This window comes from Mobula birostris, chromosome 23 (genome assembly GCF_030028105.1).
Source record: "Mobula birostris isolate sMobBir1 chromosome 23, sMobBir1.hap1, whole genome shotgun sequence".
Lineage (NCBI taxonomy): Eukaryota > Metazoa > Chordata > Chondrichthyes > Myliobatiformes > Myliobatidae > Mobula > Mobula birostris.
Window position 1 is genome coordinate 31,224,228 of NC_092392.1, and position 135,955 is coordinate 31,360,182.

The following is a 135,955-nucleotide window of genomic DNA, read 5'->3' on the forward strand; positions in this document are numbered from 1 at the left end:
GGCAGCAAGCAGAAATGTTATACCAGAACAGATGGTTTCACTTACACTTCTAAAGAAATGTTTTCAACAGACAGATGTCTCAACAAGTTATATGTAGAATGAAAATCACACAAAATATGCAAACAAAAGGAGATTAATTCCACATTCCACTTTAATCCACCACAGATTCTTTACGTTCTTACTCTAAATCATTTTGAGCATTAACTTCCCACCAAGAAAAAAAATCAATATATTCATGATGATCCCAGCACTTAAGAGGGAGATCTGGAGTATGCTTAATTATAGCATAGAGATGATTTGTTCGATTGTGAAAGAAACACAGAGTACCTTAAATTGCAGTATGCATTGCCCTCAAGTGGTTATTTTCAGTAGGTTCAGATTGACTGGTTTGAAATAAAATCATTTTCATACTATGGAGATTCAGGAAAGACTGCAGATGCTGGAGTTCTGGAGCAGACACAAAATGCTGGAGGAACTCAGTGAATCAGGCAACATCTATGGTGGGAAATGGACAGTTGACGTTTTGGGTCAAGACTCTTCATCAAGGATGGCATGGTAGTGTAGTGGTTAGCACAGCGCTTTACAGTACCAGCGACTTGGTTTCAATTCCCGCCACCTTCTGCAACGTTTACTCGGCTCTGCACTGAACTGAGGCTGAGGCTGTGGCCTGCTTCAGCTGCCCTGAACTCATTTTTGTTCTGAACGCTATTCGCTTACTTTTATTGTTTTCACAATTAGTGCTTCTTTTCTCCCTGCACATTGAATGTGCGGTCTTTTTTTATGGGTTCCTTTAGGTCTCTTTGTTTTGTAGCTGCCTATAAGGAGACGAATCTCAAGGTTGTATAATGTTTTCATACTTTGATAATAAATATACTTTGAACTTTGTATGTACGTTCTCTCTGTGACTGCGTGGGTTTCCTCTGGGTGCTCCAGTTTCCTCCCACAGTCCAAAGACCTATCAGTTGGTAGTTAATTGGTTATTGTAAATTGTCTCGTGATCAGACTTGGGTGAAATCGGAGAACTGCTGGGTGGCGTGGCTTGAAGGGCTGGAAGAACCAGTTCCGTGCTGTATCTCAATAAGTAAATAAATCAGGAGCAGAAACAACAAAGGGAGATGGCCAGGATAAAAAGGAGGGGGGAAGTGGTGGAATAAGAGTTGGCAGATGATAACGAATCCAGGTGAGGGAGGTGCTGGACAGTTGAGGGAGGAGGATAGAGAGGGAATGCTGTAAGAAGCTGGGAGGTGATAGGTGGAAGTGACAAAGGGCTAAAGACAGGACAGTAGACAATGCAATAAAGGCAAGAAAGTGAGGTTGGGAACCAGAAAGAGGAATGTGTGGGTGAAGAACAGATAGAGACATCTAAAACTTTGACATCTAAAAATTTGCCATACTTCTTTAGATGTGTACTGGAGAGTATATCGACTGGCTGCATCACAGCCCAGTATGGAAGCACCAATGCCCTTGAACAGAAAATTCTCCAAAAAGTAGTGGATACGACCCAGTTCATCACGGGTGAAGTCCTCCCCACCACTGAGCACATCTACATGAGACGCTATTGCAAGAAAGCAGCATCCATCACGGGAGACCCCCAACACCTAGGTCATACTCTCTTCTCACTGTTACCATCGGGAAGAAGGTACAGGAGCCTCAAGACTTGCATCTCCAGAGATGGGGACAGACGGAGATCAAGAAAGAGGAGAAAAGTGGAGATGGACCAAGTAAGTTTGAGGGCAAGGCGGAACTTGGAGGCAAAGTTGATGTTAATTGATGAACTCAGCATGGATGCAGGAAGCAACAACAATGCAGTCGCAATGTAGCTAAGAAAGAGTTGGGGAGTGTTAACAGTGTACTCTGGAACATGGTTTATTCCATGTAACTGACTAAAAGCCAGGCCCAGCTGGCGTCCACGTGTGCGCCCAAGGCAACAACTTTGGCCTGGAGAAAGTGAGAGGAGCTGAATGAGGGGTTGTTAGGAGTGAGCACCAGCTCTGCCAGACAGAGGAGGATGGTGCTGGAGGGGAACTGGTTGGGTCTGTTATTCAGAGAGCCCCGACATCATCCTGACGGGGGTGGGGAGAAACAGAAGTCTACATAGATTGGACACCATGGTGAAAAGGGGGCGGTTGGGTCCGGGGAACTGGAAGTTGTTGAAGTGGTGGAGGGCATGTGAGGAGTCATGAACGTAGATTGGAACCCCAGCACTATTCCTCGAAACTGAGGCTGAGCCAGACTGCTTGCAATCTTGCTGTCGCGTTCTGACCTTATTCCCGGACCATCACTATGCCTCACGCAAAATTGCCTCACTCTATCTCTCCCACGGTTTTCTCCTTCTGAGATCCAAATCCCAGCTGTTGTTATCTCTAGAGTTAATTTTTCCAACACACTCCTGGTTGACTCCTGTTTTCAACACTCTTTAAATCTGGGGTCATAGAGAACCGTGCTGACTGCACTTATCTGACATAAATTTGGTTCTATCGGTAATGACTCTTTGTCATAGTAGGACCTACTTTATTACACAGCACTGTGCAAAAGTCTTAGGCACATATATATAGCTACAGTGCCTAAGACCTTTGCATGGTACTGTAGTAAATTTATGTATTGCACTGTACTGCTGCCACAAAAAAAATCAAATTTCATGACATATGTGAGCAATGATAAACCTGATTCTGATATTGTGGACTGAGAGTGGGAAGGGTACAGGAACAGGGAGAGGGGAATCATGGTTGGGAAAAGGAGAAGGGAGAGGGGAGGGAGTGGGAAGCAGCAGAGAGACATTCTGTAATGATCAATAAACCAATTGTTTGGCATCAAATGATGTTGCCTGGTGTCTCGGGGCTGTGTATACGCAACTGCGCCAGAACCCCCCCCCCCCCCACCCCTGGCACTCCTTCTCTGCTGCCTGTCCCACATCCCTCCTGTGCAACTCCACCCTCACCATTCCCAACATCCTTTGCTCCGCCCCGATTCACAAATTTGCTCTCCGCTCCGTACTGACAAATACAGTACTGTGAAAAGGTCTTAGGCACCCTAGCTATATATATGTGTCTAAAACATTTGCACAGTACTGTAAGTGATATAATGAGAGGAAGAAAAGGCAAGTTGGGGACAGTCAGTAAAAGCCGTCACCTCTGGCTTATACAGTTGTCAAAAGTGTCTTCAGCTTTGATGCCTGGAAACTTGTTAAGACATGTCAGATGGATAATTCATGGTGAACCAGTAGTGACTTGCTGTGTACTGCCAACTGCATAAAAACTGCTCTGGTTCACGATGAAAGAAGACTTGAGTCTGGAAGGAAGGTCAGGATCTGTGCAAGGAAGTAGAATGGTTGGGGGCAGATTAATAAAGGCGCTGAACCAGGAGAATAGTGGAAGGTGTGGCCCGAGATTCGGTATGGAAGGTGGATTGAGGGTTAGTTGCTGGCTTTGGTTGTCTGAGGTGATCAGTGGTCAGGAGGGTCGCATGCTTCATCAGTAGATGGGAGTGATGGGAGCTGCGTTGGTTTGGTTTGGTAGTTTGGTGGCTGAGTGGTCAGATTGGGTCATCAGCTCAGTGGAAGGAATGGGTTGTATTAGGTTGGCAGATGAATTTCACTGGTCTGTGTGACGTAGAGGATTACATTTGGACAAGTGTCATGAGTTTGATGGGGTGAAGGGTTGCTCCTGTGGAGGAGGAGTTCCTAGTACAGAGCATCAATTGTAAGCAAGCTCCACAATTGGTGTGAATACCCGCCTCTGCAACAGCAGCCTAATGGATCACACTGCAGGCTCTTAATGTGTCTGTCAGCAGAAACCTCAACATCCCTGATCAGTTTGTACTTGATATCCTCTCCATAGATTTATTTATTTATAGAGATACAACGTGGAATAGGCCCTTCCAGCTCTTGGAGCCCAGCAACCCCCGATTTAACCCTAGCCTAATCATGGGACAATTTACAATGACCAATTAACCTACCAGCCGGTATGTGTTTGGACTGTGGAAGGAAGCTGGAACACCCGAGAAAACCCACACATTCCACGGGGAGGACGAACAGACTCCTTACAGAGGATGCCAGGATTGAACTCCAATCTCCGACACCCTGAGCTGTAATAGTGTCGTACTGAATGCTACACTACCATGGCTACCATGGATCCGTGGCTTCCAGGAGTGGGGCAAGTGTCAGGGAAGGCCTGACACTACTGTCAGCCATACAAGTCCCGGGTGAAGACTCAGGAATACCATTGCACTCATTTGTCAACGTGGAGCAGAGACTGAGTTTGTAAATCTGGCGGGAGCAGAGGATGTTGGGAATGGTGAGGGTGGAGTTCTGCGGGAGGGGTGCAGGACAGATGGCAGAGAGGGGTGGGGAGTGCCATGGGTTCAGACACACCCAGCCTTGAGACACCAGGCAAGGTCATTTGATTCCAAACAATTGGTTAATTAATTGTTACTGGATGTCTCTCTGGTACTTCCTGCTCCCTCCCTTCTCCCTTCCCCTTTTCCCAACCATGATTCCCCTCTCCCTGCCCCCTTCCCACTCTCAGTCCACAATAGAGACCCATATCAGAATCAGGTTTATCATCACTCACATATTTCATGAAATTTGATTTTTTGTGGCAACAGTACAGAAGAATACATAAAATGATTACAGTACTGTGCAAAAGTCTTCGGTATCGTAGCTCTATACATATAGCTGTTGCTGTTTCCATAATAAATTTTTTTAACCAGTCAGGGTTGTTAACCCTGAGCTGAGCCCCTGAAACTGAGGGATTGGTGGATGATTCTTAGTCGGTCCTCTGCTCTTTGACCTGTCTGCTCATGGGCGATCCTACCAAAAGCCAAAACATAAAGCCCTCACCCCAGCCAACGTAGCTCTCCAAGTCATTCAGGCGTGCAAACCTCCAAACCATGACAAGGTTGTGGTTCTCTTAGAGGTAAAAGTGGTGTCATCATCAACATTATCATTATCATTGTGCCATGTCATGTGGACGATCATGGTGCTTTATCCATGACCATGATTGTTCCTGGCAAATTGTTGTACTGAAGTGGTTTGCCAGTGCTTTCTTCTGGGCAGTGGCTTTACAAGACGGGTGACCCCAACCATTATCACTACTTTTCAAAGATTGTCTGCCCAATGTCAGTGGTTGCATAACCAGGACTTGTGGTATGCACCAGCTGCTCGTACGACCATCCACCACCTGCTCCCACGGCTTCATGTGACTCCGATCAGGAGGCTAAGCAGGTGCTAAACCTTGCCCAAGGGTGACCTGCAGGCTAGCGGAGGGATGGAGCGCCTTACACCTCCTTTGGTAGAGTATCTCCACCCTGCCATCCGAAGAGTGATGTGCTCGGGAAAAAGCATGCATTCCTCCTGGATATGAAACCTGGCAGCTGGGAAACTGATTCAAATCATAGTGACAAAACATTACTCTAAACAAAAGAAGCAACAAACAATTTTCTGCTTATAATATTTCATTTTATTCAGTCAAAAGGTATAGTATTAGGATATTATTTTAATAAAATATTGTGCTACAGTATATGTTATTTTCTTGTTGACATTGTGACCCTACATAGGGTGAGAAGTGTGACTACATTGCTCATATATATTTATTTGTAAGTCTGGACAATTACATTTGTGTTCCAACATTCATCGATACTCCTCTTTACAGTTCAGTGTCAGTACATGAAGGCATGCAGTCTCATTCAAGCTGCAAGCTTTATAGGATATTTCCAGTCTGGCCATGTCAGCGGAGGTAGCATGAAGTATGAAGATATAAACTATACACCTTTTTTATAACATTGAAGCATTTTGGAAAGTTCTTTTGATGTCCTTAATTTTAACTCTACTTGTAATGCTGATTTTGACCTAAAGTGATATAGCGCGGTAGAGGGCTCGTCATGCAGGTGTGGCGGAACGCAGCCTTGTCCTTCCTGCTTACCATGCACGCTATGTAAGTGTAGAAAGAGTTTCCTAGCTTTTAATTAAGCTTTACATCTCTCACTGCCCCCATTTCTGATTCCTTTTCATGTGGTTTGGTGCACTTTGCCCCGTCCAAGTATCTTTCCATCTGCTCTGATTAGTGGATTTCAAAAACCCTAACTTTTTGCAAAGCAGCAGAAACCACGTGCCAGGCACTGGTCAAAAACATTGGTGAGAAGCGACATCAACATTAGTCAGTCTCCTCTTCGTGCCATTTGCCATACTCTCAGCCAGTCTATAAATTCCCCAGGACCATTATCATATCTTTAGTTTTATATGTATTAGTGCATCTGGATACTTATCTGTATTTATAAATCTTTTATTTACTTCCAGTAAAATTCATAATAATAGACAAAAGAGATTTAAACTCACTTCAGTTTTCATTTTTATGTCTTATTGAGATACAGCGCAGAATAGGCCTTTCCAGCCTTTGTGGCCTGCCACCCAGCGACCCTCGATTTAACCCGAGCCTAGTCATGGAACAATTTACAATGACGAATTAACCTAATAACCGGTACGTCACTGGATTGAGGGAGGAAACCAGAGGACTCGAAGAAAATCCATCCATTCCGTGGGGAGGATGTACAAACCCCTTACAGGCAGCATTGGGAATTGAACCCTGGTCGCCTGTACTGTAAAGCGTTGTGCTACTCGCTACGCTACTGGTAGCGGCTTATTAGGAAGATCCTGGTCAAAGAGGACAGGTCATCAGCGTTTCATTCCGAGGGGTTCACCTCCATCAGAATCACTGCCAATGGGCCTAGTTGATAAAGTTCCCCACTGATAAATAAGGAAGAATTAAAAACAATGGGCTGGACTGTGCTGCCAACCAGTTGGCATTTCCCAGGAGAGCTGGCAGTGACAACACTTTCCAAATGGTGCCAGAGTACAAGTGTGGAACATGTTGATGCCAGCTCACCTAGCCTCTTTCATCACCTCTGGACTTGCCATTCAGTTCAAGGACATTTTGTAATGTACTGCTTTGAGGAATGAATGAGAACATGACACATAAGAAATAGGAGTAGGAGTAGGTCATCTGGCCCGTTCCGCAATTCAATAAGATCATGGCTGATCTGACCATGAACTCATCTTACATCATCGCGACTGGTATGCCCAGGACAGTCCCATTCATTTGAAAGGCAAGTATTTTCATTATTATTAATGCATTTAATTAATTAATGTGTGGGCACGTGGCCAAGTGGTTAAGGCATTGGACTAGCGATCTGAAGGTCGTGAGTTCGAGCCCCAGCCGAGGCAGTGTGTTGTGTCCTCGAGCAAGGCACTTAACCACACAGTGCTCTGCGACAACACCGGTGCCAAGCTGTATCGGCCCTTGCCTTTCCCTTGGACAACATCGGTGTTGTGGAGAGGGGAGACTCGCTGCATGGGTAACTGCCGGTCTTCCGCACAACCTTGCCCAGGCCTGCGCCCTGGAGAGTGAAGACTTTCCAGGCGCAGATCCATGGTCTTGTAAGACTAACGGATGCCTTAATTAATTAACAATAGTTAATTCTGATTTTAAGTGAATTTAGTAACTAATAATGTTGAATGTATTAATTGCAACCTTTCTAATCTTGGATCATCAGATTGTCAGGAGATGGGACCCTAGTTTCCGACCATTCATGGTGTTTGTCAGCAGAAAGCTCAACACCTCTGCTCGTTAAATTTGATACCTTCACCAGGTGTCGGTGGAACTTTGAACAAGTGGCAGTGCGAGTGTTCACTGTTCAGAATGGATAATTCTAACCAAGGCTCCTTGACAAGCAGTGGGAAGACAAAAATAGAAATATCTGATTTCTCTGCAGGTAGCGTTAGCAAAGACTGTTATTACACAGTCGATGGAGGAGAGGACAGTCAGTCACAGCAAGTTCTGTGTGTCGGCATCAGACTGCTATTAGTTTCACCCAGTGATGACAGAGAGTGCTGTCAATCCCACTATTTAGAACATAATGTATGAATTTGGAGACGAGGAGACCATCTGGTCCCTTGAAGAAGGTACAAGAGCCTCAAGACTTGCAGCATCAGGTTCAGGAACAGCTACTGCTGATGATGTCATAGTGCAGGCTTTGAAATGTATGGGGTGTCCAGGGAGGGGCAGCATCTCTGGTGAAGGGGCTTGTCATGTCCAGTCTGGGGCAGCTCACTCACCCTTGGTCCCCACCGGACACTCAGCTCTCAGCTGTGGCTGCAAGTAGCTGTTTGCATGCGACAGCGGCCACACCCCGTCACACTGCTATGACAGATGGGCAGCCGACTGCCTCATACCCCAGTGAGACAGGGACACGCCTGTCCTAGCACGCAAAGTCAGTTCCGGCGGACTGGGCGGATAAGAACTACAGTGAGCTCCAATGGCCAGGAAGGAGGTACTGCAACGCTGTGTGGAGAGCAAAGGGCACAACAAGGCACAGAAGACATCATAGTCACCCACTGCAACCAGGTTTGTGACACTGGCTTGTACCACTGGACTCAGACTTCTGAGGGTGAGAGAGTGGAGCTGTCACAGTACGACAGCTTTTCCATTTTAAAGCTCTCCCGCACCCGGGTGTTTCCTGTCATCGCCAGACATGATGGGCAACCACCAGTGAAAGCTTTGGTAAGTGTTGGGAATTGGCAAGGAGCGTTGGCTATCGTCAGATAAAGATTTATCTCCAGTTTCTTAGGAAAGGGTCTTGGCATACAGGAGTTAACAGTAGTAAATTCCTCTTGCAGGATATGGGAGACCAGATTTCCAATGTCCCTGTGACTGTGCCTGCAGGAGGCGTGTCCACCTACAGAACAGTTGGAGCTGAGCACGGAGCATCTGGGATGCAGAAAATACTGCGGAAAATGCTCCTTACACAACTTCAGAACAGATGCGAGAGAGGGAGAAACAATGCTGGAACAGTGAGATGAAACTCCGCAGAGGCCGGAACTGCGCAAGAGGTGAATTAGTCACACCACAGGTACAGAAATAAATACTGTACGGGAGGTGATCGCCAGGAAGAATAGCAAGGGCAGGCTTGTAATGCAGGAGTTCCCTTTGGCCATTTCACTTGTGGACAGGCACACTGTGCGAGATACTGCTGGGAAGAATGCCCTCTCAGAAAAACAGCAGCAGCATCCAAGTTTGTGGAACTGCAGTTGGCTGTAATGCAAAGCAGGGGAGGAGCAAGTCTGGGCAAGCAGTAGTGGTGGTGGATTCATTAGTGAGGGGAACACGCAGGAGTCTCTGTATCTCACAATGAATCTCCACTCTGGTATGTTGCCTCCCTGGTGCTGGAGGTAGGGAAGTCTTGGAGAGGCACAGAACATTGAAGCACTGGTTAAGAACAAGAAGGAGGTGCTTAGCAGGTATGGACAATAAGGAACAAGTGAGGTATTCCATATAAGAAATGCAGGAGAACACCTAAGAAGGAAATCAGGAGGGCTAAATGAAGGCATAAAGTTGCTCCAGCAGATAAGGTGAAAAAGAATCCCAGGTGCTTCTACAGATATATTAAGAGTGAAAAGATAGCAAGGGAGAAAATTGAAGATCTTATCTTATCTCCATTCACTTGAAGATCAGAGTGGTCATCTATGCACGGAGCCAAAAAAGATGGTGGAAATCTTAAAAGGAATTCTTTGCTCGAAAGATGGGCACAGAGACTAAATAAGTGAGGCAAAACAGCAGTGAGGTCATGAAACTTATACAGGTTACAGGGGAGGAGGTGTTGCTGACTTCAGGCAAATTAGGGTGGATAGATCCCCAGGGCCTGACGAGGTATTCCCTTTGACTTACTGCAGAAACTGTAGGGTTCCTAGCAGAGATAGTTAAAGCGTATTTGGCAACAGGCAAGGTCCCAGAGGACTGGGGGATAGCTAGTGTTGTTCCATTGTTTAAGAAAGGTTCTAAAAGTAAGTTGGGAAATTATAGGCCGGTGAGCCTGATGTCAGTAGTGGGTAAGTTATTGGAAGGTATTCAGAAGCAACCGGGGTATAAGTATTTGGATAGACGGATGGCTTAGGGATAGTCAACATGGCTTTGTGTGTGGTAGGTCATGTCTAACCAATCTTATAGAGTTTTTTGAGGAAGTTCAGGAAAGTTGATGAAGGCAAGACAGTGGATGTTGTCTATATGGACTTTGAAAAGGTCCCACATGGAAGGCTGTTCTAGAAGGTTCAGTCATTCAGCATTCAGGATGAGGTAGTAGATTGGATTAGACTTTTGCTTTGTGGGAGAAGCCACAGAGTGGTAGTAGATAGTTGCCTCTCTGACTGGGGGCCTACTGGTGTGCTGCAGGGATCGGTGCTGGGGCTGTTCTTGTTTGTCATCTATGTCAACGATCTGGATGATAATGTGGTAACAGGGATTAGCAAATTTGCGGATGACACCAAGATCGGAGGCATAGTGGACAGTGAGGAAGGCTATCAAAGTTTGAATAATGGGCCGATTGGGCTGAAAATGGTAGATGGGATTTAATACAGACAAGTGTGAGGTGTTGCACTTTGGGAGGACAAACCAGGGTAGGACTTACACAGTAAGCGGAGGGGCACTGAGGAGTGTGGTAGAACAGAGGGATCTGGGAGTACAGATCTATAATTCCTTGGAAGTGGTGTCACAGGTAGGTAGGATCATAAAGAAAGCCTTTTTTACACATTGGTGTTTATAAATATAAGTATTGAGTACAGGAGATGAGATGTTATGTTGAAGTTGCATAAGATGTTGGTGAGGCATAATTTGAAGTATTGTGTGTAGATTTGGTCACCTACCTACAGGAAAGATATCAATAAGATTGAAAGAGTGCAGAGTAAATTCACAATGATGTTGCCGGGTCTAGAGGACCTGAGTTATAAGGAAAGGTTGAATAGGTTAGGGCGTAGAAGGTTGAGAGATTTGATACAAAATTATGCGGGGTATAGAAAGGGTAAATACAACAGGTTGAGTGAGACTAGAACCAGAGGTCAGAGGTTAAGAGAGAAAGGTGAAATGTTTAAGGGAATATGAGGGGGAGCTTCTTCACTCAGAGGGTGGTGAGAGTGTGGAATGAGCTGCCAGTGGAAGTGGTTAGTCTGGGTTCCAATTCAAAACTTAAGAGAAATTTGGGTAGGTACATGGATGGGAAAGGTATGGAGGGCTATGGTCAGCGTGCATATCGATGGGACAGGGCAGATTACTAGTTTGGCATGGACTAGATGGGCTGAAAGAGCAGTTACTGTGCTGTTGTGTTTCGTGACTCAGTGACACTATTCTGTAGGATGCCAGGGAACAGCCAGAGGTCGTAGCACAACTTAGTACTAATTGCTGAGGGGTAGATCCTGCAGAGTGAGTTCATGCAGAAGGCTAAAAAAGTAGGACCTCTATGGTCTTAAATTTAGGATTTGGCCCTGTGCTGGTGAAGGTCCTATGGTTCAAGAGCTGCAGCAGGAGGGAGGGCTTTATATACTTCGATCATTGGGATCACTTATGCAGCAGACGAGACATGTCAAAGGGCTGGTTGCACCTTCGTTGGTAAGGAGCCGATATTTTCGCAGGGGGTTTTGTTCACGCTACTCGGGAGGGAGCTGGGAAGACCGATGCAAATGTGGTAGCTAAATCGAGCCAGTCCGGAGGGCGAAGTGGGCAGAGGCAAGTTAGACCATACGATAAGACACAGGAGCAGAATTAGAGAACATTTAGCCCAGTGCTTCCCAACGGGGTCAGTTACGTGCCCTAAGGGGGCATTAGGAGAAATAGAAGTCATCGGGTGAGGTTCAAAACACTTTGGGGAGGGGCAGTAGGCGGCACTCGAACTTGAAGCATGTGACCTGACCAACTGTTAGTAGAGTGGACATTTCCCCAAAAAAAGCATGAGGCACAGGAACACAAGAAGAACCATAGCTCTGCAGGTGGTGAGCACTCAACTGAAACTCAGCAATCTCATCCGATCTTACCAAACTAACAGACATTATTGGGGATACGTAAATTAGCAACCAAGGCGCCCGACAGTTCCCCCTGACTCGCGGCACAGAATGAGTTCATGCAATTTAACAGTTAATAAGTCAAATACACCCTCTTAACTTTCTTTACAGATCTACGGAAAACAGGTTGGGCGCTGGCTGGAACCAAACGGTGAAGTAGAGCCAGTCAATGAACCTGCCGACCCTGAGGATTCCTCGAGGGGTGTTCAAAGTGACCTTGGCTTCACTTGTGTGGTCAAGAACTATCTTTGGGGATTATGAGACCTCACGTGATTGGTCAATCACACTAACTGGAATAGTATAAAGGTAGCTTGCCGAACACCAGCTCTATCCTGACTAACATTCAATTCCAATCTTAATCCTTGACAATGTAACTTTTGCTTTTGTGATCATCTTCATCTTCATCGCCATTTCTTTGTGTGGTGTTCCCATCTTTCCATCAGGCTCAACTTGCTGCTTATGGTATTACTCAGCTCCAGGAGATGAAAGAAGCATATGAAAAGCATTGCACACTCAAGTCATTTGCCAAGAAAGCAAAAAATGATCTTGATAGTGGTCTCATTGTCTCTTATAACATTTCCAAAATGATAGCAAAGTGTGGAAAATCTCATCCAACTGGTGAAAGATTAATAATGCCTGCTGTATTGGAAGTACTCACCACAGTTCTCGAAATGGATACCAATATTTTAAAATCAATTCCTCTGATTTGATTTTAAAATATTGGTATCCATTTCGAGAACTCTGTAGCTCATTGTATTGATGAAATGTGTGAAGACATTGAGTATCAACTATCCACAGAGCTAAAGAAACAGAATTTGGGATACAACTGGATGAGTCAACTGTGCAAGACTATGATGCATTGCTGATGGCATATGAACAGTTTATCAAAAATGGAAAAGTTTTATGAAGAGATTCTCTTTTATAAAAAGTTAAAAACAAAAATCAATGGAGAATCAATCTATGACGAGTTCAAAATGTATATTGAGGACAAAAGTATTCCAGTTTAATCAGGGACATTATTTCTTGTGCAACAGATGGAGCATCATATATGACAGATTACCATGCTGGTTTAGTGGCATTTATGAAAAAAGAAATTACATGACTGTTTGCAATCCATTGCATAATTCATTGTCAGCATCTCGCAGCTAAAAACCTCAGCCAGTGACTTTTTTCAAACATGACTCTTGTAAAATATACTATCAACTCAGGATGTGCGTGGCATAACTGGCAGGTGTGCTTAACATTTTTAATCTCTCCCTCTCCCAGTGAAGAGTGCCCTCCTGCTTCAAAACATCCACCGTTGTCCCTGTACCTAAAAAGACCAAGGTAACATGTCTGAATGACTGGCGTCCTGTCGCACTCACCTCAATAGTAAGCAAATGATTTGAAAGGCTGGTCGAAGACTACATCTGCAGCTTGCTACCACCCACACTGGACCACCTACAATTCACCTACCAACACAACTGATGGACAGACGACACAATAGCCACAGTTCTGCACACCGTCCTTACACATCTGGAGAAGAGGGATGCTTCTGTGAGAATGCTGTTCTTGGACTACAACTCAGCTTTCAGCACCATAATTCCCTCCAGGCTCGACAAGAAGCACAGAGGCCTCAGCCTTCACCCTGCCTTGTGCAGCTGGATCCTGGACTCCCTGTCAGATCGCTGGCAGGTGGTAAGAGTGGGCTCCCTCACCTCTACCCCTCTGACCCTCAACACAGGAGCCCCTCAGGGCAGTGTCCTAAGCCCCCTCCTTTACTCTCTGTATAACCATGACTGTGTCGCTACCCACAGCTCCAATCTGCTAATTAAATTTGCTGACAATACTACACTGATTGGCCTAATCTCAAATAATAATGAGGCAGCCTACAGAGAGGAAGTCATCACCCTGACACAGTGGCGTCAAGAAAACAACCTCTCCTTCAACATCGCAAAACAAAGGAGCTGGTTGTGGACTACAGGAGGAATGGAGACAGGCTAACCCCTATATACATCAATGGATCTGGGGTTGAGAAGGTGAACAGCTTTAAGTTTCTCAGCATAAACATCATGTGGTCTGTACGTACCGGCTGTGTGGTGAAAAAAGCACAACAACGTCTCTTTCACCACGGACAGTTGAAGAAGTTTGGTATGGCCCCCCAAATCCTAAGAACTTTCTATAGGGGCACAATTGAGAGCATCCTGACTGACTGCATCACTGCCTGGTATGGGAACTGTACTTCCCTCAATCGCAGGACTCTGCAGACAGTGGTGCGGACAGCCCAGCGCATCTGTAGATGTGAACTTCATACTATTCAGAACATTTACAAAGACAGGTGTGTAAAAAGGGCCTGAAGGATCATTGGAGACCCGAGTCATCCCAACCAAAACTGTTCCAGCTGATACATTCTGAGAAGCAGTACCACAGCATAAAAGCCAGGACCAACAGGCCTCGTGACAGCTTCTTCCACCAGCCCATCAGACTGATTAATTCATGCTGACGCAATTGTATTTCTATGTTATATTGACTATGCTGTTGTATATCATATTTATTATAAATTACTATAATTGTACATTGCACATTTAGATGGAGATGTAACATAAAGATTTTTACTCCTCATATATATGTGAAGGATGTAGGAAATAAAGTCAATTCAATTCAATAAAATTAAAGCTCATCCATTAAATTGCAGAATATTTTGCTAGGTATGCCAAGATAATGATGAAGAATTTGAACGCTTGCTTCTTCACACTGAAGTGAGTTGGCTGTCAAAAAGGTGCTGTTTAAAGTGTTTCTTTGATCTTTTTGACACTGTGGTTGAATTTTTGCTCAAAGTGGACAAGAGCTTGGGAAAGAAGGTTGAACTTCTACGGGGGATGTGGCATACCTAGCTGATCTGTATGACAAAATGGACATTCTAAATATGAAACTGGAGGGTGAGAATTTCAGTTTAATCTAGGCAAAAACTGCAGTGTCCACTGTTTTTGGAAAACAGGAAATATATAAGCAAAACATTGGGGGAATAATGTTCTCACAGTTTCCCTGCATGGAAAGTATGGCATTCTCTTTCATAGACGTTGATTTGCAAGAGTACTGCTTACACCTGCAGTCATTGAAGAAGGATTTTCAGAATTAATTCAAGGATTTGATTGATCTGGAAATTCTCAACTGGATAATTAACCCATTTCTTTGCAAGGTGGAGGAACAGGAAGAGAGTTTGTAAGAAGATATTATTGAATTTCAGAATGATGAAGAAGCAAAAATACTTTTCAAAAATGTTGGCTTTTGAGATATGTAGCTACACCGTCATACAAAGTTTCCCGGTCTCGGAGAAGAGCCAAACTGCTCTTCACTGCATTTTCATCCTCCTACCTTGTTGAAAGAGGCTTCAGTACAGTGAACCACATACTCACAAAAAACAGAAACCACTTGGACATTGCTATGTGTGGGGTTTAAAGCTTCTGCTGTCACAACTTGAACCATATATTTCAACTCTTGCTAAAAACCATCAAGTTCAAGGATCATATTGATATTGAAGCTGCCGTACAGCATACAGGTACTGAGTAAGGTTGGTTGAAAGACAAGTAAAAATATAAAGCAGAATTATTTTTTTCTCATGTTAGCATACAGTAAACATAGTTTTACATTATGGAGGCACCGGAAAGTATTTTGTGGTTACGAGGGGCGTTGCCAAGTATGAAAGTGCTTTGGCGGTGTCGGGTTATAAAAGGTTGGGAAACTCTCCACCTTTGATCTTGGCTAATTTATTTTTCATGTCAACCCCAATTTCCTGCCCAAAACATTCATTGGCCTATAGTAAATTATCTGAAAATGGATCTTATAAAGCAGCGACCAGTTTCTAAAACCTAGTAAGCACTCTAGTGCATTTATTCCAAGAGTCTTAGGTAAATGAAACATAATATTTTTTTAATTTATTGAGGTACGCTGTTGTACAGACCCTTCCAGCCATTTGATCCACGCCACCTGGCGACTCCCCAGTTTAATCCCAGCCTAATCACAGGACAATTTACAATGATGAATTAACCTACCAACTGGTACATCTTTGGGAGAAAACTGAAACACCCGGAGGAAAGCCATGTGGCCACGGAAAGACCGTACAAGCATTTAGCCCTGTATAGTCAGGTAAATAGAATATTTGCCAATAAGTTCACCAGGTATTAGAGAGCATGATTGCACAGCTGCATTAACTTTATTACAATGAGATTCACAAGAGAATTAAATGAGCTTAGAGTAAAGAGCAGCTCTTGCATTCATGAAATTATTGCAATCATGGAAAGATAATTGAGGGAAGGGCAAGACTGGCAGCCTAGTGTTCTGGGGTATAGAAGTTTCAGATGGGGATCAAAAGAAGGTGGGGGAGTCACATCACTACAGATAGGATATTGTCAAGCAGGGGTTCACAACCTGGGGTCCATGGACGCCTTGCTTAATGGTATTGGTCCATGGCATTCAAGAGGTTGGGAACCCCTGTTGTAGAGGGATCATTCAATGATGCCATATGGATAGAAGTATAGAATTAGACTGAAGTGGTCACTTTGCTGCGAGTATACTATTTGCCTCCAAATAGTGAGTGGGAATTGAAGGAATGGACAAGTAAGCAAATCACAGATAGGATTATAGTAATGGGGGATTTTAAGTTTCCCAATAATGAGTAGGATTCCTTTAGTGCAAGGAATTTAGATGGGGTAAATTTACTAAGTGCATTCAAGAGAATATTTCGAGACAATATGTAGAAGGTCCTACTTGAGGTGGTTCCTTAAGGTTGTCGTAGCCAGGGGAAGTAGTGGGGATAAGCTCCCACTACCTGTTGAATGCTCTCAATAACATGCGCCTCAAATAGCTTCTGACAACCAAGTGCAGCTCCCGGCCTTCACGTGTGGCTTAGCTACTAAGCCTGGTGGAACTGTTTCTACTGATAGAAGAAGGGGCAAAGCTGGGTACTGGTGCCTTAAAACCAGTCACTTTGGGCAGATAGGGCTTGTCAGCTGTAGTTGGCAGCTCATCTAGGAGAAGGAATCTTTAATCGCAAACCTCTGATGCCTTGTGGCTATACCCACTCATGGGGAAAGCTTTGGGAGTAAACCCCGAGGGAAAAATCTGGATCTGGAGCCCCTAAGGCAGTCCTACGTTGAGTTCAACGCTGACTGACAACTCCTGTGATGCTGCTGGTGCCAATCTGTATCAGTTTCTGCTGTTCCTTTGGGTTCATCAGATGTGTGGAGAGGGGGAGCTTGCTCTCATATCGTACTGCCCAGGCTTGCGTGTCTAGACAGCTGGGACGCAACATCTATGTCAATCCTGATCTACAGAGGTGCCACACCTACTTGAGGTGGGAGCCTTGTCTGTGGAAATGACAATGAGTAGGTAGTGTAAGTGGGGGGGGCATATATTTGAGGAACAGTGAACATAATTGTATAAGTTTCAAGGTAATTATGGAAAGGGATAAAGTTGGTCTTATGTGAATAAATTCAATCGAGGAAAGGCTGATTTCAATGGAACAAGAGAAGACCTGGTGAACATAGATTGTGAACAGATGCCTACAGATTAAACAACAGTTGTCTAGTGGGAATATTTGAAAACAGAGTTAGTAATCGTTTACGGAGAATATTTTTTCTCTGCTGAGAGTGAAAGACAATGATTTTATGGTTAGGGAATCTTTTGATGACAAAGAATATTGAGGATTTGATCAGGTAAAAGAAAGGAATCATGTGACAAGGATAAAAAACTGGAACAAGTGAGTCTTTTGGGGGATTCAGAGAGTGCAGAAGAGAATTTAAGAAAGTTATAAGCAGGGCGAAAAGCACTCATGAAATATCCTTGGCAAGTAAGGTTAAGGAGAATCCCGACACTCTGTAAGTATATCAGGACCATTAGGGAAAGAGGTACCAAAAGTGCAATTGATGTGTGGAGCCAAGGAAAGTGGGTGAGGTGCGTAATAAATACTTCCTATTTATGGAGAAGGACATGGAAGATAGTGAGCTCAGGGAGGACTATGTTGACACTTTGAAGGACATCGGAATTAAGAAAGAGTAGGTATTAGTTGTCAAGTATTACACAGAAGTGGAAAGGAACAGAGAGCTTTAATAGTAAACGCAAGAGATTTTGCAGATGCTGGAAATTCAGAGATTCCCTAAGGTTGTCATAGTCAGGGGAGGAAGTGGGGATAAACTCCCACTCCCTATTCAATACTCCCAATTGCGTGCTTTTCAAATAGCCTCTGACAACCGAGTCCAACTGCTGGCCTTCGCGTGTGACTTAGCTACTAAGTCCAACAAAACCGTTTCTACTGAATGGAGAAGGTGCAAAGGTGGGTTACTGGCACCTTAAAGCCAGTCGCTTCAGTCAGATAGACCTTGTCAGCCCTGGTTGGCAGCTCGTCTAGGAGAAGGAAAACTCTGATCTCAAACCTCCGCTACCTTGTAGCTATACTCACTCATGGGCATGGTTTCGGAAGTAAACCCTGCCATGAAATTTGTTTCTTTTTGTGGCAGCACACCGTGCAATACATAAAATTCCTACGGTACTGTGCAAAAGTCTTAGGCTCCCTAGCTACAGGACTTTTAAGTGTCTAAGTCTTTTGCACAGTACTGTAACTATAATATTTGTTTTCTTTTATTTATATACAGCATGGTGACACACCCTTTTGGTCCACGAGCCCGCAGCGCCCAATTACACCCATGTGATCAATCGACATACTCTCCCCTATATCTTTTGAAAGTGGGAGGAAATTGCAGTACCCGAAGGAAGTCCACATGGGAAGTGTAGAATCTCCTTATTGACAGCGGCGAGAAATGAACCCAGGTTACTGGTGCTGTAATAGCTTTAGGCTAACCGTTATGCAATCATGATACCCCAAGTATTTGCTTCAACCATCACCTGTGGTAGCGAGTTCCATATTTTCAATATTCTTTAGATAAATAAGTTTTTAAAAAATTCTTGTTTGGACTTCTTGGTGACTATCTCCTGATATTGGCCTCTGGTTATGCTTTTCCTCACATTCAGTTTGTATCTCTCTGAAGACTTTTTTCATTTTAAAACCTTCTATTAGATCACTCCTTAATCTTTGCTCAAGGGAAAAGAGACCTAATTCTCATCGATGTGTAATTTTATCTGAGTAATGGTTGAATTGTTTCCAATGCTTTATTTCACTCCAATCATGAGTAACTTGTGGAATATGAGTAACTAAAAGATTATTGCTTGTTGGAAATATTTTCATTAAATCCTGACATTTCAACTTCTCAATTACCATAGTAAGATATGGAAACCATAACTTGCCAATATCACAGGGTGGCCAAAGCATTGAGAAAGTATATGGAGATATTTTTCAATTCTTTTGAAACAAATTTTGAAGCAGATGCTTACAGTCTTATTTGTTTGTTTGTTCATTATGCGCCATGTCTTTCCATGACCGTGATTGTTCTTGGCAAATTTCTCTACAGAAGTGGTTTGCCATTGCCTTCTTCTGGGCAGTGTCTTTACAAAATGAGCGACACCAGCCATTATTAATCTTCAGAGTTTGTCTGCCTGGCATCAGTGCTTCACCCGACCCTGATCAGGGGGTGGGAGTGCTAAGCAGGTTGTCTAAGGCAGTGGTCCCCAACCACCGGGCCACAAAGCATGTGCTACCAGGCTGTGAGGAAACGATATGATTTGGCGATATGAAACGATATGAGTCAGCTGCACCTTTCCTCATTCCCTGTCACGCACTGTTGAACTGAACATAGGGTTGCCAACTGTCCTGTATTAGCCGGGGACGTCCCGTATACTGGGCTAAATTGGTTTGTCCCATACGGGACCGCCCTTGTCCTGTATTTCCCCTGCTAAGGTAGAGCGCTCCTATGAAACCATTCGTAAGCCGAAATGGTGTAAAGCGAAGAAGCAATTACCATTAGTTTATATGGGAAAAATTTTTGAGCGTTCCCAGAACCAAAAAATAACCTACCAAATCATACCAAATAACACATAAAACCTAAAATAACTCTATAATATAGTAAAAGCAGGAATGATATGATAAATACACAGCCTATATAAAGTAAAAATAATGTATGTACAGCGTAGTTTCACTTAACAGAATTGGGAAGATAAAGCCAAAACCGATTTGTAGAAAAAAACTGGCACGTACACACGTCACGCATGCGCACACAGGTGCCTGCGCAAGGCTTCATGGTCATGGTAGTCTTTCTCGGGGTAAACACAAGTGTCCCGTATTTGACTGCTACTTTTGTCCCTTATTTGGGGGTGAGAAAGTTGGCAACCCGACTTGGACACCCCCCAACCACCCAACCGATCGGCCGGTCTGCAAGAATGTTGTCAATATTTAACCGGTCTGCAGTGCGAAAAAGGTTGGGGACCCCTGTTCTAAGGGTGACCTGCAGGCTAGTGGAGGGAAAGAGTGCCTTACACCTCCTTTGATAGAGACATATCTCTACCCTGCCATCCATTTCAGTCTTATAGGCACAGTCATTATTGTCTTTTACAAGGAGGTATCCTACTTTTGGAGCAAACAAATTGTTCTTAAAATCAAATGATATTTATATGTATTATGTTCCCAGAATGTTGACGTAATCTTTAATTAAGTTGATACAAATATACTTTACTCTGCTTGCACATTTGTGTTGTGAGGTGGAGAGGATATTCTCTCTGCTAATGCTGAGGTTATATCCTATTTACCTGTTTACTGTTAGTTTTATCTCTTTGTTGGTCAATCATGGAATGTCTTTTGTTGGTATGTATTTTGCTCTTTTGTTTAATTTTTTTTTGAGGTGAACATTGTCAACCATCCAGTATTCTTATTTCTCATTTAATTAGCTCAAAATGTTTGTGTGCTTATCAAGCTGCTGTTACATCTTATCTTTTGCTGCACTGAGCGTGCATAGTAACATTTATAAGTTTATGGATGTTACTCAAAACTCCCTTGGATAAATGTTCCTAATTACAAAGAACTTCAAAGTAATATGTTTGAATGTTTGCTTGAATTTGTGTTAAGTTTGCAAACTTTACTGTAAAGGTTGACGTTGCCCACATCTTGTTAGCACTTTCCAGATCTCGACGGGCATGTCACCATGGGTACTATTCATGCTGTGACACTGTCCGACCAAAGTAGGACTGTCTGGAACATCAGTTAGAAACAGTAGAAGGCTGCCCTCCCTGATGTCTGTCTGTGCAGGACAGACAGGACTAAAGAGGAAGGGACACAACTCCAATGAAGCCATGGCCTTCACACAAACAATGACATAATATTAGACCATAAGACCATAAAATGTAGGAGCAGAAATAGGCCATTTGGCCCATCGAGTCTGCTCCACCATACAATCATGGGCTGATCCAATTCTTCCAGTCATCCCCAATCCCCTGCCTTCACTCCATACCCTTTGATGCCCCGGCTAATCAAGGACCTATCTATTTTTGCCTTAAATACACCCAATGACTTGGCCTCCACAGCCACTCATGGCAACAAGTTCCACAGATTTACCACCCTCTGACTAAAGTAATTTCTCCGCATCTCTGCTCTAAATGGATGTCCTTCAATCCTGAAGTTGTGCCCTCTTGTCCTAGAATCCCCTACTATGGGAAATAACTTTGCCACATTTAATCTATTCAGGCCTTTTAACATTTAGAATGTTTCTATGAGATCCCCCCTCATTCCTTACTTTGTAATATTCCTTCCTTTGTCAGAGAACTAGTACGAGAATGCTGTCAGTATTAAAATCAGGACTTGCTAAGGTCTTGTTCTGGGGCAGTTAAGATAATTGTCATTCTCAATACTTGAGTTCATCCAGGGATCTGTTGGGTCAGATGCTGAATCTTACTGTCAGCTCTGCACAGCTTTATGGAGCAGGTGACTGAGGTCGGTATGATTAGCTCTACCACGACTCTTCCCTATGACCCCAGTGAGAATGGGTGGGCTCTCAGATTTCTACTTCTGGCTGACCTTCTCATTGGTGCAGGGGGTCAGCACCTGCCCTCAGGTTAAGAACCTCCAGGTCAGTGAGGCTTGTATTAAATAGAAACAATTTCACTCCAGGGAATGTGGACTTACAGAATGGTGGACCACACCCTGATACCAAGCAATGGTCGGGAACAGGATAGTGGTGATAAGTTGGAGGATCCATATATTGGGTAGAAAGGGGCAGGGAAGGAGTGTTTTGGCATCTTGATGCTATATAGATGCTTTTCAGGAGATGAAATGAACTTTTATAATGGTGGAGGTTCCTGGGAGAATGTGCTCCATTTTTATTGTTCTCCTCTTCCTCCAGTTCTTCCTCTGCTTGTTGCTCACTGTACAATAGCCCATCTCCATTCTGGAGAACCTGGAAAAAAACTGTCCCTTTAGCTGGTATGTGTCAGACTGCTTGATGCCTCTACCTCCTGACACCTCTGATTAGCCAGCTGCCTGGAGTTTTAAAGCAAGACTAATGACACCCATGCAGAATATCACCGGTGGTGTCTCAGTGTGGTATGCACAGAAACACTGGATAACAACAATCTCATCTAGCGCACTTCTCCAAGAGGACCACAACCTTGTTGAGGTTGGGAGAATTGCATGCCTCAATGACCCGGAGAACAATGCCAGCTGGAGTCAGGGTTTCAAGCCTTGGCCCATGCCAAACAGGTCAAAGGTTAGAGGCCAGACTAGGAGTGGTCCATCAGTCCCCCTGGGTTCAGGGGTTCAGCTCAGGGCCAACAGCCCTGACTGGTCAAACAAAACTGTTGCGGAAACAGCAATGAAGAATCCTTTCGCATCTGTGTGCGACTGTATTCCTGAGTCTCCTCCTGGGACTGGCACGGCCAACAGTAGTGGCACAATGAAGGAAGCCATGAACACCAGACAGACAGAGATGCAGGTCCTTTATTGTGGCGTAATGGGCAGAAAGTATGTAAATCATTGAGCACACAATTGATATGATGAAGATTCTCTTTAGTTTCCTTGGCAGGCAGAAGGTACAAATGTGTAAGAAGATGCATGTCAGATTCCTTGGAGGTTCCCTGATCTTCAGGAATTCCCCATCTGGTGTTTAGAGGTTCAACCAGTCACCCATGACTTTGCCTACTGCCCATTGCTTGGCATCAATTCACATTTCAGCATTCTAAACCTGTGAGAAGTCCACTTATCAGGCTAGAAACTGATCTCAGTGAGTTATTTGCATTTGGAGGTCCGAAGAACTGAAGCTTTGCACTCGAGCATATTGCAAAGCTCCAGTCTGTGCTCCCCTGTGAAATCACAAACCTCGACTCTGCCTCCACAGAAATTCTGCACAGTTTGACCCCAAAAGCTCCAGCAAAGGAGGAGGCTGGTTGGTCAGATCTCTGCTCTCACAGCTGGGGTGCTGATGCCTCCACAAAAATCGCAGAGGGGAAGACTTGTTTATTGAGACACTAGAAGCTCCTGAAGAATGCAGACTGAGAAGTGGAAGCACCTTAATTGGAGCTACACCCACAAAACGCTGAAGAAACTCAGCCGGTCAGGCAGCATCTACGCAAATGAATAAACAGACAATGCTTTGGGCTGAGACCTTTCTTCAGGACTGGAAAGGAAGCGGGGAAGATGGCAGAATAAAAAGGTACAAGGAGAGGAAGGAGGACTAGCTACAAGGTGATAGGTGACAGGTGGGTGGGAAAGATAAGGGGCTGGAGAGGAAGGAATCTGATAGGAGAGGAGAGTGGACCAGAGGAGAAAGTGAAGGAGGAGGGGTGACGGGGGAGATAGTAGGCCAGTGAGGAGAAGAGATGAAAGACCAGAGTGGGGAATTTCATTGGTGCATCTGTCCTATCCCCTTTATCTTTTTGATGGTGCTCAAAGTCTTTTCTGCTTGCATCAAAGTTCTGTGCTCATTTCTGCAGGCCCAGAGGACAATTAAGTGGCCATGGCTGGTGCATCCTCCTGAGTGTGTAGACTGAGTAAGTGTTCGTAGGCACCCATTGGATTACCAGTTTGAAGTAGGTGGCTGCTCATTACGTAGTGCCTCTTGTGCCCAAGACAGACTTCTCCAATCTCTCCCTGTGAGTGCAGACTGTGGCTAGGATGCCTGTCCAAGCCTCAGGTATTTGACTGCCACACTGCTCCAGGAGTATTAAGTTGCTCATCACTATCCAATGTATCTCATCTACATTGAGAACTTGGGGAGTCTGGTACCCTCCAAAAGAACTGAAGCTTTGCACTTCACTGCGGTCTTGCCACTGCAGGGTCCTCACCTCCTTCCCTGTCTCCCCTGGTCCACTTTCTTCTCCTATCTGATTCCTTCCTCTCCAGCCCTTTATCTTTCCCACTCACCTGGCTTCATCTATCACCTTCCAGCTAGTCCTCCTTCCCCTTCCCCCAGCTTTTTATTCTGACATCTTCCTCCTTCCTTTCCAGGCCTGAAGAGGGGTCTCGGCCAGAAAAGTCGACTGTTTATTCATTTCTGTAGATGCTGCCTGACCTGCTGAGTATCTCCAGCATTTTGTGTGCATTGCTTTGGAGTGTTTGTCTTTTTCTCATCCTCACAAATGCTCTGCCCTGATTTTTATATCTTCTGTTTTTCTTTTCATGGGGTAAGTATTGCAAATTAGAAAATCCATCGGTTCATAAAATTGCAGTAACTGTTGCTATAATTATATGTGTTAAATCTTTGATGTTATCACAAAGAAAGATGTTGTTAAGTTACTTGTTTACTTTGGATTGGATTGTTTATGCTGACTTTTACATCCATCCATTTTAACTTGAGATGTATCTTTGAGTCTGGAGGTGTACCTGGAAGCAATCTGGAATCAAATGAGTACAATGTCACATCATCTTGTCTTGAACGGCTGCGTTGAAGGAGGTAAATCAGCATCTTTCTCTTAAGCCAGGGGTTCCCAACCTTTTTTACGCCATGGACCAATACCGTTAAGCAAAGGGTCCAGGGACCCTAGGTTAGGAACCTCTGTCTTAAGCCATTAATGTTTGTATAATTTCTTCTACAAAGACTATTGCCCTTATTTGGTTTTGTATAAAAACAATGTGTTTGCTGGTTAATTTTGCATCTTTTTGGTGAGTTTAGTTTTGTGATATTAGAAATATTTATTTTTGGATTGAACTCTATCAGAATAAACAACTAAATTTTTCAGTTACAGAATGGTGAATGACAATTGGTAAATGCACACTGGGCATTGAAATTAGTGGGAAAAGTGAAGTCAGTGGTTAAAAAACACATGGAGCACTTGGTTTTATAAATGGAACTTTGAACTTTTGAACTTTGAATGGAAGTGAGAGCATAGCATCAGGGACAACATGACAAACTTTTATAAAATACTTGAAACTTACTGTGTTTTTTCACTCATTTTCTTGCCATTTGTGCAATTTGTTCTTATTTTCCACATCGGGTGTTTGATGTTTTCTTTGAATGGGTTCCATGTTTAGCTTGTTTCGTGGCTGTCTGCAGGAAGACGAACCTCAGGGTTGTATGCTGCGTACATACTTTGATAAGTTTCTTTGACTTTGACTTTGAACAGCCTTTACTGGAGCATTGTCTCAAGTTTGTGGCATTGCACTTCAGAAAAGACCATAAGACCATAAGATATAGGAGCAGAATCACACCATTTGACCCAATGAGTCTGCTCTGCCATTTTATTACGGCTGATTCAATTCTCCTCTCAGCCCCATCTCCCGCCTTACCCACTCCCATATCCCTGCATGCCCTGATCAATGAAGAATCCATCAACCAATCTATCAAAAGGTATTAAACTTTGTGGAAAGGATCCAGCAGAGAATTACTAGAATTAATCCAGTGTCAGGGATTTTTATTACATATATATTTTCTTCTGATATAAAAAGAGGCATTTTACCCTATGAGTATCTACCAACTTTCAGATTAGACCCACTGATTGTATTCCTCTGTTTAATCCTCTGTAACCTGTTCACTCACAGATACACATTGATTCCATCCTCCTTCCTTCCCCTCCTTCTTGCTTCTCTATCTGTCACCATGCAGGATCATGAGGATCTCTGCAGCGGCAATGCTAGCACTATCCAAATACCAGCATTCCTCAGCATTTTACGATCCTGCACTTACACTTAGACCATAACACCATTAGACATAGAAGCAGAATGAGGCCACCCGGCCCATTGAGTCTGCTCCACATTCCATCATGTCTGATTTACTATCCCTCTCATCTCTATTCTCCTGCTTTCTCCCCGTAACCTTTGACACCCTGAGTAACTAAGAACCTCAACACCTCCCCTTTAAATATACCAAGTGAGAAGGTGTCCACAGCCGTCTGTGGCAATGAATTCCACAGATTCGCCATTCTCTGGCTAAAGAAATTCCTCCTCATATTTGTTCTAAATGGATGTTCCTCTGGTCTTAGACCCCCCAACTAAAGGAAACATTCTTTCCACATTCATTCTGTCTAGGCCTTTCAATATTCTTCCCCCCAACCCATCCATTTCTTCTAAACTCCAGTGAGTACAGGCCCAGAGCCATTAAATGCTCCTCACACATTAACCCATCCATTCCTGGAATCTCCTCTGGACCATCTGTAGTGCCAGCACAGCCTTTCTTAGATGAGGGGCCCAAAACTGCTCACAATACTCTAAGTGCGGTCTGACCAGTGCACTGGGTCCAGAGCTGAAACCAATCTGCCCATCTAAATAACTCTAACCATTTTGTTAGAACGCTATAAAACTCTAGTCGGTAATGACACGCTAGCGCACTATGCGTTAAATTCTGTTAAAGCTAGGCTGAATTTATTAATTGATATCAAGTGAGACTATTCTGCAACAACAATTAGACCAAAAGCACAGCTGAGATGTGGAATACTACTAGATCAGTGAAGTGGAGGTACTGGCCGTGACTTGCTGGTTACATTCAGAATGGCGACTTTTGCATCCCATAGACAATATTTATTGCTATCCTTCACTTGTAGAGCGGATGCATTTGTGCTTCCTAAGAAACGGAATACAGAAATACAACGCCACTCTACTGATTTGGATAAAACTTCCATGAAATAAAAATGTAAGGCGTAAAAGTCCTTAGAAATGTAACTGAAAACTGGAGGTTTCAGCTGCTTTGGAGTTTTGTGATTCTCATCTCTGTTTATTGCATTTTTGTCCTATGAAGCAGTTTTCTCCTCCTGTAGTGATCTACTATTAAAAATGTGTAAAAATAAACTGTGTAAACATTTATTGGTTCTTTATTGGTATCTCGAACAAAGAACCAGTGAAGATTCCTTCATTCTAGTTGCTCTGACCGTATCTTTCCAGCAACACTGGCATGTTCATGCACTCTGACAGAAAATCTCTGCCAATTATAGTTCATCAACCATTCGCCCTTAAACTCCAGTTTTTTGTCCATCATTTCTTCGTCACATCACATTGCTGACAGTTTTAGGATAGATTTAAAAACCCAAAATACAATTAATAAAGCTAAGCACCATAAAGTTTGTTGAGTCTTGAGAGCTTGTTGACTTAAATATATTTTTTCTGGGTTAGGAAGCATGCCTGTTGGTCATCTTGCATCTAATGAAACCACATTGACACATAGTGTGTACTATTTGCATTATGCATTACCTAAAATGATGGAGAGATTATTACTTGTGCCAATGTCATCTTTCAATGATGCATTATCAGCCTTATGAGAAGAATGACACTACAGCATACCTAATATGCTAATATTCTATTGTGCTAACCATTACTACAGGATCTTCAAAGTTAGTGAGTAATATCTTCTCTGGTGAACGTATGGATAGATCCTCTGTATTTGCAGAGGAAATTACTTTAGCATTTAGCAAGCTGGGGGCAAATGCTTCATCTTCGTGGTCTTCATACAGCGTCTGAATATTCTGGATGTCGATGAGTGGGAGGGTAGGGTTACGGTTGAATTGTGATCTTGCTTCGCAGATATCTTTTTCTGCCGTAGGCAAGTTGTTCGTGAAGTTGGTACCGTAAGGTCTACTGTCAGGTAGCGTTAGGCAGCTCTCTGATGAACATTTAATATTGCTTGTAGCACCTCCTTCAAACAGATTACTATCTATGAGAAATAACTTGTTAGAGTTCAAACAGCCATGAAAAAAAACATTGAATTTTCTTTTTAATATTTGCATTTGATTCTTAACCATTATAATTACAATTAGATAAATCTGCAGATCAATATGTATAATTCAGCATATATATCAATGTTAATCATTACTTCAGGTTATGAGAATGTAACAATCGCTTCTGTTTTTGCAAAAAAATTGAGATTATGGAAGTAACATTTTTACATATGGAAGTAAGATCTTAAATCTTGGTGCAGGACTATTAAAGTAAAATATAAATAGAACTCTGTAAAAATAAAGAAAAACCCTGAGTTAGACAAAAAAAGTATAAAAGTACACATCTCATCAACATTAAAAACCTATTATACACTCTCTGTCATATGATGTCTCCTTGATCTTGCCATTTACGATGGACTCTCTAATTCCAGCAATTTTCGTCCTTCATCAGAAACATTTCCTTATGCCTTCCAACACCATGTCATTATGAACTGAAAATTGCAAAATAATCCCCCCCTCAGCTCACATGGAAAACATATTGAAAACTCCTGCAGCCCAGAATTCAAATTTCCTTGTGTCAATTTTATTCTTATCCATTTCTCAATATGCTTCCCAACTCCTCACCTCAACCTTTAATTACATATCCCAAGCCTAACACATTCTCTCTCCTTAAGGCCATTCCCCTTAGTATGGTCTCAGTAATAGCAGAACTGAGTGTAGATGATCCCAAACTGCTGAAACTGTAATTAGATTTATCTGTGGCCTGCAGTAAACGAATAACACGGCAGTAGATTGAACAGAAATGAGCTGAAAATGAATATCCTTGAAGTGTTTCATTGACTTTGTGGTTAGATCTTTTATAGTCTGTGATTTTTGCTCGTTTTTTTGCTATTTATGCGATTTGTTTTTTTTTTATACATGGGGGGGTGGTGTTGATGTTTTTCTTTGAACGGGTTCCATGGTTTTCCTTGTTTCATGGCTGTAAGTGGGAAGATGAATTGTACGGTATATGCTGCATATATACTTTGATAATAAATCATTGAAGCCAAATTATAAGTAGGACCGTACTGTATAACCATAATTTAAGAAAAGAAAATAAGGATGCGTTTGTATAGACTGTTACGGAGCTTGCATTGTCTGAAGAAGATACATGAAGAAATTGACTTTCAGGTGAATATGTTAACCTTGTCAGTAAAGAGAATGTAATGCCCTGTTTAAGATTTCTACTGCTATGCTGTGAGGTATATTTTTATTTTAGCAATATCCTGCAAAAGCAGCGTGTAAAAGTGTTTTGGCTTCGGCCAAAGATACAGAGCCATTTTGCTGTGTGAGCCAATCGGGTCTGCCATGGTACATGTTGTAACTTTCTGCCCAGTGGGATGCAATGGAAGATTTCAGAGAGCTGGGAGGAAGTGCCAATGCTCCTGAGTTAGTCAGTTCATTCAAGATGGTCTTGTTTGAACTGTGGCTGGTGTCTTTCACACAGAACATGGGTTCAGCATGTGAGTAAAATGATACACCTGACTACTCCAGAAACGAGCTCCGATGTTTATGTGCACATTTGGATTGGCTTAACTGTAATAGGCCCTTTTATTTTTCTTTTCTTTTTCTGTTAAATGTTTGTTAAAGTTGAAATATTGGTAAATATATTTCATTTGTAATTTTATGCTGGTGTTATTTTTCTGGAGAATGATAACTTGCATGGGGCAGTATTCACACAGTATTCACTACAATTAATGTTCCTCCCTGGAACCTTCTAACTTCCCTGCTTGGTTGAACCCAAATCATACTGACCCTAGCTGTGTGTTGCTTATGGAAGGGTGGCCTCCCCACTGCTGAGTCACATGGCTGTTAGCAGAGTTAGTTAATGAGCCAAGTTTGTATACAAGCATAGGTGGCGGGTGGGGGGGGGGTGATTGCAAGAATAAAATACTATATATCTATATCTAGTGATGTCATTTCAACAAGACACCTGAACAGCAGAGCCAATCTGGGCTTGGAAAAAGTAATGTGCTTCTTATTCCATCACTGCTCCAATTACCCACCCAATCCGGGTTTTGCTGACATCCCAAGGATGATCTTTTAAAATGTTCTCCAACTTTCTGAAACGTGGGCCTTCCAGCTTAGGTAAAAGGAAAAAGGCATAAAAGACCAGTGGTAGTCATGCAGTTCTGTGCTTGGTCACATCAGCAGTAGAAAGAAATATGGGCATTACAACCACATAAATTCTACCGTTCCATCATTGAATGAAATCATGGCTGAACTATCACATGATGACCACGCTTCTGCCTAATCCCATTTCTCCTGGTAACTGGCAGACCATCCACCTTGCTCACCGCAGCAGATCTGTTGCTGCTGTGGTGACAGTTTCTGAACCCACAGCTCCGTCTCATTGACGGACCCTAAGGAACTAGTTCCAGGGGCTTGAAATGAGCTCCCCAAAAGGTAAGTGGACTTCAGCAACAAATCATCCTTGTAATGATTTCATATCTGAAATAATTTTTAAATGCCACTGCATTTCTTCATTTGCTAGTTGTTGGAGTGGTATGTTTGCATTTATTTAGCGCCAGGAACTTCACTTTTCTTAATTGCAGGACCTCTACTTCTGCAGTATCAGAGGGTATATTTCCCCTACAGTATCACTTCCTTTGGTCATCAAAGCTTTCCTTTCACCTTGAGTTCCTGTCTGCCCGGAAACAGAATTACTCCATAAGGTGTGCAAAAGTTCATGCTGAATAGATGTTTTTTTTTCCTACTGCAAAAGACTATTTTTATTAAGAGGGGGATTCTCAAAGCAATACTTGTAGCTTTGCTTTAGGCTCTTGGTGTGCAAGTCTGTGATGAGGGTCAACAAAGTTATGTTGTTACATTATTGCCAAAGCAAAGTTGTGACATGCAGTTTTCAGATATTTATTGATGTGCAGCGGGATCTGCTGCCAAGCTGATATACCCGAATGTCTGCTGGAACTGTGAGCAGAATTTCCCGGTGGCCAACCATTTTTATTCCTATCCTCATTCCCATTCTGACATGTCGGTCCATGGCCTCCTCTTTTGCCATGAGAAGGCCACTCTCCGGGTGGAGGAACAACACTTCATATTCCGTCTGGGTAGCCTCCAACCTGGTGGCGTGAACATTGATTTCTCCTCCTGGTAAACCTCCCCCTTTCCTTTTCTTCTATTCCCCACTATGACCTCTCACCTCTTCTCTTCACTTGCCTATCACCCCCCCCCCACACCTTGGTGCCCCTCCTCCTTCCCTTTCTCCCATGGTCTACTCTTCGCTCCTATCAGATTCTTCCTTCTCTAGCCCTTTACCTTTCCCACCCATCTGGCTTCACCTATCACCTTCTAGCAATTCTCCTTCACCTCCCCACACCTTTATTTATTCTGGTATCTTCCCCCTTCCTGTGCTGAAGATGAGGTCGCTGGTTTATAAACAGAGGCAATGTATAGTGAGGAGAAGTTGTTGATAGGGCAAAATTGCAGTCAACAGGATGAGTTGCAATGTAAAAGGTGGACAAAATTGAGAAGGATGAATACAGGACTGAAAGTGTTGTACTTGAATGCGTGCAGTATACTGAATAAGGTAGATAAGCTTGCAGCACAGTTACAGATTAGCATGTATCATGTTGTAGGCATCACTGAATCATGGCTCAAAGAAGATTATAGCTGGGAGCTTAATATCCAAAGATGCACATTGTATCAAAAGGACGGGCAGGAAGGCAGAGGGGGCGGCGTTGTTCTGTTGGTAAAAAATGAAATCAAATCTTTAGAAAGAGGTGACATCGGGTGGGAAGGTATTGAATCATTGTGGATAGAGCTAAGGAAATGCAAGGATAAAAAGACCCTGGTGGGAGTTGTATATAAAGTTGTATGTAAGGTCTACAAATTACAGTGGGAAATAGAAAATGCATACCGAAAGGTCAATGTTAAAATATGCAGGTAGATTGGGAAGGTAGGTTGGTGCAGGATTCCAGGAGGAGGAATTTCTAGAATGCTTACGGAATGGCTTTTTAGAGCAACTTGTGGTTGAGCCCACCTGTGGATCAGATATTCTGAATTGGCTGTTGTGCAATGAACCAGAGTTGATTAGAGAGCTCAAGATAAAAGAACCCGGAGGGGAAAGTGATCATAATATGATTAAATTCACCCTGAAATTTGTGAAGGAGAAGCTGAAGTCAGATGTATCAGTATTACAGTGCAGTAAATGGAATTACAGGGGCAGGAAAGAGGAATTGGCTAGAATTGATTGGAAAACAATACTGGCAGGGATGACGGGAGAGCAGCAATAGCTGGAATTTCTGGAAGCAATTCGGAAAGCATAGGATATAGACATTCCAAAGGGGAAGAAGTATTCTACAGACAAGATGACACAACCATAGCAACAAGGGAAATCAAAGTCATCATCAAAGCCAAAGAGAGGATATAATAGAGCAAAAATTAGTGGAAAGTCAGAGGATTGTGAAGCTTTTAAAAACCAACAGAAATCAACTAAAAAATCATAAAGAAGGTAAAGATGGAAAACAAAAGTAAGCTAGCCAATAATATTTAAGAGGATACCAAAAGTTTCTTCAGATATATAAGGTGTAAAAGAGAGGCAAGAGTGGATATTGGGTCTGCTTGATAATGATGCTGAAGAGGTAGTAATGGGGGATAATGAATCGTGGATGAACTGAATAAGTATTTCGATAGGTTTCAATAGATACATTTAATGTCAGAGAAATGTATACAATATACTTCCTGAAATTCTTTTTCTTCACAAACATTTTGTATAATTCTTCACTGTGGAATACACTAGCAGTATGGTGGAAGTTCCAGGTGTCAGGAGGGCATGAAGTGTGAGAAATTGCCTTTTCTAGAGAGCAGGTTCTTGGGAAACTTAAAGGTCTGAAGTTAGATAAGTCACCTGCACCAGTTGGTATATACCCCAGGGTTCTGAAAGAGGTGGCTGAAGAGATTGTGGAGGCATTAGTAATGATCTTTCAAGAATCACTAGATTGTGGAATGGTTCCAGAAGACTAAAGAATTGCAAATAGCACTCTGCTCTTCAAGAAGAGTGAGAGGCAGAAGAAAGGAAACTATAGGCCAGTTAATCTGAACTCAGTGGTTGAGAAGATGTCAGAGTCGATTGTTAAGGATGTGGTTTCAGGGTATTTGGAGGCACATGATAAAATAGGTCATAGTCAGCATGGTTTCCTCAAGGGGAAAAACTTGCCTGACAAATCTGTTGGACCTTTGAAGAAATAACAAGCAAGATAGACAAAGGAGAATCAGTTGATGTTGTGTACTTGGATTTTCAGAAGGCCTTTGACAAGGTGCCACAACGAGACTGTTTAGCAAGTTATGAGCCCATGGTATTACAGGAAGGATTCTAGCATGGATAAAGCAGTGGCTGATTGGCAACTGGCAAAGAGTGGGAATAAAGGGAACCTTTTCTGGTTGGCTGCCAGTGACTTGTGGTGTTCCATAGGGGTCTGTGTTGGGACCAATTCTTTTTACATTATATGTCAATGATTTGGATGATGGAATTGATGGCTTTATTTCAAAGTTTGCAGATGATATAAAGATAGGTGGAGGGGCATGTGGTTTTGAGGAAGTAGGACTTAGTCAGATTAGGAGAATGGGCAAAGAAGTGGCAGATGTTGGGAAATGTATGGTTATGCACTTTGGTGGAAGTAATGAAAGGGATGACTATTTTCTAAATAGAGAGAAAATACAAAAAAATGAGGCACGAAAGGACTTGGGAGGATTCTCTAAATGTTAATATGCAGGTTCAGTCAGTGGTGAGGAAAGCAAATGTGATGTTAGCATTCATTTCAAGAGGACTAGAATATAAAGGCAAGGATGTAATGTTGAAACTTTATAAGACACTGTAGAGGCCTCACTTGGAGTATTGTGAACAGGTTTGGGCCCCTTATCTTAAAAACAATGTGCTGACTGAGAAGAGGGTTCAAAAGAGGTTCACAGAAATGATTCCAGGATTGAATGGCTTGTCATATGAAGAGTGTTTGATGGCTCTGGACCTGTATTCACTAGGATTCAGAAGAATGAGGGGTTACCTAATTGAAACCTATCAAATTGTGAAAGGCCTTGATAGAGTGGATGTGGACAGAATGTTTCCTATGGTGGGAGAGTCGAAGATCAGAAGATACAGCCTCAGAGTAGATGGGTGTCCTTTTGGAACAGATATGAGGAGGAATTTCTTTAGTCAGAGAGTGGTGAATCTGTGGAATTCTTTGCCACAGGCAGCTGTGGAGGCCAAGTCTTTGTGTATATTTAAGGCAGAGGTTGATAGATTCTTGATTGGTCACTGCATGAAGAGATAATGGGAGAAGGCAGGAGATTGAGGCTGAGAGGAAAATTGGATCAGCCATGATGCAATGGTGGAGCAGACTTGAGATTCTTCTCCTATATCTTATGGTCTTCCTTTCTACTCCTGAAGAAGGGACTGAACCCGAAATGTTGACTGTTTATTTATTTCCATAGATGTTGCCTGATCTGTTGAGTTCCTTCAGCATTTTGTGTGTGTAGCTCTTAAGTAGAACCATGTTTGTGCCTTCATTCACCACAATATATTCCCAAATCAAGAACCTCCTCTCCTGAAATATATGAGATTACCAAGGGGTGAGTAATACACATTCTGGAATGACATCTGTCACATCTTCATCATCATTATGTGTCTGTTTTCAAATGACATATGTAATCATGGTCTTTTCACGACCATGATTGTTCTTGGCAAATTTTTACAGTAGTGGCTTGTCATTGTTCTCTGCTGGGCAGTGTCTTTACAAGATGGGGTGACACCAGCCATTATCAATACAAGGTGTTATATCCACATAATACTTTTATTTCCTTTCTGTTCTTATCAGCTGCTGAAATGAAACATGTTTCCCTTGATGATTCCACACACGGCTTCCTTCACATCCCTCTGGCTTCCTTCTTCATCCTTCTGTTTTCCGGAATACACGTTGCTGTTATGAAGTTCAAAAATCCCTCAGCAGTATTGGACTGAATCAGCTTTAATATCACTGCATATGTTGTGAAATTTATCGTCTTTGTGGCAGGAGTACAATGCAACACATAATAATAGAAAAAGGTTGAATTACAGTAAATGTGTGTGTGTGTGTATGTTAAATAGTTAAATTAAATAAGTAATGCAAAAATGAAAATAAGAAAGTAGTGAGGTGGTGTTCCCGGGTTCAAAGTCCATTCAGTAATCAGATGGCAGAGGGGAGGAAGAAACTGTTCCTGAATTGTTGAGTGTATGACTTCAGGCTCCTACAGCTTCTCCTAGTGTTAGCAATGAGAACAAGGCATGCTCTGGGTGATGGGGGTTCTTAATGATAGATGCTGCCTTTTTCAGGCATCGCTCCTTGAAGATGTCCTTTATACTACGGAGTCTAGTGCCCATGACGGAGCCAGCTAAGTTTACAACTCTTTGCAGCTTATTTCAATCCCCCCAGCACCCCATACCAGATAGTGATACAGCCAGTTAGAATGCTCTGAAATGTACATCTACAGAAATTTGCGAGTGTCTTTGGTGACATACCAAGTCTCCTCAAACTCTTAATGAAATATAGCCGCACAGCTGCATTGATATGTTGGCCCCAGGATAAATCCTCACAGATGTTAACAGCGAGGAGCTTGAAATTGCTCACTCTTTCTGCTTCTGATCCCTCTATGAGGACTGGTGTGTGTTCCCTCATCTTACCCTTTCTGAAGTCTACTATCAGTTAACAAATAACTGATTTAGCAGATCATTTGGTTGGGTGGTTTCAACAACTCCTTAAACAACACACTTTGAATCTAAGTCTTAGACGATGGTCAATTTTCAAACTATTCCACTGTCTTTTTCCATCTTTTTTATTTTGGTTCTTTTGAAATGAAACATTTTCCTTATTTTCTTCACTCTCATAATTCTTTCTTTGTTCTTCCTACTGCTCTTCATTTTTGTCGTCCTGTCTTACTTAAGTAAATTTCCAGACCAAAGAGGCCTGACTTTTTATTGGCATAAATGCTTGAAGGAAACACGATACATCAATAAGACTCTTTATAAATAAAGCAAACAGATTTTATAAATGAATTCTTAGAGCACAGAAGTAAGGGTATGACTCATAGATTATTGCTGAATTAATTCAGAATATTGGGAAGCAAGTATAGGAAAGGATACCTTGGAGGAATTTCAGTGGAGAATACTGAAATGGTATTGGGGATAAGGAACTTTAATTAGCAATCTAGGGTGTTCTATTAAGAGAGGATGAAAATGTGATTTGTCAAGGGTTTTGATAGAATTATTAAAGGGAGTTCTTTTCACTCATAGCAGAGTTGGTAACCAAAGGATTTAATAGAGTCAGGGCAACTGAAAAGTTTCTTTTTAACATACATGGTGATTGTCTATCGTCTCCAACAATGATAGGAAACCGATGTGGGGGAGTTTTAAAATGTAAAAGCTTTCGCACTTGGGCAGTTCCTCTCTCTCGACCTCAGAAGTCTGGGTCCAGTGATACAAACAAACATCACAAACTGGGATCTTCCTTGGTTGCAGCGGATGACTGTGTCTTCTGTGCTTTGTTGTGCCCTTCGTTCTCCACAGGGTGTTTCAGTACCACCTTCCTAGCACAGCAATTTGGAATATGCATATGAGATGTTTGTGAATGTCTCAAAAAAAGGATGAATATATTTAATAAAAACATTCCAGGACTCTTAAAAAGAAAAGAAAATTGGAAATAATTTCAAGGTTCTTTTAAGGAGCTACAACTGTACAAATTATTGTCCTTTTCAGGAGCATGGTTCTAAGATTCTTCTCAAGCCACACATCATTTTTCTTAGTTTCTTCCATTCCACCTGTTCCATTTTCCGTATTCTGCTGCGTCTTGTTCCCGTTTGTCACTGTGGCACTTCCTCCTTTCCCTGTAAAGAACCGCAATGTGAAAGTGGGTGGGTGTGTAGCTGAAGTTGGTAAGGACAGGGGAGATCTTCCCCTGCACCACATGTGGAGCATTGGAAGGAAGCAAAGGCATCCACTCACAGAGGAAGGTCTTCAAGAATGCGGAGCATGAGATGCCATGTCAAGAAATGTAGAGGAGGCTTGACTCAACGGCAGGGCATTGGAAATTAATTAGTGGTGAGCGATATCTTTAACAATAAACTGCAAACAACAAGCCACCAGAGGCCACAAAACAAGAGGGAGCAGATACTTAACATGACAAGACAACAAGGTAACGGAAGGCTAGGGGAAAACTAGTTGAGGCTGGCTGGTTCATATGAGTGAACAAGGATTGTGGATGAGTGTTGGGTTTGAATAGGTTGCAAGTGATTCCTGTTAGCTGGGTGGAGACTGGGAGGTGCTTGCCTTTGCAGGCCTGACAGGACCACCCACACCCCATGGCCAGCACCTGACGGTCCAGGACGATCCAGATGGGTCCAGTGGAACACCTTGATGAGCGATGGATCCAAGATGAAACTGGATGGCACCCAAAACCTCTCCTCTGGGCTGTACCCTTCACAATTGTCCAGCAGCTGCACACCCCATCCACGATGACGTGAATTCATCAGCCAGCAAACCATGGTGGACGTCCTTTCACCATCCTTGGTTCCGAAGGTGCGGGCCCAGTGGGTAGAGTGGTCCATGGAGAATGGGCTTGAGGCAAGACATGTGGAATGCGGGTATGATCTTGAAGGATAGTGGCACCTGGAGACGATAAGTGACTGGATCGATGTGACAGATGACCTTGAAGGGAACGAAGAACTGGGGCGAGAGCTTGCAGGAGCAGATTTCGGGTGGACAGCCAGGCACGGTCCTCAGGCCGGAGCAGTCTGGCTGGGTACTGCTGGCAGTTGGCCTGGCAGCAGTAGGCATGGCTGGCAGCTAGGATGGCTCTCCATGCCCTCTACCAGGTATTCCAGCAGTAGCAAACCAGGGCAGCGATTGGGACATCCACTGTTGTCTCCCCTCTGAGAAACAATGGGGGTTGGTAGCCGTGAAGCACTTCAAAGTGTGACGTAGCCGTGGCAGAGAAGGCGGCTCAGCCTGAAGCAGATACTTCTTCTATGTGGAAGGGTTCGAGGTGGCAAAGCATCTGAAAAGATTCTCCACTTGCTGATTGGCTCTTTCTGACTGTCAGCTGGTCTGCAGATGATCGTCAGGGGACAAACTCACTGAGGTACAGAGGAGGGAGTGAAGGTTTGCCAGAAGAAGGAGATGAATTGTGGGCCCTGGGCTGACACAATGTCCTCGAGGAAGCCGTAGAGGTGAACTACATGGTGAAGACCCAGGTCCACTCTATTAGTGGCAGATGGGAGTTTGGGGAGTGGGCCACCTTAGAGAACCGCTCCACCACAGTGACTCCATTGGAAGGTGGTAAAGCCTGATGATTCTATGGTGATTCGGGACCCTGGAAGCCGAGGGACCAGTAGGGGCGGAAGGACTTGATGTTCCCCTTCAGCCAGTGTCTCCATTTCTCCAAGGCCCATTTGATGTTCCCCTTCAGCCAATGTCTCCATTTCTCCAAGGCCCATTTGATGTTCCCCTTCAGCCAATGTCTCCATTTCTCCAAGGCCCATTTGATGTTCCCCTTCAGCCAGTGTCTCCATTTCTCCAAGGCCCATTTGATGTTCCCCTTCAGCCAATGTCTCCATTTCTCCAAGGCCCATTTGATGGCAAGCAACTCCCTGTCTCCTACACAATAACAATGTTTTATGCAGTTGTACTTGTATGAGAAGAAGGCATAAGGGTGTGTCTTCTCCTCTGGTCCTTGCTGGAAGAGGGTGGCCTTAGTGCCCACATCTGTAGCATCAACCTCTACCACAAAAGGACCAGAGGGGTTCAGATGGAAGAGAATGGGAGCGGTGGTGAAGTCGACAATGGCAAACGATTTCACTGGGTCCACGGTTATGCTTTAGGGTATAAGGATGTAACCAGGAAGGAAATAACTGGGGTGTGAAACTGGCATTTTTCTAACTTGCAGTACAGTTGATTTTTGAGGAGACACTGAAGGACTGAATGGATGTGACAAATGTGGTCTTGGGGTCCTTGGAGAAGATAAAGGTGTTTCCCCGGTAGACAAACACAAACCTGCGTAACGTATTTCAGGGATCTCATGAATGGAGGCTTGGAAAACGGCTGGACTGTTAGAAAGTCTGAAAGGTATCACCAAGTACTCGTAGCGGCATCACCAGGTATTCGTGGTGGCGACTGGGTGTTATAAACGCCACCTTCCACTCATCCCTGGCAGATGCAGATCAGATTGTATGCACTCCATAGATGCAGCTTGGTGAAGATTTGGGCCCAGCAGAGTGTTTACGAATGCACCATCCATCAAAAGGAGAGGGTAGCAGCTCTTGATGGTGATTTTGTTGAGTCCACAGTAGTCAATGCAGGGACAAAGTCCCCCAACTTTCTTCTTGATGAAGAAGAATCGTGTACCGGCTGGGGACAGAGATGGATGAATTAATCCATCGGTGATTTAGTCATTCACGGTTTGGCTCTCAGGAAGGAAGGGGGAGAACAGATAACTTGGGGGATGGACAATGTTCAGGAGGAGGTGTATCTGTGTGGCTGCAGGGTGCTTGCTTTTCTTTTACTGAAAGTGATGGCAAGGCAGTGGTACTCCTGTGGGAGTTTGCTGAGGTTGAGGGTTTACAGGGTGAAGTTCCCTGAGGTTGCAGCCATGTGGTCCAGCGGGTGGGTCCCCAGCAGTGAGCCAGATGACCAGGCAGAGTGAGGGTTGTGAATGGAGAGCCGGAGGTAACCCAAGAATAGAGGAGTGTTGGGTGAGTGGATCAGGAGGGATTGGATGGATCCAGGGTGCTCTTCGATGTCCGTGTGCATTGTCTGTATGCGTGTTCTAACCAAGGGACGTCTGTTACTAACCGTGATACAGAAAGGGTGTGAGATAGATTTGGAAGCTGCACAGATAGAGTCTGGTCCAGAAAGCTGCCTGCACCGGAATCCACTAGAGCTTCTTGTGTGCATCGAGCCATCGGGGTGTGGGGGAGGACAGAGACAGCAAGTTAGGCTATGGTGCTGGAATAAGGGGTGGGGTGGAGGTTACCAGCTAGAAGGCTCCTTGTCTCTACTTGAAGGTGCCATTTCCTGGATGCAGTGGGCATTTGATGTGTGGGTGATCACTGGCTCTGTAGTAAGAGCACAAGTTGTTTCTGCACCAATGATCACGCTCTTGGGAGCTCTCCCTATCTACATGGGTACTGGAGGACTTTCTGATGAGGGTCCTGCAGCCTGAAATGGTTCTGGATACGAAACTGGGGTTCTGGCTGATGAGCTAGAGGATTGTTCCATAAGACGTTTGTCAACACGGAGGGCCAGAGTGATGAGGCGTTCAAGATCGGTGGACATCTCACTTCTTTCAAGCTCTCTGAGAAGCTGCGATGGTAACGAGCCAGCAGATCTTCCACATTCCAGCTGCACTCCGCTGTGAGGGTCCTGAATTCCACGGTGTAATCCAGCACTGAGCGTGAGGTTTGATGCAGGTGAAGCATCCGATCCACTGCCTCCCGTCCACTTACTGGATAGTCAAAAACCCGGTGCATCTCAGCGATGAATTCCTCATATTTATTCAAGATGGTGGTCTCATTGTCCCAATTAATAGTGACTCAGGCCAGAGCTCGAGCAGTCAGGAGAGAGATAATGCAGGCAATCTTGGCTTGATCCATAGAATACAGAGACGGCTAGAGCTCGAAGTGCAAGATGCACTGGGACAGGACATTGCAGCATCGTGTTGAAGATCTGTTGAAGCATTCAGCACCGGGGTTCCAAGGGAGGAGGCTGGCTGGCATGGGGGTTGCTGTAACGAGATGGAGAGTGGGTTGAGAGTGGTGAGTGGATGGTCAATGGTTTCTTCTGGCTTCTGGATATGTGTGTTTGTTAAGGCAGACAACTTCCTTTCGGCAAGCAAACTCTGCAGGGTCACCCATCTTATCAGAAAACGTAAAGCAGGCTTGATCCAAGCACAGAGAAGTGGAGACAATTTAGCAGTGAGCAATCAGTTTAATAAAATAACAAGCCACAAGGGTCCACAAAACAGGTGAGAACAGGTATTGAACATGACAAAGCAACAAGGTAACTGGAGGCTAGGACAACTGGTTGAGGCTGGCTGGTTTGATGGGTGAACTAGGACTATGGATGAGAACTGGGTTTAAATAGGCTGCAGGTGATGATTGGAAACGATCGCTTAGGTGACTCCTATTAGCTGGGTGAAGGCTGGGAGGTGCCCACCTGTACAAGCCTGACATGCCAGGTGTGGCATTTGAAGCAGACTGTGAGTTTTGCAGTAAGGAGTGTGAAGAAATGTCACCAGTGATGAGAAACACCCAAATAATTACCTGAATCATGAAAACAATTTCACTGTATGCCAATTTGAGCCTTTATCACATGGTCGATAATAATACATGGAATGTGGAACCGCACCGCACAGTACAGGCCTTTCAGCCTACCATGTTAAGTTGATCTTTTAACCTTTCCTAAGGTCAATCTAACCCTTCCTTCCTGCATAGCCATCCATCTTTCTTTCATCCATGTGGCTTAATCAGAATTTCGTAAATGTCCCGAATGTATCTGCTTCTATCACCACCCCTGCACACCCTGTGTAAAAAATCCTACCTCTGACAACCTCCTACACTTTCCTCCAAGCACCCGAAGTTAGGCCCCTCGTATTAGCCATTTCTACCCCTGGAGAAGGAGCTAGCCGTCCACTCTATCTATGCCTCTCGTCACTTTTATTTAGCAATAAAGTGCAGTGTAAGCCCTTCCAGCCCTTCCAGAAACAGCACCTCAGCAACCCCATAACCCCGATTAACCCTGACTTTAATCACAGCACAACTTATAATGACCAATTAACCTAACCAGTATGCCTTTGGACTGTGGGTGTTATTGGAGGACTCGGGGAAAACACGTGCATTCCACGGGCTGAAAGGGGACTCCTTACGGAGCAGCACTGGAATTGAACTCTGAACTCTGGAACGCCCTGAGCTGAAATAGCATTGCGCTAACTGCTATGGTGCCATGGCAACCAATCACCTTGTACGCCTTCCTTGAATCCTTTACATCAGAAATTGTTCTGCGCATGTTGACTTGATTTGTTTATATACAAGAAGGCCTCTAGAGATGGTGTCAGTTGATTGGATGGGGAGAGTGTAGGGAGATGTACAGAAACTGTAAGAATGGATTAAGGCAACTTGAAGGAATGGTGATGATATCTCCTGGGTTGTCAATGAAACTCCAGAATAGTTGCCGATTATTTTATGAGCTGTGCCAATGCTTATTGTCATAAAGGTTTTGTCCTTCAGCACGTGTGGTGGGTTGGGTGTGCAACAAACCTACGAACTTATTTGAATTTAATTGAAATAATTCTTTTTGTGAAACTTGACTGCAGGTAACTGAAAAGAGATGAGATGTTTCTACACAATGAAAACTAAACAACCTAGACCATCATTTGGAGGTTACAAGAAAAACATAGTGATAAGAAGGAAATAAATTAGATAGCATCAATTATAAGACCATAATACCATACAATATAGGAGCCCATTTGGCCCATCGAGTCTACTTCACCATTTCATCATGCTGATCCATTTCCCTCTCAGCCCCAATCTCCTGCCTTCTCCCATCACCCTTCATGCTCTGACTAATCAAGAACCTATCAACCTCTGCCTTAAAAATACCCAATGACCTGGCCTCCACAGCCACTTGTGGCAATAAATTCCACAGATTCTCCACTCTCTGGCTCAAGAAATTCTTCCTCACCTCCATTCTAAATGGACGTTCCTCTATTCTGAGGCTGTGTCCCCTTCCAATCGGCTCCTCTCTCATGCCTCTGTAATTCCCTTTACTCCAGTGTAATACTGATACATCTGACTTTATCTTCTCCCTCTCAAACTGCAGGGTGAATTCTATCATCGTATGATCACTGTTCCCCTAAGGGCACTTTTACCTTAAACTCTCTAATCAATTCTGGTTCCTTGCACAGCACCCAATCCAGAATATATAACCCCCAGTGGGCTCAACCGCAAGCTGCTCTGAAAAGCCATCTGGTAGGCAATCCACAAATTCAACCTTTTGGGATCCAGCACCAACCTTATCATGGATTTATTTCTTTAGAGATACTGCGCCTTCCGGCTCTTCTAACTGTACCATCCAGGAAAACCCGACAACCCTAATTTAACCCTAACCTAATCGGGGACAATTTACAATGACCAATTAACCTACCCAGTATGTCTTTGGACACTGGGAGGGTACCAGAGCACCTGGAGAAAACCCACGGGGAGGACGTACGAAGACTCCTTACAGAAGGTGCCAGGATTGACCTCCAATGTCTGGAATGCCCCAAGCTGTAATAGCATCGTGCTAACCACTCCGCTACTGCGGCACCCCAAAAACTGATTTACACAGGACTCACAATCATGGTCAGAATATGAAGTATTATTATGAATAATTTGATGGTCGAAAAAGAATTGTTCTTCTGAAAAAGTACAGGCTTCTTTGGTTAAGAATATAGGCTTTATATGTTTGGATAATAGTCCACCAAAAATTTGTGACAACCAGTTGATGGCAGGCTCTTTGCACTGATAATGCAAAATACTTGTATTACCTCTTTGGTAAGTTCTACTCCAAACTATGTCCAATTTGAAGATTTCTATTGTTTTCACCATGCAACAGAAAGGGTAATCCAATTTGGAGACTTCGTACCTTACTTTGTGTGGACGAGGAGCACTCACAGTGGTCCTGGAATGAAATCCCAATGGGAATAGCACCTAACCCATCACCTGAACCTCAGGCCCAGTAAACGTCATGGACCACAACCTCATAACCAGCTTCAGAGGTAAAGATCTATTTGATATGATTCTGTAATATCTAGATTATGCAATTGAAGTATATAAGGCAAGGGGTTCCCAACCTGGAGTCCATGGACCCCTCGGTTAATGATAGGGGTCCATAGCATGAAAAGGGTGAGGAACCCCTGATATAAGACATCCTGAAGAGATAGTCCAATGCATAGTTAGCAAGTAACCACAGTCAAAACATTACTCTCCAACTGCCCAAATCCTTTAAGACAATTTCTGTCATATAATATTCAGTAAACTCACACTTCACCTTTGATAGGAGATGCCACGTGTGACAGCATGTTCTCTTCTGAATGCAAGAAGTCTCCCTCTTGACTCATAGATGTGCAGCTTGCCTGATTTTCAGGCTTTGTCTTTTTGGTGTTAAGAATATAAGGATGAACATCCAAAGACAAGTGTCGACTGTGCTTCTTCTCACTATTAGCAGAGATGCTCCCTTCGCTTTTATTGGACGGTTGATCTTGGAAATACCTTGGAGTGGAGTCCAGGAGAGGAGCTGCAAGACTGTCCGTTGCCATCTTGCGCCGTACTGGTTTGGGCTTTTCTCCTTTGTTGTTCTCAAACTTCAAGGCAGCCGAAGGCTCTTTGAAAGGCTGGTGCAGTGGGTTTGTGGTTGGAATCCATTTCATTTTCTTTCTGGGCCTCTTTATGATCAGTTGCTCGTTGCCGTCGATGTCAGCTGGGTCGACACTGGGGTCAATTGTCTGAATTCCTGCATCCCTCATTGTTGGAGTGACATCGTGGTTGGATTGGGCCAGAGCAGCCAGCAATTGCCTCACAACGTTGTCGTACATTAGATCGCTCTCATTTGTTATGAAGTCCAAACGGTTCAGTGATTTGATATGGTCACGGTTTTCATTGCAAAACATTGCTAAAATATTAATGTCACAAAACTGTGACTTCAGCCACTGTTTTTTAGTCTTGATTCCAACCTTGTGTAGTTTATCAAAAATAAAGTTGGACTTTCGAACTATAAAAAGGTGGATGAGGTTTATCAGAATGATGAGGTTGATGAAGCAGAGCAGAACAATGTCTACAATGGCAATGATGCGCTGCATCTGCACCGATGGAAGTTTGCAGTTGACCCGGACGTGGAGCATCTCATTGCTGGACAAGTCTGGGGGCTCCCCCAGGGGGCAGGTGAATTCATTCTGCTTCTGATTCGCGAAGTATGTACAGAGATACGTGATTGGGATGACACTCAAAAATACAACCGACAACTGCCTCGAGAGATACAGTCTAGCCAAGAAATTGCTCTGCCCCCGCTGCTCCAAGTATTTCTCAAAGAGGTTTTGCTCTGGGCTCTTCTCCTTCTCGGCATTTTCAATTATTTCCCTCTTTTCCTTTTCCGTGATGCCCGCCCCTTTGGACTGGATCTGCTTCTCGATCTTTGGAGCCCGGCCCTCGGCAGCCCGGTGATAGCAGTTGTCTATCTCCTGAAGCAGGAAGTTCAGTTCGGAAGTCAGCCTGGTGGACGCGAGGAATTCCCATCCCAGGACAGGGATGTACATGATCCCAGCAAAGGCCAGTAGTGCATAGGGAAGGAACTTGTGTTCAAACAAGGAAGGCCTCTGGCTGGCTTCTACCCCTGGCACAGCATCCTTCAGCTCAGTCCAACAGTAACCCCTCGCGTACAAAGCCTGGTCGCGGGTGAAATTGCTCGGCGTGTAACAGTATATTGACTCCTCTGTGTAGCAGAGAGAAAAGTCACAGTTGTACTTTAAAAAATAACTGTCAAAGGTGTTCTGTAAAAGAAATATTTTAAATAACACCATCAATTATATAACATTTTATTTCTTTATGTTGACATCTGCCCTTAGACCTAATCACAAATCATTATTTATTACAGTGCCAATAGACCTAGACCCTTCCAGTCCTTTGAGCCACACTGCCCAGCCCAATGACAGGACAATTTACAATGACCAATTAACCTACCAACCGGCACTGTGGGAGGAAACCGGAGCACCCGGAGGAAACCCACGCAGTCACGGGGAGAACGTACAAACTCCTCACAGCCAGTGGCAGGAATCGAACCAGAGTCACCTGTACCATAAAGCGTTGTGCTAACCAGTATGCTACCATACTGCCCTCTATTTTATTGAGCTCTAATACTGTTAGGCATGGAAGTTCAACTACGTAGGGTGCTCAATAACATCTGATGTTGAAATTAGAAGAAGGATTCAGATTGCTAAGTTTGAGCATTTGAGCAAGGTACTAGAGAATAACATAATCTCTATGGGCATGAAGCTCTGACTGTTGCAGTGCTTCATTCACTTCACACTAACATATGGAAGCATAAGTTGGACAATATCAAAGCAAAATGAGGGAAGACTTGAAGCTGCAGAAAATGGGGTTTTTGAGAGGAAAAATGGAAATATTATGGAAGGACAAAGTAACAAATGAAGTGTTGTAAAAAGCTGGAAAATTGGAATTTCTGGGACATTTAGTGAGGAAAGAGAAGCTCAAACATCTTGCAGCGACGGGAAAAACTGATGGAAGAAAAAGTTGTGGTCGACAGCACCTGACATTCATGAGCCACATCAAGAGATGGACAGGCAAAAGTCTTGAAGCGTTCATTAGAACTTCTTGGATTAAAGACAGATGGAAGAGCTTGATTGCCCACATCATATGACATGGCACATAATAATGATGACTGTTATGCACATTTTAAGCTATAGTCTGGTCTAAAATTACATCCTTTAGAATATATGGCTCAATTGATTTAACGAAGTAATTGCATTTAACCTTTTGTAGGGAAGGTTCCTGTTGCTAGGGATACAGATTTGTTTTATAACTTGATTATTCTCTGATGTATGAGCCTGTGGAAGGAATGCTTTGTTGGGAGGGAGTTTCTATTTTTCTACCTCCATTCAATAGTTAACTTTCTCCAGAAAATCCAGAGTGTGTACGTGGTTGGTATCGTGGTGCAGCTAACGGAGCTGATGTCTCACATCTCTAGTGAAATCTGACCCCTAGCATTGTCTCTGTGGGGACTACACCTTCTGCCATGACCAGGTGCTCCATTTTTTTCCCACATCCCAAAGACACGTGGGTTGGTAGAATAATTGTCCACTGTAAATTGACCCTCAATGTAGTGTTGAGGGGAATGAGTGAAGAATAGGTTACAGGAGAATTAGTGTGGGAATAGGACTGATCTATGAGCCATGTTAGGTTCCATTGGAAAGTGACCTCCTTCTAGTCGTTGTGAAATATAGAAACCTTGGAATTGTGACGTGGAGGTCAACAGTAAGGAACATACTGGAATCAATTATTAAGCCAGTGATGACAGGACTATTGAGAAAAGAAATTAATAGGATTGGGTAAATGAAGTGGAAATTACGTTTCTAAAATCTGTTAGAGCTTTTAGAGGTTATATTGAGCAGAAAAACTGGGGTTGGTGGGGGGGGGGGATCAATGGATGTGGTGTATTTGGATTTTCAGTGAGGCACCACCGGACCATTACACAAAATTAGAGTAGGCAGTGCTGTGGTTAACATATTAGTGTGGGTTCAGGGTAGGGGCAGATGTTCAAAGGGATCTGAATCACTGCAGATAAATCACTGAAGTTTAACCTGAACATAGATCATGCTGTTGGAAAGGCAAATGATATGTTGGCCTTTACTGTAAGAGGATTATTGGACAAGAGGAGGGACACCTGGCTCCAAATATTTAAGGACTTGTTATGACTGCATCTGAAATATAGTGCACAGATCTGGTCCCCCTACCCAAGGAGGGATATAATTGCAAGAGAGGGAATGCAGCAAAAGTTCAGTGTATTTATTCCTGGGATGGAGGGTTTGTCATTTAAGGAGAGATGAAGCAGGCTGGGCAGATGTCTTCTTGAATGTAAAACACTAAGTGGTATTCGCATTGAAACATACTAAATTCTTATTGGGGTTGATAGGGAAGATCTAGAGTTGATGTTTCTCATTGGTAGGCTGACCAGAACCAGAAACAAGACCATAAAGCTATAAGGTGTAGGAGCAGAATTAGGCCATTTGGCCCATCAAGGCTGCTCCACCATTTCATCATGGCTTATCCATTTTTCCTCTCAGCCCTAATCTCCTGCCTTCACCCCGTAACCCCCCAAGTCCTAATCAATCAAGAATCTATGAACCTTTGTCTTAAATATATGTAAAGACTTGACCTCCACAGTTACCTGTGGCAATGAATTCTACAGATTCACCACTCTCTGGCTAAAGAAATTCCTCCTCATCTCCATTCTAATTGGATGCCCCTCTATTCTGAGGTGGTGCCTTCTGGTCCTAGGCTCCCCACCATAGGAAGAAGCCTCTCCACATCCCCCCTATTGAGGCCTTTCAACATTCAGTAGGTTTCAATTAGATCACCCCTCATTCTTCTGAATTCCAGTGAATACAGGCTCAGGCCATCAAATGTTCTTCATATGACAAGTCACTTAAACCTAGAATCATTTTTGCGAACCTCCTTTGAACTCCCTCCAGTTTCTGCACATTGTTTCTAAGATAATGGGCTTAAAACTGCTCACAATATCCAAGTGAGGTCTCACCAGTGCTTCATAAAGTCTTAACATTACATCCTTGCTTTTATATTCTAGTCCTTTTGAAATAAATGCTAATGTCATAATTCCCTTATTCACCACAGATTCTACCTGCAAATTAACCTTTAGGGAATCCTACACAAGGAGTCCCAAGTCCATTTCCACCTCAGATTTTAGTATTTTCTCTTCATTTAGAAAATAGTTAACCCTTTCATTTCTTCTAAAGTGCATGACCATGTACTTCCTGACACTGTACGAGGGGTGATTGATAAGTTCGTGCCCTAAGGTAGAAGGAGTCAGTTTTAGGAAACCTAGCACACTTATTCTTCCTACATTCACACACTTAGTCCAGTGGTCGTGGAGCATACGGATCCCTTCTTGTAGGAGTCAGCGTTTTGGCCACAGCAGGGGTGATTGATAAGTCCGTGGCCTAAGGTAGAAGGAGATGAGTTATTAACTTCAAACTTTCTGCATTTGAACTGCACATGCATGTAATGAGAGCTGTATAACTCATCTCCTTCTACCTTAGGCCACAAACTTATCAATCACCCCTGCTGTGGACCACTTCTACAAAGAAGGGATCCGTATGCTTCACGACCGCTGGACTAAGTGTGTACATGTAGGAGGGGACTATGTTGAAAAATAAATGTGCTTGGTTTTCTAACACTGACTCCTTCTACCTTAGGACACAAACTTATCAATCACCCCTCGTATTCCATCTGCCACATCTTTGCCCATTCTTCTAATTTGTCTAAGTCCTGCTGTAGCTTCTCTATTTCCTCAAAACTACCTGCCCCTCTACCTATCATCGTATTGTCTGCAAACTTTGCAACAAAGCCATCAATTCCATCATTCAAATCATTGAAATATAACTTAAAAAGAATTGGTCCCAACACAGACCCCTGTGGAACACCACTAGTTACTGACAGCCAACGACAAAACGCTCCCTTTATTCCCACTCTTTGCCTCCTGCCAATCAGGCACTGCTTTATTCATGCTAGAATCTTTCCTATAATACCATGGACTTGTAGCTTGTTAAGCAGCCTCATGTGTGGCACCTTGTCAAAGGCCTTCTGAAAATCCAAGTACACAACATCAACCGATCCTCCTTTGTCTATCCTGCTTGTTATTTCTGCAAAGGTCCAACAGATTTGTCAGGCAAGTTTTTCCCTTGAGGAAACCATGCTGACTACGACTTATTTTATCATGTGCCTCCAAATACCCTGAAACCACATCCTTAACAATCGACCCTGACATCTGCTCAACCACTGAGTTCAGATTAACTGGCCTATAGTTTCCTTCCTTCTGCCTCTCACTCTTCTTGAAGAGTGGAGTGCTGTTTGCAATTCTCCTGTCTTCTGGAACCATTCCACAATCTAGTGATTCTTGTGTAACGCGCGGTAAGGATTCACTGCTAATGTAATGGCTTCTCTGTAATGTTCACTGCTGAGGTAACGGTTTCTCTGTAGCAGCAATGTTTGGGTTATGGCTGGAGATAACAGGATTGTGGTTATGCATGTTAGCCAATCAGAGACTGTTGCTCTGTATTGTGAATCTGGAAGGATGTTTTTCGCGGTCTTTTGTTGAGGAGAGATGAAGAGGGAAGACGCGTGTGGAGAGAGCTGGTAGACCCCTGGATGGAGTGGATGGGGATCTGAGGGTTCGAAGGTCAGTGACGCTTGGAGACCGATGGAAGAATGACGACTGAGTGAGCTCCAACGTGAACTTCTGACTTTTCCTTGAATTGGGCCCTTTTTAAAATTTTCATTACTATCCCTATGTTCAGATTAAGATTCATAAAGTTCAATCATTTAATTGCATATGGTGCACTGTCTGATATTTTGCGTTGCGTTGTGGGTTTGTAACTGGGTGGTACATTACACAGCATCCACACAAACGTGATTTCTCAGTTTGGTGGGGCCAAAGGCTGTTGTCCCGGAGACGAACACGAGCTGGGCAAGCCTGAGGGTTACACCTGAAAGATCATTACTAATGCCTCCACAATCAGCCACCTCTTTCAGAACCCTAGGGTATATACCAATTGGTGCAGGTGACTTATTTGACTTCAGACCTTTAAGTTTCCCAAGAACCTTTTCTCTAGTAATGGTAACCTCACACACTTCATGACAGCTGCCACCCGGGCATATTTAAGACAGAAATAGATAGATTTTTCGATATAGTGGGAATCAAGGGATGTGGAATTTGTGCACAGAAATGGCACTGAGATAGAACAACTAACATCATGATCTTATTGAATGACGGAATGGGTGTGATGGGCCAAGTGGCCAATTCCTCTATTCATTTCAGACATTCTTATATTCTCAGGTTCTGAAAATAACCCAGAGAATTGCGATATGATAAAGGTATTTATGCATAACTCATCTGATCTTTGATTCCACATGAAGATTACAATCTTAAATGATTTAGATTACTGTACGACACATTATTCCCCCTCACCCCCACAGCACTGGCTGGTGATCTAGTCTTGATATCTAAAAGGTATTGGGACTCATGACACGTCAGGCATACGTGGCACAAATTCTTCAAATTATGCATGTGAAGTCCGAAACATACATAAATGTGTAGTGGAAAGTGTATTGACTGGCTGCATTATGGCCTGGTATGAGAACATGAATGCCTTTGAACTGAAAAGCTAGTGGATTTGCCCCAGTAAGGTAAAGCTCTCCTAACCATTGAGCACATCTACATGCAATGTTACTGTAGGAAAGCAGCATCCATCATCAAAAATCCTTACCACCCAGGCTATGCTCTTATCTCTCTGCTGCCTCAGTAGAAGGTACAAATGCCTCAGGACTCACACCAGCAGGTTCAAGAACAGTTGCTACCGCTCAACCATCAGGCTCTTGAACAAAAGAGGCTAACTACATTCATCTATTGAAATGTTCCCACAATCAAAGCTCTCACTTTAAGCACTCTTTATCTTTCTATTTCATGCTCTCATAATTTATTGCTACTTATCATTGCATTTCAACAGCTTGTTGTCCTCTATGCTCTTGCTCGCTCACTGATCCCATTTACAGTTACTATTCTATAGGTTTGCTGAGTATGCCTGCAGGAGAAAGAAGCTCAGTTTTGTATGTGGCGACATGTATGTACTCTGATGGTAAATTTTACTTTGTGAACTTTGTGAAGTGAATTGACAGAAAGCCAAAGTGACTGACAGGTGTTTTCACATGATAATTTTTCCAGAATTAAAAGAATATCAGGAGTTTTCAATAATCAAGACCATACTAACATCAACTGTATGTTAACTGCGTAATAGCAATCTTCTATCACCTTAGGCTGTGTACACAAGAATAATTTTGCAATCATAAATGGATTAATTGGAGTTAAGCCATAAAATGTGGGAGTGTGGTGATTCATACAGGCTAACTAGGAAATCAGCTAATTGTTATTGTCATCAGAAATTCAAATTCAAATTCAAATTCTTTCAAATTCTATTTAGAGATATAGTGTGGAGTAGGCCCTTCCAGCCCTTCGACCCAGCAACCCATGACAAACATGATTAACCCTAATTTAACCACAGGACTAATTAACCTACCCAATATGTCTTTGGACTGTGGGAGGAAACCAGAACACCTGGGAAAACCCATGGATTCCAGGGGGGTGGGGGGGGGGCGTACGGACTCCTGACAGAACTGTGCCGGTATTGAACTCCAAATACTGAATGCTCCGAGCTGTAATACCGTCATGCTAACCCTTACCCACTGTGGTACTCATAAATCAAAGCTAAATTTAAATTGTGATGAGATGGAATGTCTACGTTGGATTGTCAGCAAATATATCCACTTCAGGGACCATCTCCATGTAGGCCCCTGCAATGGTGGCACTAGAGTCCAGTTTGTGGACATGCAGTCCTCTACTACCGGGGCAGTCGGACTTGACCTCTCTCCAGAAACGAAAAAAGAAATCAGCCTAGTATAAATTTCTCTTCTACGTGTCCACATCTCCAAGCCAATCAACAGTCCTGATGAAGGTCGACTGTTTACTCTTTTCCATAGATGCTGCCTGGCCTGCTGGGTTCCTCCAGCATTTTGTGTGTGTTGCTTTGGATTTCCAGCATCTGCAGACTTTCTCTTTTGTGACTGAGCAACGACTTTAAGAGTTGTGAACCTAGAACAGTCTGGAAAGGAGAGGCAAATGAATAATTTTCCAATATAATCCTGTACCTCCAATTGATCAAATAATTACAAGTTATGAGAACTGAACTCCCTTGGAGAAGTTTTTGACAGCCATCTATGATTCTTTTTTTTGACTAATCACACCACAACACTTTACAGTACCAGAAACCCAGCTTCAATTCCCACCGCTGTCTGTACATTCTCCCTGTGAGTGCGAGGGTTTCCTCTCATAGTCCAAAGATGTATCGGTTGGTAGATTAATTGATCTTTGTACATTGGTTCTCTCAAACTATGTTGCATTTAAACTTAGAAAAAATTAGAAGTGTTATTTATGATCCCTCTATTAAATTTGAAAAGACTTGGAGGCCATTTATTCAACACTTCCATATGATGTAATTTGACCTTTTCCAAACCTATTCTATTTCTTTTTAATATATGTCGAGAGGAGCGGAGTTGACGACACTAATGGTTCTTTTTTTTGACGTTACATAACAGCCCATGTCTTTTCTTTCCTTAGTTTAGTTGATTAGATTTGTTTAGATTAGTTTTTCTTTTGGGGTATATATTATTATTTTTTCTTTTTTCATGCTTTTTTTGTATATTTGTATCCTGTACGATTGGGAGGTTTAATACCCGTGTGTCAACTAGGTTTGTATTTAAATGTATTAATTACAACAATGTAATCCCAATAACTTTGTATCAATACTATGTTATGTTTATCATTATGAAACTAATAAAAAGATTGAAAAAGAAAGGAGGAAAGATCATTGTGAATTGTTCCATGATTAGGCTAGGATTAAATTGGGGATTACTGGGCAGCGTGGCTCGAATGGCTGCAGGGGCCTATTCCATGTATCTCAATAAATAAGTAAATATCTCAAACTGTTTGCTATTTTGCAATTATATACAAAAATACAAATAATAATTCATCATGAAGAGCAGAATAAACTGATTTGCGCTACACAGGGTTATTTGAACCAGGCCATTTTGGGGATCAAATACTCTTCAAGTCTCGGACAGTTTTCTCCAGCACAGGAAGAACCCTTGTGTGTAAAGTTCATTGTTAAACCGTTGCTTTATTTTAATAAAATAACAGGAAAGGATCTGTACCGTCTGTGGGTGCCATGGCAACGTAGTGGTTAGAGTGACACTATTACAGCTCAGGGTGTCAGCAGTTCAGAGTTCAACTCCGGCACTGTTCCATAAGGAACCTATACGCCATCCCTGTGGAAAGCAAGGGTTTTCCCGGGTGCTCCGGTTTCATCTCACAGTCCCAAGGTGCACCGGGTAGATAAATTAGTCATCATAAATTGTCCCGTGATTAAGTTAGGGTTAAATGGGGGGTGTGAGGTTGCTGGGCTGCCATGACTCCTAGGGCAGGAAGGGCCTACACTGCGCGTATTGCTAACTGGAATATTGCTAACTGGAATAAAAAGACATAAAATAAATAAAATAAAACAGTTACTTTGATTTGTACAAATGATTTTAATTGGAAGATACATTCCTTCCCTTAGTCAAAATGAATGCAATCCGTCAATAAAAATAAAAAGCAAACAGTGCATTACCATATAAATTGTCAATATGGACCACGTTGATTGTGCAATTCGATATCTGTTTGAATTAGATCAAATCTAATCCAGTGTGTTGAAATTGGAAAGCTAATTCATGAAATGGCTCATTACTTCTGGCATCTAAGTCACGATTTTTCAGTTGTAGGCAACGTTTGGAACAGCGCAGTCAGATTAGATTTGGAAAAGAGGTTGGAGAATATGGGCATCCAGCTCTGATGCTGTATGTTATCATGGGGCATAATGCGATGCATGGCCAAACAGGGACTCATGAAATAAGGTCTGGCATAAATGGTATCAAAAGGCAATCTTATTCTTTGGTTTACTGAATTGAATTGACTTTATTTCTTACATCCTTCACATACATGAGGAGTAAAAATCTTTACATTATGTCTCCGTCTAAATGTGCAATGTGCAAGGATAGTAATTTATAATAATTTATAATAAATAGAACAGTCAATGTAACATAGAAATACACTCAAGTCAGTGTGAATTAATCAGTCTGATGGCCTGGTGGAAGAAGCTGTTCCGGAGTCTGTTGGTCCTGGCTTTTATGTGGTACCATTTCCTGGATGGTGGCAGCTGGAACAGTTTGTGATTGGGATGACTCAGGTCCCCAACGATCCTTCAGGCCCTTTTTACACACCTGTCTTTGTAAATGTCCTGAATCATGGGAAGTTCACAACTACAGATGTGCTGGGCTGTCCACACCACTCTCTGCAGAGTCCTGTGATTAAGGGAGGTACAGTTCCCATACCAGGCAGTGATGCAGCCAGTCAGGATCAGAAAATAGATAACAATAGAATGCAAATAAAATATAGGAGAAATGAAAGTGTTAATTTCCAAAATAAGCTGGAGAAAGTTGTAAACTCAGTCTCCCCAGCGCTAGCCTCCCCAGCATCCAGGACATCTTCACGGAGTGATGCCTCAAAAAGGCGAGATCCATTGTTAAGGACCCCCATCACCCAGGACGTTCTCTTCTCATCACTACCGTCAGGAAGGAGGTACAGGAGCCTGAAGGCTCACACTCAACAATTCAGGAACAGGTTCTTTCCCTCTGCCATCTGATTTCAGACTACAGAATGGACATTGAACCCATGAACACCCCCATTTCCCCCCTCTTTTTGCATTACTTATATTTACAGTTTTTAAAATCAGAACCAGGTTTAGTATCATGACAGTGATATGTTGTGCAATTTGTTATCTTTGTGGCAGCAGTACAAAGCAATACATAATAATAGGGAAGAATAATTATGTATATATATAATTAAATTAAATAAGTAGTGCAAAAATTATTATCTGAAAGTAATTATTATATATTGCATTTTGCTGCTGCTGCATTACAGCACATTTCACAAAACGTGCTGGTAATATTAAACCTGATTTTGTTCATTTACATTAAAATGAAACAAATTATTATGAAGGGGCAAGACTATTGAGTACTTAGCAATGCTCTGCATCAGGTAGATTTACACATCTGCTGAGCTGCTGATCTGAACAATGCCATCAAGATTCTCATCGTGGGTGTTAAAAGGGCCTGATGCAATTGTTAACCCTCTTTTAATTTTAAATCAACATTGGCATGATCAAGAGAAGGTGTATTTGAGAGGCAATGCATACTTTTTGGGAAGAAATTTTATTACAATTCTTAAAAAGAAAAATACCAGAAAACTAGTTATTTAAAGTCAGCACACCAGACAATTTTAAATGTACAGACATTACTGACTTTGAAAGTTTATAGTTCATAGATATGTAACTATATGGCAGTAGATGTGATTAAGTAGGGATAAGAGACAAGGGTTTGCAGTATATTCTTTCATACAAATAACATTTTGCTTCTTTGTTTCAAAAGCCTTTGATGGTTAGCAATAAATAGCATAGTAAAGTAGTTGGGTTTGTGCTTTGTTGTTTGAGGAATTCTTGAACAATTTAGGGATGTTGATCAGCCTTCACGGCAGTGCTCATTAATTATACAGTAGTCAACAAAAGCAAGTGAGTTAGTTGTGAATTAATGTATACTGGGAGTGATATTACTGGAAGGCACATACGCCTTCTGAGAATTCCCAACTACCTTCCTATTTTGTTTTAGACAAACAGCATAATTAATTCAAATAAGTGTCTGACTACTAGAATATCGGTTTCCATTATTTGATTTTGTAATTCGTTGTGGAGTACGGTGGAATATATAGTACTGTGTGAAAGTTTCAGGCACATATATATATGTATCTAGGGTGCCTAGGTACTGTGGTAATTTTATGTATTGCTGAGTACTTTCATGACACAAACCTGATGCCTTTGCTACTGCTTATGCATGGGGTTCTGATGTTTCTGTTATTCATTCTTTGTTTTTTTTTTCTGTTTCATGGATGTCTGCGAAGAGTACGAATTTCAGGTTGTATACTGTACACATCTCTGATATTAAATTGAACCATTGATTCTGCTATGGGTCTCTATATCAGAATCAATGAGAATGGGAAGGGGGCAGGGAGAGGGGAGTCATAGTTGGGAATATTTGTTGGATGTTAATGCATAAAATATAATTTAATGACAGACTCTAAATGTTATGGTTGATGTAACAATGGCAAAAAGATTTAATAGTTCCACCCTGAGTGATAACATGGTTATCTGTCTCCTTCTGTTTACTAATATGATTACTACAAACGCCTCATACTGATGGGAATTTCTTAAAAATATGCAAAGAGAGTCATTTGAGAAAGGCATTTGGAGTCATAGAAGAGTCACAGAAAAGTACAGCACAGAAAGCGGCCCTTCAACCCATCTAGTCCATGCCAGACTATTTAAACTGCCTAGTCCCATTGACTTGCACCTGGACCATAGCCCTCCATACCCCTGCTTGGCAGCTCGTTTCAGACTCTCACAACCCTCTGATTGAAGAAATTTCCTTCATGTTCCCCTTAAACCTTTCACCTTTCACCCTTACCCCATGACCTCTGGTTATAGTCCCACCCAGCCTCAATGGAAAAAGCCTGCTTGCATTTACCCAATCTATAATTTTATATACCTCTATTGTCTCCCCTCAATCTTCTACATTCCAAGGAATAAAGTCCTAACTTATTTAATCTTTCCAAAGGCTGCCAACCCTCTGAGATAATGAATTTTGTTTCATCTCTGTCTTAGATAGGCAACTCCTTAATTTTAAACAGCAACTCCTCATTTTAGATCCTTTCAGATGGGAGCAGGTGATGGATGGTCGTATGAGCAGCTGGTGCAAATCTCAAGTCCTGGTTATGCAACCATTGATGCCAAGCAAACTGTCTCTGAGGAGTATTAATAATGTCTGGAGTCACTCATTTTGTACAGACCTTGCCCAGAAGAAAGCAATGGCAAACCACTACAATGGGGGTAGAAGGGTGGGTTGGAAAGTTTGCAGACGACGCAAAGGTTGGTGGTGTTGTAGATAGTGTAGAGGATTGTCAAAGATTGCAGAGAGACATTGATAGGATGCAGGAGTGGGCTGAGAAGTGGCAGATGGGGTTCAACCTGGAGAAGTGTGAGGTGGTACACTTTGGAAGGACAAACTCCAAGGCAGAGTACAAAGTAAATGGCAGGATACTTGGTAGTGTGGAGGAGCAGAGGGATCTCGGGGTACATGTCCACAGATCCCTGAAAGTTGCCTCACAGGTGGATAGGGTAGTTAGGAAAGCTTATGGGGTGTTAACTTTCATAAGTCGAGGGATAGAGTTTAAGAGTCGCGATGTAATGATGCAGTTCTATAAGACTCTGGTTAGGCCACACTTGGAGTACTATGTCCAGTTCTGGTCACCTCACTATAGGAAGGATGTGGAAGCATTGGAAAGGGTCCAGGGGAGATTTACCAGGATGCTGCCTGGTTTAGATATTATGCATTATGATCAGAGATTAAGGGAGCTAGGGCTTTACTCTTTGGAAAGAAGGAGGATGACAGGAGACATGATAGAGGTGTAAAAGATAATAAGAGGAATAGATAGAGTGGACAGCCAGCGCCTCTTCCCCAGGGCACAACTGCTCAATACAAGAGGACATGGCTTTAAGGTAAGGGGTGGGAAGTTCAAGGGGGATATTAGAGGAAGGTTTTTTACTCAGAGAGTGGTTGGTGCGTGGAATGCACTGCCTGAGTCACTGGTGGAGGCAGCTACACTGGTGAAGTTTAACAGATTACTAGACAGGTATATGGAGGAATTTAAGGTGGGGGCTTATATGGGAGGCAGGGTTTGAGGATCGGCACAACATTGTGGGCCGAAGGGCCTGTACTGTGCTGTACTATTCTATGTTCTATGTACTTCTGCAGAAATATTTGCCAAGAACAATCATCGTCATAGACCATGATTGCCTATGTCATATGACACGGCATATAACGATAATGACTGGCACCTAATTGAGAACACTTAAATATAACATACAATATTGTATTTGTCAATGTGGAGCAGAGAGCGAGTTTGTAAATCTGATGGGAGCAAAGGATGTTTCGGACGGTGAGGGTGGAGCGCCACGGGAGGGGTGCGGGACAGGTGGCAGAGGAGTGCTGGGGGAAGGTAGCGCGGATGCAGACACACCCAGCTCCAAGACACCAGGCAAGGTCTTTTGATTCCAAACAATTGGTTTATTGATCATTACAGAATGTCTCTCTGGTGCTTCCTACTCCCCCCTCTCCCTTCCCCTTTTCCCAAACATGATTCCTCTCTCCTTGCCCCCTTCCCATTCACAGTCTATAATAGAGATTCATATCAGAATCAGGCTTGTCATCACTCACTTATGTCATGAAATTTGATTTTTTTTGTGGTAGCAGTACAGTATAATACATAAAATTACTACAAGTCTTAGGCATCCTGACCTATGTGTGTAAGACTTTTGCACTGTACCATAAAAGGCCATTCTGGCCCAGTATTCAGCCTTCTTAAAGACTGAGCAAATCTGAGAAGGAGGAAGTTTAATCTGCTATAAGTTCATGTGTATTCGGTGGCAATACACGTGCTCCATTATTACATCAGTATTGTACTTTGTTCTGAAATCCATTATATTGATTTCAATAGCACCAACCTTGGAAGTAGAGTACAATAGATTCATATAAATGTGTAGTCAATTTGACATTACTGACCAGGTATGAGGTCCCAGGTACTCCTGTCTCCATATATGAAAAGCAGGCCCAGGGAACTGGTTAAATACACAGGACAACAAAGATTTTACTTCCAAAATCTTTTGCTTACTTTTGGCTGTATCCAGTGGTGCAGTGCTAGCGGGAGTGCGTCTGGCACATAGTTAAGAAAAAAGCCGCAATAAACAAGCTAATTAATTAGGTGCCGCCCAGGGTGATTTGAGTATCCCAGAAACTGCTGATCTCCTGGGATTTTTACGCACAACAGACTCTGGAGTTTACAAAGAATGGAGCCAAAAACAAAAAAAAAAAATCCAGCCAGTGGATTTAACGAGATGTTTTCACTCACAGAACAGACACTCGCTGGATTTTTTTTGTGTTTGGCTCCATTCTTTGTAAACTCCAGAGTCTGCTGTGCGTAAAAATCCCAGGAGATCAGCAGTTTCTGAGATACTCAAATCACCCTAGGCAGCACCTAATTAATTAGCTTGTTTATTTCGGCTTTTTTCTTAAAGATGTGCCGGACGGGTTCTGGCGCGCTCCGGCTAGCACTGCACCACTGGATGTATCTTATGGACCTTGGGCCACTGATCATGAAAATCACCATGAAATTTCCCTATCACACACCATTTTTTTAAAAATCACCTGTATTTGTTATTTCAATTCATAATTCAAGTCAGAATAATTGATGCCAGGAATAAGGAGAGCATTTTTGTTGGTTCACAAATCAAACAGGTTATCGATGATAGGCAGTTTGAAGAACATTTAGTGGGACTGGAGAAAATCACATGGAAGGCATTCCAGGATGTTGTTGAAAATTTTTTTGGCAGTTACAGAACACCAAACCTCATGCAGCTGATTGACAACATGCTTCAAGCATGCAAAGCCACGAAGTGAAACCTATCACTAAAGATTTATTTTTTGCTTTCCCAATCAGACTTCTTCCCTGCAAATCTTCGCACTGTCAGTGACGAGCATGGTGAAAGGTTTCACCAGGACATTGCGGTCATGGAGAAAGGGTATCAGGGCAACTGGAATCCAGCAATGCTGGCTGATTATTGTTGGACACTTAAGCCAGAAGCCTCAAACATTGAGTACAAGTGAAAATCATCAACAAAAAATTTTAGCTTAGTTGAACTATTGCAAAGTGTTCGCACCGTTATGCAATTAATGCGTATATATTCAATAAAAGTTAATTTCTTGTTTCTCCAGATTCCTATTCGATACAACAGTCTGAAATTATGTTTGTGTTCAGCTTCAAGTGGTCTATCATAAAGGACGAGAAAGCAACACTTTTGAAAAAAATTGTTGTCCAGTGATAATTGTCTTAAGCATTCTTGAGGTATAAACGAAGCTTATTGTAAATGTTAAGATGCTTACAAAGCTTCAACCACAACTTCAGCTAAACCTTCAAGGTGCACGTCTTTCAAAACATAAGCCAATGCTAGAAGATCCCTGCCAGAACATTCTCAAGCGTCAGGATTATTGCAGGCAACTGGAAGGCCTGGAGTAGCCCACTTTGGGTTTGATGTCTTTTCTGAGATTCAAGGCGTCCTTTGAATCGGCTTGAACTTAGTAGCCAGTTTGTAAAAATCAATTGTCAAAATGAGGTTTGTCATGACACCCACTTGCGCTTGCTGCATGAGTTGCTCTGGCTGGTAAGAAAGGTAATCATTACCGAATCTGCAAACACGTCACATCCCAGAAAAGCCAGCAAACGAGGCCAGAGATCGCAATCAAATGCAGATGAATTCATTTTCAGAGTATTCTTGGTTTTCAGCGTGGCAAGCTGAGTTCACGTTGGGTGCAGCAGAGAAACAGTATCAGCCAGTTGCTTTTCTCAGCCAGAGATTAAAGGAAGATGCCAATTTATTCTCACCCACTCCATCGGGCGAATTTTCTCTCCTGCTACGCATGGTGGTTTGAAGAGAAGCAAATTTAATCCAGTTTACTCAGTTTAGCTGATTCGGTAAATAAATCAACGTGGGCAAAAGAAATGCAATGCTGCTGAAAAACCCCAATAAATTCTACACCCAATTTTTAACTCTGTTCCTATCTCCAAATTTGGTATAAAAAAAAGTAAAATATACCATTTTGCTCGGGAAAGACTAATTTTGAGAAACCTACAGACAGGTGGGGGGGGGGGAGGAAGTGATATAAAAAAAACTTAGCATTGAACATTTGCCTAGGTGTGCAAGAAGAATTCATGGTTATTGAACAACAATAAATAAAATCAGATGCACTGAAGTCAGTGGAGTGTAAAATCAGGCCGGTTATAAAAAGGGATTCAGACCAGGTTAGCTTACAATTGATGGTAATGATACTGATTTGTCACTGCCTTATTGAACAGTTTTTCAAGTGTTCTATGATTGCATTTTTATTTTAAATGGCTATATTTGGAAAACAAAATAGCCTGAATGCTAAAGGTCTGAAATAAAAATAGAAAATTTTGGAAATGCTCAGTAGCATCTACAAAGAGAGACACTGTTGAAACGTTAACTTTATTCACCCTTCATTGCTCCTGCCTCACCCTTCTGTATTTGCACTTGTTTCTACACCTTCTGCTCAAACCAATTTTAATCTTTAGATTTTGCTAAGAACTGTATACGGTATTTTCTATTCACTTTGTGTTCTTAGTAAGTGTTCCCTGTGAGGGGGTGGGGTGAGAATGTTCAGATACAAGCTAGCCAAAGGAGAATTAATTGCATTCAGTATTTAAATACATAGTGTATACATGATTGTATGGAACATATGAAATTGTTTTTTAATATTGTTATAGCTAGGGGCTGTAGTGGAGATAAGCTCTCACTTGTGATTAAATGCTTCCAAAGGCGTGCGTCTCAAGTAACCTCTGACAACCAAGTTCTGGCCTTCGTGTGTGGCTTAGCTACTAAGCCTTGTGGAACCATTTTTACTGACAGGAGGAGGGGCAAAGGCGGGTTACTGGTGCCTTAAAACCCATCACTTTGGGCGGATGAGGGTTGTCAGCTGAGTTCTTTCAGCAAACTGCTTGTCGCTCTCAATTCCAGCATCTTCAGTGTCTTGTGTCTCCAGTGATATAATAACATCTTTATATTTGAGAACTAAACTTCTCTTTGGTCCCATGGAAAAGAGACGAGTCCTAGCTAGGTATGGACATGTATATTCCGACAAACATTGCCTGCATAGGCTTCAAGTTAAGCACAGGAATAGGTAGCAATTCCTAATAGAGAAATTAAACTGACTGCTCTTAAGCATATTAATATCAGGATGAATCATTGACCTCCAGATTATCTTTCTAATATGTACAATATTGTATTCGTTGTCACTTTTCATAGAAAGAATGTCATCGACTAAGTTGTCGTGGAAGTTTGAAACATTGAGACAGCAGGCGGTGTACACTGCTGTCAAGAGAAGGCCCATGCGCTTGAGTGGTCTCTCTCTCTCCCCCCACCTCTCTCTGTCTCTCTCTCCTCCCCTCTCCCCTTCTCCCTCCCCTAACTTTCCCTCTCCCTCTCCTTCTCTCTTTCCTTCTCTCCCTCTCCCCCCTCCCCTCTCTTGATGGTGAGTGAGATACCGTTCCTAGCAAAATCTAAACCACAGGTGAATTCCTGAACTGCTTACCAGCCATGTGCATCTGTGCAATTTGAAATTCTATCTTTGTGCACTGCAGCAGTGATACGCAACAATTATCCCTCATGAATCTAAAAGATTCATACTTACTGCAGCCACAAATCTATTTTGAAGGTGAAAGAATACTTCAAGTCTAATTGCACAGAGCAATGCAGTTGTATCATCCCGTTCAATAATTAAAACCATCTATAGTTTATTTCTGCTGAGTGAATAGAGCTCCACAACTTAATTGGATCTAGGCCTACAAATATGCAGATTTTAACTTCCCCACCCAGTCACAATTTTCCACAGAGCACCATTCTAAATAAAATTAATGAAAACAAGAAAAACGTAATAAAGTTGAAAAAATGCCCTGTGTTAGCACAAACAAGAGAAAATCTGCAGATGCAGGAAATCCAGGCTACACACACAAATGCTGGAGGAACTCAGCAGGCCACGCGGCATCTATGGAGAAGAGTATAGCTGAAGTTTTGGGCCATGACCCTTCATCAGGATCTTAGCCCGAAGTGTTGACTGCACTCTTTTTCATAGATGCTGCCTGACCTGCTGAGTCCCTCCAGCATTTTGTGTGTATTGCAAAGGAGAAGCAAGTTTTGTAGGAGAAGAGGATTGGGAAGTAATGTAAAACACTAGCCTAAGACCACATCTGTTAGACTTACAAATAATATAAAGAATTGAGTTATTCTCTTTATATATACACAGTAAATGACAGAAATGAGGAAAATTATATCTAATTTACTGATTCTTTTCTTTATTCTGCATTATAGATCTTGAATAATAAAACCTCACTCGAGGGCAGGGGCTCCCATCCTTTTTTGTGCCAATACCATTAAGCAAGGGATCCGTGGACCCTGGGTTGGGAACCCCTGCTCCAGGATTATTTTGTTTATTCTTGCTCAGTGTTGCATTTTTAAAACCTTAAGTTTCATATTTTTCTCGAGTTGTTGGTTTAAAGTGCCCAGTGCAGAAATGTTGAAAACGTCCAGAGCAAAAATAGTGAAACACTGGACGTTGTTGCCCAAAATTGTAACTCTTGTCACCTTAGAAATGGAAGCTGAAATAGGACTCCACCAGGTTGGGCAGCATGGTGGCGTAGTGGTTAGCACGACGCTTTTACAGCTCAGGGCATTCCGGAGTTCAGAGTTCGATACCAGCGCTGCTCTGTAAAGTATCTCTGTACCTTCCCTCCCACCCCTGTGGAATGTACGGTTTCCTCCTGCAGTCCAAAGACCTACTGAATGTGCCAATTAGTCACTGTAAATTGTCCCATAATTAGGTTAGGGTTAATCAGGGGTGGGGCATCAGGATTCAAATGGTCAGAAGAGCCTAACTCTATGCCGCAGAGCTAAATAATATAAATAAGTTCCCTTTGAAGGTAAAGCTGAAATGTGAGTTGCATCCACCGATTTTCTCAGTTGAGCAGCGACTGTCATTCAAAGTGATTATATATGCCTAGATACTGCATCTTTGAACGATGTCAATGTTCTGATCTTCTTCTGTGTTGTAGCAATTCATTGGATTCTATTTTTCTATTAAAATGCTTTTTAAGTTCTTAAGGAAATGCAACAGACTTACGAGGGTTGAACTATTTTTTTAATGACCTGCTCTGTTCCATAATTTAAGATGAATACTGATAATGTTCCATGGAATGTTCTGCAATGACTTAACAATGATATATGTTAGATTAAACATATACTTAGTTAATGATGTGCCTTTCTTTGAAGACTGGGATCACACCATTTGTGCCAACATCAAGGTGTTATATTTAACCTGATCCAGGTGCTTTTAAGTGACCCTTGGCTCGAGGTGTTTCTATGAGGAGAAAAAGAACATTTCTTTCATTTTGTGATGTCCCTTTGAGGAATGGTTTTTGTATCTAATGTTGCAAGTATAACAGAAGTTTCATTAAGGCTGCTCAAACAGCTGGAAGCTCCTTAGCTCTGGTAAATGAGCATGGCATTATGAATACTGATATTGGGAACAAAAGAGTCTTACAGATTAAAGACACAGCCTGAATGAATTCACTGCATCATACAGAATGGGTAGTCGAGGCAGGTACTCTCACATTTAAAAAGTCTCTGGATAAATAGTAGTCTCGTGGCACATACATATGACGAGGGCGCCCAAATCTTTTGCACATTAGTGTATTTGTCACAGTAGAGTGGAGAGTGGGTTTGTAAATCTGGCAGGAGCAAGGGATGTTGGGAAAGGCAAGGGTGGAACACCATGGGAGGGGTGTGGGACAGATGGCAGAGGAGTGCCAGTGCCAGTGGTGTGGGTACAGACACACCCAGGCCTGAGACAACAGGACACCAGGCAAGGTGATTTGATTCCAAACAATTGGTTTATCGATCATAACAGAACGTCTCTCTGGTGCTTCCTGCTTCCTCTGCTCTCCCTTCTCCTTTTCCCAACCATGATTCCCCTCTCCCTACCCCCTTCCCACTCTCAGTCCACAAAAGAGACCCATATCAGAATCAGGTTTAGCATCACTCACATATGTTATGAAATTTGTTCTTTTTGTGGCAGCAGTACAGTGTGATGCATAAAATTTCTACAGTATTGTGCCAAAGTTTTAGGCACCCTAGTTATATACAGTGCAGATAAAAAGTATTCACCCTCCCTTGCAAGTTTTCATGTTTTATTGTTTTACAACATTGAATCACATCGGATTTAATTTGGCTGCTTTTGACACTGATCAAAGATATTCTTCTGTGTCAAAGTGAAGACAGATCTCTACAAAGTGATATAAATTAATTACAAATATAAAACACAAAATAATTGATTGCACAAGTATTCATCCCCTTTAATGTGACACACCAAATCATTACCGGTGCAGCCAATTGGTTTTAGAAGTCACATAATTAGTTAAATGGAAATCTCCTGTGTGCAGTCAAGGTGCTTGAATTGTTTGTACTAAAAATACACCTGAATCTAGAAAATCCAACTGTTGCTGAGTCAGTATCCTGGCAAAAACTTCACCAGGAAGACAAAAGAACATTCCAAGCAACTCTGTGAAAAGGTTATTGAAAAAGCACAATTCAGGAGATGGATACAAGAAAATTTCCAAGTCACTGAATATCCCTTGGAGCACAGTTAAGTTGATCATCAAGATATGGAAAGAATATGGCACAGCTGTAAATCTGCCCAGAGCAGGTTGTCCTCAAAAACTAAGTAACTGCGAGGAGGGGACTAGTGAGGCAGGCTATCGAGAGACCTGTGACAACTCTGGGGGAGTTACAAGCCTCAGTGACAGAGATGGGAGAGACTGCGCATACAACTGTTGCCAGGGTGCTTCAGCAGTCACAGCTTTACAGGAAAGAGAAAGCCACTGTTGAAAAAACTCACATGAAGTCTTGACTAGAGTTTGCCAGAAGGCATGTGGGAGACTCTGAATTCATCTGGAAGTCTGATGAAACCAAAACTGAGCTTTTTGGCCATCAGACTGAATGCTATGTTTGGCATAAGCCAAACACCACACATTATCAAAAACACATCATCCCTATGGTGAAGCACAGTAGTGGCTGCATCAAGCTGTGGGGATGCTTCACTTCAGCAGGCCCTGGAAGGCTTGTGAAGGTAGAGGGTAAAATGAGTGCAGCAAAATACAGGGAAATCCTGGATGAAAACCTGATGCAGTCTGCAAGAGAACTGCGACTTGGGAGAAGTTTTGTTTTCCATCAAGACAATGACCCCAAGCATAAAGCCAAGGCTGTACAGGAATGGTTTGAAAGCAACAAAGTTAATGTCCTGGAGTGGCCAAGTCAGAGCCCAGACCTCAATCCAATCCAGCATTTGTGGCTGGACTTGAAAAGGGCTGTTCACTCACAATCCCCAAGCTGATAGAGATTTGAGGCCGTAATTGCTGCTAAAGGTGCACCTACTAAGTACTGACCTGAAGGGAGTGAATACTTGTGCAATTAATTATTTTGTGTTTAATAACTGTAATAAATTTAGACCAATTCGTAGAAATTTGTTTTCACTTTGACATGAAAGAGTCTTTTCTGTTGATCAGTGTCAAAAAAGCCAAATTTAATCCACTGTGATTCAATGTTATAAAACAATAAAACCTGAAAACTTCCAAGGGGTGGTGAGCAACAGGAATTATGCAGATGCTGGAAATTCAAGCAACACACATCAAAGTTGCTGGTGAATGCAGCAGGCCAGGCAGCATCTCTAGGAAGAGGTACAGTCGACGTTTCAGGCCGAGACCCTTTGTCAGGACTAAGGGGTGGTGAATACTTTTTATAGGCACTGCATATATTTGCCTAAGATTTTTGTGTAGTACTGTATTTGGATCACCAGGCCAGAGAAGGCCACAGAGCAAGCATTCAGAAATAAGCTTGGAGCTTACAGTATGTGACAAAACATTGTAAAAATAAAATACTGAAGATGCTATGAATCTGAAGTAAATGGAGACATTTCTGTAAATAAATGATTTCAGTAGGAGCAAACCAGAGGCCCATGAGTCAGTTCTCATCAGGGAAATCAGAGGTGGAGAGGGTCAGCAACTTTAAATTCCTCATTGTTATTATTTCAGAGAACTCTTCAACTCGTGTTCTTGATATTTATTGCTGGTTTATTTATTGTTATTTTGTTTCTTTTTCTTTTTGTGTTTGCATGGTTTGTTGTCGTTTGCACATTGGTTGTTGGTCTGTCTTGTGTATGATTTTTTTCGTTGATTCTATTGTGTTTTTGTATTTACTGTGAATGCCCGCAAGACAATAAATCTCGGGGTTGTATCCGGTGACGTGTGCAGTTGGATAGTAACCTTACTTTGAGCTTTGAGATAAAAATCAAAATCCAATACTTGAACACAGTCAAAGATAGGCCATCTTTTAATTGCTGGAGGCTGGAATGAAAAGTCTACATGGGAAATTGCAGAGAGACGGGGAGTGCAACGGAGATGCAAAGGGATTCACAGAGATAGTTGTCCTGTCAGACTGAAGGGAGGACAGAGGGGGACGATGTGAGTGATGGTGGAATTATTGTGGACGGTCATCTGAAGTTGGTGGGGTGGAAGATATGGGCAGGTGGAACCATATGCTTGCTCAGTAGGGAAGGAGAGGGAGAGTGAGAGATGAAACATAGGAGATAGTACAGAGATGGTTGAGCATCCTGTAAATGATGGTAGAACGGCAACCATAGTAAGGAAAGAGGAAGAAATTGTTCACCATGTCAAGGATTTTAGCTAAGGGACAGATAGAGTTGGTGGAAGGGGAAGAATGGAGCATTTATTTAATGAAGAAACAAAGGCACTTTGCCATCCTGGTGTGGGATGGAGCATAGAGGGTCTGGATATTTATGAAGATAGGCACTCTGTGTGGCAAAAAGTGCATCAGAGGTGTCATGGATATTACTAGAAACACACTCAACAAGAGGAGAGAGAACAGAGCGGAAGTAGAAAGGAGTAATTTCTGTAAACAAGAACAGGATAAAATATTGGTTCTTTTGGGCTTGTGAATCTTGAGGTTTTGGTAGAGGTAGGACGTATGTGATCAGTGAACAGTGAGACTGGAGACCGTGGAGGGATAACCTTCAGAAATGATGAGGTCTGCAATAGTTTTGGAGACAAAAGGATGATGAGAAAAAAAGGTAGGGTCAAGATCCAGACAAAGGTTAGAGGGGGTGTCAGAGAACTTGGCAGTCAGCCTCTTTGAGGTAAAGGTCAGTTTGGCAACAACTCCTGTTCTTTGAATTCACAGATGTGATCACACCCAGATCATCTCACAGCTTAAACAGTGACAAAAGAGTTGAAATGCAGAAGTGAACATGCCCGTGGTATCAACAGCATTATCTTCAATGAGCCATTAATTGATAAAGTTACTCTCAAAGGGATTTGGTGGGCAAAAAAAATCCACTCAGACACACAGCTTGTAGAGTGCCCTCACAGTGCCCGAGGATCTGGGCTCAATCCCACCTTCAGGAACAGTGGCAGCTAACTGTACTCTGGGGATTTGGAGCACTGAAACTTGGATGCCAGGCACTGTTCAGTTGGGATCATGACAATGGGAAGAATAAAAGGTAGGATTAGTATAAATGGGGTTGACTTTTGGCATAGACTTGAAGGGAAGGCCTGGTTTCTGCGCTGTATCCCTGCCAATGTCTCCAACCCCAGGCCTTCTTGGTATTCGTTCATCAAGGCAGCATCCTATATTGGAACAGCTTCAGCTACTCTATCAGTGACCTTCCCTTGATAGATTAGAGGCGGCAATGGTCACTTACATAGTGCTCTGTTCCAGTTACAGTGACTGAGATGCTGCACCAGTCTTGGATGGCATCTAACAAGACCTGCAGAACATCTTGGTTAAGCCTGATATTTGGTAGGTTACAGTTACACATGGCAGTAACTGGGTCCATATAGACACTGCCTTTCCTTGACATTCAATGCCATTATCATCTTTGAATCCCTTATCATCAATATCCTGGAAACCACCACAGACCAGAATCTTACCGGACTAGTTATACTGTGGCTTCTAGAGCCTGTTAGCTTCTGACTCCCAAGCCTTGCCACCATATGGAAGGCGCAAGTCAGGGGTGCGATGGAATGCTCTCCACATTCCATAATCCAAAAAGTAATGGATATGTCCCAGTTCATCACGGGTAAAGCCCTCCCCACTATTGATCACATCTAATGCAGCACTTTTGCAGGAAAGCAGCATCCCTCATCGAGGACCCCCACCACCCAGGTCATGCTCTCTTCTCACTGCTGCCATCAGGAAGAAGGTATAGAAGCCTCAGGTCTCACATCACCATGTTCAGGAACAGTTATCACCCCTCAACCATCAGCTCTTGAACCAGAACGGATAACTTTACTCAACTTCACTTGCCCCCTCACTGAACTGTTCCCACAACCTATAAACTCATTTTCAAGGGCTCTTCATCTTCTGTTCTTGATACTTATTGCTTATTTATTGATGTTTTTAATATTTATTTTTTGTCTTTTGTATTTGCACAGTTTGTTGTGTTTTGTACACTGGTAGTTTGTCCGTCCTGTAGGGTGAAGGTCTTTCATTGATTCTTTTATATTCTTGGATTTGCAGAGTATGCCTGCAAGAAAATGAATCTCCGGATTGTACATGTTGACATATTTACAGTGAAAAAGACTTGGGTATATGTATGTAGTTAGGGTGCCTAAGACCTTTGCACCACTGTATTTGTCAATGTGGAGCAGAGAGAGAGTTTGTAAATCTGGCGGAATCAAACGATCTTGGGAAAAGCGAGGGGGGAGCGCTACAGGAGGGGTGCGGGACAGGTGGCGGAGAAGGAGTGCCCGGGGCGGTGGGCGGGTGTCTCAGGTGCAGGCACAGGCACACTCAACTCTAAGACAGCAGGCAGTGTAAATTGATTCCAAACAATTGGTTTATTGATCATTGCAGAATGTCCCTCTGGTGCTTCCTGCTCCCTCCCCTCTCCCTTCCCCTTTTCCGAACCATGATTCCCCTCTCCCTGCCCCCTTCCCACTTTCAGTGCACCATAGAGACCCATATCAGAATCAGGTTTATCATCACTCACATATGTCATGACATTTGTCTTTTATTATCTTTTGCAGCAGCAGCACTACAGTGCAATATATAAAATTTAATTTGAACTTTGAACATTCCTGGTTGAATTCCAGCAATACTGAAGAAGCTCAGCTTCATCCATTACTGACAACTCATCCATCACATTAATTCTTCAGTGTCTGCAACACCAGTTCAGTTTAGCTGTGGTGTTTACCATTTACTGCCTTATAAGTACATTAACTTTTCCTCACAGGAAGACAAGGACAGGAAGCAATGGGAACAGCACCACTTCCAATATCCTTAAGGTCACCCAGCATCCCTATTTGGAAAGATTTTGGCATTCCTTCATTTGCATTGGGTGAAAACTCTGGAATATCCTGTAGTGTAGTGAGAGCCTCTTCAGTGTAGAGGTACCAGTTCCTTCTCATGGGCATCCTCAGGGATGTGTGCTTGGCCCACTGCTCTACTCACTCTACATCCATGACTGTGCGGCTAGGCACAGCTCAAATGCCCTCTATAAATTTGCTGATGACGCAATTATTATTGGCAGAATTTCAGACAGAGGTGAGAGGGCATACAGGAGGGAGATAGATCAGCTGGCTGAGTGGTGTCGCAGCAACAATCTTGCACTCAACGTCAGTAAGACCAAAGAATTGATTGTGGGCTTCAGAAAGGGAAAGAGGAGGGAACATGAACCAGTCCTTATAGAGGAATCAGAAGTGGAAGGAGCGAGCAATTTCAAGTTTCTGGGTGTCAGCATCTCTGAGGATCTATCCTGGGCCCAGCATATCGATGCAGCTTCGAAGGCAGCAGGACAGTGGCTATATTTCATTAGGAGCTTGAGGAGATTAAGCTGAAGAGAGCTGTAAACTTAGTCAGCTCCATCAAGAGCACCAGCCTCCGTAGTGTCCAGGACATCTTCAAAAAGCGATGCCTCGAAAAGGCGGCATCCATCATTAGGGACCCCCATCACCCAGGTCATGCCTTGTTCTCATTGCTACCATCCGGGAGGAGGTACAGAAACATGACGATTCAGGAATAGTTTCTGCCTCTCTGCCATCCAATTTCTGAATGGACATTGAACCCATGAACACCATCTCACTACTTATTTAATATATATACTGTAATTCAGTTTTTTCTCTATTGTTATGTATTGCAATGTACTGCTGCCACAAAGACTGCAAATTTCCCGACCTATGCCAGTGATATTGCGATTCTGATTCTGAAAGACCAGTAATAAACCTAGAACTCCAAGCTACAACCAAATTTGTGAAAGAATGATTTAAAGAAAAGCTTTTGAGCAGACCGAACAGGAGAAATTCCATAATGATCTGAGCACTTTGAACCAGGCCACCCCACTAATATGGTTACAAGAAAACCAGTTAAGCAGAACTACAGCCATTTCTGTTTCCTTTGCAAATGTTAGTTGTCTGCAACAGTTCTGATCTACTTTTCCTGGCTCTTACATGCTGCTTGGTTTGTTTTTTTTTACCCCTCTCTAACTTCCCTTATTAATCTCTCAACCAGACAGCTTCATAAAGAGGATATCACCAATGAAGGTAAGGCCTCACCCTATTAGTGATGTTCCCATTGTCCTTTGTATCCCTCCGCTCCCTCTCTACAACTTAAAGCCAAAGCAATACCCACAAAATACTGGAGGAACTCAGCTGGTCAGGCAGCATCTGTGGAAATGAATGAACAGTCAACGTTGCCTGGCCTTCTGAGCTCTTCTAGCATTTTGTGTGTGTTGCTTTGGATTTCCAGCATCTGCAAAATTCCTCATGTTTGTAACTTAAAGCTAATATGGTTTCTCATTTTGCCAATTATAATGAAGGAACTTTGGCCTGAAATATTAATGGCTTCCCTTACCATGGATGCTGCCTGACCAGCTGAGCCTTCTGAGTAATTTCTATTTTAATTCAGATTTCCAGCATCTGTACATTTTTCTCTCCCTCGATATATATTCTTTGTTATTTATAAATGAGTCTTGAGCAGAATATTCAAGTCAGCAACAACATTGTTGTAAATGGGAGTGGGTGGTGACACCAACTCAGTAGGTTACTATGGAGTGGAGAATACCATGATGTACAGTAGTAACCCTCCGCTGGCCAAGGCTGACCATGGACGTTGCGTGCCAGCTATCTATGCAAGCCAGTACACGAGCCAGGGCAGTACAATATGGAGAGTAAGCTGTTCCCCACGCAGCAGGCTCCCTCTTTCCACACGGCTGATGAATCTGGAGGCAGGGACAGTTTGGCACCAGCAGTGTCACAGGAGCTGCCATCCACTGTTGAACTCAACGTAGGACTGCCTTAGGGACTCCAGCTCTGGACTTTCCCCTCTGGGTTTACGCCCTAAGCCTTCCCCATGAGTGGGTATAACCAGTTGAGATCAGAGTTTTCCTTCTCCTGGGTGAGCTGCCAGTCAGGACTGATGAGCCCATCTGCCTGAAGTGTCTGGTTTTAAGGCACCAGTAACCTGCCTTTCCCCCTCCTCCTGCCAGTAGAAACTGTTCTTCTGGGCTTAATAATGAATCCACACGTGAAGGCCAGGACTTGGTTGTTAGAGGATTTTTAAGGCGCAGACCACTGGGAACATTTACATAGGTAGTGGGAGCTCATCCCCACTACTCCCCCGGCTATGACAATCTTAAGGAACCACCGCAATCTAAGTGCTCAGAAAGGGAAAAAAAATCGTGACATAGCAGAGTGCAGATTGTGGACTCTCAGGGGAACCAGCAAGCAACACATTTACATCTAATCGCAAATGGAAAAAGCACACCAGCGTGTTCCACGCAGGTTACCCTTTACGCTCCCATAAGCAAGCACGTGTCCCTCGTGATCAATTTAACCACGCTAACCAACTTCTTGTTAACTAATTTCCTTCGTCACAAACCAGCTACACATTCGGAGGGTGGCAACCCTGCTGGTGAAGATGGCAGGGTTTTCCTACCGAGCACACAGGTCAATGTCTCTGCACGTTGATGGTTTTAGAATGGACAGCAGATTTTGATGGACTCCAGACCACTGTCACTGGGGGCTTGCTATTACATGGTGGGTGGTGGGGGGGCTAATGCTGGAGTAAGGGGGGGGGGAAATAGTTGATGCTTTGCCTGCTGCTTGAGTGTGGGAGAGGAAGGGTGCTTTGGGGTTTGACTTTTTTCCGTCATTCATTCTTTGGGGTTCTTTTTTCCCTCTGTTTCCTGTAAAGATTTCAGGTTGTGTACTGGATACATCATCTGATATTAAACTGAACCACGCCCCAAGCAGCAGCAACCTGCAGACTCACATGTTCTAGCGCCAGCAGGCACAGCCTAGTTCAATCGTAAGGTTGAGAAAATTCATGGACCTATGTTGTTTACAACTCCAGGCAAAGCTATGTGAGCCCATTTCCTCGGTATTACCAGAATAACTCCAGCCTACCAAGAAAGCATCCTTCATCAAGAACCCTCATCATCCTGGCCATGCTCTCTCCTCATTACTACCATCTGGCAGGAGGTACAGGTTAGCTCCCACACCATCAGGTTCAGGAACGACTATTGGCCTCCTGAACTGGTCACTTCAATGATGAACTGACTCCACAACCCACGCACTCACTTTTAAAGACTCTGCAACACGGTATTACATATTTACTATTTTATATTTGCATTATTTATTTTCTTTAGCACATTGATTGTTTGTCAGTCGTGGTCATTTATAGTTTTTCATAAAGTCTATTTCTTTATTTTCCAGAAAATCCCTGGAAGAAAATGAACCTCAAGGTAGTATTTGGTGGCATACAGTACGATGCAACATTCTTAGGTAGATATATATAACTAGGGTGCCTAAGACTTTTGTACAGTACTGTAGTAATTTTATGTATTGCACTGTACTGCTGCCACAAAGAAAAATAAATTTCATGACACGTGTGAGTGTTGATAAACCTGATTCTGATATGGGTCTCTATTGTGGACTGAGAGTGGGAAGGGGGCAGGGAGAGAGGAATCATGGTTGGGAAAGGGGAAGGGAGAGGGGAGGGAGTGGGAAGCACCAGAGAGGCATTCTGTAATGATCAATAAACCAGTTGCTTGGAATTAAATTACCTTGCCTGGTGATTCAGAGCTAGATGTGTCTACACCTGCACCCCCCCCCCTTTCTGCAGGCACTTCCTTTCATTCAACACACACAAGATGCTGGAGGAACTCAGCAGGTCAGGCAGCACCTATGGAGATGGATAAACAGTTGATGCTTTGGGCCAAGACCCTTCTTCAGGACTGGGAAGGAAGGAGGAAGGTACCAGAATGAAAAGATCTGAGGAGGGGAAGGAAGACTAGCTGGAAGGTGATGGGTGAACCGCGTGGGCGGGAAAGGTCAAGTGTTGGAGAAGAACGAATGGGATAGGAGAGGAGAGTGGACCATAGGAGAGATGGAAATAGGAGGGGACCCGGGGGAGGTGATAGGTTGGTGAGAAGAGCTGAAAGGACAGAGTGGGAAATAGATAAATAGGGGAGAGGGGTCAGCATCTGCAGACTTTCTTGTGTTTTTGACTTCCTTTCATCCACGTCTCCCGCTCCACCATCAGACTCAGCAAACTAAACTTGTTTACAATAACGTTGCTCAGACTAAAGGCTCATTGCACTGACAGTAACAATCAGAAATCGTCGTTCCTCGAAAGGCAAAGTGCTAAATCTCCTTAAAAATTACTTTTCACAACTATTTCAATCACAATAGTCAAGAAATGCCCTCCAAGTCCTCCCCCACCAACATTTGAGAACAAGTAAGCAGATAATTATCTTCCTGCAGATATCATTTTCAACAGTGTCACTATAATCTGTTTGCCAGAGTTGTCAAAAAATAAACCCAGGCAGGATTAAGATTTGACAAATCCATGTTTACAAATACAATGTGGGAGAAGAACCCTTCCCCGCTTGCATGGCCTTTATTGGATACTTTAATAAGGTCAGCCTTTTGTATAGCAGCTAAAATCTTCTGTATAGATAGCTGGATGGGTTCATCACTTGACCAGTGGTGAACTTCAGCAGCCTGTGAGCGATTGCAATCAAAAATTTGTCACCCATCCCACCAGCCAATATTTGCTCAATTTATGACTACAATATGAGCAACATAATAGAGTCATAGAAAAGTACAGCACAGAAATACACCCTTCAGCCATCTAGTCTATGCTGAACCATTTAAACACCCTAGTCCCATTGACCTGCACCAGGACTATATCCCTCCATAACCCTACCATTCATGTACCTATCGAAACTGTCTTAAACGTTGAAATCGAGCTCACATGGACCACTTGTGCTGGCAGTTTGTTCCACACTCTCACCACCCTCTGAGTAAAGAAGGTTTCCCCTCTTGTTCCCCATTCACTCTTAGCCCATGACTTCTGGTTGTAGTCCCACCCAATATCAGCGAAAAAAGCCGGCTTGCATTTAACACTATCCATACCTCTCATAATTTTCAATACCTCTAACGAATCTCCTCTCAATCCAAGACATTTTTCCAACCAATTCACTTTTTTGATTGCATAAACAAATAAAGTGAGTTAAGATAGAACATGGATACTAGAAATAAAAGTCTTTGCACTTCCTGTAAATAAACATTCATTGTCACGCTGTAAATCAATGCAGTATGCTAAGGACCCAAGTGAAGTGTGAGAAATATGCCTTACAATACACCTATAAATCAATTTCTGTGTAATAACTGGGACAAAAACGGAATGACACAAAATATCTTTATTTATTCTGCCTGAGAAATGCAGGAGGAACTGGGTGATTACTTGCTCCTGACACCTTTGTCTAACAAGAGCGGTAGCTGGACTTGCCTCAGTAAGGATATTGGCTGCAGATATGATGAAAGAGGTAAGCAATATTGTTTCCTCTGCAGCACAGAAGAAAAAGGTTTCATCTATCTTAAAGATTAAAAACTATCCTTGCGAGAACTTTAAACGTAAGCTATCCCTCATATTAAGTTATGAGCAGGTGATTATTTTTTTTCAATGATGTTCCAATTTCTGCTGCATTAGTGGATTGCAGTCACTCTCCTAGATCCATAATGCCTGTTCATAAAACTGATAACTATATCCAGAATTCAAACAGGCTAAATACAATTAGCATTTGCAGTCTACGTTCACATAATTTTTCACTTAGCTATAATATGGATTAACATAACCGGACTGAACTGTAGTCTTCTGGGGTCCAGCATTACCTGCAATTTAGTGATGCACTCTTAGGTTGCAATGTTATAAGTGTCCAACAGCAGCTTGTACATAGTGACCTTCAAGTGAAATGAATACACTCTTCCTCTAAGGAGTTTTTACATTCTCTGTGGCATTTAAGCATTCTCATTCTGCATTCAGTTATTTTTGATGTAAGTACCACATTAACTGCGTTTGTGCTTGTAGTGTGGATGTCTCTGATGATATTCACTTTTTTTGCAGTGCTGAAGCTTTGCAGTGTCCCAGTTGATTTAGCTCATCTGTGGAAGCAATAAAGGTAAAACGAGTCTCTCATAATTAGAAAAAATCTATAACTCTAAGTAGGACTCTGTTACATCAACCAGAAGTTGATGTAAGCATTTGATTAAAAAAATCAGAATGATAAAGTTATTGTATTCATCTAGAAAGATGCATATGCTTTTGATGGACACTTACCAGCATCAGCAAGACGTTTCCTTCTCAAAGTTTCCAATCCATTTTAAGGTGTCGAGATTGAGTAACTCACCATCTCTTCAGCTGGTGTCAATTCCTCCTCCAGTCAGGATACATTCTGGTTGATGAGTGAACACAGTTTCCTGTTTATCTGTTCACATCATTAGACCTTTCACAAAACGTACCACATTGTTTTTGTTATCAGAAATTGCTCTCAGCTTCTTAGCAACTCCTTCTCAGGTTTACAAACAAATTCCGGAATTCAGTGTTGAAGAATTTCACTTAGGTCTTGACCATTTTGATTATGAGTCTTCGTTTTACTTCAATAATGTTATTCTAAGATATGGGTGTCATTTGGTAAACACTTATACATCTGCATTACCAAAGAATAAGTTTGTTGATCTTCACAGCTTAATAATTTCAATGCATCGATAACTATTGCAAATCAAATACTAATCAATGTTCACAAAGAAAGCTGACAGTGTATTTTTGATAAGACGTACAAGATGTTAAAAGTAAATTCAAAGTAGAGGAATTGAATCAATTTTCAGACAAGATGCTGTTTAGGGGGTAAGTTCACAAATTAGCGGACATTTTATTTGTATAAATTAACAAATGTCATCCTTATATTTTATATAACAATTGTTTCAATGAATCATTTGATAGCAATAATCTAAACTTGTAATCAACAAATAAATCTCATTTATGTTTTGAGCATATAAATCACTTACTTTAACTCAAAACAATTGACATATTTCACACATTAATCTCTGCTCTGATTTCATTAATCAATACTATCACAAATTGAAAATAAATAGTTCAAGTTCAAGTTCAAATCCAAGTTTATTGTCATTTTAACTGTATACATGTATACTGCCAAATGAAACAATGTTCCTCCGGACCAAGGTGCACTACACAGTACATACACCTCACACACAACACATAAGGTAAATTACCACAAATAAGTTAAAAAAATATTAAGGTGCATTTACATCACAGGTTAAAAAGTAAACAGTATTACGCCACTGGCACTTCATAGGTAGCAAGACCTGGGTGGGGACAGGGAGTTCAGTAGTCTCATGGCTCGGGGGAGAAGCTGTTTCCTATCCTAAGAGCTCTTGTCCTAATGCTACAGTACCTCCTGTCTGATGGCAGGGGGTCAAAGAGATGGCTGGATGGATGGGGGGGGGGGGGGAATCATTGAAAATGCTAAGGGCCCTGCATACACAGCGCTCCTAGTAAATATCTTGGATAGGTGGAAGAGAGACCCTGATGATCCTCCCAGTAGTCCTCATAATCCATTATAGGATTATGAGGTCAGATGCCTTGCAATTCCTGTACCAGACGTTGATACATCAGGGCAGGACACTCTCAATAGCTCTCTTGTATTATCTATGCATTAATACCACCAGTAGCATACAGAACCATCAGTCAGTGAATGCTGTGTTGGAAGACGTCCATCATTTAACCAAGTACTCAGGAGTTCCCAACCTTTTTATGCCATGGACCGCACCCCTACCATAAACCAAAGGGTCAGTGGACCATAGGCTGGGAACCTCTGCAAGCACTGATTGAAAACTGTTGCTTCTACATCAAGTTAAGAACAAACTGATGCCTTCCATGTGATGGGATGCTACCAGGAAGTGAACTTTTTAACATCTACATGAATGATCAATTAGTTTATCCAAATATATGTTGCTTATCTATGTCAATGAGTCAGAGTCTGCACTATTAAATGGGGTCATTCTCCAGATGAATCACTTTGGATCAAATCTAACCAAGAGAAAGATCAACCCCCTTCACTTGCCCACCCAATCTGTGTTAAACACCAACTGAAATGGATTCACTGGGTAAATTCACCTAAATCCTGAAGTGAAATAAATCTTAATCTCTCTTTCCAGACCAAGTAGAGAAGACTGGGAGGAGGTGGTGGTAGGGGAAACAGGGCTAATAAATAAAATAAAATCTTTCACAATGATGCAGCTTCAAAAAGGGGTTAACAGGCACCCGCAATCAGGATCTCCACATGATATCTACATAAAGAAGACAGACACAGTGCAGGAAGACAGCTGGCACATCATTATCACCAACCAACTAACATCGGGAGATTGTTTATTCTTTAGGAATAGTATTGCCAGACCTAGACATCCTTGGCAATGAGCCCAACCTGAGTATTAATGTCACTGTGCAGATTTCTATGGAGGCACAGGGAAAAGGGACTACCAGATAAATCCCAAAACACATTTGCACTCAGCTCAGCAAATCAAGAGCCTTAGGCATACTCCTGCAGTTGTCAGGTTTGGTCACATGTGTTCACTATAACATGAGTAAACATAATAAGCATCGTGACTGCATATGAGAACCGATCTTGCAGCACCTTTTTGTATTTCTACTGCTCAATGATGGCCCCTTAAAGTGCAAGATCTCCTTGAATCAAGCTATCAGCAGTGAAATATGCTATTACTGGGAAAATACTTCAATGAATAGAAATGAAAGAAGGAAAGACAATCTACTGGATCTTTACCAGTTGAAGCACTAATATGCAGATGCCAACGAGAGCCACAAACACATAGATTGGTCATCTATCTATCTCAAGGTATATAAATATACAGAGGACAACACTTATACATCTGATTGCCAGCTTGTATCCCTTGCTGACTCTACTCTGAACTTTGCTGTAACTTACAATCTTAGAAGGATGAGTGGTGAAATCAAATATACTTAATTTAGTAAAATGTAGATTGTTATGAAGGTTAGTGGAGAGTTTTTTTTCAAAAATCCATGCTTCATCGATGTCCTCTCTCACATCTAGGAGTGAACCAATACTAGTGCTGAGGCAAAGCAGCATGCTTCATTAAAATATCAATGAATTAACCCATTTGGCAGTCAAACTGCAAACTCAAATTTGTAATACATTACTATCAGATTACTGTGCTGTAAATGACAAGCTGTGAAGGTTCCCAAGACACCATTACTATTTGAGATACCTCATTTTTTTAATATAGTTTATAACTTGATAGATTTTTATACTGAGCCATCTTTTTGAGGCAGTTAGTATTTAGATTGAAGACAATAAATTACAAAATAATAACTGAGTGAAATAAACAGAATTGAAGTTCTATATTTTATGCGAATATGAAGAAAGCATGGCAGCACTTCTACTTCCTTAGAAACTTGCAAAGATTCAGCATGGCATCTAAAACTTTGCCAAACTGTTATAGATTTGTGGTGGAGAGTATATTGACTGACTACATCACAGCTTGGTATGGAAACACCAATTCCCTTGAATGGAAAATTCTGTTATGGCCCAGTCCATCATGGGTAAAGCTCTCCCCACCATTACACAAAATATTGTTGCAGGAAAGCAGCATACATCATCAGAGACCCCCACCACCCAGGACATGCTCTCTTCTCACAGCTGCTCTCAGGAAGAGCCTCAAGACTCACACCACCAGGTTCAGGAACAGTTACTACCCCTCAACCATCAGGCTCTGGAAGCAAAGGAGATAACTTCACTCAACTTCACTTGCCCCATCACTGAAATGTTTCTACAATCTATGGACTCATTTTCAACAACTCTTCATTTCATGTTCTCGATATTTAGTGCTTAGTTGTTTATTATTATTACTTTTCTTTTTGTATTTGTACAGTTTGTGTCTTTTGCTCACTGATTGAACGCCCAAGCTGGCGTGGTCTTTCCTTGATTCTGTTATGGCTATTATCCTATTATGGATTTATTGAGTTTGTCCGCAAGAAAATGAACCCTGGGTTGTATACAGTGACATATATGTACTTAGATAATAAATTTACTTTGAACTTCGAACGCAAGGTAAGAGTTTTTTTTGTCTTTTTAGGAAGAATGGACCGGGCAATTAAATATGACGCTTTGCACTAAGGGTTAGTTTTTAAATGCTTAGCTTGATCTGTTTAACTCCTTTCCTAAATCCGTTTCGATTCGGGGAATGAGTTAGACAGGTTAAGTTACAAGTCGTAACTACTGAATAACGCACGTTTAGTTTTCAATACAACTGATTGATCAGAAGATTTTTTTTGAGTGCAGAGCTTTTAAAGCACTAAAGGAAGCTAGATTATTGTACAAGTTTCAGTTGTGTATTTAATGGGATTTTAAGAAATTGTCCTTAATGTGCGTGGGTATTCAAGTGAATAATTTGGTGGCTTTGCTTTGGACGCTCCCTATTTTCATGAAAGCAATGTTCTGCACCGGTTTCAAATTACAAATATTGATGGTGCTTGCACGGTTGTACGTCATCCATGCACACTTAATCATAGAGAAAAAAATCAATCCTCCCGCCAGTTCTTTCTGAAATAAAGACAGCCTTGGCAAATATTTTAAAGAAAACTTTCCCTTTTTAAAATAAAGGGGAAGCTCATACATAAGAGAACTAAAGTATTTTTGAAGGATTGTGCGTTTCAGCATCATGGTGTAAATTCATTTATTTACAATCTGCAGATTAATTTTAAGGGAGGGCGGGCTGATAGGACGCCTTAAACGTATAATGCAGTGGTCTATGTACAAGCCTACTCACTAAAGAGGTATTATAGCTATTGTCAGTTCATTTTGAAGGTCAGATGTCAACAATAACAAAATGTCCCAATAAAACTTCAAAGTAACAGGCGCGCGACAGAGCAAAGTGTCTGGTAGGGTATAAAATGCGAGTGACAGATCGGCTCCAGTGGAACTTCTGTCATGCATAACCTGTGTTAATGTATAACAGAAACGCCGGGAGTGCCGCCCGATACAGTTTTAAAATAATTGTTATGATATTGGGTTGTGTACTTCTCGATCTTCTTACCTGCAAAATTTTTAGTGAATACCAATGTGACTAATAGGATGGGGATAATGACAGTTCCGATGGACACTACTCTGTCGAATGGAAGTTCTAGCTTTAGTTGAACCATGAAGGCTGCAAAGGGCGAGCCTTTCTCATCTTGTTGCCCCGGAAGGATCAGCTCCTTGAGCTTTTCTCCAGCTAACAGCGCAGTAGCCATGTCTGGATGGTGCTCTATGATGTTGTGCATTCGTCACTGAGTGCAGATATGATCCCTAAAACCGGCCTGTGTGCTCGATCTTCCCTTGCTGGAAAGCGACCGAAATCCCAAAAGATCGCTTTCTGTTAACATATTAAAACAAAAGGCATCATGTTCATATATGCAGACTATCACGCACGCTAAACAACAGGAAAAAAAAAGACCGAATCACATCCGCCAACTCGCGGAAAACAGTACATCATTGTTGCACCAAGCCACATCCCAGATCGCTGGGCTAAAGTAGAACACTGCCTCCTCGCCCCCGCACCTTAGCCCGCACTGACTAAATTATAGTGAAGCATTAGCTTATTGACTGCATGAACATACAAAAGTACTGGAAGCAGGCTATCCAGATTCCCCCTGCACCTTACAGCGAATGTATTGCCCAGAAAATCCCAAACCCGTACTACGTGTCATTAATTGAACTTTAAATAAACACAGCAATAGAAAATATTCTTCACTCACCGAGATGGAAAGATCAATTGTGTTGAAATCGTCTATTTCAATGCCTCAGTGAGGAAATCGGGATAAACGGGTCTTCGCCGCTCGCTGGGGTTTACCAGTTGTACTCATTACTCTTTACTGCATCGCTTATTATTTTCTTGTGTAATCACCTCCGTTTATCTGATAACTTTCAGCAAGCCGACTAGAATTAGTGGGGATGATTTTTACAAATGTCGCCGGAGCAATATGAACAAATGCAACAGCAAAGGCAAGGCTTTGCCGCAGAGTAAACTGGGTTCAGCACCATGGCCAGCGCTATCGGAGGGGGAGCAGTCCATTGATCGCGGTTCGCGAGTTAGACACGTGAAATTGCGGTGAAGCTGCCATTCCGCAGCTGGACGGGCAGCTGTGCACAGCACCAGGCTGCGTCCAATTCTGATCTCACACTAGATGATAAATCATCCTCATCTCGAGGTTCACCGTATGCTCAACGCCCTCTTATAAATTGTTGGATCCACTCGTATTAAATGCTCGCTGAGATTTCGACTGCTGGCTTAACATATGCAGCACGTTTGTGGGAGACGCAATCAGATTGGTCTCCAGGAAACAACATGCCTGAGCCATGACGTGTCTTTTCTCTTTCATGTGATTGTGTTCGGAAATAAACTGCTGATACTCAAAAGGATTCTCTTTTGAAACAACCAAACTAACTTATTAACGGTCAAATGTGCGATTTAGCTTTCTCGGTTCGAATAAGACCTGTTCACTTCACTAACCAGGTACACCGTAACCTCAGCTGCGGGGTAGTGCTGTAAAGTCGTAACATATCACTGCCCTCGCGTAAGTTTTTAATCCTTTAAAGGCTTTGATTCCATGGGTAACAGAAAAGAGGGTTATAGAACGCGGGTAATAGAATACAGAGCTTAAAACATCTCCACTGGCAATGGGTTACATCTGTTACCAGAATCAGAATCAGATTTAATATCACTGGCATATGATGTGAAATTTGTTGTTATTTTGCAGAAGTACATTGCAATACATAATGATAAAACAGTGAATTACAGTAAGTACATATATGCTTACAGTAAGAATGTACAGTATATAAATTGGAACATTAATCAAGTAGTGCAAAAATAGTGAGGGAGTGTTCATGGATTCAACGTCCATTCAGAAATCTGATGGCAGAGGGGAAGAAGCTGTTCCTGAATCACTGAGTGTGTGCCTCCAGGCTTCTCACTTCCTTCCTGATGGCAGCAATGAGAAGAGAGCTTGGTGATGGGTGTCCATAAAGATGGACACTGCTCCTTGAAGATGTCTTGGATATTACAGAGGCTAGAGCCCATTCTGGAGCTGGCTAATTTAACAACTTTCTGCAACGCACTTTGATCCTGTTTAGTAACCATTGCCCACCCTCCCAACCAATACAATATGGTGATACAGCCAATCAGAATTCTCTCCACAGTAGAAGGTTTTGGGTCTTTAAGGTGACAAGCCAAATCTCCCCAAACTCTGAATGAAATATAGCTGCTGTCTTGCCTTCTTCACAGCTGGATCAATATGTTGTGACCAGATTAATTCCTCAGAGATATTGACACCCAGGAACTTGAAATTGCTCACTCTCTCCACTTCTGAGCCCTCTAGGAGGATTGGTTTGTGTTCCCTCATTCTACCCTTTCTGAAGACCACAATCAGCTCTTTGGTCTTCCTAACACTGATTGCAAAGTTATTGCTGCAACAGCACTCAACAAGCTGGTATATCTCATTCTTGTACTCATGAATTCATGTATCATGAAGAGCCCTTGAAAAGAAGTCTATAGGTTGTGGCAACAGTTCAGTGATGGGGAATGAGAAGAGGGCATGTCCTGGGTGACTGAGGTCCTTAATGCTGGATGCTGCCTTTTTGAGGCATTGTTCCTTGCAGATTTCTTGGAAGTTGGGGAAGGTAGTGACCAAGATCAAGCAGACTGAGTTTGCAACTTTCTACAGCTTATTTCAATCCTGTGCAGTAGCCCTCCAATACTAGATGGTAATGCAGCCAGTTAGAATACTCTCCACAGTACGTCTGTAGAAATTTGCGAGAGCCAAATCTCCTCAAACTCCAAATGAAGTATTGCTGCTGTCGTGCCTTCTTTGTAGCTGCATTGATATATTGGGCCTGGGATAGATCCTCAGAGATGTTGACCCCCAGGAACTTGAAATTGCTCACCCTTTGCACTTCTGACCCCTCTATGAGGACTGGTGTGTGTTCATTCTGTTATCAAGTATTTATATTTTACAGGTGAGGTGAAACATTTCCTATGCATGTTACTCAATAGTAATGTTCTTTCCAAGAGTAACATTATCCCATGTGGATTTTCTCTGTTCTTAACATTTAGGCTCATCTCCTTCACAAATGTTTTGAACCTGGTATCTACTATGGAATCAGCAAATATTCGGATAAGCTTAGCTCCTGATTTTCTCAACAGATCTCTGACCATAATTGTACTGTAAGTGTACCCTGTAATGGAGAAGGCCAATACATCTCTGAGGGTTTTCCCTGGACTTTGGAATTGAGTGCACTTTATGCTTCCAATGAAACTTAAAGATTCCTAGATAGTAGAAATGTTCTTAACTTTTTACCTAATCTGCCTTCAATACAATTCCAGTACCTCCATCATTGAATGTGACCATGCATAGAACATAGAACATTACAACACAGGACAGGTCCTTTGGCCCATGATGTTGTGCCAATCTTTTAACTTACTCCAAGATGAATCTATCCCTTCCTGTCCATGGAGCCCTCCATTTTTCTTTAATCCATGTGCCTATTTAAGAGTCTCTTAAATGTCCTTAATACATCTGTCTCTACCACCACCACTGGCAGTGCATTTCATACACTACTCGGTGTAAGTAAAAACCTACCTCCAACACCACCCTATACATTACTCTAAACATTTTAAAATTATGCCCTCTCCTATTAGCCATTTTCTCCCTGGAAAAAAAAGATGCTGGCTGTACACTATCTATCCCTCTCATCATCTTATACACTTCTATCAAGTCAAATCTCCTTCACTTCAAAGAGAAAAGCCCGAGCTTGCTCAACCTTTCCTCGTAAAACGCGCTCTCTAATCCAGGCAGCATCCTGGTAAATCTCCTCTGTACTATCTCTAAAGCTTCTAAATCCTTCCAATAATGAGGCAACTAGAACGGAACACTTCAATCAGAGCTTTATGGAGCTCCAATATTACCTCGTGGCTCTTGAACACAATCACCTATGTAATGAATGCGAATATACTACACACCTTTTCAAACATCTTATCGACTTGTGCAACAATTTTGAGGGATCTATGTACATGGACTCTAAAATCCCTCTGTTCCTCTACATTGCTAAGAATCCTGCCATTAGCCCTGTACTGCCTTAACACATCACTTCACACTTCCCTGGATTTAACAACATCTGCTGTTTCTCAGCCAAGTTCTGCATTCTATCAATAACCTGTTGTAACCGATAACATCTTTCTACACAATCTACAACACCACCAACCTTCATGTAATCTGTAAAACATACTAACACATCCTTCCTCTTCTTCCTCCAAGTCATTTATAAAAATCACAAAGTGCAGGAGTTAAAGAACAGGTTCCTGCAGAAGTCCACTAGTCACCGACCTGCAGGTATCATATGCTTCCTCCACTACCACCCTCTGCCTTCTGTGGGAAAACTGAATGAGTCCATTCAGTTATTTTGAAACATCTAAACTCCAGAACACCCCACAGCCATTCTTACCCTTGTGACAGCCAAGTCTGTGTGATGGCTACAATGTCATATATCTACGTATTGATCCATGATCTAAGTTTATCACCCTTGTTCCTGATACTTCTCACATTAAAATAAACATATTTCAACCAATCCCACTGGCAATAGTTATGCCCTATCCGTTGCCTATCCTTCCTCACAGTCTCTCGACACACTGCATCTACCATCACATTAACTGCTTCATCCTCTGACTATCACTATGCTTCCCATCTCCCTGCTAACCTAGTTAAAACCCTCCTTAACAGCTCTAGCAAACCTGTCTGCAAGGGTGCTGGCCTTCCTTGACTTTAGTGTAAACCATCCTTTTTGTACAGGTCGACCTTTCTGCAGAAGAGATCTTAATGATTCACAGATATGAAACCATGCAACCTGCTCCAATTCTTCAGCCACACATTCATCTGCCACATCAAACTGTTCTTACCGTCATTGTCACATGGCACAGGCAGTCCAGAGATTACTACCCAACCTCAGTGGAAAAAGCCTGCTTGCTTTTACCCTCTCTATACCCCTCATAATCTGGTATACCTCTATCAAATCTCCGCTCAATCTTCTACATTCTGGGGAATAAAGCCCTAAACTATTTAATCTTTCCTTTTAACACAGGTCATCCAGACCCAGCAACATCCTTGTAAATTTTCTCTGTACTCTTTCAACCTTTTTTTACATCTTTCCTGTAGGTAAGTGAGCAAAAATGCACACTATAATCCTCACCAATGCCTTATACAATTTCAACATAACATCCCAACCTCTGTACTCAATACTTTGATTTGTGAAGGCCAATGTGCCAAAAGCTTTCTTTACAATTGTGACACCACTTTCAGTGAATTACTCCTGTACTCCCTAATCCCTCTGTTCTACCACATTCCTCAGTGCCCTACCATTCACTGTGTAAGACCTAGCTGGTTGGTCCTACTGAAGTGCAAAATCTTTATAATTATTAAATTTTGTGTGTATTTTGTATGCTGTCTTTAAGTTTTAGCATCAACTCTGATGGTCCTTCACTCATTATGGAAGATAGCAATTTCCAGTTTGAGCTTTGCATCCTCTGGTATCTCTAAAATTCATTACTGGACTGCCAGATGGAATGTCCTGTGCAATCTATGGGGACAAAGGCTCCTCTAGCGTCTTCAGCAGCCCTTCCATGAAAGCCTTCCTGCCGGTCAAACATACCATTGGTAGGAGAGTCTGGGAGGTAGTGTAGGGTGGATGGTAATGCTGGGAGGAGTGAACCCTGTGTGCGGAGGAATGGCAGACTCTGTCACTGTGAGTGCTGGCAATGACTCAACCCAGGTGCAGAGGAATGTCGGAGAGGAAAAGAGAGGTTTATACATAGGAATTCCAATGGAGCATTGGAGCCACAACTCTGTAAGGCAAATCATTCTCCACAAACAAGGACTCTGCAAACGGGAGTCCACTTTAAATAATCAGAGAATGCAGAAAGCCCTTGCCAGTCTCAATGAACTTGACAACATTAACCAGAAAGCACAATTGCTTAACGAACAGTTAGTAAATACAGGTGCTCGAGAAACCTAAAAGCCCAGTGCTCTACCACAAGCCGCAGAGCTCGTGACAGGCGGCTATGCTGGCAGCAGCATTTCTCATGCCATCTTACCATTTAATTCTGGACGAATGTATTTTTGTTTTAGAAATGTAAATGGTTTCAAAGTTTCAAAGTACATTTAATATCAGAGTATGTATCCAGTACACAAACAGAAATTCATCCTCTTCACAGACATCTACAAAAAAAAAGAAACCCCATAGAACGATAGAAATATCAAAGCCCCCCCTTTTCCCTCCCTTCTTACAAGCAGCAGCAAAAAGCATTGAATCTTGCCCCCCCCCGCTGTCCCCTTCTGTGCCAACAGAGCCAACTCCCCCATGCTTCCCCCCCCATTCAAGGACCAGCAGAAGCACCAAAGAACCAGAGTCTATCAAACTACAGTCCACAGCAGTGCACTTGACCGACCTCCCACTCTGGATGGAGATTATTAACAACAACACCAACTGGAAGTACGGTAAGTACTTCATTAGCGATGGCTTGGGCACAGGCTGCAAATTCCTCACTTCTTTTCCATTTTAAACTCTACTTCAAAATACCTTTCAAAATATCAATGTTCTCTCCATGAATTTTAATATTTTCATTTGATTATTTTTATGGTTACCTTTCAATAATTTTTATGTTCTAGAACTATTAAATTAATAAAAAACAATCTACAGTGAATCAGCTCTTCAGTGCAACGAATGTCTAATGGTTGCAGTTGCATTAGATTAATTAGTCCTTTAACAAAAAGATAAAAATATTTTAGCATGGCAATCCAATTATAATTGGTATAGAATTACAATTTGAATATATTTCGCTGTGAAGTTTTGAAACCTTACTTTTGGTACCTAGCTTTGCCTTAGAATTAAAAGATAGTTAAGTATAAACATATATATCATCATTATTATGTGCTGTATTGTATGACATCATCATTATGTGCTGAGTTGTATGACATCATCATTATGTGCTGTGTTGTATGACATGAGCGATCATAATCTTCTGACCATGATTGTTCTTGGCAAATTTTTCTACAGAAGTGGTTTGCCATTGCCTTCTTCTGGGCGGCGTCTTTACAAGACAGGTGACACCAGCCATTTTCAATCCTCTTCAGAGATTTTCTGCTTGGCGTCAGTGGTGGCATAACCAGGACTTGTGATATACACAAGTGTATGACCATCCACCAGCTGCCTCCATGGTGTCACATGATCCTGATTGGGGGTAGGGGAGGCTAAGTAGGTGCTACACCTTGCCCAAGGATGACCTGCAGGCTAGTGGAGAGAAGGAGCACCTTACACATCCTTTGGGAGAGGCGTATTTCCACCCTGACACTCAAAACATATATAATCAGGACAATAGAGCCGAGGCAGATGTGTGGGCTGTAAGTAAAAGTAACAAATGAGGTTAGGAAGGTTTAGCTTGGCTTAGGGTCTCTCTACAAATGGATTCAGACTGACACAGAAATATATACGTGAAGGTGAAGGGTGGGGGGAGTAGGGTTGAATGAGGAAACCCCTCAATTATTGTACTAGTATACCTGTTCTGGCCTGTAGAGGCACAATTTGTTTTGTCTGAACATCACTTCCGGTGCGTGAGCTGTTTTTTACATCATTTCCTGCGTGGGTTAATTTTGATTCAATTTGAAGCATGTGGTAGAAAGACATCTATCTCCATCCTCTCTTTATTTGTCCTGGAGACAGCAATTTCTGTGAGTATTTTTGTTAGTATTGGTAAACATTTAGTAGATAAATTTGAAAGGAAGTATTATGTTTATTGTTTAACATATCATTGTGCCACAAGTTTACTCTTGTTTACACGGTATAGTTGTGGTGTATTATGTATATGTATTACCTTGGTTGTCACTGATTGTGAGAATGATCAAGAGTATATTCAGGCGCACAATGATTCTGTATTGAATTTAACACGTATTTTACTTAATCTTCTGCAGTTTCACAAATAAGATATTAAAAACACTGAAGAAAGCTTCCATCATGGGTGAATTTTGGGAAGATGTTTAACTCGCTGCATAGCTATGTACAATGGCAAGCATTTAAAGATTGCATGGATGAACTACAACAATTGTTCATCCCAGTTTGGCAAAAGAATAAAACAGGGAAGGTAGTGCACCCATGGCTGACAAGGGAAATTAGGGATAGTATCAATTCCAAAGAAGAAACATACAAATTAGCCAGAAAAAGCGGCACACCTGAGGACTGGGAGAAACTCAGAGTCCAGCAGAGGAGGACAAAGGGCTTAATTAGGAAAGGGAAAAAAGATCATGAGAGAAAGCTGGCAGGGAACATAAAAACTGACTGTAAAAGCTTTTATAGATATGTGAAAAGAAAAAGATTGGTTAAGACAGATGTAGGTCCCTTACAGTCAGAAACAGGTGAATTGATCATGGGGAACAAGGACATGGCAGACCAATTGAATAACTACTTTGGTTCTGTCTTCACTAAGGAGGACATAAATAATCTTCCGGAAATAGTAGGGGTCCGAGACTCTAGTGAGATGGAGGAACTGAGGGAAATACATGTTAGTAGTTAAGTGGTGTTAGGTAAATTGAAGGGATTAAAGGCAGATAAATCCCCAGGGCCAGATGGTCTGCATGCCAGAGTGTTTAAGGAAGTAGCCCAAATAGTGGATGCATTAGTGATAATTTTTCAAAACTCTTTAGATTCTGGAGTAGTCCCTGAAGATTGGAGGATGGCTAATGTAACCCCACTTTTTAAAAAAGGAGAGAGCGAGAAACCGGGGAATTATAGACCGGTTAGCCTGACATCGGTGGTGGGGAAAATGCTAGAGTCAGTTATCAAAGATGTGATAACAGCACATTTGGAAAGTGGCAAAATCATCAGACAAAGTCAGCATGGATTTGTGAAAGGGAAATCATGTCTGATGAATCTCATAGAATTTTTTGAGGATGTAACTAGTGGAGTGGATAGGGGAGAACCAGTGGATGTAGTATATTTGGATTTTCAAAAGGCTTTTGACAAGGTCCCACACAGGAGATTAGTGTGCAAACTTAAAGCACACGGTATTGGGGGTATGATATTGATGTGGATAGAGAATTGGTTGGCAGACAGGAAGCAAAGAGTGGGAATAAACGGGACCTTTTCAGAATGGCAGGCAGTAACTAGTGGGGTACCGCAAGGCTCAGTGCTGGGACCCCAGTTGTTTACAATATATATTAATGACTTAGGCGAGGGAATTAAATGCAGCATCTCCAAGTTTGCGGATGACACGAAGCTGGGTGGCAGTGTTAGCTGTGAGGAGGATGCTAAGAGGATGCAGGGTGACTTGGATAGGTTAGATGAGTGGGCAAATTCATGGCAGATGCAATTTAATGTGGATAAATGTGAGGTTATCCACCTTGGTGGCAAGAACAGGAAAACAGATTATTACCTGAATCGTTGCCGATTAGGAAAAGGGGAGGTGCAACGAGACTCGGGTGTCATTGTACATCAGTCATTGAAAGTGGGCATGCAGGTACAGCAGGCGGTGAAAAAGGCGAATGGTATGCTGGCATTCATAGCAAGAGGATTCGAGTACAGAAGCAGGGAGGTACTACTGCAGTTGTACAAGGCCTTGGTGAGACCACACCTGGAGTATTGTGTGCAGTTTTGGTCCCCTAATCTGAGGAAAGACTTTCTTGCCATAGAGGGAGTACAAAGAAGGTTCACCAGATTGATTCCTGGGATGGCAGGACTTTCATATAATGAAAGATTGGATCGACTAGGCTTATACTCTCTGGAATTTAGAAGATTGAGGGGGGATCTTATTGAAATGTATAAAATTCTAAAGGGATTGGACAGGGTAGATGCAGGAAGATTGTTCCCGATGTTGGGGACGTCCAGAACGAGGGGTCACAGTTTGAGGATATAGGGGAAGCCTTTTACGACCGAGACTCACACAGAGAGTGGTGAATCTGTGGAATTCTCTGCCACGGGAAACAGTTGAGGCCAGTTCATTGGCTATATTTAAGAGGGAGTTAGATATGGCCCTTGTGGCTAAAGGGATCAGGGGGTATGGAGAGAAGACAGGTACAGGGTTCTGAGTTGGATGATCAGCCATGATCATACTGAATGGCGGTGCAGGCTCGAAGGGCTGAATGGCCTACTCCTGCACCTATTTTCTATGTTTCTATGTTTCTATAAGCACTACGAGAGCAGTAGAGTGAATAGATAATTCATCTTCAAAGGCACCACCAGGGGACTAGAGATGCGCCTGAATGCCGCAGAAGATAATGTCGGTTTCCGAACCAAGCAAAATTGATCACCGAGACCTGGAAGTCAGGTCAGAATGTGGCTCATTGATTATGTCTTTGTGACGCTTGAATGAAAGCACAATTAGCATAGCTGCAGTCCAAGCTCACTCCAGAAACGAGAGTGACTTAGGCACAAAGTTGAGAAGCAAGTAGAGAAAGTTCGCATAGATATGAAGAAAGCTCATATAGACTTGGAAAGAGCATGTGTAGAGGCTACATTAATTGTGTTCAAGGAGGAGTGTGAAGCTGAAGCTGCCTCAGCAGAGGCAAAGCGTTTGCAGCAGTAGTGGACTTAGCAAGTGATGAATCTATAATCACTATCACCCATGCTTTGCATTACAACAGCCAATGAATCTTACTAAAGAATATGTCCAAACATATTTTGGCTATGAAAAGACAGTGGTCCAGCTCCACCAGGAGAAGTTGTCCACAACATGTCTTTCACATAGTCTAGGTATTGGCAGTCAAGGTCTACAGCAGCAACGACGCACAACACCCACTTCTGCAGTTTCACCACAGCAAAAACCTCAGTCAAGAGTTGCTACTGAAGCCATTCCCATCTGCACAGACACGGACAGACTGAGCTCCCATCCATCCCATGACACACATTTGGAAAACCTGTCTCCATAATGCTCTCATTCAGGAGTCTCAGGTGCATTAGATTTGGCTCGTTGAGACCTGGTCACAGTGGGACTACAAGTGTTCGACAACAAGTCTGCCAGTTATTGGCCTTGGAAACCAAGCTTTCAAAATTCTGTGGAAGGACTAAGTCTCAAACCTAGCAAAGGGCTAGGCCAGGGGTGGCCAACCTTTTACATTCCATGTGTCAATTTTTTCATGCACGAGTTCAGATGTGCCATACAACTCTTGTACCCCCACAATTCTTGTAAAAATATGTTAATATAGAACTCGTGCATGAAAAAATTGATGCATGGAATGTAAAAGGTTGGTTACCCCTGGGCTAGACCTTCCCTGTAAGTGGCTTGGTGGGGAGTCACTGCAACATGCAAGGAGGGTAGAGCGGTTCGCGTTAATAATCCAGCTACAGGTTTACAAGTGCTGTGGTGAGGCTGGATAAATGCTCTTCAAAGGCAATCAAAGAATCTCTCTTCAGCAGACATGATAATTTTCCAAAGCACTTTCACAAGGAACTGCAGGAAGTTACAGGAACTTGCAGATCGGTTGTTGGAACTGCCAACCACACAAGACAAGGGTTGCCTACGAGGACTGAATTTCTTGGAGACAGCAAGAGAAATGAACCCTATAGTGGAGAAACTATTGAACAACATGCAAAATACTGGATTTGAGTATAAAAGGGTTCGAATATAAAAACAAAACAACATGTACCCTATCTGGATTGTCATTCTTTGTGGAGTTTGTCTGCTGACACACAGAAATAGGAAGAAAAATCCTAGTTTTATGCTCTCAAAGTTATTCAAAAAGAGGTCTCCTACAAACACCAAAACCCATTTCACAGTCAACAAAACAGAAGGAGAATGCTCCATCTTGAGGCCTGATAGACAATGCCCAGTCCGTGAGAAACCCTGCCCTTAAATGCAGAGGATTCAGAATCACTGCTTGCAGACTGGAGACACTTTCTAAAGGAGCACTCAATAGGTTTCAGATGTTGTGCTTCAACTGTACAGCATGCAAAATACTGTGAAGTTATCATCCACTGCGCTGAGTGCGACAGCGACCGGCACATATCAGCGCACCGTTCAGGGCCAGCACCTTGGTTCCAGCACCCCCGCAGCAGAGCACCTGGGGAGCGAGCTGAGCCTCCATCCTCATGCACAGAGGTATGCAGGAAAGCGTACCAAGGCAAATCCTGATCTAAGATATGTCTAGTCAATATCTACCCCTAGGGACATCCCAAGCAAAAAAAGATAAAAGCATATGTGATAGTAGATGATCAGAGCAATGTGTCATTAAAATCAACATACTTTGTGTTATGTCCTGCATGTTTCCTGGCCTGTGTTTCCTCTTTAACCTGTGTTGCTGTTTCCCGGGACACCTGCAAATACCCTTCCATTGCCAACACTTGCTGGGGACTGTTTAAAAACAAGGCCGCTCCCACTCCCACTCACTTGCTCTCCCATTCTACAGCCAGCACTACCACACCACAGATCACCCTTTTCCCCTTTACCTTAACTTAAATTTAATAAATGTCTTTTATTCGTAATCCATGTTGCAGCCTGACTCCTTTGTGCTCCTTCCTGAGAGCTGAAGTTGTAACATACGACATATTCAATATTCAAGGCTCTGTTCTCCCATACATTCTAAAGAGATCAGAGTTGCTGGGAGAAGAGCCAAGGGTTTCGTCGTGCCGTCAATAGGAGGGGAGCACTGCTTACTCTTGCCAGCCCTCATTGAGTGCAACCATATTCCCGACAACAGGGATGAAATCTCACTTCCTTTCTTTCTTTTCTTTTTAAATCTTTTTATTAATTTTCAAAATTATAAACACAATAACAATGTTAATACAGAGAGATTGGAATAATCTTATTATTTATAAACATACACAGAAAAAATTTCAAATAACATAGGTATAACAGACTTCCAAACTCATGGTGAAATTAGTCATAAAGAAAAAAAAATATATATAAGCAAAGAACCCCCCCCCCCCCAAAAAGAAAAAAAAAATACAAACCCAAAAAAGGCAAACAGAACAAAACAGGGCTAGATTAATATCTTGAATCGAACACGTTCAGTAATGTCGTCAGCTCCGTTCCTCTATTCATATATTTTAAGTTAATAAAGAAAGATTCGGAAAGGTCAGAATTACATCATATGAAACTGTTGCATAAAAGGTTTCCAAGTGACTTCAAATTTAACTGAAGGATCAAAAATATCACTACAAATTTTTTCTAAATTGAAACTTAATATAGTTTGGGAAAACCATTGGAATGTAGTAGGAGGACTGATTTCCTTCCAGTTCAATAAAATAGATCTTCTGGCCATTAAAGTAACATCTCAATTCCTAAACCTGTGCACAGAAGTTCACATCTGAAGGCTGACAGGAACCTCCCCCATCCCCCACCCCACTTGACTCTTCTGCTGAGATTCTCCTTTTGCTTGGCAGAGACGCCATCTGTGCACATACACAAGGTGTGTGAACAGTGCTGTGGCTGGCACAATGCTCCCTCTACCCAATGACTGGACCGGGGTTGGGTCATAGTGAGCGGTCTACCTCGATAGTACTCATCAGCCCACCGTCAGCACATTGAAGACTAATGTCCTGGAGAACAGGCACCCTAGTCATTTCAGACCCAGTGAGAGAAGATTGTAGGTAAGTGAACCATGCACCCTTTGACCTAATTACCTCTGTTCAGCCAGAGTTAAGCAAGCTGAACTCTGTCACTCGGAAGATGATTATCAGCTGGCATCTTCCATTGAAGGTGAGGTCTTCCTTTGAATCACGAACAAAGAGTTTATCAAAAGTGATTTAAACAGTTGGGTTGCTCTCCATGATAACTCGAAGGAAGCAACAGCGAGCAGTATCTCAGTCGCACATTGAGAAGGAAACTAGAAATGAAAGATCACCATGTGGAGTTAATGGAGAGACTCTTCAGGAGCAGTCAGTGCCTCCACCAGATCCCAACAAAGAAAACTGGTATTTTCCCAACCAGTGTTCACCACCCCCAAAAACCTGCACAAATATCAATTGTTTTTGATTCAAGTGTGCAGATCAAATGTGTATCACTGAACAATGTGTGATGCAGACCTCAATAACAGTCTGCTCGAGGTCCTCATGTGTTCCTGAATTAAGTCTGTCACAGTGATGTCAGACATCTTCCTAATGATAGAGAATCAGCGAGGCTATCTCAGACTCTTGTGGTTTCGTGACCACCAACTGGACAATGAGATGCTAGAGTACCACAGGAGAGTTCATGTATTTGATAACTGTCCCTCACCAGCTGTGGCAGTGGACAGCTGTCAAGGGAGAGAAGGGATTTGGGACTGAAGCACAGAGGCACATAGAGGCATTTCTATGTTGCTGATTTCTATGTCTTAAATCATTTTCTAGTGCAGAAAAAGGACTGTAACGTATGTTGACACAGTCTAATCTCAGACTGCATAAGATCACATCCAACAGTGTTAAGGTCATGCAATGTTTCCCATCTGAAGATCTGGCCAAAGGTCGACAGAATCTTGATCTTGGACAGGACTTCTCTCCTGTAGAGCGCAGTCTGGGCTTTGGATGGGACCTCGTTACCAACGCGCTTACTTTCTAGGTCACTGATATAGAAAGAGCCTCCACATGTCTTGGTGTGCTATCAACTATCAACAGTTTATTTGACCCTCCCGGATTTGCTGCTCCAGTCAGCATCCAGGGACGCTTCGTGTTAAGGGAGTTAACCTTGGACACTTGTGGATGGGATGTCCCACTCACAACAAAGAAACTTCAGCGGTGGTAGCAGTACTGGTCTTCCCTTCAGGATCTTAAATGTTTGAAGATTCCAGGAACCTCCACAACAATTCTGCTATCTACAGCCCAGAGGGAAGAGGTCTGCACTTTCTATGATGCATCAACTAAACCTATTGCTGTTGTTGCATTCCCGAGGGCCACAAATGCTGCTGGATATAGTGACGTTTGATTCATCCTGGGCAAGGGCAAAGTCTGCTCCCTAAACCAGATCTCACCACACCAAGGCTTGGATCTCAGTGCTGCTGGGCAGTTGAGATGTCATAAATGATAACCCAAGAGCTGGACACAGAACTAGATGATGTCAAGTTCTTTACTGTTGGCAAGGTTGTGCTCAGTTATATACTTAATGAAACAAGGAGATTCCGTGTTTATATACAGTGCTATGCAAAAGTCTTAGGCACGAAGGTATATATGCGCCTATGTGGAGCGAGGCGAGGGTTTGTAAATCTGGCAGGAGCAAAGGATGTTAAGACTGGTGAAGGTGGAGTGCCGTGGGAGGTAGGTGGAACAGGTGTCGGAAAAGGAGTGTTAGGGGCAGGGGGTGGTGTGGGTGTAGACGCACTCAACCCTGAGACACCAGGCAAGTTCATTTGATTCCAACACAATTGGTTTATTGATCATTACAGAATGTCTCTCTGGTGCTTCTCACTCCCTCCCCACTCCCTTCCCCTTTTCCCCAACCATGATTCCTCTCTCTCTATCCTCTTCCCACTCTCAGTCCACAACGGAGACCCATATCACAATCAGGTCTATAATCCCTCACATATGTCATGATAATTTTTTTGTGGCAGTGATACAGTGCATTACATGAAAAAGTCTTAGGCACCCTAGCTCTATATATATATATAATATGTGCCTGGGACTTTTGCACTAAAAGATATTATTATTGTAAATATCTTTTGACAATTATTTTGATACTTAAGAAAAAGAATTAGCACTGTAATGTTCAAACCTTGGTCAAGTACCCAGCTCACACTCACTGCCTACTGTAATGCATGATTAGAAGCCACTTTATATTGGGACTTCAGAGGACAAATAGCAATCAGTCGAAGCAAGCAGCTGAAGAAGGGAGTGAAGAAATCGGGTAGAAAAAGTCATTTTTTTTAAAACACTGCTCGGGGAGAAGGGTCTGCACTGCGCAGGCGCGTGACATAGCACGCCAAGGTTTAAAAAGAGAAATTTTCAACGGTTCTTGTTTCGGTCGAAGCAAGCAGCTGAAGAAGGGAGTGAAGAAATCGGGTAGAAAAAGTCATTTTTTTTTAAACACTGCTGGGGGAGAAGGGTCTGCACTGCGCAGGCACGTGACGTAGCGCGCCAAGGTTTAAAAGCAGACCACCATATACAGCGGCCATTGTCGGAGTGGACTGAGTCAGAGTGGGATGGCTTTGGCTCAACAGGCTTCGGCAAGAACAGGCAGAGGCCAGGGTAGGTTCCGGTAAGTTTTTTGTTCAGATTGTTTAGAGTAGAGAGAATGCCAGGCAGGATGTTGGAATGCTCCTCTTGCAGGATGTGGGAAGTCAGGGAGCCCTCCGGTGTCCCTGACAATGACACCTGCAAGAAGTGCATCCAGCTGCAGCTCCTAACAAACTGCGTTAGGGAACTGGAGCAGGAGCTGGATGACCTGCGGATCATTCGGGAGAATGAGGATATTATAGATCGTAGCTACAGCTATTAGTGAAACTTGGCTACAGGAGGGGCAGGAATGGCAGCTTAATATTCCAGGGTTCCGATGTTTCAGATGTGATCGAGGCAGAGGAATGAAAGGTGGGGGAGTAGCATTGCTTGTTAGGGAAAATATTACAGCAGTGGTCAAGCAGGACAGATTAGAGGGCTTGTCTACTGAGTCCTTATGGGTGGAGCTGAGAAACAGGAAAGGTATGGCCACATTAGTGGGATTGTATTACAGACCACCCAATAGTCAACGAGACTTGGAAGAGCAAATCTGCAGAGAGATAGCAGGCAACTGCAGGAAACATAAAGTTGTGGTGGTAGGGGATTTTAATTTTCCATATATTGATTGGGACTCCCATACTGTTAGGAGTCTAGATGGTTTAGAGTCTGTAAAATGTGTTCAGGAAAGTTTCCTAAATCAATATATAGAGGGACCAACTAGAGGGGATGCAATATTGGATCTCCTGTTAGGAAACGAGTTAGGACAAGTGACGGAAGCCTGTGTAGGGGAGCACTTTGGTTCCAGTGATCATAACACTATTAGTTTCAACTTGATCATGGACAAGGCTAGATCTGGTCCTAGGGTTGAGGTTCTGAACTGGAAGAAGGCCAAATTTGAAGAAATAAGAAAGGATCTAAAAAGCGTGGATTGGGACAGGTTGTTCTCTGGCAAAGATGTGATCGGTAGGTGGGAAGTCTTTAAAGGAGAAACTTTGAGAGTGCAGAGTTTGTATGTTCCTGTCAGGATTAAAGGCAAAGTGAATAGGAATAAGGAACCTTGGTTCTCAAGGGATATTGCAACCCTGATAAAGAAGAAGAGGGAGTTGTATGACATGTATAGGAAACAGGGAGTAAATCAGGTGCTTGAGGAGTATAAGAAGTGCAAGAAAATACATTAGAAAGAAATCAGGAGGGCTAAAAGAAGACATGAGGTTGCCTTGGCAGTCAAAGTGAAGGATAATCCAAAGAGCTTTTACAGGTATATTAAGAGCGAAAGGATTGTAAGGGATAAAATTGGTCCTCTTGAAGATCAAAGTGGTCGGTTATGTGCGGAACCAAAGGAAATGGGGGAGATCTTAAATAGGTTTTTTGCGTCTGTATTTACTAAGGAAACTGGCATGAAGTCTATGGAATTAAGGGAAACAAGTAGTGAGATCGTGGAAACTGTACAGATTGAAAAGGAGGAGGTGCTTGCTGTCTTGAGGAAAATTAAAGTGGACAAATCCCTGGGACCTGACAGGGTGTTCCCTCGGACCTTGAAGGAGACTAGTGTTGAAATTGCAGGGGCCCTGGCAGAAATATTTAAAATGTCGCTGTCTACGGGTGAGGTGCCGGAGGATTGGAGAGTGGCTCATGTTGTTCCATTGTTTAAAAAAGGATCGAAAAGTAATCCGGGAAATTATAGGCCAGTAAGTTTAACGTTGGTAGTAGGTAAGTTATTGGAGGGAGTACTAAGAGACAGAATCTACAAGCATTTGGATAGACAGGGACTTATTAGGGACAGTCAACATGGCTTTGTGCGTGGTAGGTCATGTTTGACCAATCTATTGGAGTTTTTCGAAGAGGTTACCAGGAAAGTGGATGAAGGGAAGGCAGTGGATATTGTCTACATGGACTTCAGTAAGGCCTTTGACAAGGTCCCGCATGGGAGGTTAGTTAGGAAAATTCAGTCGTTAGGTATACATGGAGAGGTGGTAAATTGGATTAGACATTGGCTCAATGGAAGAAGCCAAAGAGTGGTAGTAGAGAATTGCTTCTCTGAGTGGAGGCCTGTGACTAGTGGTGTGCCACAGGGATCAGTGCTGGGTCCATTGTTATTTGTCATCTATATCAATGATCTGGATGTTAATGTAGTAAATTGGATCAGCAAATTTGCTGATGATACAAAGATTGGAGGTGTAGTAGACAGTGAGGAAAGTTTTCAGAGCCTGCAGAGGGACTTGGACCAGCTGGAAAAATGGGCTAAAAAATGGCAGATAGAGTTTAATACAGACAAGTGTGAGGTATTGCATGTTGGAAGGACAAACCAAGGTAGAACATACAGAGTTAATGGTAAGACACTGAGGAGTGCAGTAGAACAGAAGGATCTGGGAATACAGATACAGAATTCCCTAAAAGTGGCGTCACAGGTAGATAGGGTCGTAAAGAGAGCTTTTGGTACATTGGCCTTTATTAATCAAAGTATTGAGTATAAGAGCTGGAATGTTATGATGAGGTTGTATAAGGCATTGGTGAGGCCGAATCTGGAGTATTGTATTCAGTTTTGGTCACCAAATTACAGGAAGGATATAAATAAGGTTGAAAGAGTGCAGAGAAGGTTTACAAGGATGTTGCCAGGACTTGAGAAACTCAGTTACAGAGAAAGGTTGAATAGATTAGGACTTTATTCCCTGGAGCGTAGAAGAATGAGGGGAGATTTGATAGAGGTATATAAAATTATGATGGGTATAGATAGAGTGAATGCAAGCAGGCTTTTTCCACTGAGGCAAGGGGAGAAAAAAACCAGAGGACATGGGTTAAGGGTGAGGGGGGAAAAGTTTAAAGGGAACATTAGGGGGGGCTTCTTCACACAGAGAGTGGTGGGAGTATGGAATGAGCTGCCAGATGAGGTGGTAAATGCGGGTTCTTTTTTAACGTTTAAGAATAAATTGGACAGATACATGGATGGGAGGTGTATGGAGGGATATGGTCCGTGTGCAGGTCAGTGGGACTAGGCAGAAAATGGTTCGGCACAGCCAAGAAGGGCCAAAAGGCCTGTTTCAGTGCTGTAGTTTCTATGGTTTCTATGTTTCTATCTGCGGAACTGTTCCTAGCATTAGTCACTGCATTTCTATTTTTTTAAAAATCACCTTAAATTAAGATCTTTTGGGTGACATGCAGAGATGAAAATTAGGCTTGGAGGAGTGTGCACTCATAATGAAACTTGCTGACTGCAATGCTATTTAAATGCAGATGTAGTTAGCAGATGATGTATTTTGTGCTCACCCACGCATTGTTCACTCAGTTGCGTTTGATACTTGTTGCCAAAGGAGGAATGAAGCACCTTTTCTGGTTTCCTACCAAAGACAGAAGGAGGGCTCTACATGAGATTAAATAATTTATTTACTCCTAAATCCAAGTTGCGTACCTCTCTTACTAGTTGCACCAAGTCCAATTCAGCAGGGGGCTGCCTGATGATCAGCTCTGATGTGATTCGGTTCTAGGTCTGTGTTTTATGTACGCACCAGTGCCCTGAAGACAGCAGCATCACCCATGGCGTTATCTGCCGCACAGCTGTTGCTTTGACTCCCTTGGCATATTCATTAGGAGAGCAGACTTCTGGGCACCAGTGGGGAAAATAAATCTCTCTGCAATGGCTGTCTCCAACTGACTCAGTGGTATTTTCAAGCTGGTAATGAAGTGTTTGTTCCTAAAGTCCTAACATAAATGTTAATAGTCCTTAAAACATTTTGCAATGTCTTTCTCCAATATCTCAAAGTCTGGTTGTAGTTGCAAGAGGTTAGCCTGAGGCTTTGTAGTTCAAGTTTCATTGTCATTCAATCATATATGAATACAGCCAAAGGAAACAGTGTTACTCTGGGGTCAAGGTGTAACAATAGTCATATATAGCACAAAGCACGTATAGCTCTTTGAAGATATCAGTAAAATACAGTCACTCACAAGAAAAGTCCCTGAGTCCATAAGAGTTGCAGCAGTCTGCAGATGAACACAAAACAGCCTGTCCTCTGCCGACAGCACCAGATCTAGCATGGATGCCGCACCACACCACCTGCGGCAATCTGGTGGAGTGCCCGACACCAACGTCACTCCCCGGGAGGTTGTAAAGGGGTGACATCACGGCTTGAGGCCTAGTCTTGACTACGACCATGGACACGCAGCTCCCCTGCATCCGCCCCGGCGTTCGCCAATAAACCAATAAATTGAACTTGGAAAACTTCACACCGCCGATATCCAACAGGGTCTTGCGAACACAAGAGAAGTGACTAAGGTAATCACTCACTGTCAGCCCGCACACTTCTTTTGTGCACTGACGCCTCTCTGCCACAGGCAGCATCGTGGTCCGCACCAGCTCCAGCTCTTTCCATTTCTCTGCCAACGAGCTACGCGCTGACGGGGCAGACCTACAGTACTTTAAGTTCTGCATGTCTGGCAGGACTTTATGGTCATAAAAAATCTGTTTGAAAAAGACAATAGCACCTCTGGTTGGCCCCACAGAAGCCGCTGCGATCAAGCACGCTGCCATATTACTGGAAGTCTGTATGTTCCCATAAGAACAATCATCCACTGCTAGACCGAATAAAAGTTCAGGACTTTCTTGCCAATTCCAGTCAGGATACAACACTTATGATGGAATCCAAGAGTATCCATGAACCTAGCTAAATTTCTCCATTTTCATGTCTTCTCATGACCAATCAAGTCAGGTCCTCTGTGGCACAGCAGGGAAGGAAAGAATGAAGATACAGACCTCAGTAACACACACAAGATGCTGAAGGAACTCAGCAGGTCAGGCAGCATCCATGGAAATCAATAAACAGTCTCTAGTAGAGAGGAGGGGGAAGAGGCCAGCTGGAAGGTGATAGGTGAAGCCAGGTGGGTGGGAAAGGTCAAGTGCTGGAGAAGAAGGAATCTGCTAAGAGAGGAGTGTGGGCAATAGGAGAAAGGGGAAGAGGAGGGGACCCAGGGGAAAATAATAGACAGGTGAGAAGAGATAAAAGGTCAGAGTGGAGAATTAGAGGGGTGGGAAAATTTGTTTACTGGAAGGAGAAATCGATATTCATGCCATCAGGTTAGATGCTACCTAGATGGAATAGAAGGTGTTGCTCCTCCACCCTGAGGGTGGCCTCAGAAGGACTTGTGACATTTCACTTATTGATTTATTTATTGACAGACAGTATGAAATAAGCCCTTCTGGCCCGATGAGCCACAACACTCAGCAATCTCCTGATTTAACCCCAGCCTAATCACAGGACAATTTACGAAGACCAATTAACCTACTAACTGGTGCATCTTAGGAATGTGGGAGGAAACTGGAGCACCCGGAGGAAACCTGCACGGTCACAGGGAGAACGTACAAACTCCTTGCAGGCAATGGCGGGAATTGAAGTTGGATCGCTGGTATGGTAAAGCACTGGGCTAACAACTATACCCTGTTCTTTCCCCGTGGTTGCACAGGGTTTAATAGTTGTGATTTTTCCTGTTAAACACTTCCTTGCTCCGTGAAAAATATCACGTCCTTTGGTGCACGTGCATTGTGGAGATTATATTTTTGGATCCTTTTCAACTTTCATGAGGAATGAGTAGATAATGAACATGAGAGTGCTGTCTTAGCAGCTTCTTCAAACTTGCTCTGTCTTGTACGTTCCAGTGTTGGGAGTGCGCACCCCAAGATGTTAAATAGAAGTATGCCAACATTGTGGGAGCAAACATTAGGGCGGCACAGTAGTGTAGTGGTTAGCACGATGCTTTACAGTGCAGGTGACCTGGGTTCAATTCCCGCCATTGCCTGTAAGGAGTTTGTACATTCTCATCATGACAATGTGGGTTTCCTCTGGGTGCTCTGATTTCCTCCCATGGTCCAAAGACTGCAGTAGTTAGGTTAATTGGTCATTTAATTGTCCTGTGATTAGGCTACGATTAAATCGGGGGTGGGGAGGGGGTTGCTGGGTGATGTGGAAGGGCCTATTCTGCGCAGTATTTCAATAAAACCATCTCGAAGCTCAGCTGCTGATTGCTGTTTGGTTGCAGTGTTAGAATCGCTCATGAATATTCTAATCACTTAAGTCTACTGCCACAGACAAGTTTACATTCCCCAAATATCTCTATGCCTTCCCATGTTATGTCTGTTCCCGTGGTGTAACGGCATCTGCACTGGACTTCGGGGCGAGAGGTGCCGGGTTCGAATCCGGCCAGCTCCCTGCACGCCTTCCAGCTAGCAATTCGACCTTGTAAAATGGAGAGGTGCTAAAGAAATAGTAACGATGCGCCACTCAGAGCGCAGGGGCGATCTTCCCATGTTACCTTGGTAACCTCCACTCATCAATAGGTTGGTTGCTGTGCAAAACTAGCACATAGTCGTAATGAGAGGGCAGTTGTGTGATCAGGTGAAACTGATGTCTCTGTTTTTAGCTTACACACTCCAGTCTGCCTTTTCTATTGATTATAGATGTGGCTGAAAGAATAACGAGAACTGGGTTTGCAGGTGCCTGGAGATGAGATGAACTGCAAGATCCTCTTTCAATGGTTGACTATAGCAGTTATTGGGCCATCTGCTTAAAAAGTGATTAATAAGTATTAACCTTTATTTCAGGGCACCAGCCAACAATAGGTTGATGGTGTGGAGATATGTCTCCACCAAAGGAGGTGTAAGGTGCTCCTTCCCTCTGCTAGCCTGCAGGTCACCCTTGGGCAAGGTGTAACACCTGTTTAGACCCCCCCCCCCAATCAGGGTCACATGAAGCCGTGGGAGCAGGTGGTGGATGGTTGTATGAGCAGTTGGTGCATATCACAAGCCCTTGTTATATACAACCACTGAAGCCAGGCAGACAACCTCTGAAGAGTATTGATAATGGCTGGGGTCACCTGTCTTGTAAAGACACTGCCCAGAAGAAGGCAATGGTGAATCTCTTCCATAGAAACTTTGCCAAGAACAATAATGGTTTTGGAAAGACCATGATCGCCCACGTCATACGACATGGCACGTAATGATGATGATGACAGCGATTAAGGTATCATGTTGATCTTGGCACTGCAACTGCCTACACAAAGCACCTCTATGAGTTAGAAGACAATTAGGAGAAGTAGGAAGCTTGTTATTAAAAGCTTCTTGCCCTTCAGTCACTACAACATCCTGGAAGATAAACTGAACTCACACAAAGAGTGTAATGTCAACATTTTGGCCACACCAAATTTGTAGTATGTACAAAAACTGCTCTTTTCAGGTGATTAAAGAAGAAAGAAATTAGCTTCATTTGGCACACGTGCAGTACATTGAAACATCAAAACATACAGTGCATCAAATTAAATCAGCGAGGAATATGCTAGAGAGCCCATAAGTGCCACCAAACATCTGGCACCAACTTACTGACTCTAACCATACGTCTCTGAAATGATGGAGGAAACCCACCTTGCCACAGGGAGAACTTACAAACTCCTGATGGACAGTGGCAGGGATCGAACCCCGATCCAATAGCTGGTGCTGTAAGGCGGTGTGCAAACCGCCACACTACCGTGCCACCCTTTGCCTGTTAGGGTCTGCATGCACATAGAAGTATTTAAAGGAAAGCCCTGACTTAAGTTCACGAGCAAGGTTTGGCAATTATTGGAACAGTCATGCAGAGAAGAATTAAATGACTATTTTTCCAGTGGCCAGATGATGTAATTTCGAGAACGACCACAGGATCAGTGTAGCATGGCTGAACTTACTAATTAAGAAAGCAGTTAGCTTTGTTCTGCTTGTCATCAACCATAAAAAAACAATCAGGATAGGATCATTTCCCATTCTATTATTATACATTATAGGATGTCGATGAAGATGAGCCACATTGCTTCAGTGCAGTCAAACTTAATTCCCTAGATACCAGGGGTAGAGATACATCCCTGCCAAAGAAGGTGTAAGCTGCCTTTCCTTTTGCTACCCTGCAAGTCATCCTTGGGCAAGGTGTAGCACCTGCTTAGCCCCCCCACCAGATCAGGGTCACATGAAGCCATGGGAGCAGGTGATGGATGGTCATATGAGCAACTGGTGCACATCACAATTCCTGGTTATGCCACCACTGATGCCAGGCAGACAATCTCAGAAGAGTATTGATTTTACGGCTGGGGTCATCCATCTTCTAAAGACACAGCCCAGAAGGGGGGCAATGGCAAACCACTTGTGTAGAAACATTTGCCAAGAACGATCATGGTCTCGGAGACCACGATCGCCAATGTCATATGACACGGCGCATAATGATGATGGTGCTAATTCACCTTCCTGGAAGTAAAAACTGAGGAAAATATCCAATAGAAAATTGACCATGTCCTGTTTGGAAAATAAGAAAAAGAGCAGTGCCACAAATCACAACTGGAAAGTTGACACCAAAATAAAAGGAAAAATTCAACATCAGTCTGAAAGCTTGGAATCATCAGACACTTGAAGCATAGCAGTTTATTTTTTCTTATATTTAATTTAAGATTTTACACATGAATGATTCCTACTGGGTGTAACTGATAAAAGTGGAAAAGAATCATTTTCTCACCTAGTTAATTTCCTGAAATAATGGATAAAAATTATGTGGGTGTTAAAAGTATCAGAAGATTAAGTCTCCTGAAATGCTTGTTGTTAGGAGGGTCTGGCTACAAACTGCATTGAAGGAATGATTAGATCGGGGTTTCTCAACTGTTGTTTGAACTTGGCGAGGTGTGTGATAATAGCAGTGGGCAGTGAGCGAGTAGCCCAGTTAGCAATCTCTTTGGAGGTCTCTCAGCCCAGTATGGCAGTGTGGAGTAGAGCCATGTTTATTTGGTTTTATATATTTTTTATATTTTATTAACCCCTGTATTTTACAGACATGTCTGATGACTGAAGAGGAGGTGTGAGATGGAAGAGGAGGATTCCAGGCTTAGGCCTGCAGCCAACTCTGATAAGGTTAACAATGAAGAATTATAATCTTTTGAACCATTTCGCTGCACTAGTACAACAATGTACACAAAAAAACTCCATCTTTACCATGAAAGCTACTTATCAATGGGTTTTACACGGACTGGTGATCTAAGTTGTCCTATTCCATTGTGCCTAAACTCTGGCAAACACCTTACAAATGTAGCAATGGCTCCAGAAAAATTGAAAAGACACTTAACTACAAATCACAGCCATTTGACACGTAAAAGTATTGATTATTTTAAACGGCTATTGGAATCTCACATAGAGTAAAGCCTTTATTAATAAAGTCACGGTCAGTAAAAAGTTTCAGGAAGAAAGTTATTTCGTGGCAGAATTTATTAGCCAGAAAAGGAAAAGTCACACGGTTGCTGAGAACCTAATAATGCCAATATGTAAAATTAAAATGGGTAAAATGTTAGGACAAGATGCAGTACGAGAAATTGAAAAGGTTTCACTCTCAGACAGTGATAAGTTGATATATTGATGTTTTTATCTCTTTTCACACTACTTATTTAATTTAATATATATGCACGTATGTGTATATATATATATATAATTACTGTTTTTATTATTATGTATTACATTGTATTGCTGCTATATAACAACAAATATACCAGTGATATTAAACCAATCCTGATTCTGAGAACAGAGAGAGATAATGGGACCTAATGAACATGTGGCAGAATGATATTGGTCTCCAAGTGAAATACGTACATTTGCATTCATGTCTCACCAAAATGAATATGAATATGTGTTGAGAATGTCTTTCTTTTTTATGGTTTTATGGGGAAGTAGCTTCACAGGTTTGGTAAGTGAGAAAGAAGACACTGATTACGAATAACCACATTTACCATTTTTTTTATAGGCATCCATTAGTCTCGTGAGACCATGGATTTGCGCTTTTGGAAGGTTTCCAGGGCGCAGGCCTGAGCAAGGTTGTATGGAAGACCGGCAGTTGCCCGTGCTGCAAGTCTCCCCTCTCCACGCCACTGATGTTGTCCAAGGGAAGGGCATTAGGACCCATACAGCTTGGCATCAGTGTCGTTGCAGAGCAATGTGTGGTTAAGTGCCTTGCTCAAGGACACAACACGCTGCCTCAGCCAAGGCTTGAACTAGTGACCTTCAGATCACTAGATGAATGTCTTAACCACTTGGCCACGCGCCAACATGATTAACCATTTATTTACAGAAAAAGCAGTAAACCATTTGACCAAACATATAAATCAGAGAAGTATTCATCTACGTCACTCTAAATTACAGTGACTATGAAACTGAATGTTCAGTAACACTTCAAACTCCCCATGTTACACAACTGCAAAACGAAACATTGAATAGATACTTGGCTAAGATTGTGTATGGGCCCTTCTATATCAGCAGTATACTTTTCCAATGGTTCTTCAGCACTGGTCACAACCTCAGTGTGAAGGGGAGCCCCTGGAGACTAAGGTAAACCCGCGAGTCTCTTGCACGTGCTATTACTATACCCCTGAGGCACCCGGAAACAGGCACCGGTGCTGTGGTGCTCAAGGGAAAGATCCGCTCCATTCTTCAAATGAGTCAACCAACAGCCGGCATGGCAGACGCAGCTTTCAACAGGTAAGCAGTGTAGTGGTTACCACAATGCCTCACAGTACCAGCGACCCGGGTTCACTTCCTGCCGCTGTCTGTAAGGAGTCTGTATGTTCTCCCTGTGTGCACGTGGTTTTTCTCCAGGCACTCTGGTTTTCTCCCACTGTCCGAAGACCAGCTGGTTGGTAGGTTAATTGGTCATGGTCAGTTGTCCCGTAATTAAGCCAGGAGTAAATAGGTGGGTTGCTGGGCAGCGTGGCTCGAAGCGATAGAAGGTTCCACACTGTATCTCAATAACTAAAATAAGAAATATAGGGAGGGAGGAGAAGATGGCGACGTGACACAGTGCGTGTAGCCTCTCCAGTGAAATGATATCGTATCTGTTAAATAGGGGCCGTGCACAATCCAGATTTGATGGAGATAGCCGTGAGAGCACGGAGGAACATCTGGAGTAACTTCTGAAATGCCTATTTTGCTGCTGCTGTTACTGTGCGATCGAGAATCTCCAGAGGGAAGGCCCCAAAATCCTCAGCTTTGCCTGCTGCTGGCGACCAGGGCTGGGGTCGAAGCGTTCAGCAGAGATGGTGTTCGGTGCTCGGTGTCAAAGGACTGGTCGGAGCTCGAAGTTTTCAGACGACTCAGAGTCGGACTGTGGTCAGGCACGGCAGAGAGAGTTTTCTTCCTTCTCCCGTCTGCGTGAGATGTGGGACTTTCGAGAGACTTTGAACTTTTTACCGTGCTCACGGGCTGTTCTTCATCAAGTTACGGTATTGCTTGCACTGTTGTAACTATATGTTATAATTATGTGGTTTTTGTCAGTTTTCAGTCTTGGTCTGTCCTGTGTTTCTGTGATATCACACCGGAGGAATATTGTATCATTTCTTAATGCATGCATTACTAAATGACAATAAAAGAGGACTGCGTGTCCTCATAACCTAATCTAAAATAAACTAACCCTTTACATTACACTCGTCAACTGCAGTTGATAAAATATTATCGGAAATATTTCACAATTGGCTTAGGATTGCTTGAAACAATGGTAGAAGGAAACAACTGTAGCGAAAATGTTCATGAGGGAAGTGAATATACGACTGAAGGGGAACCATTTCTAGTGTCAAAGAAAAAGACAATCACGGTCACAATAGAGCAGGGGCTCCCAACTTGGTTAATGATAGGTGTCCATGGCATAAAAAAGGTGGGCAACCCCTGCAGTAGAGTGAACAGCATCATTCAATGATGTGCAATTTTATGATTCATTATTTTAGAAGTTTGGCTTCGTTTTTTTTGAGCTGAACATACGGTATAACTAAATGAGCTTGGTGCACTTGCTCTGTTATGGCAGTGAATTTTGGAAGCAGAGAACTTGCATAACATCAACAATATTGTGTAATAACAACAGACGCCATAGGAAAATGTACCCCTGGGCCGGCTGGTGGCGCAAAGACATTGGCGCTGGACCAGGGAGCGGAGGTTCCGGGGTTCGAAACCAGTCGGGTCCACTCCCGAGTACGCTTTCCATCTGTGCTGGGTTGAGTGTCGAGATCGCAACTCGACCTCATAAAATAAAAGGGAGGAATGCTGCGAGGATGCCTGTGTGTGGAGTGGTGCGCCACACAGTCTCTCTCTCGCTCTGCACCTTGTAAAAGCCACATAAAAGACATCATCACAGACGCATGCACACACACGCAGACGCACACGCACAGACTTGCACGCACGCACACGCAGATGCACATGCACAGACTCGCACGCACGCAGGCACACGCCAAAAAAAAAAGAAAAATGTACCCATTGATTCAGCTATGAATATTAACTCCATTTCTACAAAGCTGCCAAAATAGGTTGAGTGCCGAGCTAGCAACTTGGCCTCATAAAACAGACATACGCTGAAGAAACGGCAAGGTTGCTGCCCGATGCGACAAACTGGTGCAGGAAGGTGCTCAAATTTAAGCCAAGCATTTCTCCTTTCATTCGATGCTACTGTTTCACGGTGGTAAGTTTACAGCAGGATGGAGATACGTCTCCACCAAGGGAGGTGTAGGCGCTCTTTCCTCCGCGAGCTTGCAGGTCAACCTTGGGCAAGGTGTAGCACCTGCTTATCCCCCCCACCCCCCCACCCTGCCTCCGGATAGGATCACATGAAGCCATGGGAGCAGGTGGTGGATGGTCAACCATGGACTTTCTGGGATTCTACGCATTAAGCAGTGCATAATTACATCCAGTGAAACTTGTTGTTTATGCACTGTTGGGGCTTAATTTTTTTTCAATTTACATATTGAGATGCAAAATACTTCTCATCTTTCTACATGGGTTCATTTTCATTCAGAAATAGTGTAAAATATGAAATTCTGTATGATTTTTAATTTAGATGATGATTTTAAAAACAATAGCTGCATGAACTGGATATTAGTGTGAGTGATTAGTAGGCAGATATTCATTTTTCTTCCTTTGTTATTTTAATAGAGCCTTTAAATCATTTAATTTCTAGACCTATTCCAAAACATGTTATGAATTTCCTGGATTACTCCTTGCCTAGTTCCTATTTTGCATTTCACTTGATCCATATTTAAATTGGTTCCACACTCAACATTCTGTCAAAGGTTCTGTATAACATGGCATCATTTCTAACTTACATTTTGCAGAAGGTGGAAATAAAATTAAACTGTGATCCTGAAAGGTAAGATGCAATTTTGCTTTGGTGTGTTATTAAAAGATGAGTGGCTTTCAGTTCCACTATGACACACTGAATTACTCAAATATTAAATAAGGTCATTAAAGCATTTTTCACCTAATGCACTATACTCCATATTCTTAACCAATTCTCTGTACTCCCCATTCTTTCTTTGCCTTTACTGTTTGAATTTCCTGTTTTTAATTAGAACTTAAAACTTAGAACAGTACAGGACAAGAACTGGCCCTTTGGCTCAAAATGTCTGTGCCAATGATGCTATCAGGTTCATCTGCACATCCACCTGCATGTGATCTCCCTCAGTTCCCTGCCTCTGTGTGTCTCGAATGCCTTGAATGTCTCGAATGCCTCGAACATTTGCACCACTTCCACTGGAAGCACATTCTAGGTGTATTGTGTACTTAATACTTCAACAATATTTGAGTAACCTTATATAAGCGTTTGATGGCTCTGGGTCTGTATTCACTAGAAGTCAGAAGAGTGAGGGATGACCTCATTGAAACCTATCGAATGGTGAAAGGCCTCGATAGAGTGGATGTGAAGAGGATGTTTCCTGCGGTAGGGGAGTCTAAGACCAGAGGACGCAGCATCAGAATGGAGGGGCATCCTTTTAGAGTGGAGATGAGGAGGAATTTTTTTAGCCAGAGAGTGGTGAATCTATAGAACTCTGCCATAGGCATCTGTATATGTAAGGCAGAGTTTGCTAGATCCTTGATTGGTCAGGGCATGAAGGGATATGGGGGTGGGGAGTGGGAAGTGGGGTAGGCAGGAGGTTGGGGCTGAGAGGAAAATTGGATTAATTATTATGTAATGGTGGAGCAGACTTGATGGGCCAAATGGCCTAATTCTGCTCCAATATCTTATGGCCTTGTATATTAGTTGGTTAAGCATGCCTGTTTGTTTAAATAATTTATTACAGGTTATACGTATAAGCACGTGAATTCCATATGAAATTGGAATATGAAAACAGAGGAGTGCCCCAAAGAATGAATGACAGTTATATGTTAGAACCCCAAAGTCCTCCCTCCAGCTCCTCTCCCTCCTGCGCGTAAGCAGCAGCAAGCAACGATTCCCCTCCTCCCACCGGCAAAAAAAAATCAGCACCCGCCACTGGGTACTCAAGCATGCAGCAAAAGCAACAGCGATGACATGGACTTGCAGTACTCCATAGACTATGCTTTCACCCAGTATTCGACATACCACAGGCTCTCTCTCTCCCTAATAATAGAAAAAGAGATGTCTCTGTTTCACAGTGAGAGGGGAAACATAACAAACAACTCGCTGGTTTACGATATTAAAAGTCTGTTGCATCACTTTTTCCAAGCTCTGTGCCCAAAGATCTCAGGTCTCTGGGCACATAGCCAAAGATCTTCCAGCTCCAACGACACACCAGTCCGGGACACCGACCTTCGATTCGCCCGTCTCCAGAGCCCTGAAATCCTAGGCCTCCAAAAGTGAGCTGAAGTCTTAGACCGTGCCCTTAGCACGTCAGATAACGGCCAGTTGTGACACCCCAAGAGCGCGTCCCATTCCCGCAAAGAACCGAAGCCTGTGTGTAACTCCAGGTCAGGGTCTTCAAAAGAACCCTGAAAGGGAAAAATAGAGATATTAAGGATGGAAATGGAGCTGTTTCTGAAGATGCAAGCAAAGCCATTTAGCGAATCTATAGAATAATAACCATAACAGAATCAATGGACTATCTATGCTGATCAACTGTCAAGCATGTTCACTGAGGTCCTTAACCTCCTGCTTCAGCTGTGTGTGATACCCACCTGCTTCAGGCAGGCTCCATTCATACCGGTGGCCAAGAGGAGCACGGTGACCTGCCTCAAAGACTATCACCCAGTAGCACCTACATCCATAGTGATGAACTGTTTTGAGAGGTTGGTGACGAAACATGTCAACACTTTCCTGAGAAGTGACCCCGATCTGCTCCAATTTGCTTACCGGGGCAGCAGGTCCACAGCAGATGCCATTTCATTGGCTCTTTACTCAATCCTTTCTGGGCAACATTCTCATGAATTTCTTCTGTAGCCTCTCCAAAGCCGTTTCTTTAATCAGAAGCACGTCGATTAAATCATTGTCACAATTGCACAGTTTTTAGATTTATCTGAGTTACTTCCCAACAACACCATAGCTCTTGAATTAATACAGCCAATGTGGACACCTGGCTTATGGAAGACATCACTGTGTTCCAAATATTATCCAGTCGGCAAGCAATCCAAACAACAGAATTTTATGCATTCAAACACTCATTTACGCAAGAATATTAGAACCTGATACAATTTCATGCATTGTATATATTTTAACTTTAATGTTCTTCCTTAGCAAATTTATTCCTGTGGCTAATTGGTATGATGCTGGAATCTTTCAACCATTCTATGTAGAATTTTTAATTGAAAATTAATTGCATGCTTAGATTGCTTTAACGTTATATTAGATTACTTTGCAATATTTGAATATAAACTCCATTTCAAACTATTATGTTCGAATGGAGATGTAAATACCATAATAATTCATCCTTTACTCTAATGAATTTAACTCTTAATACATAAATGCAGATCTTTAATTCATGTAACAAGCTTACCTCATGTCTAATAATTCTCTCTTTTAAAGAATGTGCTACTCTGCTGAGAGTCAACTATTATCAGCATATAACCTGTAGCACCAGGGTCCCAACACTCTCAACCACTGCCTACTATTCCATGCCTGGAGCACATTTCAGGAATCCTGTCCTTTTACCTGCATACAAGCAAAGCTCCAGAGATAAGGACAGTAAAAAGGAACAATCAGGCTCTTGAACCAGAGGGGATAACTTCACTCACCCCATCACTGAACTGTTGCCACAACCTATAGACTCACTTTTAAGGGCTCTTCATGAAAACATGAATTCATTAGTACAGGAACGAGCTATACCAACTAGTTGACTGCTGTCGTAGCAACAGCCTTGCACTCAATGCTAGTAAGACCGGAGAGCTGATTGTGGACTTTAGAAAGGGTAGAGTGAGGGAACACAAACCAATCCTCCTAGAGGTTTCAGAAGTGGAGAGAGTGAGCAATTTCAAGTCCTTGGGTATCAATATTTCTGAGGACCTAACCTGATTGCAACATATTGATGCAACTATGAAGATATGGACAAATATGTCCAGAGGGACAGATAGTCAGAGTATACATATCTTGCAAACCCTTCAGTAGTTGCATAGGCACCTGAAGAGTAGACTATCTGTTGGATGGAAGTGACCAACAACTCTGATAGAGGCAGATGCCAAGTTGTTAAGCTCACCAGTGGGAGGTGGTGTTTTAGCACTGCTGGCCCACCACCTCGAGGGAGTTTTGATCATAAGTGGGCCGAAACTCCTGAAGACAGGTGGCAGATCAACTGATGATCCCACTGGTGATAGCACAGGACAGCTAACATCTTACTCCACGTGCATTTTTAACTCTCAACTCAAGGTAAAACAGCGGCTCTATTTCATTCAGAGTTTGAGGAGATTTTTTTTGTCAACTAAGATACTCAAAAACTTCTACAGCTGTACTGTGGAGAAGATTCTGACTGGCTACATCACCGTATGGTATGGGCTACTGCCCAGGATTGAAGTGTGTTGCAGAAAGTTGTAAAATTAGCCACTCCATCATGAGTGCTAGCCTCCATAGTATCCAAGACATCTTCAAGGAGCGGTGCCTCAGATAGGTGGTGTTCATTCAGGACCCCCCTTCTGCCCAGATCATACCCTCTTCTCATTGTTACCATCAAGAAGGAGGTACTGAAGCCTGGAGGAACACAATCAATGATTCAGGAACAGCTTCTTCCCCTCTGCCGTCAGATTTCTGAATGGACACTGAACCGATGAACACTACCTCACTACTTTTTTTGTATTCTGTTTTTGCACGACTTATTTATTTTGACTTAACTATTTAATACACTACACATATATATATTTACTGTAATTCAGTTTTTTTCTATATTTATCATGTATTTCATTGTACTGCTGCCACAAAGTTAATGAATTTTATGGCATATGCCAGCGATATTAAACCTGATTCTGATTCTAGTTCATCTCATATTCTCAATATTTATTACTTATTCATTCATTCATTCATTTGTTTGTTGGTTTATTTATTTATCTGTCTATTTATTTATTTATCTATCTATTATTATCATTTTTCTTTTATATTTGCACAGTTTGATGTATTTTGCACTTCGGTTATTTGTCCATCTTATTGGTTATGGTCTTTCATTGATTCTATCATGTTTCTTTGATTAACTGTGTATGCCCATAAGAAATGAATCTCAGAGGTGTATATGGTGACGTATAAGTACCTTGATAATAAATTTACTTTGAACTGTGCATCATTTCCATGCTGATTCACTGCAAACCAGAAAATAAAACACTCACACACACACACACACACACACACACACACATACACACACACGAAGAAAGGAAATGAGGAAAGAGGAGTGGGCTGATGCAGAAGTCTCCTTGGTTTCAAGAATTCAGGTCAATAAAAAAATTACACTTACACAGTGTGTTTACTGTGGTGAGTTGCGGCAGCATGCCTGGATAAAGAAAGCGTAGTTTTGTCGGCAGTGGCCAGGGAATCACACTCCTGTGTTATTTGTCTAGAAGCAGTCTGCAGACTTTTCCTTGGAGTTTGAGTTCCACTTTGTTTGTGTGAACTCATGCAGTGCTCTCTGCAGGGACTCTATCTGACAGGCCAAATGAATGCATGTCATTCAACCAATCATAATGCAGAAACCTCACTGCGGGGAACTTTAACTTGGTGGAGCATTTGAATTTTGATGTGGGCATTCAGTGAGGACTACTGAAGCTTTAGAATGTTCCAACATACAGTACTGTGCAAAAGGTCCGAGGTATATACAGCTAGGGTGTCTAAGACTTCTGCACTGTACTGTAGTAATTTTATGTATTGCACTGTACTGCTGCAGCTGCAAAATAAAACAAATTTCATGACACACGTGAGTGATGATAAACCTGATTCTGATCTGGGTCTCTATTGTGGACTGAGAGTGGGAAGGGGGCAGGGAGAGGGGAATCATGGTTGGGAAAAGGGGAAAGAGAAAGGGGAAGGAGCAGGAAGCACCAGAGAGACATTCTGTAATGATAAATTAACCAACTGTTTGGAATCAAATGAGCTTGCCTGGTGTCTCAGGGTTGAGTGTATCTGCACCCATGCCAACCCCCACCCCAGCACTCCTTCTCTGCCACCTGTCCCACACCGCTCCCACAGTGCTCCACCTTTACTAGTCCCAACGTCCTTTGCTCCCGCCAGGTATTTTCATTGATTTGGTAATGGTTATTATTCTACAGATTTACTGAGTATGCCCACAAGAAAATGAATCTCAGGGTTGCATATGGTGACATATACTCAACGGTTCAAAGGTCAAATTTAATGTCAGAGAAATGTATACAATATATACCCTGAAATGCTTTTTCAGGACGTACGTCGATAGTAAGTTTACTTTGAACTTTGATGTGACCAGGAGCTCAACAATGGTTTGAAGGATGCAGAAAGGAGGGGTTCAGCAGAGAGGGGGCAGAGGAGTGCAGTAGAGAGGGAATGGTGGAGACAGATGTGACTGAGTAGAGGGTAGAGGAATGCAGTGGAGAGGGAGAGGTGGTGGAGAATTAAGTTGGCGGGGAGAGGCTGAGACAGGATCCAGTGGAGAAGGGAGAAGAAATGAATGAAATGAAATATCTTTATTGTCATTGCATAGTACAATTTGTCATGCACCAATACAGTGAAAATGAGTTTGCAACTCTCATACTCAATGCTATAAAACAACAGATAAAATAAATAAACAATAAATGAATCAGGTAACCAGCCAGTACAAGCAATGTCCAGCAGTACAAAAGCGCAACTCAGATGCATAACAGCCACAAAACCAGTATTAATATAACAAATTTATGGATGACGCTTGATCGGTTGGTTCAGAGCAATTATAGCCATTTTTCAGTCTGGAAGTGCGGGCATAAAAAATCTTATAACGTCTGCCAGATGGAAGAAGTTCAAACAGATGATTGCATGGGTGTGTATTGTCCTTACAGATACTTGTAGCTTTCCTTAGGCAGCGAGAACTGTGGGTGTCCTCCAGGGCTGGGAGCTGTGTCTCAATGATCTTCTGTGCGTTAGAGACGACCCGCTGAAGTGCTTTCCTATCAGCTGCTGTACAACTGAGATACCACACAGAGATGCAGTATGTTAAGATGCTCTCTATGGTGCAGCGGTAAAAGGTCACCAGCTCCTGTTCAGGTAGACCAGCTTTCTTCAGCGTCCTGAGGAAAAACAAGCGTTGCCGTGCTTTTTTAACTATTGTTGTGGCGTTAGTGGACCATGTAAAGTCTTCTGAGATATGTATTCCCAGAAACCTGAAACTGGACACTCTCTCCACTATGTCTCCATTAATGTAGACTGGAGCATACTCGTCATCCTGTGACTTTCCAAAGTTGATAATTAGCTCCTTAGTCTTTGCTGTATTAAGAAACAGGTTGTTCTCTGAGCACCAGCTCACTAAGTTCTGTATCTCCGCTCTGTACGCTGATTCGTCTCTGTTGGAGATCAGCCCAATCACTGTTGTGTCGTCTGCGAATTTGACGATGGTATTGGTGTTAAATGCAGGTACACAGTCATAAGTGAAGAGGGAATAGAGCATGGGACTAAATACACAAACTTGTGGTGTACCAGTGTTCAGGATAGTAGTGAAGGACAGGTGAGGGCCCAGTCTCGCTGCCTGTGAATGCTCTGACAAGAAATCCAGGACCCAGTTGCAGAGAGAGGGAACAGCAGTAACTTTCAAAGCCACCCACGCCATCCACTTGCTGGCTTCTGATTTTCCCAGCATTCTGCTGCAGGCACCTGTAGGATTTCCAAATCAGGTGCTCTCAGGCATTGGGCAGATGACTGCTCTCAACTTTGGCGGTGATGGTTCAAGTCAAGCTGAGCAAAGGCTTGGGTTCGTGGCTTTGACTGGCTTCCCATAACTGTGGAGCATCATCAACTAGGGCAAGTGGCAACCTGGGCCACCAGGAGTAATCTTCAACCACATCAGTGTGCAGCTAGATTTTAACCACAAAATGATTTCCGTAAGGCAGTGCCAGATTTATTATCAGCTTTTATAAGTTTATTTCTAGACTGCATTTTACCTCAGCATTTATTCTGCATTCTGACCTCTAGGATTTAAAGCAGAACTGAGACCTTCAAAGAACTTGCCGTTGTCTAGTACTGGTAGTGGGTGACTGAGTATTTGGCAGGAAGCTGAGTTGTAATGCCAGAGGTCATAGGTTAAGTGTTAAAGATGAAATATTTAAGGGAGACCCGAGGGTGAACTTTACTACCCAGAGGAAGGTATGCAACGAGCTATCGGCAGAAGTGGTGGATGAGGGTTTAATTGCAACATTTAAGAGAAGTTTGAGTAAGTACTGGATGGGAAGGGTATGGAGCTCTGTGGTCTCGATGTGGGTTGATGGAACCAGGCAGAATAACAAGCTGGCACGGACCAGATTAGCCAAAGTGCATTTTCTGAGCTGTAGGGCTCTATGACTCTCTGTCCTATTCCACCACAACTACAAATGAAATTTGAGAGCTTTGGAACTTCTGTTCCAAGCAATTACTGTCACTTCCGAGGTTGTGAGTGGCTCACAAGAAGAAGTGAAAATTGAGTCAAATGTCCCAGAGTGACCTTTCAGACTGTTCAAACCATTATGTAATAACGAAAGGCCACCAAGCAGCCATACTCACTTGACTGGTTTGTAGCAATTTCTCTGATGTAGCAGTGGGACTGATAATGCAAGGGCGATAATTTTGGTTTACATTTTCAGTTATAGGGACATTTACGTCTCTTGTTACCATTCTAGTCCAGTGATACTGAATCGTTTATACGTTTCACCTCTAAATTACCACTTGAATAAATTATACTATTCTTTGTAGCTAAAAATGAACAGTTGATACAGCTGACAGAAGGTAACAAATTAAGCCCCTTTGCAAGTTTTTAGCTGGCCGTGTCTACGCTACGATATGGGTGATCTCAACCTACGAGGGTTGGAGTGCTAGAAACTTGTCCCTCGAGTAATTTTCCATAATACAAAGCCACGTCATCTGAGCTTGCAAAAAAAAAGACATAAATTCCATGAGTGAGTTTTTATTCTGTATCTCAGGTCTTTTGGTAGGGATTTGTGAAGTCCATGAGGGTAAATTTCTGTAACCCAAACTGTTGAAATGAGGGAGTTGCCTGTACTTTATAAGTACAAAGGTTCAAAATCTTCAGGGGTTCATTTAATATCAGAGAATATATATAGTATACAACCTGAAATTTATACTCTTCACAGACATCCACAAAACAAGAATGATTGATGGAAACACTGAAACCTCGAAGACATGCCCCTTCGTACAAGCAGCAGCAAAAGAAATGACCCCCCTCCCCCTCCTACCCGCACCAGCGGAAGCACATTCAACCCCAGCCCCCAGTAGGATATACTGAAGTTTAAAGAGATAACAAAGATAGACTGTTTTATTATGTTTGCTGTTAAAAGCATTTTATTACATTTGAGTCACCTGGCTTAAGGATAGTTTCTACCACACTGTTATAAAACTATTAAGTAGTTCCCTGGCATGACAAAATTGGACTCTTGACCACACAGTGTAATAATAATAATAATACATACATACTAATAATAATAATAATTTTTATTAGTTATATAGCACCTTTCATACATTAAGATGCAGGTTCAAAGTGCTTCACATAAGTTGTTAAGATAAATCAATATATTTAAAAAAAAATTAGACAAAAGTAAAACTCATAAGTAAAGACAAACATTATATGGAATAAAATGTAATTGAATATACTAAATTATATAATGTAATCAACATCAACAAGCATTAAGTAATCCTAGAAGTAACCAAATTAGAGAGGTAGATCATAAAAGTAGATCCAATTAAAATGTACATCATAATGACCTTGCACCTTGTTGTTTACCTGTACTGCACTTTCTGTGTAGCTGTCGCACTTTATTCTGCATTGTTATTGTTTTACCTTGTTCTACCTGGAATAATCTGATCTGTTTTTTCCTACAGTATACAAAACAAGCTTTTCACTCTATCCCAGTCATCATTGTCATTATGTGCCGTGTCATATGACATGGGCAATTGTGGTCTTTCCATGACCATGAATGTTTTTGGCAAATTTTCCTGCAGAAGTGGTTTGCTGTCACTGCCTTCTGGGCAGTGTCTTTACAAGATGTGTGACCCCAACCATTATCAATACCCTTCAGAGATATCTGCCTGGCATTCGTGGTTATGTAACCAGAATTTGTGATTTGCACCGGCTGCTCATGTGACCGTCCACCACCTGCTCCTATGGCTTCACATAGCCCTGATTGAGGGGTGGGGGGGGCTAGGCAGGTGCTACACCTCACCCAAGGGTGATCTAGAGACTGGCAGAGGAACGGAGCGCCTTACACCTCCTTTGGTAGAGACTTATCTCCACCATGCTTATCAAATGATGCCTAAAAATCAGTTCAGCTTGGCAAACAGCACAAGTCTCAGCTCTTAATACTCACAGGTGTTATGTTTTGTCACTCCAAAACTGATTGCAAGCTGCCATTGATGGCAGGATACAGTGGGACAGCAGTTAATATTCACAGGCCAATTACAGTAAAACCCACTTTAAACAACATAAGGCAGACGGGAGCCCACAGGATGATGCACAATAGTGTCAGTTTTAAGGTTAAAGACCTGAAGGACATACTAGTAAGTACTAAACTGCATGCAGCACCAAACAGGGGGGTGGGAAATTGTAGGACATGCAAACACACATTACACAGTATCAATGCACGACAGAGATATGGGAAAGTGGGCTCAGTAGAGCAGAGGATAACTTGTGAACAGCAGAACTTAATATCAGCAATTCAGTGTAAATAATGCCATGTCATATACGTCCACTGGAGAGACAGGCAACAGCCTAAGATTCAGACTCACAGGGCAGCATCACTGAAATGTTCCCACAACCTATGGGCTCACTTTCAAGGACTCTTCATCTCATGTTCTCAATATTTATTGCTTATTTATTTATTTGTTATTATTATTTCTTTCATTTTGTATCTGCACAGTTCGTTGTCTTTTGCACTTTGGTTGGTCTAAGGACAAATGGTGTTTCTGTTATGGTTATTATTCTATTGAGTATACCTGCAAGAAAATTAATCTTGGGGCTGTACATGGTGACGTATATGTACTTTTATAATAAATTTACTTTGAACTTTGAACAAAAAGACAGGAGCCTAGGAGATGTATCTAATTTTGATTTTACCTTAAGCGAGGCACGGGATATGGCATAATAGCCGCATGATGTATGCACTTCAAGTATTTTTACATGTTAAGGCATCTGTTAGTCTTGCGAGACCATGGATCTGTGCCTGGAAAGTCTTCACTCTCCAGGGCGCAGGCCTGGGCAAGGTTGTATGGCCCATGCTGCAAGTCTCCCCTCTCCACGACACATATGTTGTCCAAGGGAAGGGCATACAGAACCATACAGCTTGGCACCAGTGCCGTCGCAGAGCAATGTGTGATTAAGTGCCTTGCTCAAGGACACAACACGTTCCCTCGGCTGGGGCTCGAACTCATGACCTTCAGGTTGCTAGTCCAATGCCTTAACCACTTGGCCATGTGCCCACACATGTAACACATTTTTACATGTAACCCATAATGAATTATTTAATCAAATAGAGAATGTTTACTCAAACAATATTACTGAAATATTAACGCACAACACTAGGGAAATAAATCCAAGTGCGCTTAGCTTTAAAGAAACAATTTGCATTCATGAAGAACTATCAGCCCCTCATGGCAAAGCACCATCCAGCTTTCTGTGAGCCTTCAGGTTGAAAATCTTCCACAAGGGAGGCTGCAGATACAGTAAATCGTCTGGACTGGAAAGGGAGGCAGAAGCCAGAATTAGAGGGTGGGTGGGGCTTGGTGGGAGATGGGGAGGAGGGTGAGCTGGTGGGTGATAGGTCAATCCGGATGGTTGCTGGGGTGGGGGTGGGGGTTGGAAGTGGAAAGTGAAAAGCTGGAAGGTGATAGGTAGAAGAGGCAAAGGGCTGAACAAGATGGAATCTGATTGGAGGATGGTAGACATGGAATAAAGGGAGCAAATCATAAACATGAAAATCTGCCGATGCTGGAAACCCAGAGTAACACACACAAGATGCTGGAGGAACTCAGCACATCAGGCAGCATCTGTAGAAATGAATAAAAAGGTGAGGGAGGGGAAGCTAGCAGGCCTTCTTCCCCTCCCCCTACCTTCTTATTCTGGGAAGTTCCCCCTTACATTTTAGTCCTGAAGAACTGACTCGGCCTGATGCGTCAACTGTTTATTCATTTCCATAGATGTTACCTGACCTGCTGAGTTCCTCCAGCATTTCGTGTGTGTTGCCATGGAATAAGGGGAGGGAGGTGGAGAACAAGAGGGAGGGAAGTGTGGATGATGGGCAGGTCAACTAAGTTTTCATCACTCAGTTTTAAATATTTTAAATAAGTTGCAAAACTATTAACCCATATCTGGGCCTCATTACGATAACTGGATTTTCCAAGTGCAAGGATTAATTTTGCTGAAAAAAAATCACCTTTGTCAGGCTTCAGAGGACTTAGTTTGACACCCTTCCTATACTGCGGTAATTCAGAATCACGGGCAGTGATTGGGGAAGAGTAGTGCATGGCTCTAACCTGTACCCTTTGGAGTTGGAAGCAGTTAAAATTGCAGGTGGTGGGGAGAAAGTGATTTGAGAATGCTAGTTCCGTTCACAGCAATATTATCCTCCTTCCCTCCCTCTCTCAGATCTTAGTCTACATGTACAGCTGCTTTCAGGAATGTCGGCACTCTCTGCCCTTTCTCAACAGCAAGCTCAAAACCTAGACCCCTTTTCTATGACAGATGCAGAAGATATGGAAGGTGCAGGAAGAGGAGAACATTGTCTTGAACCGTGGTTCATAGAGCTGGCATGGGGGAGTCTTCAAGTGGTAAGATAGGCCAGGGTGAAAACTGGATTCCTAATCATTTCTATTAAAGCTTTTTCTTGCTACAATGCAAACAATTGAGAGGCATATCCTGAATGAACAGATTATGAGAGAACACTCAGTCCTATTTTATTGTCATTTAGAAATGCATACGTGCATTAAGAAATGATACAATGTTCCTCCAGAGTGATGTCACAGAAAGCAGGACAAACCAAAGACTAACACTGATAGAACCACATAATTATAACATATAATTACAGCAGTGCAAAGCAATACCATAATTTGATGAAGAACAAACCATGGGCACGGTAAAAAAAAGTCTCAAGTCCTGATCGACTCCCAAGTCCCCGATAGCAGGCGGCAAAAGGGAGAAACTCCCTGCCATAAACCTCCGAGGCACCGACAACTGCCGATGCCTTGGAAGCAGCCGACCACAGCCGACACCGAGTCCGTCCATCCGAAAACTTCGAGCCTCCAACCAGCCCCTCCGATACAGCCTCCCGAGCGCCATCCTCTGTCGAGCGCCTTCGACCTCGCCCCGGCCACCAAAACACGCAAAACTGAGGATTCGGGGCCTTCTGCTCCGGAGATTCCGGTTACCACACAGTAGTAGCGGCAACGAAGCGGGCATTTCAGAAGTTTCTCCACATGTTCCTCCATATTCTCACGTCTGTCTCCGTCAAATCTGAATTATGCACGGTCCCCTACTTGACAGATTACAGGTATCATTCACCGGAGAGGCCGCATGCACTGTGTCACGCCGCCATCTTCTCCTCCTCCCTCTCACTGCTGAACGGTGCACAGAGGTATCCAAAATTTTGTTTTGCTTTGCTTACAAGACATGGATATCACCAATAAATCATCTACTGCCAGTTCTTCCACATTTTTCTGAATTAACTGATGCTGAATCACTGCAGAGTCAAAATTGCTCTCCATTTAGGTTCAGTTAGAAAGACAAGATGAACAATTTTGTCGTTTCAATTTGATTTATAGTTACCTTTACTGATACTTGGTCTTTACTCCAGAATATATAGGATTTAATCTTGTGCCTCTATCACCAGGTCAGAACTTGAGAACATTTGTCCAGTAACTAAACATTACATTATTATACCAGTTGGTGGTGGGGTGGAGATACGTCTCTACTAAAGGACGTGTAAGGTGCTCCTTCCCTCCACTAGCCTGCAGGTCACCCTTGGGCAAGGTGTAGAATCCTCTTAGCATACCCCCCCACCGCGATCAGGGTCACATGAACCCATGGGAGCAGGTGGTGGATGGTCGTATGAGTAGCTGGTGCATATCAAAAGTCTGCAAATTGCCAACTATGGTCATGGAAAGACCATGATCATGTCATACGACATGGCATGCAACGAACAAACTATACCTGTAATGGCTACAGTCTGTCTGTCTGTCTGTATCTTGTTTTACAGCGGTTGGCATCCAGCCTAATGGTGCATTACCGCCACCCTCTGCTCCGGAATGTGCACTAGACATACATTCTAAATCCCTTCACCCAATCACACACACACACACACACACACACAAACCTACACTTCACCCTCCCACCTTTGACCATCCTAGTATCCTATTCCTGTTTATTCGTCATATTCTATAAAAAACCCCTCTACCCCTTAAAAACGCTAAAAATACCCGGACGTGCTCTCTCACCCATGCCCAGCAACCCTTTTAATGTGAATTCCTGCATCCCCAACTTCCTTAATTTATTTCTCATCATCTCTCTCTGTATCCCATACTTCCTGCAACACAAAACTACATGTTCTACTGAATGACTACAGTCTGGAACTGCTAGAATGTCTACAAGAATTCTCACACACAATAGCACAGAATTCAGAGTTACTCAGTTCTAAATTGGTCTGTATATTCCGAAGGACATCAAGTTTATGTAGATACCTATTGTCACACATGCCTACCTCCATGAGAACTGGTGCTTTTAGTGGCGATTCCAACAACTTGTGATGAAATGCTTTGAGAGGTTGGCTATGGCTAGAATTATCTCCTGTTTCAGCAAGGAGCTGGACCCCACTGAAATGTGCCTATTGCTACAATAAGTCTATGGTGGATGCGATCTCATTGGCTCTTCATGTGGCCTTATTTCACCTGGACAGTACAAGTACCTATCTCAGGATGTTGTTTATTCACTACAGCTCAGTGTTTAATGCAATCATTTCTTCAGTTCTGATCGAAAAGCTCCAGAATCTGGGCCTCTGTACCTTCCCCTGCAACTGGATCCTCGACTTCCAAACTGGAAGACCACAATCTGTGAGGATTGGAACTAACATCTCCACCTTGCTGACAGTCAACACTTGTGTACCTCAGGATGTGTGCTTAGCCCACTGCTCTACTCTCTCTACACCCATGACTTTGTGGCTAGGTACATCTCAAACGCCTTCTGTAAGTTTGCTGATGCTACAACTATTGTTAGCAGAATTTCAGATGGTGATGAGAAGCTTACAAGAGTGAGATATAGCAGCTAGTTCAGCGGTGTCACAGCAGCAACCTTGCATCAGTAAGACCAAAGAAATGATTGTGGATTTCAGAAGGGGTAAGAAGAGGGAACACACACCAGTCCTCACAGAGGGATCAGGAGTGGAAAGAGTGAGCAATTTCAAGTTCCAAGGTGTCAATATATCTAAGGATCTAACCTGGACCCAACAACATGATGCAGCTACAAAGAAGGCACAACAACGGCTATACTTCATTTGGATTTTGAGGAGATTTGGTATGTCACCAAAAACACTTGCAAATTTCTACAGAATGTGTGCAGAGCATTCTAACTGGATGTATCACTGTCTGGTGTAAGACAATAAGATATAGATGCAGAATTAGGCTATTTGACCCATTGAGTCTGCTCCGCCATTTCATCATGGCTGATCCAATTTCCTTCTCAGCTCCAGTCCCCTGCCTTCTCCTATATCCCTTCATACCCTGTCCAATCAAAAATCAGTCAACTTCTGCCTTAAATATACATAAAGACTTGGCCTACACAGCTGCCTGTAGGAAAGAACTCCAGATTCTCTACTTTCTGGCTAAAGAAGTTCCTCCTCATCTCCATTCTAAAATGGCTCTGCTCTATTTTGAGGCTGTGTCCTCTGGTCTTAGACTCTCCCATCACAGGACACGTCCTTTCCACATCCACTCTATTGATGCCTTTCACCATTTGATAGGTTTCAATGAGGTCATCCCTCATTCTTCAAAATTCTCATGAATACAGGCCCAGAGCCATCAAGCACTCTTCATACGACAAGCCATTCAATCCTGAAATCATTTTCGTGAACCTCCTTTGAACCTTCTCCCCGTCAGTACAAAACTGCTCACAATACTCCAAGTGAGGCCTCACCAGTGCTTAATAAAGTTTCAACATTACATCTGTGCTTTTATATTCTAGTCCTCTTGAAATGAATGCTAACACTGTACTTGCATTCCTCACCACGGACTCAACCTGCAAATTAACAATTAGAGAATCCTGCACGAGAACTCCCAAATCCCTTTGCACCTCAGAGTTTTGTATTTTCTCTCCATTTAGAAAATAGTCAACCATTTCATTTCTTCTACCAAGGTACATGGCCATATACTTCCCAACACTGTATTCCGTCTGCTATTTCTTTGCCCATTCTCCTCATCTGTCTAGGTGTTTCCGTCGCCTCTCTACTTCCTCAAAACTACCTGCCCCTCCACCTATCTTCATATTGCCTGCAAACTTTGCAACAAAGCCATCAATTCCATCAACCAAATCATGGACATATAATGTAAAAAGAATCGGTCTCACACAGGACCCTGTGGAACACCAATAGCCACCAGCAGCCAACCAGAAAAGGCTCCCTTTGCCTCCATCCAAGTACCCTCAGATTTCATCCTTAATAATTGACTCCAACATCTTTCCAACCACTGAGGTCAGATGAACTGTCCTGTAGTTTCCTTTCCTCTGCCTCTTTCCCTTCTTGGAGTGACATTTGCAATTTTCCAGTCTTCTGGGACCATTCCAGAATCTGGTGATTTTTGAAAGATTATTACTAATGCCTCCACAATCTCTTCAGCCACCTCTTTCAGAACCCTGGGGTGCACACCATGTGGTCCAGGTGACTTAGCTACCTTCAGAGCTTTCAATTTCTCAAGAGCTTTCTCTCCAGTAATGGTAACTTCACACATGTCATGACCCCTGAAATCTGGAACTGTCACCATACTTCTACTGCCTTCCACAGTAAAGACTAATGCAATATACTTACTCAGTTTATCTGCCATTTCCTTGTCCCCCTTTACTACCTCTCTAACATCATTTTACAGCGGTCCAATATTCCCTCTTGCCTCTCCTTTACACATTATGTATCTGAGGAATCTTTCGGTATCCTCTTTAATATTATTGGCTAGCTTACTTTCATATTCCATCTTTACCTTCCTAATGACTTTTTAATTGCCTTCTGTTGCTTTTGAAAAGCTTCCCAATCCTCTAACTTCCCACTAGTTTTTGCTCTATCATATGCCCTCTCTTTGGCATTTATGTTGTTTGCCACCATATGGGTAGGAGGTGGGGGGGGGGGCGGTGTTGCTACCACATGGGATTGAAATAAGCTGCAGAGAGTTGAAAAATTATTGAGCTCTATCATGGGCACAAGCTTCCATAGTATCCAGGACATCTTCAAGAAGCGGTGCCTCAAAAAGGTGGCGTCCATCTTTAAGGAACCCCGTCACCCAGGACATGCCCTCTTCTCGTTGATACCATCAGGGTGGAGGTACAGAAGCCTGAAGACACACACTTAGTGATTCAGGAACAGCTTCTTCCCCTCTGCCATCAGATTTATGAATGGACATTGAACCCATGAACACTCCCTCACTACTTTTGTATTTCCATTTTTGCACTACTAGTTTAATTTAACTATTTTATATATATGTATACTTACTGTAATTCTCAGTTTTTTATCTATTATTATGTGTTGCATTGTATTGCTGCTGCAAAGTCAACAAATTCCACAACATATACCAGTGCTATTAAACCTAATTCTGATTCTGAACAACTTTGGAGCATGGAGTTCTGTGCTGGAAGAACATACTTCTCTTAGCTTCGCCCTGGGGTGCAGAATATCACATGTCAACTGTGGCAGCTACCACATGCACCTCATTTTCTACCCTCTTAATCTATACCGTAGCTGGAACTCATTTCCAAATTATTGAAAAATACATGAGCCATCCTGGTTTATAAATCCATGAAATTGGTGCTTTAGAAGTATGTGACAGAAAATGAAAAAGAGACAATTCAGGTCACGTCAACTGTTTATTTTATTCTAATTCAGCTCTCCGCTCTTCGATGCAGTGAGGCAGAGGATGTGGGTCTGTTCCGGCTCAGCCGGGCTTCATGACTGAGGACCCACTTTCGTTCTAAGTGCTCTTTGCTTACTTTTATTGCTTGCACGATTTGTTTGTTTTTTCTGTCTCTCTGCACATTGGGTGTTTGTCGGCTTTCTTTACTTTTTAATGAGTCCTTCTGGGTTTCTTGTCTTGTGGCTGCCTGTAAGGGGTTGAATCTCAAGGTTGTGTAATGTCTACATACTTTGATAATAAATGTATTTTGAACTTTGAAACATTGAAGGTCTGTTTGCCCTACTCCCATCAGGGAGGACACTACAGAGCATCCATGCCTGGACACCAGAATCAAAACGGTTACTTTTCCCAAGCGGCAAGGCTGATCAACATCTCCTCACACCAACTCCACCACTACTTTATTATTTCCCAACAGTCACCTTATGTACAGCCTTGCATCACTTTATGGGCATACTATGCATATAAGCTATCTTATATATTTATATTTATTGTGTTTTTAAAAATTAATATTATTGTGTCTTTATCATTTGTGTTTTTGTGCTGCATCAGATCTGGAGTAACAATTACTTTGTTCTCCTTACCTTATGCACAGGAAATGACACGGACGACAACGTCAGTGAAGCAGGAGTCAAGATACAGACAGGGAGCAAATGGAAGACGGCAGAGGCAGTAGAGGAAGCAGAGTCCCGACTTCGCCACAGAGACGTCGTCGGAATAGTGTGTAAGGGCAGGCAAGGCCTAGGATGTGAGTCAACAATCAGGTGGAGGGAGGCCAACCCTAAGGACAGACGGCACGTGGTCCAGCAGGAGATAAGGAAGAAAGAGGAGGAGGCTAGATATGTGTGAGCAGTGGGGATGGGGAGTCAAGGGACCTGGACAAAGTGGGAAACAGAACAGAGAGTGTTGACATGGGATGACATATGGAAATATACATCTTTCCAACTCCAGTTCTTACTGAGGGCTGTGTACGACGTATTACCAACTCCAACAAACCTGCGGAACTGGGGAATAACAGAAGACCCAACATGCCATCTGTGCCAGAAACCAGCCAGCCTAGAGCATATTCTTTCTTCATGCCAGGTTGCCCTTTCCCAGGGACGGTACAGATGGAGATACGACCAGGTTTTGAGAGCACTCGCCCACTCTTTGGAGACAGAGAGGAGAAAGGACCACAAGGAGGACAGCCAACCAAACTTCATCAACTTCATCAGGACCAGGGAACATGCTGCAGCAACAAACAAGCATGGAGATGGTATCCTGAGCATGGCAAAGGACTGGGAGATGGAGGTCAATCTCGGAAAGAAGCTGGTGTTCCCACCAATAGCAGTGACCACACTTTGACCAGACGTTCTGCTATTGTCAGTGAGTGCAAAGAAGCTCGTGGTGATAGAGCTAACAGTACCATGGGAGACCCGATACCAAGAGGCTCACGACAGGAAGCTTGCGAGGTATGAAGACCTGGTGGTGGGCTGCAGACGACAAGGCTGGCAGACGTGGAACTTCCCTGTCGAAGTGGGGGCAAGAGGATTTCCCGGCATGTCATGCTGGAAGATGATGGCAGCTTTAGAGATACAAGGGAGAACCAGGAAGAGAGCTGTTAACACCATGGGCCAAGCAGCAGAGAGAGCATCCAGTTGGCTTTGGCTGCGAAGGTACGATAGTAGCTGGATGTCTGATCATCGGGGGTAGAAGACTGATCACTGATCACCTTCTGCTGTCCCACCATCCTGAGGATGTTCCAGGGTAGGGAATGAAACGTCTGAAGACGGATGGGCCCGGCTGATGACTCGACGGTCCAGCAGCAGAAACGTCACAGCTGTTTAAGGTAATAAACAATCTATAATCCTGAATCTTGAACATTTTCCAGGATTCAGCCCAAATGCACACTTGCATAAACTTTTTTAAAATCTGTAAGTTGATCTATTTAGATTTTCAATTTAATTTGTTCTCCTCAAGCTGGAACTCTCCTTACGCATCTTGTAATGTATCTCTAATGAACTAACCTTGCCTATGTAGTGAAACCAGCTCATTCTAATTATTATGCTAATAAGGAGTCCATTGTCCATATAATAGTCCCTGACTGAAATTGATCAGAAATAGAGTAGAGCATGCATCAAGTCTGCAATATTTATTCTGTTTTTCTCTACATTCTGACCAAAGTTTAAAACAAAACTTTGACCGAAAGATAGTTTTTTTTGTTTTAACTTACTATACTCTGGAAGTCAAGAGGTGCAGGAGTTTATAATAGACTCTTATTTAATCAGTCTATTTTCCATTTCTAAGAAAGTGAAACATATCAATATTTTGGTAAATGAGCAGGGAAAGAGATTTCATTCTTGGAGATGAATGTGTTTGCTGTCTATTGTACAACATAATTTCAACTGGTAAGTGCTCTCACCTACATTGAGAGATTCTTTAAAGACTTTGACTACATTATCTGAATAATCTTAGAGTCATAGAGTCATAGAAAATTATGGTGTATAAACAGGAACTTTGGTGCATGCCAAAACTATTTAAATTGCCTAGTCCCATCAATCTGCACCGAAACCCTAGCCCTCCATACCCCTACTATCCATGTACTTATCCAAACTTCACTTAAATGTTGAAATTGAACTCGCACGCACCACTTGCATGGGCAGCTCATTCCACACTCTCATGACCCTCTGAGTGAGGAAGTTTCCCCTCATGTTCCCCTTAAACTTTTCACCTTTATATTCTATTCTTATTATTACATTCTTTGAAGATATGTGTGCTTTGTATCTCTCTTTCATTACTTCCACTCAATTTAAAATGGTTAATTTTATCTTTGATATTTATTTGAAAATAAATACCAAACAAATCTTGCATATGTAGGTATAAGAATGTTTAATTGAAAATAACCATAACAGAATCAGTGAAAGGCCACCGAACTAGGGTGTCCAACCAGGATGTAGAAGACAAGAAACTGCAAATACAAAAAGAAGAAATAATAACAATGAATAAATGAGCAATAAATATTGAGAACATTAAACAAAAAGTCATTGAAAGTGAGTCTGTCATTTGTTGGAACATTTCAATGATAGGGTAAGTGAAGGTGAGTAAACCCTTTTGGTTCAAAAGCCTGATAGCAGAGGGGTAAGTAACTATTCTTGAACTTGGTGGTGTAAGTCCTGAGGCTCCTGCATCTTCTTCCCGATGGCGGTAGCAAGAAGAAAGCATGTCCTGGGTGGTGGGGGGGTCCCCGATGGTGGACATTGCTTTCCTGCGACAGCGTTTCATGTTGATGTGCTCTCTGGTTGGGAGAGCTTTACTCATGTTATGAGGTCTGACTTTGTACACGTGTTTCTCCATAATAAGTGTTATTAATCTTGTGCAAAAACAGCGGAGAAAGGCCCGCCTTGCAATGAAGCACTTTTCTTTCAGGAAAAGAAAATTCTAAGTGTGTTTTATTCTCACTGCCACCCTCCCACCCCACATCACCACTACTACCTCCACAGCCCAATTCTCCCCCATATTTCTTCAATGAAACCTCTCAAAGTTTACCGTGTCACTGGTCCCAGCCAACAGTCACGCTCTGCACAGCATATGGTGCAAAAGGATGCAAAAAAAATGACAAAGTAAGAATTTGTCTTCAGTAACTTCAGAAGTGAATGTTATGTTGTCCTTTTGGAGGTAAAGTCTTCAAAGGCCCTGTTCATCAAACATGCTAAACAGGATTGTCTCTGAACAGATCTGACAGTTCAAATCCAGGCTACCATGAAGCACCATGGACCAATGGTGGCAGTCAAAATGTACCCTATCTTAGACTGTAATCTCATGGCCTGGTACATCTTCAGTGACTTCACTATCAGTAATGTAATGCCTGAACTATTCAAGCAGACTTTGTTGCCATATGCTCAAGTATGGCAAGGTATTGGTACAATGAAAAACTTACTTAAAACTTGTTACCTCTGAGGCCTCCGTAGATCAGGGTTGACCATAAATGTTGCATACTAGTTGTGTAGATATACAACAAGTCTGGGCAGTACAATATGGAGGGCAAGCTGTTGCCCATGCAGCTGGCTCCCTCTCTCCATGCATCTGATGAACCCAAAGGAATGGCAGAGGCTGATACAGTTTGGCACCAGCAGTGTCACAGGAGTTGCCAGTTAGTGTTGAATGCAATGTAGGACTGCCTTAGGGATTCCAGCTCCAGATCTTACCCACTCAGGGTTTACACCCGAAGCCTCCCCGATGAGTGGGTATAACCGTAAGACAGCAAAAGTTTGAGATCAGAGTTCTCTTTCTCCTAGATGAAGTACCAACCATGGCTGACAAGCCCCAAGTGCCCAAAGTGACTGCTTAAGGCACCAATATCCCACCTTTGTCCCTTCTTCTGTCAGTAGAAATGGTTCTACCGGGCTTAGTAGTGAAACCACCCATGAAGGCCGGGAGTTGGACGTGGTTATCAGAGGCGATTAGAGGCGCACACCAGTGGGAGTATTTAGTAGATATTGGGAGCTTGTCTTACCAATCCCGGCTATAACAACCGTTTGTTATCTACACCTTGATTTTTCCATCTTGACAGGCGAACAGCAACATTTTCTAGCAATGTGTCATTGTAATCCACAAGGTCAAGGGTCTATGGTTAGATATTTGTCCTTGACTAATGAATAAAATACACAGTTTAAAGGTATTGTCTACTGTGGTTCCAAATTAATTTCCATTAATGGAACTTAATTTAGAAACCACCGCAAAACATTTAGCTATAGACGTCTAGTGTGCAAATGAGAATGAATTTCTACCCCTCTCTGAGCAACACTATCTTTCTGATAGAGAACAGACCCAGAACCTACTCCAGCCAAATATTAAAATAAAGAATGCATCAGGAGAGTTCTTCCTGTTTTTCATGAAAAGATAGCAATGAAAAATTTGAAACTTACAGGTGTAGAATCTAACAAAAGGGGCACACCTAGCTTTAGGAAGAAGAAAACTTTACAAGGAATGGATCAGTTGCAAAATAAAGTTCCACACAGAATAATGGGAATGAAATCCTGAATCCTATAGCAAGCAAACAACAACAGGAATTCTGCAGATGCTGGAAATTCAAGCAACACACATCAAAGTTGCTGGTGAACGCAGCAGGCCAGGCAGCATCTCTAGGAAGAGGTGCAGTCGACATTTCAGGCCGAGACCCTTCGTCAGGACTAACTGAAGGAAGAGTGAGTAAGGGATTTGAAAGTGGGAGGGGGAGGGGGAGATCCAAAATGATAGGAGAAGACAGGAGGGGGAGTGATGGAGCCAAGAGCTGGACAGGTGATTGGCAAAAGGGATACGAGAGGATCATGGGACAGGAGGTCCGCGGAGAAAGACGGGGGGGGGAACCAGAGGATGGGCAAGGGGTATAGTCAGAGGGACAGAGGGAGAAAAAGGAGAGAAAGAGAAAGAATGTGTGTATATAAATAAATAACGGATGGGGTACGAGGGGGAGGTGGGGCCTTAGCGGAAGTTAGAGAAGTCAATGTTCGTGCCATCAGGTTGGAGGTTACCCAGACGAAATATAAGGTGTTGTTCCTCCAACCTGAGTGTGGCTTCATCTTTACAGTAGAGGAGGCCGTGGATAGACATGTCAGAATGGGAATGGGATGTGGAATTAAAATGTGTGGCCACTGGGAGATCCTGCTTTCTCTGGCGGACAGAGCGTAGATGTTCAGCAAAGCGGTCTCCCAGTCTGCGTCGGGTCTCACCAATATATAAAAGGCCACATCGGGAGCACCGGACGCAGTATATCACCCCAGCCAACTCACAGGTGAAGTGTCGCCTCACCTGGACGGACTGTCTGGGGCCCTGGATGGTGGTAAGGGAGGAAGTGTAAGGGCATGTGTAGCACTTGTTCTGCTTACAAGGATGTGCCAGGAGGGAGATCAGTGGGGAGGGATGGGGGTGGGGAACGAATGCCCCACCTCCCCCTCATACCCCATCCGTTATTTATTTATATACACACATTCTTTCTCTCTCTCTCCTTTTTCTCCCTCTGTCCCTCTGACTATACCCCTTGCCCATCCTCTGGTTCCCCCCCACCCGTCTTTCTCCGTGGACCTCCTGACCCATGATCCTCTCATATCCCTTTTGCCAATCACCTGTCCAGCTCTTGGCTCCATCCCTCCCCTCCTGTCTTCTCCTATCATTTTGGATCTCCCCCTCCCCCTCCCACTTTCAAATCTCTTACTAACTCTTCCTTCAGTTAGTCCCGACGAAGGGTCTTGGCCTGAAACGTCGACAGTACCTCTTCCTAGAGATGCTGCCTGGCCTGCTGTGTTCACCAGCAACTTTGATGTGTGTTCCTACAGTAAGCATTTTTTTTTTGGGTTCAGGAGGATGTAACGTGCATAATGTCTGTACTTCCCAACTGTGACTGCATGGTGGCCTTACTGCTTTGGTAACTCAGCTTGAGATCTGATCTCTAGTATCATCTGCGTGGAGTTTACATGTTCTCTCTGGACCTATGTGGGTAAGCTCTGGGAGCTCTGCTTTAATCTCTCATTCCAAAGTTGAGTCGGTTGGCATGTAGACAGGCCTTTGTAATTTGTCCCTACTGTGTAGGACAACCTTGGAATCTGCGGTGAGTTCTGAAGAATGGGAGCGGGGTGCTCCGGGGTTCTGATATTTCTATCATTCATTCCATGGCATTTGTTTCATGGATGTCTGAGAAGAGTAAGAATTTCAGGTTGTATACTACATACATTCTCTGATATTAAATTGATCCATTTGAATACCGTGTGAATAAAATGGGAGAAAGTGGGTGTTTAGTGGCAGAGTAATGTTTCCTTAAGGTTGTCATAGCCAGAGTTGGTAGTAGGAATAAGCTCCCACTACTTATTAAATGCTTTCAATGGCATGTGTCTCAAATAGCCTCTGACAACCAAGTCCAGCTCCTGGCCTTCATGTTTGGCTTAGCTACTAAGCCCAGCGGAGCTGTTTCTGACAGGAGGCTTACTAACACTTTAAACCCAGTCACTTTGGGCAGTGGGAGCTCATCAGCCGTGGTTGGCAGCTCATCTAGAAGGAAATCTCTGATCTCAAACCTCCGCTGCCTTGCGGCTATACCCACTCATGGGGTATAAACCCTTTGGGCCTAACCCTGATGGAAAAATCCAGAAATGGGGTCCCTAAGGAACTCCTACATTGAGTTCGGTGCTGAGTGGCCACTCCTGCGATGCTGCTGGTGTCAAATTGTATCGGTCTCTCCTGCTCATTTGCATTCATCAGATACATGGAGAAGGGGAGCTTGCTACATGGGCAACTGCTTGCCCTGGCTTGCGTATCACGTAGCCATAGATGTTGCCTGACCTGCTCAGTTTCTTCAGCACTGTGTGTGTTGCTCAATCAATTTAAAATTAAAATTATTCTTTGACTTCCACCTGGTGACTAAAAATTGTCTGCAACTGTGAACTAAGTTTATGTGCAGATCCATTGAAGGTTCCTGGACTTAAAACCTACACCATGAGGTCATATGAACGATGCAGTAACGGCACTGACCTGCGAATGAATCAACTGCATCTGCATTAACTTTCCAATTTGCATTTGAGGGATTTATTTATCAAGTACAACTTCAGATGGTAATGGAGATCTTTATGGAGACTTGCATGTGTATTTGAAAAAAAAATTCTATATTCCCTGTTGCGATTCAGCTTGCAAGATCACACTGGTAACTGAAGCAGTTTTATAATCCTGCTTGAGCTCTCAGGTCTTC

General features: G+C 42.7%; 1 protein-coding gene across 1 annotated transcript; it reads right to left on the reverse strand.

Moving 5' to 3' along the window:
* Positions 1 to 27,502: 27,502 nt before the first annotated feature.
* On the reverse strand, positions 27,503 to 81,837 carry panx2 (pannexin 2). Its single transcript, XM_072241859.1, has 3 exons — positions 81,612 to 81,837; positions 43,974 to 45,410; positions 27,503 to 27,864 (listed from the first exon to the last, which is right to left on the reverse strand). The coding sequence occupies exons 1-3, from the start codon at positions 81,835 to 81,837 to the stop codon at positions 27,503 to 27,505; spliced, it is 2,025 nt and encodes a 674-aa protein (XP_072097960.1).
* Positions 81,838 to 135,955: the final 54,118 nt, after the last annotated feature.

Excerpts from the sequence above, each read along its gene's own strand:
- panx2 (XM_072241859.1), bottom strand. The coding sequence starts at position 81,837 with ATGCACAACATCATAGAGCACCATCCAGACATGGCTACTGCGCTGTTA. Across the intron at positions 45,411-81,611 it reads ATTCACTAAAAATTTTGCAG|AGGAGTCAATATACTGTTAC; the intron begins GTAAGAAGATCG and ends TCTGCTACACAG. Across the intron at positions 27,865-43,973 it reads CGTGGCATCTCCTATCAAAG|ATAGTAATCTGTTTGAAGGA; the intron begins GTGAAGTGTGAG and ends TATTTCTCATAG.